Source organism: Pseudophryne corroboree, unplaced genomic scaffold, assembly GCF_028390025.1.
Source record: "Pseudophryne corroboree isolate aPseCor3 unplaced genomic scaffold, aPseCor3.hap2 scaffold_586, whole genome shotgun sequence".
Classification (NCBI taxonomy): domain Eukaryota; kingdom Metazoa; phylum Chordata; class Amphibia; order Anura; family Myobatrachidae; genus Pseudophryne; species Pseudophryne corroboree.
The window spans coordinates 33874-159372 of NW_026970185.1; the positions used below are offsets into that span (position 1 = coordinate 33874).

The 125499-nt window shown below is 41.3% G+C and overlaps 34 non-coding genes and 2 pseudogenes across 34 annotated transcripts; 4 read left to right on the forward strand and 32 right to left on the reverse strand.

The window, feature by feature from the left end:
* Positions 1 to 62859: 62859 nt before the first annotated feature.
* Positions 62860 to 63023, reverse strand: LOC135034954 (U1 spliceosomal RNA). The gene has a single exon (XR_010230055.1). It is a non-coding gene; the product is annotated as a U1 spliceosomal RNA (small nuclear RNA).
* Positions 63024 to 63699: 676 nt separating this feature from the next.
* LOC135034870 (U1 spliceosomal RNA) lies at positions 63700 to 63841 on the reverse strand (annotated as a pseudogene).
* A 152-nt stretch (positions 63842 to 63993) lies between these two features.
* LOC135034958 (U1 spliceosomal RNA) lies at positions 63994 to 64157 on the reverse strand. The gene has a single exon (XR_010230059.1). It is a non-coding gene; the product is annotated as a U1 spliceosomal RNA (small nuclear RNA).
* A 674-nt stretch (positions 64158 to 64831) lies between these two features.
* Positions 64832 to 64994, reverse strand: LOC135034859 (U1 spliceosomal RNA). Its single transcript, XR_010229975.1, has one exon. It is a non-coding gene; the product is annotated as a U1 spliceosomal RNA (small nuclear RNA).
* A 152-nt stretch (positions 64995 to 65146) lies between these two features.
* On the reverse strand, positions 65147 to 65310 carry LOC135034935 (U1 spliceosomal RNA). The gene has a single exon (XR_010230037.1). It is a non-coding gene; the product is annotated as a U1 spliceosomal RNA (small nuclear RNA).
* Positions 65311 to 65981: 671 nt separating this feature from the next.
* LOC135034858 (U1 spliceosomal RNA) lies at positions 65982 to 66144 on the reverse strand. The gene has a single exon (XR_010229974.1). It is a non-coding gene; the product is annotated as a U1 spliceosomal RNA (small nuclear RNA).
* A 152-nt stretch (positions 66145 to 66296) lies between these two features.
* LOC135034942 (U1 spliceosomal RNA) lies at positions 66297 to 66460 on the reverse strand. The gene has a single exon (XR_010230044.1). It is a non-coding gene; the product is annotated as a U1 spliceosomal RNA (small nuclear RNA).
* A 671-nt stretch (positions 66461 to 67131) lies between these two features.
* LOC135034835 (U1 spliceosomal RNA) lies at positions 67132 to 67294 on the reverse strand. The gene has a single exon (XR_010229956.1). It is a non-coding gene; the product is annotated as a U1 spliceosomal RNA (small nuclear RNA).
* Positions 67295 to 67446: 152 nt separating this feature from the next.
* On the reverse strand, positions 67447 to 67610 carry LOC135034923 (U1 spliceosomal RNA). The gene has a single exon (XR_010230025.1). It is a non-coding gene; the product is annotated as a U1 spliceosomal RNA (small nuclear RNA).
* A 6037-nt stretch (positions 67611 to 73647) lies between these two features.
* Positions 73648 to 73811, forward strand: LOC135034934 (U1 spliceosomal RNA). Its single transcript, XR_010230036.1, has one exon. It is a non-coding gene; the product is annotated as a U1 spliceosomal RNA (small nuclear RNA).
* Positions 73812 to 73963: 152 nt separating this feature from the next.
* On the forward strand, positions 73964 to 74126 carry LOC135034892 (U1 spliceosomal RNA). The gene has a single exon (XR_010229996.1). It is a non-coding gene; the product is annotated as a U1 spliceosomal RNA (small nuclear RNA).
* Positions 74127 to 74800: 674 nt separating this feature from the next.
* LOC135034946 (U1 spliceosomal RNA) lies at positions 74801 to 74964 on the forward strand. The gene has a single exon (XR_010230048.1). It is a non-coding gene; the product is annotated as a U1 spliceosomal RNA (small nuclear RNA).
* Positions 74965 to 75115: 151 nt separating this feature from the next.
* On the forward strand, positions 75116 to 75279 carry LOC135034878 (U1 spliceosomal RNA). The gene has a single exon (XR_010229990.1). It is a non-coding gene; the product is annotated as a U1 spliceosomal RNA (small nuclear RNA).
* A 14163-nt stretch (positions 75280 to 89442) lies between these two features.
* On the reverse strand, positions 89443 to 89605 carry LOC135034857 (U1 spliceosomal RNA). Its single transcript, XR_010229973.1, has one exon. It is a non-coding gene; the product is annotated as a U1 spliceosomal RNA (small nuclear RNA).
* Positions 89606 to 89758: 153 nt separating this feature from the next.
* Positions 89759 to 89921, reverse strand: LOC135034832 (U1 spliceosomal RNA). Its single transcript, XR_010229953.1, has one exon. It is a non-coding gene; the product is annotated as a U1 spliceosomal RNA (small nuclear RNA).
* Positions 89922 to 90595: 674 nt separating this feature from the next.
* LOC135034871 (U1 spliceosomal RNA) lies at positions 90596 to 90758 on the reverse strand. The gene has a single exon (XR_010229986.1). It is a non-coding gene; the product is annotated as a U1 spliceosomal RNA (small nuclear RNA).
* Positions 90759 to 90910: 152 nt separating this feature from the next.
* Positions 90911 to 91074, reverse strand: LOC135034930 (U1 spliceosomal RNA). The gene has a single exon (XR_010230032.1). It is a non-coding gene; the product is annotated as a U1 spliceosomal RNA (small nuclear RNA).
* A 671-nt stretch (positions 91075 to 91745) lies between these two features.
* LOC135034836 (U1 spliceosomal RNA) lies at positions 91746 to 91908 on the reverse strand. Its single transcript, XR_010229957.1, has one exon. It is a non-coding gene; the product is annotated as a U1 spliceosomal RNA (small nuclear RNA).
* A 152-nt stretch (positions 91909 to 92060) lies between these two features.
* LOC135034956 (U1 spliceosomal RNA) lies at positions 92061 to 92224 on the reverse strand. The gene has a single exon (XR_010230057.1). It is a non-coding gene; the product is annotated as a U1 spliceosomal RNA (small nuclear RNA).
* A 674-nt stretch (positions 92225 to 92898) lies between these two features.
* Positions 92899 to 93061, reverse strand: LOC135034838 (U1 spliceosomal RNA). The gene has a single exon (XR_010229959.1). It is a non-coding gene; the product is annotated as a U1 spliceosomal RNA (small nuclear RNA).
* A 152-nt stretch (positions 93062 to 93213) lies between these two features.
* Positions 93214 to 93378, reverse strand: LOC135034843 (U1 spliceosomal RNA). Its single transcript, XR_010229964.1, has one exon. It is a non-coding gene; the product is annotated as a U1 spliceosomal RNA (small nuclear RNA).
* A 674-nt stretch (positions 93379 to 94052) lies between these two features.
* LOC135034872 (U1 spliceosomal RNA) lies at positions 94053 to 94215 on the reverse strand. Its single transcript, XR_010229987.1, has one exon. It is a non-coding gene; the product is annotated as a U1 spliceosomal RNA (small nuclear RNA).
* A 152-nt stretch (positions 94216 to 94367) lies between these two features.
* LOC135034931 (U1 spliceosomal RNA) lies at positions 94368 to 94531 on the reverse strand. The gene has a single exon (XR_010230033.1). It is a non-coding gene; the product is annotated as a U1 spliceosomal RNA (small nuclear RNA).
* A 671-nt stretch (positions 94532 to 95202) lies between these two features.
* Positions 95203 to 95365, reverse strand: LOC135034837 (U1 spliceosomal RNA). Its single transcript, XR_010229958.1, has one exon. It is a non-coding gene; the product is annotated as a U1 spliceosomal RNA (small nuclear RNA).
* Positions 95366 to 95517: 152 nt separating this feature from the next.
* On the reverse strand, positions 95518 to 95681 carry LOC135034826 (U1 spliceosomal RNA). The gene has a single exon (XR_010229947.1). It is a non-coding gene; the product is annotated as a U1 spliceosomal RNA (small nuclear RNA).
* A 674-nt stretch (positions 95682 to 96355) lies between these two features.
* LOC135034866 (U1 spliceosomal RNA) lies at positions 96356 to 96518 on the reverse strand. The gene has a single exon (XR_010229982.1). It is a non-coding gene; the product is annotated as a U1 spliceosomal RNA (small nuclear RNA).
* Positions 96519 to 96670: 152 nt separating this feature from the next.
* LOC135034844 (U1 spliceosomal RNA) lies at positions 96671 to 96835 on the reverse strand. The gene has a single exon (XR_010229965.1). It is a non-coding gene; the product is annotated as a U1 spliceosomal RNA (small nuclear RNA).
* Positions 96836 to 97527: 692 nt separating this feature from the next.
* Positions 97528 to 97669, reverse strand: LOC135034880 (U1 spliceosomal RNA; annotated as a pseudogene).
* Positions 97670 to 97821: 152 nt separating this feature from the next.
* LOC135034827 (U1 spliceosomal RNA) lies at positions 97822 to 97985 on the reverse strand. Its single transcript, XR_010229948.1, has one exon. It is a non-coding gene; the product is annotated as a U1 spliceosomal RNA (small nuclear RNA).
* Positions 97986 to 98659: 674 nt separating this feature from the next.
* On the reverse strand, positions 98660 to 98822 carry LOC135034849 (U1 spliceosomal RNA). The gene has a single exon (XR_010229970.1). It is a non-coding gene; the product is annotated as a U1 spliceosomal RNA (small nuclear RNA).
* A 152-nt stretch (positions 98823 to 98974) lies between these two features.
* Positions 98975 to 99138, reverse strand: LOC135034943 (U1 spliceosomal RNA). Its single transcript, XR_010230045.1, has one exon. It is a non-coding gene; the product is annotated as a U1 spliceosomal RNA (small nuclear RNA).
* A 671-nt stretch (positions 99139 to 99809) lies between these two features.
* LOC135034869 (U1 spliceosomal RNA) lies at positions 99810 to 99972 on the reverse strand. Its single transcript, XR_010229985.1, has one exon. It is a non-coding gene; the product is annotated as a U1 spliceosomal RNA (small nuclear RNA).
* Positions 99973 to 100124: 152 nt separating this feature from the next.
* LOC135034825 (U1 spliceosomal RNA) lies at positions 100125 to 100288 on the reverse strand. Its single transcript, XR_010229946.1, has one exon. It is a non-coding gene; the product is annotated as a U1 spliceosomal RNA (small nuclear RNA).
* A 972-nt stretch (positions 100289 to 101260) lies between these two features.
* On the reverse strand, positions 101261 to 101424 carry LOC135034945 (U1 spliceosomal RNA). Its single transcript, XR_010230047.1, has one exon. It is a non-coding gene; the product is annotated as a U1 spliceosomal RNA (small nuclear RNA).
* A 674-nt stretch (positions 101425 to 102098) lies between these two features.
* LOC135034893 (U1 spliceosomal RNA) lies at positions 102099 to 102261 on the reverse strand. Its single transcript, XR_010229997.1, has one exon. It is a non-coding gene; the product is annotated as a U1 spliceosomal RNA (small nuclear RNA).
* A 152-nt stretch (positions 102262 to 102413) lies between these two features.
* LOC135034960 (U1 spliceosomal RNA) lies at positions 102414 to 102577 on the reverse strand. The gene has a single exon (XR_010230061.1). It is a non-coding gene; the product is annotated as a U1 spliceosomal RNA (small nuclear RNA).
* Positions 102578 to 125499: the final 22922 nt, after the last annotated feature.

A 125499-nucleotide genomic window follows, 5' to 3' on the forward strand; every position in this document is an offset into this window, starting at 1 on the left:
ACTCATCATGGGAAAGTACCAATGTGTTTCTTCATTGGTTGATGGAAGAAACATCTTACAAAAACTCTCCAGATTATTGACTATTTAAAGTTTTTATAGGAAACATTCTAGATGAATGCTTATTAGCCTTTGTCAGTATGTCCTTTTGCAAAGTGTCGCTGTGGCGCAATCAGTTAGTTTGTACGGCTATTAACCAAAAGGTTGGTGGTTCAATCCCACCCAGGGACGTAATTGACCTTGTTATCAGATTTTGTTGATCTTTAAGTAGACAAGTCAAAATTTTGAAAACCCCTGTTATGGTTTAGGGTACCTGGCCTTCTCTGATGTAATCAGAGTTAAATTTGATTCAGTGATTTTATAAAAACAGCTAGGAAGCACAATTTAGCAGTGGGTTGCAGAGAAAAAGAAATATGCTGGCAAAAAAATCCAATTGAGTGATTAAACAGCTCTTCATTTTCTGGCTTTATTTTTATGCTAACAAATTTGTTCTCTGAAAAGTGTCCACAAAGCCAAGTATCTGATTAACATCTTTGTAGGGATGGTTTTTCACCTATTACTAAATTAAACTTGCTACATTGGAAAGGCAGCAAGATGCATCCTCATTTCAATATCTACTGAAATAATACAGGTTGACACCAGGAAACATTAACGCCACTGCATCCTTGCTGCTTTCTCATGTGGAAGTCTGTTTAATGTGAAAACAAGGTGATATCTAATTAGCACACAGGTAAGGAATTAAGAAAATCTTTATTTAAGGGTGAAGATGTTTCTCACAAAATCGTTGCCCCAAAGCATCATTGAAATTCAAGCTGGAAAGATGATTTTAATATATCACTATTACATTTTGTATTGCTCTTCTGGTGACAATGTAGTTTGTTTTTGTCAATTACCATTTTAATAATCGGGTAAAGAAAATTAATTGGATTTTTGAAAGAAAACAATACTGTCAATATACTATTAAAACAAATTAAAATGGTAAAAGTTATTGTACTTTAAGTAAAAATAAAAGAACAAAAATATCAATCCCAGTTTTGGATTACTTTAATTAACAAAAAAAAAATGCATATAGCAAAGGATAGTTTCAATCTGCCTACCTCTGGGTTATGGACCCAGCATGCTTCCATTACAGTACTCTGCTGCACATGTAAGTGCAAGAGATCCTGAAGCACTCACTCATCATGGGAAAGTACCAATGTGTTTCTTCATTGGTTGATGGAAGAAACATCTTACAAAAACTCTCCACATTATTGACTTTTTAAAATGTTTCTAGGAATCGTTCTAGATGAATGCTTATTAGCCTTTGTCAGTATGTACTTTTACAAAGTGTAGCTGTGGCGCAATCAGTTAGTGTGTAAGGCTATTAACCAAAAGGTTGGTTGTTCAATCCCACCCAGGGACTTAATTGACCTTGTTATCAGATTTTGGTGATCTTTAAGTAGACAAGTCAAAATTTCAAACCCCCTGTTATGGTGTAGGGTACCTGGCCTTCTCTGATGTAATCAGAGTTAGATTTGATTCAGTGATTTTATAAAAACAGCTAGGAAGCACAATTTAGCAGTGGGTTGCAGAGAAAAAGAAATATGCTGGCAAAAAAATCCAATTGAGTGATTAAACAGCTCTTCATTTTCTGGCTTTATTTTTATGCTAACAAATTTGTTCTCTGAAAAGTGTCCACAAAGCCAAGTCTCTGATTAACACCTTTGCAGGGATGGTTTTTCAACTATTACTAAATTAAACTTGCTTCATTGGAAAGGCAGCAAGATGCATCTTCATTTCAATGTCTACTGAAATAATACATGTTGACACCAGGAAACATTAAAGCCACTGCATCCTTGCTGCTTTCGCATGTAATAGTCTGTTTAATGTGAAAACAAGGTGATATCTAATTAGCACACAGGTAAGGAATTAAGAAAATCTTTATTTAAGGGTGAAGATGTTTCTCACAAAATCGTTGCCCCAATGCATCATTGAAATTCAAGCTGGAAAGATGATTTTAATATATCACTTGTACATTTTGTATTGCTCTTCTGGTGACAATGTAGTTTGTTTTTGTCAATTACCATTTTAATAATCGGGTAAAGAAAATTAATTGGATTTTTGAAAGAAAACAATACTGTCAATATACTATTAAAACAAATTAAAATGGTAAAAGTTATTGTACTTTAAGTAAAAATAAAAGAGCAAAAATATCAATCCCAGTTTTGGATTACTTTAATTAACAAAAAAAAAATGCATATAGCAGAGGATAGTTTCAATCTGCCTACCTCTGGGTTATGGACCCAGCATGCTTCCATTACAGTACTCTACTGCACATGTAAGTGCAAGAGATCCTGAAGCACTCACTCATCATGGGAAAGTACCAATGTGTTTCTTCATTGGTTGATGGAAGAAACATCTTACAAAAACTCTCCAGATTATTGACTATTTAAAGTTTTTATAGGAAACATTCTAGATGAATGCTTATTAGCCTTTGTCAGTATGTCCTTTTGCAAAGTGTCGCTGTGGCGCAATCAGTTAGTTTGTACGGCTATTAACCAAAAGGTTGGTGGTTCAATCCCACCCAGGGACGTAATTGACCTTGTTATCAGATTTTGTTGATCTTTAAGTAGACAAGTCAAAATTTTGAAAACCCCTGTTATGGTTTAGGGTACCTGGCCTTCTCTGATGTAATCAGAGTTAAATTTGATTCAGTGATTTTATAAAAACAGCTAGGAAGCACAATTTAGCAGTGGGTTGCAGAGAAAAAGAAATATGCTGGCAAAAAAATCCAATTGAGTGATTAAACAGCTCTTCATTTTCTGGCTTTATTTTTATGCTAACAAATTTGTTCTCTGAAAAGTGTCCACAAAGCCAAGTATCTGATTAACATCTTTGTAGGGATGGTTTTTCACCTATTACTAAATTAAACTTGCTACATTGGAAAGGCAGCAAGATGCATCCTCATTTCAATATCTACTGAAATAATACAGGTTGACACCAGGAAACATTAACGCCACTGCATCCTTGCTGCTTTCTCATGTGGAAGTCTGTTTAATGTGAAAACAAGGTGATATCTAATTAGCACACAGGTAAGGAATTAAGAAAATCTTTATTTAAGGGTGAAGATGTTTCTCACAAAATCGTTGCCCCAAAGCATCATTGAAATTCAAGCTGGAAAGATGATTTTAATATATCACTATTACATTTTGTATTGCTCTTCTGGTGACAATGTAGTTTGTTTTTGTCAATTACCATTTTAATAATCGGGTAAAGAAAATTAATTGGATTTTTGAAAGAAAACAATACTGTCAATATACTATTAAAACAAATTAAAATGGTAAAAGTTATTGTACTTTAAGTAAAAATAAAAGAGCAAAAATATCAATCCGAGTTTTGTATTACTTTAATTAACAAAAAAAAATGCATATAGCAGAGGATAGTTTCAATCTGACTACCTCTGGGTTATGGACCCAGCATGCTTCCATTACAGTACTCTGCTGCACATGTAAGTGCAAGAGATCCTGAAGCACTCACTCATCATGGGAAAGTACCAATGTGTTTCTTCATTGGTTGATGGAAGAAACATCTTACAAAAACTCTCCACATTATTGACTTTTTAAAATGTTTCTAGGAATCGTTCTAGATGAATGCTTATTAGCCTTTGTCAGTATGTTCTTTTGCAGAGTGTCGCTGTGGCGCAATCAGTTAGTGTGTAAGGCTATTAACCAAAAGGTTGGTGGTTCAATCCTACCCAGGGACTTAATTGACCTTGTTATCAGATTTTGGTGATCTTTAAGTAGACAAGTCAAAATTTCAAACCCCCTGTTATGGTGTAGGGTACCTGGCCTTCTCTGATGTAATCAGAGTTAGATTTGATTCAGTGATTTTATAAAAACAGCTAGGAAGAACAATTTAGCAGTGGGTTGCAGAGAAAAAGAAATATGCTGGCAGAAAAATCCAATTGAGTGATTAAACAGCTCTTCATTTTCTGGCTTTATTTTTATGCTAACTAATTTGTTCTCTGAAAAGTGTCCACAAAGCCAAGTATCTGATTAACATATTTGTAGGGATGGTTTTTCACCTATTACTAAATTAAACTTGCTTCATTGGAAAGGCAGCAAGATGCATCCTCATTTCAATATCTACTGAAATAATACAGGTTGACACCAGGAAACATTAACACCACTGCATCCTTGCTGCTTTCTCATGTGGAAGTCTGTTTAATGTGAAAACAAGGTGATATCTAATTAGCACACAGGTAAGGAATTAAGAAAATCTTTATTTAAGGGTGAAGATGTTTCTCACAAAATCGTTGCCCCAATGCATCATTGAAATTCAAGCTGGAAAGATGATTTTAATATATCACTTGTACATTTTGTATTGCTCTTCTGGTGACAATGTAGTTTGCTTTTGTCAATTACCATTTTAATAATCGGGTAAAGAAAATTAATTGGATTTTTGAAAGAAAACAATACTGTCAATATACTATTAAAACAAATTAAAATGGTAAAAGTTAATGTACTTTAAGTAAAAATAAAAGAGCAAAAATATCAATCCCAGTTTTGGATTACTTTAATTAACAAAAAAAAATGCATATAGCAGAGGATAGTTTCAATCTGCCTACCTCTGGGTTATGGACCCAGCATGCTTCCATTACAGTACTCTGCTGCACATGTAAGTGCAAGAGATCCTGAAGCACTCACTCATCATGGGAAAGTACCAATGTGTTTCTTCATTGGTTGATGGAAGAAACATCTTACAAAAACTCTCCAGATTATTGACTTTTTAAAGTTTTTCTAGGAAACGTTCTAGATGAATGCTTATTAGTCTTTGTCAGTATGTACTTTTTGCAAAGTGTCTCTGTGGCGCAATCGGTTAGTGTGTTCAGCTATTTATCAAAAGGTTGGTGGTTCAATCCCACCCAGGGACGTAATTGACCTTGTGATCAGATTTTGGTGATATTTAAGTAGACAAGTCAAAATTGCAAACCCCCTCTTATGGTGTAGGGTACCTGGCCTTCTCTGATGTAATCAGAGTTAGATTTTATTAAGTGATTTTATAAAAAAACAGCTAGGAAGCACAATTTAGCAGTGGGTTGCAGAGAAAAAGAAAAATGCTGGCAGAAAAATCCAATTGAGTGATTAAACAGCTCTTCATTTTCTGGCTTTATATTTATGATAACAAATTTGTTCTCTGAAAAGTGTCAACAAAGCCAAGTATCTGATTAACATCTTTGTAGGGATGGTTTTTCACCTATTACTAAATTAAACTTGCTTCATTGAAAAGGCAGCAAGATGCATCCTCATTTCAATGTCTACTGAAATAATACAGGTTGACACCAGGAAACATTAACGCCACTGCATCCTTGCTGCTTTCGCATGTGGAAGTCTGTTTAATGTGAAAACAAGGTGATATCTAATTAGCACACAGGTAAGGAATTAAGAAAATCTTTATTTAAGGGTGAAGATGTTTCTCACAAAATCGTTGCCCCAATGCATCATTGAAATTCAAGCTGGAAAGATGATTTTAATATATCACTTCTACATTTTGTATTGCTCTTCTGGTGACAATGTAGTTTGTTTTTGTCAATTACCATTTTAATAATCGGGTAAAGAAAATTAATTGGATTTTTGAAAGAAAACAATACTGTCAATATACTATTAAAACAAATTAAAATGGTAAAAGTTATTGTACTTTAAGTAAAAATAAAAGCTAAAATATCAATCCCAGTTTTGGATTACTTTAATGAACAAAAAAAATGCATATAGCAGAGGATAGTTTCATTCTGACTACCTCTGGGTTATGGACCCAGCATGCTTCCATTACAGTACTCTGCTGCACATGTAAGTGCAAGAGATCCTGAAGCACTCACTCATCATGGGAAAGTACCAATGTGTTTCTTCATTGGTTGATGGAAGAAACATCTTACAAAAACTCTCCACATTATTGACTTTTTAAAATGTTTCTAGGAATCGTTCTAGATGAATGCTTATTAGCCTTTGTCAGTATGTTCTTTTGCAAAGTGTCGCTGTGGTGCAATCAGTTAGTGTGTAAGGCTATTAACCAAAAGGTTGGTGGTTCAATCCCACCAAGGGACTTAATTGACCTTGTTATCAGATTTTGGTGATCTTTAAGTAGACAAGTCAAAATTTCAAACCCCCTGTTATGGTGTAGGGTACCTGGCCTTCTCTGATGTAATCAGAGTTAGATTTGATTCAGTGATTTTATAAAAACAGCTAGGAAGAACAATTTAGCAGTGGGTTGCAGAGAAAAAGAAATATGCTGGCAGAAAAATCCAATTGAGTGATTAAACAGCTCTTCATTTTCTGGCTTTATTTTTATGCTAACTAATTTGTTCTCTGAAAAGTGTCCACAAAGCCAAGTATCTGATTAACATATTTGTAGGGATGGTTTTTCACCTATTACTAAATTAAACTTGCTTCATTGGAAAGGCAGCAAGATGCATCCTCATTTCAATATCTACTGAAATAATACAGGTTGACACCAGGAAACATTAACACCACTGCATCCTTGCTGCTTTCTCATGTGGAAGTCTGTTTAATGTGAAAACAAGGTGATATCTAATTAGCACACAGGTAAGGAATTAAGAAAATCTTTATTTAAGGGTGAAGATGTTTCTCACAAAATCGTTGCCCCAATGCATCATTGAAATTCAAGCTGGAAAGATGATTTTAATATATCACTTGTACATTTTGTATTGCTCTTCTGGTGACAATGTAGTTTGCTTTTGTCAATTACCATTTTAATAATCGGGTAAAGAAAATTAATTGGATTTTTGAAAGAAAACAATACTGTCAATATACTATTAAAACAAATTAAAATGGTAAAAGTTATTGTACTTTAAGTAAAAATAAAAGAGCAAAAATATCAATCCCAGTTTTGGATTACTTTAATTAACAAAAAAAAATGCATATAGCAGAGGATAGTTTCAATCTGCCTACCTCTGGGTTATGGACCCAGCATGCTTCCATTACAGTACTCTGCTGCACATGTAAGTGCAAGAGATCCTGAAGCACTCACTCATCATGGGAAAGTACCAATGTGTTTCTTCATTGGTTGATGGAAGAAACATCTTACAAAAACTCTCCAGATTATTGACTTTTTAAAGTTTTTCTAGGAAACGTTCTAGATGAATGCTTATTAGTCTTTGTCAGTATGTACTTTTTGCAAAGTGTCTCTGTGGCGCAATCGGTTAGTGTGTTCAGCTATTTATCAAAAGGTTGGTGGTTCAATCCCACCCAGGGACGTAATTGACCTTGTGATCAGATTTTGGTGATATTTAAGTAGACAAGTCAAAATTGCAAACCCCCTCTTATGGTGTAGGGTACCTGGCCTTCTCTGATGTAATCAGAGTTAGATTTTATTAAGTGATTTTATAAAAAAACAGCTAGGAAGCACAATTTAGCAGTGGGTTGCAGAGAAAAAGAAAAATGCTGGCAGAAAAATCCAATTGAGTGATTAAACAGCTCTTCATTTTCTGGCTTTATTTTTATGATAACAAATTTGTTCTCTGAAAAGTGTCAACAAAGCCAAGTATCTGATTAACATCTTTGTAGGGATGGTTTTTCACCTATTACTAAATTAAACTTGCTTCATTGAAAAGGCAGCAAGATGCATCCTCATTTCAATGTCTACTGAAATAATACAGGTTGACACCAGGAAACATTAACGCCACTGCATCCTTGCTGCTTTCGCATGTGGAAGTCTGTTTAATGTGAAAACAAGGTGATATCTAATTAGCACACAGGTAAGGAATTAAGAAAATCTTTATTTAAGGGTGAAGATGTTTCTCACAAAATCGTTGCCCCAATGCATCATTGAAATTCAAGCTGGAAAGATGATTTTAATATATCACTTGTACATTTTGTATTGCTCTTCTGGTGACAATGTAGTTTGTTTTTGTCAATTACCATTTTAATAATCGGGTAAAGAAAATTAATTGGATTTTTGAAAGAAAACAATACTGTCAATATACTATTAAAACAAATTAAAATGGTAAAAGTTATTGTACTTTAAGTAAAAATAAAAGCTAAAATATCAATCCCAGTTTTGGATTACTTTAATGAAAAAAAAAAATGCATATAGCAGAGGATAGTTTCATTCTGACTACCTCTGGGTTATGGACCCAGCATGCTTCCATTACAGTACTCTGCTGCACATGTAAGTGCAAGAGATCCTGAAGCACTCACTCATCATGGGAAAGTACCAATGTGTTTCTTCATTGGTTGATGGAAGAAACATCTTACAAAAACTCTCCACATTATTGACTTTTTAAAATGTTTCTAGGAATCGTTCTAGATGAATGCTTATTAGCCTTTGTCAGTATGTTCTTTTGCAAAGTGTCGCTGTGGTGCAATCAGTTAGTGTGTAAGGCTATTAACCAAAAGGTTGGTGGTTCAATCCCACCAAGGGACTTAATTGACCTTGTTATCAGATTTTGGTGATCTTTAAGTAGACAAGTCAAAATTTCAAACCCCCTGTTATGGTGTAGGGTACCTGGCCTTCTCTGATGTAATCAGAGTTAGATTTGATTCAGTGATTTTATAAAAACAGCTAGGAAGAACAATTTAGCAGTGGGTTGCAGAGAAAAAGAAATATGCTGGCAGAAAAATCCAATTGAGTGATTAAACAGCTCTTCATTTTCTGGCTTTATTTTTATGCTAACTAATTTGTTCTCTGAAAAGTGTCCACAAAGCCACGTATCTGATTAACATATTTGTAGGGATGGTTTTTCACCTATTACTAAATTAAACTTGCTTCATTGGAAAGGCAGCAAGATGCATCCTCATTTCAATATCTACTGAAATAATACAGGTTGACACCAGGAAACATTAACACCACTGCATCCTTGCTGCTTTCTCATGTGGAAGTCTGTTTAATGTGAAAACAAGGTGATATCTAATTAGCACACAGGTAAGGAATTAAGAAAATCTTTATTTAAGGGTGAAGATGTTTCTCACAAAATCGTTGCCCCAATGCATCATTGAAATTCAAGCTGGAAAGATGATTTTAATATATCACTTGTACATTTTGTATTGCTCTTCTGGTGACAATGTAGTTTGCTTTTGTCAATTACCATTTTAATAATCGGGTAAAGAAAATTAATTGGATTTTTGAAAGAAAACAATACTGTCAATATACTATTAAAACAAATTAAAATGGTAAAAGTTATTGTACTTTAAGTAAAAATAAAAGAGCAAAAATATCAATCCCAGTTTTGGATTACTTTAATTAACAAAAAAAAATGCATATAGCAGAGGATAGTTTCAATCTGCCTACCTCTGGGTTATGGACCCAGCATGCTTCCATTACAGTACTCTGCTGCACATGTAAGTGCAAGAGATCCTAAAGCACTCACTCATCATGGGAAAGTACCAATGTGTTTCTTCATTGGTTGATGGAAGAAACATCTTACTAAAACTCTCCACATTATTGACTTTTTAAAATGTTTCTAGGAATCGTTCTAGATGAATGCTTATTAGCCTTTGTCAGTAAGTACTTTTGCAAAGTGTCGCTGTGGCGCAATCAGTTAGTGTGTAAGGCTATTAACCAAAAGGTTGGTGGTTCAATCCCACCCAGGGACTTAATTGACCTTGTTATCAGATTTTGGTGATCTTTAAGTAGACAAGTCAAAATTTCAAACCTTCTGTTATGGTGTAGGGTACCTGGCCTTCTCTGATGTAATCAGAGTTAGATTTGATTCAGTAATTTTATAAAAACAGCTAGGAAGCACAAATTAGCAGTGGGTTGCAGAGAAAAAGAAATATGCTGGCAAAAAAATCCAATTGAGTGATTAAACAGCTCATCATTTTTTGGCTTTATTTTTATGCTAACAAATTTGTTCTCTGAAAAGTGCCCACAAAGCCAAGTCTCTGATTAACACCTTTGTAGAGATGGTTTTTCACCTATTACTAAATTAAACTTGCTTCATTGGAAAGGCAGCAAGATGCATCTTCATTTCAATGTCTACTGAAATAATACAGGTTGACACCAGGAAACATTAACGCCACTGCATCCTTGATGCTTTCTCATGTGGAAGTCTGTTTAATGTGAAAACAAGGTGATATCTAATTAGCACACAGGTAAGGAATTAAGAAAATCTTTATTTAAGGGTGAAGATGTTTCTCACAAAATTTTTGCCCCAATGCATCATTGAAATTCAAGCTGGAAAGATGATTTTAATATATCACTTGTACATTTTGTATTGCTCTTCTGGTGACAATGTAGTTTGTTTTTGTCAATTACCATTTTAATAATAAGGTAAAGAAAATTAAGTGGATTTTTGAAAGAAAACAATACTGTCAATATACTATTAAAACAAATTAAAATGGTAAAAGTTATTGTACTTTAAGTAAAAATAAAAGCTAAAATATCAATCCCAGTTTTGGATTACTTTAATGAACAAAAAAAAATGCATATAGCAAAGGATAGTTTCAATCTGCCTACCTCTGGGTTATGGGCCCAGCATGCTTCCATTGCAGTACTCTGCTGCACATGTAAGTGCAAGAGATCCTGAAGCACTCACTCATCATGCGAAAGTACCAATGTGTTTCTTCATTTTTTGCTGGAAGAAACATCTTACAAAAACTCTCCAGATTATTGACTTTTTAAAGTTTTTCTAGGAAACGTTCTAGATGAATGCTTATTAGTCTTTGTCAGTATGTACTTTTTGCAAAGTGTCTCTGTGGCGCAATCGGTTAGTGTGTTCAGCTATTTATCAAAAGGTTGGTGGTTCAATCCCACCCAGGGACTTAATTGACCTTGTGATCAGATTTTGGTGATATTTAAGTAGACAAGTCAAAATTGCAAACCCCCTCTTATGGTGTAGGGTACCTGGCCTTCTCTGATGTAATCAGAGTTAGATTTTATTAAGTGATTTTATAAAAAAACAGCTAGGAAGCACAATTTAGCAGTGGGTTGCAGAGAAAAAGAAAAATGCTGGCAGAAAAATCCAATTGAGTGATTAAACAGCTCTTCATTTTCTGGCTTTATTTTTATGATAACAAATTTGTTCTCTGAAAAGTGTCAACAAAGCCAAGTATCTGATTAACATCTTTGTAAGGATGGTTTTTCACCTATTACTAAATTAAACTTGCTTCATTGGAAAGGCAGCAAGATGCATCCTCATTTCAATGTCTACTGAAATAATACAGGTTGACACCAGGAAACATTAACGCCACTGCATCCTTGCTGCTTTTGCATGTGGAAGTCTGTTTAATGTGAAAACAAGGTGATATCTAATTAGCACACAGGTAAGGAATTAAGAAAATCTTTATTTAAGGGTGAAGATGTTTCTCACAAAATCGTTGCCCCAATGCATCATTGAAATTCAAGCTGGAAAGATGATTTTAATATATCACTTGTACATTTTGTATTGCTCTTCTGGTGACAATGTAGTTTGTTTTTGTCAATTACCATTTTAATAATCGGGTAAAGAAAATTAATTGGATTTTTGAAAGAAAACAATACTGTCAATATACTATTAAAACAAATTAAAATGGTAAAAGTTATTGTACTTTAAGTAAAAATAAAAGCTAAAATATCAATCCCAGTTTTGGATTACTTTAATGAACAAAAAAAAAATGCATATAGCAAAGGATAGTTTCAATCTGCCTACCTCTGGGTTATGGGCCCAGCATGCTTCCATTGCAGTACTCTGCTGCACATGTAAGTGCAAGAGATCCTGAAGCACTCACTCATCATGCGAAAGTACCAATGTGTTTCTTCATTGGTTGCTGGAAGAAACATCTTACAAAAACTCTCCAGATTATTGACTTTTTAAAGTTTTTCTAGGAAACGTTCTAGATGAATGCTTATTAGTCTTTGTCAGTATGTACTTTTTGCAAAGTGTCTCTGTGGCGCAATCGGTTAGTGTGTTCAGCTATTAATCAAAAGGTTGGTGGTTCAATCCCACCCAGGGACGTTTTTGACCTTGTGATCAGATTTCGGTGATATTTAAGTAGACAAGTCAAAATTGCAAACCCCCTATTATGGTGTAGGGTACCTGGCCTTCTCTGATGTAATCAGAGTTAGATTTGATTAAGTGATTTAATAAAAAAACAGATAGGAAGCACAATTTAGCAGTGGGTTGCAGAGAAAAAGAAAAATGCTGGCAGAAAAATCCAATTGAGTGATTAAACAGCTCTTCATTTTCTGGCTTTATTTTTATGATAACAAATTTGTTCTCTGAAAAGTGTCCACAAAGCCAAGTATCTGATTAACATCTTTGTAGGGATGGTTTTTCACCTATTACTAAATTAAACTTGCTTCATTGGAAAGGCAGCAAGATGCATCCTCATTTCAATATCTACGGAAATAATACAGGTTGACACCAGGAAACATTAACGCCACTGCATCTTTGCTGTTTTCTCATGTGGAAGTCTGTTTAATGTGAAAACAAGGTGATATCTAATTAGCACACAGGTAAGGAATTAAGAAAATCTTTATTTAAGGGTGAAGATGTTTCTCACAAAATCGTTGCCCCAATGCATCATTGAAATTCAAGCTGGAAAGATGATTTTAATATATCACTTGTACATTTTGTATTGCTCTTCTGGTGACAATGTAGTTTGTTTTTGTCAATTACCATTTTAATAATCGGGTAAAGAAAATTGATTGGATTTTTAAAAGAAAACAATACTGTCAATATACTAATAAAACAAATTAAAATGGTAAAAGTTATTGTACTTTAAGTAAAAATAAAAGAGCAAAAATATCAATCCCAGTTTTGGATTACTTTAATTAACAAAAAAAAATGCATATAGCAAAGGATAGTTTCAATCTGCCTACCTCTGGGTTATGGACCCAGCATGCTTCCATTACAGTACTCTGCTGCACATGTAAGTGCAAGAGATCCTGAAGCACTCACTCATCATGGGAAAGTACCAATGTGTTTCTTCATTGGTTGATGGAAGAAACATCTTACAAAAACTCTCCACATTATTGACTTTTTAAAATGTTTCTAGGAATCGTTCTAGATGAATGCTTATTAGCCTTTGTCAGTATGTACTTTTACAAAGTGTCGCTGTGGCGCAATCAGTTAGTGTGTAAGGCTATTAACCAAAAGGTTGGTGGTTCAATCCCACCAAGGGACTTAATTGACCTTGTTATCAGATTTTGGTGATCTTTAAGTAGACAAGTCAAAATTTCAAACCCCCTGTTATGGTGTAGGGTACCTGGCCTTCTCTGATGTAATCAGAGTTAGATTTGATTCAGTGATTTTATAAAAACAGCTAGAAAGCACAATTTAGCAGTGGGTTGCAGAGAAAAAGAAAAATGCTGGCAGAAAAATCCAATTGAGTGATTAAACAGCTCTTCATTTTCTGGCTTTATTTTTATGATAACAAATTTGTTCTCTGAAAAGTGTCCACAAAGCCAAGTCTCTGATTAACACCTTTGCAGGGATGGTTTTTCACCTATTACTAAATTAAACTTGCTTCATTGGAAAGGCAGCAAGATGCATCTTCATTTCAATGTCTACTGAAATAATACAGGTTGACACCAGGAAACATTAAAGCCACTGCATCCTTGCTGCTTTCGCATGTAATAGTCTGTTTAATGTGAAAACAAGGTGATATCTAATTAGCACACAGGTAAGGAATTAAGAAAATCTTTATTTAAGGGTGAAGATGTTTCTCACAAAATTTTTGCCCCAATGCATCATTGAAATTCAAGCTGGAAAGATGATTTTAATATATCACTTGTACATTTTGTATTGCTCTTCTGGTGACAATGTAGTTTGTTTTTGTCAATTACCATTTTAATAATAGGGTAAAGAAAATTAAGTGGATTTTTGAAAGAAAACAATACTGTCAATATACTATTAAAACAAATTAAAATGGTAAAAGTTATTGTACTTTAAGTAAAAATAAAAGCTAAAATATCAATCCCAGTTTTGGATTACTGTAATGAGCAAAAAAAAAATGCATATAGCAAAGGATAGTTTCAATCTGCCTACCTCTGGGTTATGGGCCCAGCATGCTTCCATTGCAGTACTCTGCTGCACATGTAAGTGCAAGAGATCCTGAAGCACTCACTCATCATGCGAAAGTACCAATGTGTTTCTTCATTGGTTGCTGGAAGAAACATCTTACAAAAACTCTCCAGATTATTGACCTTTTAAAGTTTTTCTAGGAAACGTTCTAGATGAATGCTTATTAGTCTTTGTCAGTATGTACTTTTTTCAAAGTGTCTCTGTGGCGCAATCGGTTAGTGTGTTCAGCTATTTATCAAAAGGTTGGTGGTTCAATCCCACCCAGGGACGTAATTGACCTTGTGATCAGATTTTGGTGATATTTAAGTAGACAAGTCAAAATTGCAAACCCCCTCTTATGGTGTAGGGTACCTGGCCTTCTCTGATGTAATCAGAGTTAGATTTTATTAAGTGATTTTATAAAAAAACAGCTAGGAAGCACAATTTAGCAGTGGGTTGCCGAGAAAAAGAAAAATGCTGGCAGAAAAATCCAATTGAGTGATTAAACAGCTCTTCATTTTCTAGCTTTATTTTTATGATAACAAATTTGTTCTCTGAAAAGTGTCAACAAAGCCAAGTATCTGATTAACATCTTTGTAGGGATGGTTTTTCACCTATTACTAAATTAAACTTGCTTCATTGGAAAGGCAGCAAGATGCATCCTCATTTCAATGTCTACTGAAATAATACAGGTTGACACCAGGAAACATTAACGCCACTGCATCCTTGCTGCTTTCGCATGTGGAAGTCTGTTTAATGTGAAAAAAAGGTGATATCTAATTAGCACACAGGTAAGGAATTAAGAAAATCTTTAATTAAGGGTGAAGATGTTTCTCACAAAATCGTTGCCCCAATGCATCATTGAAATTCAAGCTGGAAAGATGATTTTAATATATCACTTGTACATTTTGTATTGCTCTTCTGGTGACAATGTAGTTTGTTTTTGTCAATTACCATTTTAATAATCGGGTAAAGAAAATTAATTGGATTTTTGAAAGAAAACAATACTGTCAATATACTATTAAAACAAATTAAAATGGTAAAAGTTATTGTACTTTAAGTAAAAATAAAAGAGCAAAAATATCAATCCCAGTTTTGGATTACTTTAATTAACAAAAAAAAAATGCATATAGCAGAGAATAGGTCGATTAATCGTGTAGATGAAGCACTAACAGGAGGCTTTAAAATTTTCATTCTAGTGTCTTTCGTTTGGGAGAAAAATGCAAAGGTACAATACAGTTTTTCCTTGCCGATATCTCTCTTTTGCAAAGAGATAGGCATTGGAAAATTCAGGGCTATAACGTGTAGATGAAGCACTAAAAGGAGGCTTTAAAATTTTCATTCTAGTGTCTTTCGTTTGGGAGAAAAATGCAAAAGTACAATGCAGCTTTTCCTTGCCGATATCTCTCTTTTGCAAAGAGATAGGCATTGGAAAATTCAGGGCTATAACGTGTAGATGAAGCACTAACAGGAGGCTTTAAAATTTTCATTCTAGTGTCCTTCGTTTGGGAGAAAAATGCAAAGGTACAATACAGCTTTTCCTTGCCGATATCTCTCTTTTGCAAAGAGATAGGCATTGGAAAATTCAGGGCTATAACGTGTAGATGAAGCACTAATAGGAGGCTTTAAAATTTTCATTCTAATGTCCTTCGTTTGGGAGAAAAATGCAAAGGTACAATACAGCTTTTCCTTGCCGATATCTCTCTTTTGCAAAGAGATAGGCATTGGAAAATTCAGGGCTATAACGTGTAGATGAAGCACTAACAGGAGGCTTTAAAATTTTCATTCTAGTGTCTTTCGTTTGGGAGAAAAATGCAAAGGTACAATACAGCTTTTCCTTGCCGATATCTCTCTTTTGCAAAGAGATAGGCATTGGAAAATTCAGGGCTATAACGTGTAGATGAAGCACTAACAGGAGGCTTTAAAATTTTCATTCTAGTGTCCTTCGTTTGGGAGAAAAATGCAAAGGTACAATACAGCTTTTCCTTGCCAATATCTCTCTTTTGCAAAGAGCTAGGCATTGGAAAATTCAGGGCTATACCGTGTAGATGAAGCACTAACAGGAGGCTTTTAAATTTTCATTCTAGTGTCCTTCGTTTGGGAGAAAAATGCAAAGGTACAATACAGCTTTTCCTTGCCGATATCTCTCTTTTGCAAAGAGATAGGCATTGGAAAATTCAGGGCTATAACGTGTAGATGAAGCACTAACAGGAGGCTTTAAAATTTTCATTCTAGTGTCTTTCGTTTGGGAGAAAAATGCAAAGGTACAATACAGCTTTTCCTTGCCGATATCTCTCTTTTGCAAAGAGATAGGCATTTGAAAATTCAGGGCTATAACGTGTAGATGAAGCACTAACAGGAGGCTTTAAAATTTTCATTCTAGTGTCCTTCGTTTGGGAGAAAAATGCAAAGGTACAATACAGCTTTTCCTTGCCGATATCTCTCTTTTGCAAAGAGATAGGCATTGGAAAATTCAGGGCTATAACGTGTAGATGAAGCACTAATAGGAGGCTTTAAAATTTTCATTCTAGTGTCCTTCGTTTGGGAGAAAAATGCAAAGGTACAATACAGCTTTTCCTTGCCGATATCTCTCTTTTGCAAAGAGATAGGCATTGGAAAATTCAGGGCTATAACGTGTAGATGAAGCACTAACAGGAGGCTTTAAAATTTTCATTCTAGTGTCTTTCGTTTGGGAGAAAAATGCAAAGGTACAATACAGCTTTTCCTTGCCGATATCTCTCTTTTGCAAAGAGCTAGGCATTGGAAAATTCAGGGCTATAACGTGTAGATGAAGCACTAATAGGAGGCTTTAAAATTTTCATTCTAATGTCCTTCGTTTGGGAGAAAAATGCAAAGGTACAATACAGCTTTTCCTTGCCGATATCTCTCTTTTGCAAAGAGATAGGCATTGGAAAATTCAGGGCTATAACGTGTATATGAAGCACTAACAGGAGGCTTTAAAATTTTCATTCTAGTGTCTTTCGTTTGGGAGAAAAATGCAAAGGTACAATACAGCTTTTCCTTGCCGATATCTCTCTTTTGCAAAGAGCTAGGCATTGGAAAATTCAGGGCTACAACGTGTAGATGAAGCACTAACAGTAGACTTTAAAATTTTCATTCTAGTGTCTTTCGTTTGGGAGAAAAATGCAAAAGTACAATGCAGCTTTTCCTTGCCGATATCTCTCTTTTGCAAAGAGATAGGCATTGGAAAATTCAGGGCTATTACGTGTAGATGAAGCACTAACAGGAGGCTTTAAAATTTTCATTCTAGTGTCTTTCGTTTGGGAGAAAAATGCAAAAGTACAATGCAGCTTTTCTTTGCCGATATCTCTCTTTTGCAAAGAGATAGGCATTGGAAAATGCAGGGCTATAACGTGTAGATGAAGCACTAACAGGAGGCTTTAAAATTTTCATTCTAGTGTCTTTCGTTTGGGAGAAAAATGCAAAGGTACAATACAGCATTTCCTTGCCGATATCTCTCTTTTGCAAAGAGATAGGCATTGGAAAATTCAGGGCTATAACGTGTAGATGAAGCACTAACAGGAGACTTTAAAATTTTCATTCTAGTGTCTTTCGTTTGGGAGAAAAATGCAAAGGTACAATACAGTTTTTCCTTGCCGATATCTCTCTTTTGCAAAGAGATAGGCATTGGAAAATTCAGGGCTATAACGTGTAGATGAAGCACTAACAGGAGGCTTTAAAATTTTCATTCTAGTGTCTTTCGTTTGGGAGAAAAATGCAAAGGTACAATACAGCTTTTCCTTGCCGATATCTCTCTTTTGCAAAGAGCTAGGCATTGGAAAATTCAGGGCTATAACGTGTAGATGAAGCACTAACAGTAGGCTTTAAAATTTTCATTCTAGTGTCTTTCGTTTGGGAGAAAAATGCAAAGGTACAATACAGCTTTTCCTTGCCAATATCTCTCTTTTGCAAAGAGATAGGCATTGGAAAATGCAGGGCTATAACGTGTAGATGAAGCACTAACAGGAGGCTTTAACATTTTCATTCTAGTGTCTTTCGTTTGGGAGAAAAATGCAAAGGTACAATACAGCTTTTCCTTGCCGATATCTCTCTTTTGCAAAGAGCTAGGCATTGGAAAATTCAGGGCTATAACCTGTAGATGAAGCACTAACAGGAGGCTTTTAAATTTTCATTCTAGTGTCCTTCGTTTGGGAGAAAAATGCAAAGGTACAATACAGATTTTCCTTGCCGATATCTCTCTTTTGGAAAGAGATAGGCATTGGAAAATTCAGGGCTATAACGTGTAGATGAAGCACTAACAGGAGGCTTTAAAATTTTCATTCTAGTGTCTTTCGTTTGGGAGAAAAATGCAAAGGTACAATACAGCATTTCCTTGCCGATATCTCTCTTTTGCAAAGAGATAGGCATTTGAAAATTCAGGGCTATTACGTGTAGATGAAGCACTAAAAGGAGGCTTTAAAATTTTCATTCTAGTGTCTTTCGTTTGGGAGAAAAATGCAAAAGTACAATGCAGCTTTTCCTTGCCGATATCTCTCTTTTGCAAAGAGACAGGCATTGGAAAATGCAGGGCTATAACGTGTAGATGAAGCACTAACAGGAGGCTTTAAAATTTTCATTCTAGTGTCTTTCGTTTGGGAGAAAAATGCAAAGGTACAATACAGCATTTCCTTGCCGATATCTCTCTTTTGCAAAGAGATAGGCATTTGAAAATTCAGGGCTATTACGTGTAGATGAAGCACTAAAAGGAGGCTTTAAAATTTTCATTCTAGTGTCTTTCGTTTGGGAGAAAAATGCAAAAGTACAATGCAGCTTTTCCTTGCCGATATCTCTCTTTTGCAAAGAGACAGGCATTGGAAAATGCAGGGCTATAACGTGTAGATGAAGCACTAACAGGAGGCTTTAAAATTTTCATTCTAGTGTCTTTCGTTTGGGAGAAAAATGCAAAGGTACAATACAGCATTTCCTTGCCGATATCTCTCTTTTGCAAAGAGATAGGCATTGGAAAATTCAGGGCTATAACGTGTAGATGAAGCACTAACAGGAGGCTTTAAAATTTTCATTCTAGTGTCTTTCGTATGGGAGAAAAATGCAAAGGTACAATACAGCTTTTCCTTGCCGATATCTCTCTTTTGCAAAGAGATAGGCATTGGAAAATTCAGGGCTATAACGTGTAGATGAAGCACTAACAGGAGGCTTTAAAATTTTCATTCTAGTGTCCTTCGTTTGGGAGAAAAATGCAAAGGTACAATACAGCTTTTCCTTGCCGATATCTCTCTTTTGCAAAGAGATAGGCATTGGAAAATTCAGGGCTATAACGTGTAGATGAAGCACTAATAGGAGGCTTTAAAATTTTCATTCTAGTGTCCTTCGTTTGGGAGAAAAATGCAAAGGTACAATACAGCTTTTCCTTGCCGATATCTCTCTTTTGCAAAGAGATAGGCATTGGAAAATTCAGGGCTATAACGTGTAGATGAAGCACTAACAGGAGGCTTTAAAATTTTCATTCTAGTGTCTTTCGTTTGGGAGAAAAATGCAAAGGTACAATACAGCTTTTCCTTGCCGATATCTCTCTTTTGCAAAGAGATAGGCATTGGAAAATTCAGGGCTATAACGTGTAGATGAAGCACTAATAGGAGGCTTTAAAATTTTCATTCTACTGTCCTTCGTTTGGGAGAAAAATGCAAAGGTACAATACAGCTTTTCCTTGCCGATATCTCTCTTTTGCAAAGAGATAGGCATTGGAAAATTCAGGGCTATAACGTGTAGATGAAGCACTAACAGGAGGCTTTAAAATTTTCATTCTAGTGTCTTTCGTTTGGGAGAAAAATGCAAAGGTACAATACAGTTTTTCCTTGCCGATATCTCTCTTTTGCAAAGAGATAGGCATTGGAAAATTCAGGGCTATAACGTGTAGATGAAGCACTAACAGGAGGCTTTAAAATTTTCATTCTAGTGTCTTTCGTTTGGGAGAAAAATGCAAAGGTACAATACAGCTTTTCCTTGCCGATATCTCTCTTTTGCAAAGAGATAGGCATTGGAAAATTCAGGGCTATAACGTGTAGATGAAGCACTAATAGGAGGCTTTAAAATTTTCATTCTACTGTCCTTCGTTTGGGAGAAAAATGCAAAGGTACAATACAGCTTTTCCTTGCCGATATCTCTCTTTTGCAAAGAGATAGGCATTGGAAAATTCAGGGCTATAACGTGTAGATGAAGCACTAACAGGAGGCTTTAAAATTTTCATTCTAGTGTCTTTCGTTTGGGAGAAAAATGCAAAGGTACAATACAGTTTTTCCTTGCCGATATCTCTCTTTTGCAAAGAGATAGGCATTGGAAAATTCAGGGCTATAACGTGTAGATGAAGCACTAACAGGAGGCTTTAAAATTTTCATTCTAGTGTCCTTCGTTTGGGAGAAAAATGCAAAGGTACAATACAGCTTTTCCTTGCCAATATCTCTCTTTTGCAAAGAGCTAGGCATTGGAAAATTCAGGGCTATACCGTGTAGATGAAGCACTAACAGGAGGCTTTTAAATTTTCATTCTAGTGTCCTTCGTTTGGGAGAAAAATGCAAAGGTACAATACAGCTTTTCCTTGCCGATATCTCTCTTTTGCAAAGAGATAGGCATTGGAAAATTCAGGGCTATAACGTGTAGATGAAGCACTAACAGGAGGCTTTAAAATTTTCATTCTAGTGTCTTTCGTTTGGGAGAAAAATGCAAAGGTACAATACAGCTTTTCCTTGCCAATATCTCTCTTTTGCAAAGAGCTAGGCATTGGTAAACTCAGGGCTATAACGTGTAGATGAAGCACTAACAGGAGGCTTTAAAATTTTCATTCTAGTGTCTTTCGTTTGGGAGAAAAATGCAAAAGTACAATAGAGCTTTTCCTTGCCGATATCTCTCTTTTGCAAAGAGATAGGCATTGGAAAATGCAGGGCTATAACGTGTAGATGAAGCACTAACAGGAGGCTTTAAAATTTTCATTCTAGTGTCTTTCGTTTGGGAGAAAAATGCAAAGGTACAATACAGCATATCCTTGCCGATATCTCTCTTTTGCAAAGAGATAGGCATTTGAAAATTCAGGGCTATTACGTGTAGATGAAGCACTAAAAGGAGGCTTTAAAATTTTCATTCTAGTGTCTTTCGTTTGGGAGAAAAATGCAAAAGTACAATGCAGCTTTTCCTTGCCGATATCTCTCTTTTGCAAAGAGACAGGCATTGGAAAATGCAGGGCTATAACGTGTAGATGAAGCACTAACAGGAGGCTTTAAAATTTTCATTCTAGTGTCTTTCGTTTGGGAGAAAAATGCAAAGGTACAATACAGCATTTCCTTGCCGATATCTCTCTTTTGCAAAGAGATAGGCATTGGAAAATTCAGGGCTATAACGTGTAGATGAAGCACTAACAGGAGGCTTTAAAATTTTCATTCTAGTGTCTTTCGTTTGGGAGAAAAATGCAAAGGTACAATACAGTTTTTCCTTGCCGATATCTCTCTTTTGCAAAGAGATAGGCATTGGAAAATTCAGGGCTATAACGTGTAGATGAAGCACTAACAGGAGGCTTTAAAATTTTCATTCTAGTGTCCTTCGTTTGGGAGAAAAATGCAAAGGTACAATACAGCTTTTCCTTGCCAATATCTCTCTTTTGCAAAGAGCTAGGCATTGGAAAATTCAGGGCTATACCGTGTAGATGAAGCACTAACAGGAGGCTTTTAAATTTTCATTCTAGTGTCCTTCGTTTGGGAGAAAAATGCAAAGGTACAATACAGCTTTTCCTTGCCGATATCTCTCTTTTGCAAAGAGATAGGCATTGGAAAATTCAGGGCTATAACGTGTAGATGAAGCACTAACAGGAGGCTTTAAAATTTTCATTCTAGTGTCTTTCGTTTGGGAGAAAAATGCAAAGGTACAATACAGCTTTTCCTTGCCAATATCTCTCTTTTGCAAAGAGCTAGGCATTGGTAAACTCAGGGCTATAACGTGTAGATGAAGCACTAACAGGAGGCTTTAAAATTTTCATTCTAGTGTCTTTCGTTTGGGAGAAAAATGCAAAAGTACAATGCAGCTTTTCCTTGCCGATATCTCTCTTTTGCAAAGAGATAGGCATTGGAAAATGCAGGGCTATAACGTGTAGATGAAGCACTAACAGGAGGCTTTAAAATTTTCATTCTAGTGTCTTTCGTTTGGGAGAAAAATGCAAAGGTACAATACAGCATATCCTTGCCGATATCTCTCTTTTGCAAAGAGATAGGCATTTGAAAATTCAGGGCTATTACGTGTAGATGAAGCACTAAAAGGAGGCTTTAAAATTTTCATTCTAGTGTCTTTCGTTTGGGAGAAAAATGCAAAAGTACAATGCAGCTTTTCCTTGCCGATATCTCTCTTTTGCAAAGAGACAGGCATTGGAAAATGCAGGGCTATAACGTGTAGATGAAGCACTAACAGGAGGCTTTAAAATTTTCATTCTAGTGTCTTTCGTTTGGGAGAAAAATGCAAAGGTACAATACAGCATTTCCTTGCCGATATCTCTCTTTTGCAAAGAGATAGGCATTGGAAAATTCAGGGCTATAACGTGTAGATGAAGCACTAACAGGAGGCTTTAAAATTTTCATTCTAGTGTCTTTCGTTTGGGAGAAAAATGCAAAGGTACAATACAGCTTTTCCTTGCCGATATCTCTCTTTTGCAAAGAGATAGGCATTGGAAAATTCAGGGCTATAACGTGTAGATGAAGCACTAACAGGAGGCTTTAAAATTTTCATTCTAGTGTCCTTCGTTTGGGAGAAAAATGCAAAGGTACAATACAGCTTTTCCTTGCCGATATCTCTCTTTTGCAAAGAGATAGGCATTGGAAAATTCAGGGCTATAACGTGTAGATGAAGCACTAATAGGAGGCTTTAAAATTTTCATTCTAGTGTCCTTCGTTTGGGAGAAAAATGCAAAGGTACAATACAGCTTTTCCTTGCCGATATCTCTCTTTTGCAAAGAGATAGGCATTGGAAAATTCAGGGCTATAACGTGTAGATGAAGCACTAACAGGAGGCTTTAAAATTTTCATTCTAGTGTCTTTCGTTTGGGAGAAAAATGCAAAGGTACAATACAGCTTTTCCTTGCCGATATCTCTCTTTTGCAAAGAGATAGGCATTGGAAAATTCAGGGCTATAACGTGTAGATGAAGCACTAATAGGAGGCTTTAACATTTTCATTCTACTGTCCTTCGTTTGGGAGAAAAATGCAAAGGTACAATACAGCTTTTCCTTGCCGATATCTCTCTTTTGCAAAGAGATAGGCATTGGAAAATTCAGGGCTATAACGTGTAGATGAAGCACTAACAGGAGGCTTTAAAATTTTCATTCTAGTGTCTTTCGTTTGGGAGAAAAATGCAAAGGTACAATACAGCTTTTCCTTGCCGATATCTCTCTTTTGCAAAGAGCTAGGCATTGGAAAATTCAGGGCTATAACGTGTAGATGAAGCACTAACAGTAGGCTTTAAAATTTTCATTCTAGTGTCTTTCGTTTGGGAGAAAAATGCAAAGGTACAATACAGCTTTTCCTTGCCAATATCTCTCTTTTGCAAAGAGATAGGCATTGGAAAATTCAGGGCTATAACGTGTAGATGAAGCACTAACAGGAGGCTTTAAAATTTTCATTCTAGTGTCCTTCGTTTGGGAGAAAAATGCAAAGGTACAATACAGCTTTTCCTTGCCGATATCTCTCTTTTGCAAAGAGATAGGCATTGGAAAATTCAGGGCTATAACGTGTAGATGAAGCACTAATAGGAGGCTTTAAAATTTTCATTCTAGTGTCCTTCGTTTGGGAGAAAAATGCAAAGGTACAATACAGCTTTTCCTTGCCGATATCTCTCTTTTGCAAAGAGCTAGGCATTGGAAAATTCAGGGCTATAACGTGTAGATGAAGCACTAATAGGAGGCTTTAAAATTTTCATTCTAGTGTCCTTCGTTTGGGAGAAAAATGCAAAGGTACAATACAGCTTTTCCTTGCCGATATCTCTCTTTTGCAAAGAGCTAGGCATTGGAAAATTCAGGGCTATAACGTGTAGATGAAGCACTAACAGTAGGCTTTAAAATTTTCATTCTAGTGTCTTTCGTTTGGGAGAAAAATGCAAAAGTACAATGCAGCTTTTCCTTGCCGATATCTCTCTTTTGCAAAGAGATAGGCATTGGAAAATTCAGGGCTATAACGTGTAGATGAAGCACTAACAGGAGGCTTTAAAATTTTCATTCTAGTGTCTTTCGTTTGGGAGAAAAATGCAAAAGTACAATGCAGCATTTCCTTGCCGATATCTCTCTTTTGCAAAGAGATAGGCATTGGAAAATGCAGGGCTATAACGTGTAGATGAAGCACTAACAGGAGGCTTTAAAATTTTCATTCTAGTGTCTTTCGTTTGGGAGAAAAATGCAAAAGTACAATGCAGCTTTTCCTTGCCGATATCTCTCTTTTGCAAAGAGATAGGCATTGGAAAATTCAGGGCTATTGCGTGTAGATGAAGCACTAACAGGAGGCTTTAAAATTTTCATTCTAGTGTCTTTCGTTTGGGAGAAAAATGCAAAAGTACAATGCAGCTTTTCCTTGCCGATATCTCTCTTTTGCAAAGAGATAGGCATTGGAAAATGCAGGGCTATAACGTGTAGATGAAGCACTAACAGGAGGCTTTAAAATTTTCATTCTAGTGTCTTTCGTTTGGGAGAAAAATGCAAAGGTACAATACAGCATTTCCTTGCCGATATCTCTCTTTTGCAAAGAGATAGGCATTGGAAAATTCAGGGCTATAACGTGTAGATGAAGCACTAACAGGAGACTTTAAAATTTTCATTCTAGTGTCTTTTGTTTGGGAGAAAAATGCAAAGGTACAATACAGTTTTTCCTTGCCGATATCTCTCTTTTGCAAAGAGATAGGCATTGGAAAATTCAGGGCTATAACGTGTAGATGAAGCACTAACAGGAGGCTTTAAAATTTTCATTCTAGTGTCTTTCGTTTGGGAGAAAAATGCAAAGGTACAATACAGCTTTTCCTTGCCGATATCTCTCTTTTGCAAAGAGCTAGGCATTGGAAAATTCAGGGCTATAACGTGTAGATGAAGCACTAACAGTAGGCTTTAAAATTTTCATTCTAGTGTCTTTCGTTTGGGAGAAAAATGCAAAGGTACAATACAGCTTTTCCTTGCCAATATCTCTCTTTTGCAAAGAGATAGGCATTGGAAAATGCAGGGCTATAACGTGTAGATGAAGCACTAACAGGAGGCTTTAACATTTTCATTCTAGTGTCTTTCGTTTGGGAGAAAAATGCAAAGGTACAATACAGCTTTTCCTTGCCGATATCTCTCTTTTGCAAAGAGCTAGGCATTGGAAAATTCAGGGCTATAACCTGTAGATGAAGCACTAACAGGAGGCTTTTAAATTTTCATTCTAGTGTCCTTCGTTTGGGAGAAAAATGCAAAGGTACAATACAGATTTTCCTTGCCGATATCTCTCTTTTGGATAGAGATAGGCATTGGAAAATTCAGGGCTATAACGTGTAGATGAAGCACTAACAGGAGGCTTTAAAATTTTCATTCTAGTGTCTTTCGTTTGGGAGAAAAATGCAAAGGTACAATACAGTTTTTCCTTGCCGATATCTCTCTTTTGCAAAGAGATAGGCATTGGAAAATTCAGGGCTATAACGTGTAGATGAAGCACTAACAGGAGGCTTTAAAATTTTCATTCTAGTGTCCTTCGTTTGGGAGAAAAATGCAAAGGTACAATACAGCTTTTCCTTGCCAATATCTCTCTTTTGCAAAGAGCTAGGCATTGGAAAATTCAGGGCTATACCGTGTAGATGAAGCACTAACAGGAGGCTTTTAAATTTTCATTCTAGTGTCCTTCGTTTGGGAGAAAAATGCAAAGGTACAATACAGCTTTTCCTTGCCGATATCTCTCTTTTGCAAAGAGATAGGCATTGGAAAATTCAGGGCTATAACGTGTAGATGAAGCACTAACAGGAGGCTTTAAAATTTTCATTCTAGTGTCTTTCGTTTGGGAGAAAAATGCAAAGGTACAATACAGCTTTTCCTTGCCAATATCTCTCTTTTGCAAAGAGCTAGGCATTGGTAAATTCAGGGCTATAACGTGTAGATGAAGCACTAACAGGAGGCTTTAAAATTTTCATTCTAGTGTCTTTCGTTTGGGAGAAAAATGCAAAAGTACAATGCAGCTTTTCCTTGCCGATATCTCTCTTTTGCAAAGAGATAGGCATTGGAAAATGCAGGGCTATAACGTGTAGATGAAGCACTAACAGGAGGCTTTAAAATTTTCATTCTAGTGTCTTTCGTTTGGGAGAAAAATGCAAAGGTACAATACAGCATTTCCTTGCCGATATCTCTCTTTTGCAAAGAGATAGGCATTTGAAAATTCAGGGCTATTACGTGTAGATGAAGCACTAAAAGGAGGCTTTAAAATTTTCATTCTAGTGTCTTTCGTTTGGGAGAAAAATGCAAAAGTACAATGCAGCTTTTCCTTGCCGATATCTCTCTTTTGCAAAGAGACAGGCATTGGAAAATGCAGGGCTATAACGTGTAGATGAAGCACTAACAGGAGGCTTTAAAATTTTCATTCTAGTGTCTTTCGTTTGGGAGAAAAATGCAAAGGTACAATACAGCATTTCCTTGCCGATATCTCTCTTTTGCAAAGAGATAGGCATTGGAAAATTCAGGGCTATAACGTGTAGATGAAGCACTAACAGGAGGCTTTAAAATTTTCATTCTAGTGTCTTTCGTTTGGGAGAAAAATGCAAAGGTACAATACAGCTTTTCCTTGCCGATATCTCTCTTTTGCAAAGAGATAGGCATTGGAAAATTCAGGGCTATAACGTGTAGATGAAGCACTAACAGGAGGCTTTAAAATTTTCATTCTAGTGTCCTTCGTTTGGGAGAAAAATGCAAAGGTACAATACAGCTTTTCCTTGCCGATATCTCTCTTTTGCAAAGAGATAGGCATTGGAAAATTCAGGGCTATAACGTGTAGATGAAGCACTAATAGGAGGCTTTAAAATTTTCATTCTAGTGTCCTTCGTTTGGGAGAAAAATGCAAAGGTACAATACAGCTTTTCCTTGCCGATATCTCTCTTTTGCAAAGAGATAGGCATTGGAAAATTCAGGGCTATAACGTGTAGATGAAGCACTAACAGGAGGCTTTAAAATTTTCATTCTAGTGTCTTTCGTTTGGGAGAAAAATGCAAAGGTACAATACAGCTTTTCCTTGCCGATATCTCTCTTTTGCAAAGAGATAGGCATTGGAAAATTCAGGGCTATAACGTGTAGATGAAGCACTAATAGGAGGCTTTAACATTTTCATTCTACTGTCCTTCGTTTGGGAGAAAAATGCAAAGGTACAATACAGCTTTTCCTTGCCGATATCTCTCTTTTGCAAAGAGATAGGCATTGGAAAATTCAGGGCTATAACGTGTAGATGAAGCACTAATAGGAGGCTTTAAAATTTTCATTCTAGTGTCCTTCGTTTGGGAGAAAAATGCAAAGGTACAATACAGCTTTTCCTTGCCGATATCTCTCTTTTGCAAAGAGATAGGCATTGGAAAATTCAGGGCTATAACGTGTAGATGAAGCACTAACAGGAGGCTTTAAAATTTTCATTCTAGTGTCTTTCGTTTGGGAGAAAAATGCAAAGGTACAATACAGCTTTTCCTTGCCGATATCTCTCTTTTGCAAAGAGATAGGCATTGGAAAATTCAGGGCTATAACGTGTAGATGAAGCACTAATAGGAGGCTTTAACATTTTCATTCTACTGTCCTTCGTTTGGGAGAAAAATGCAAAGGTACAATACAGCTTTTCCTTGCCGATATCTCTCTTTTGCAAAGAGATAGGCATTGGAAAATTCAGGGCTATAACGTGTAGATGAAGCACTAACAGGAGGCTTTAAAATTTTCATTCTAGTGTCTTTCGTTTGGGAGAAAAATGCAAAGGTACAATACAGTTTTTCCTTGCCGATATCTCTCTTTTGCAAAGAGATAGGCATTGGAAAATTCAGGGCTATAACGTGTAGATGAAGCACTAACAGGAGGCTTTAAAATTTTCATTCTAGTGTCCTTCGTTTGGGAGAAAAATGCAAAGGTACAATACAGCTTTTCCTTGCCAATATCTCTCTTTTGCAAAGAGCTAGGCATTGGAAAATTCAGGGCTATACCGTGTAGATGAAGCACTAACAGGAGGCTTTTAAATTTTCATTCTAGTGTCCTTCGTTTGGGAGAAAAATGCAAAGGTACAATACAGCTTTTCCTTGCCGATATCTCTCTTTTGCAAAGAGATAGGCATTGGAAAATTCAGGGCTATAACGTGTAGATGAAGCACTAACAGGAGGCTTTAAAATTTTCATTCTAGTGTCTTTCGTTTGGGAGAAAAATGCAAAGGTACAATACAGCTTTTCCTTGCCAATATCTCTCTTTTGCAAAGAGCTAGGCATTGGTAAACTCAGGGCTATAACGTGTAGATGAAGCACTAACAGGAGGCTTTAAAATTTTCATTCTAGTGTCTTTCGTTTGGGAGAAAAATGCAAAAGTACAATGCAGCTTTTCCTTGCCGATATCTCTCTTTTGCAAAGAGATAGGCATTGGAAAATGCAGGGCTATAACGTGTAGATGAAGCACTAACAGGAGGCTTTAAAATTTTCATTCTAGTGTCTTTCGTTTGGGAGAAAAATGCAAAGGTACAATACAGCATATCCTTGCCGATATCTCTCTTTTGCAAAGAGATAGGCATTTGAAAATTCAGGGCTATTACGTGTAGATGAAGCACTAAAAGGAGGCTTTAAAATTTTCATTCTAGTGTCTTTCGTTTGGGAGAAAAATGCAAAAGTACAATGCAGCTTTTCCTTGCCGATATCTCTCTTTTGCAAAGAGACAGGCATTGGAAAATGCAGGGCTATAACGTGTAGATGAAGCACTAACAGGAGGCTTTAAAATTTTCATTCTAGTGTCTTTCGTTTGGGAGAAAAATGCAAAGGTACAATACAGCATTTCCTTGCCCATATCTCTCTTTTGCAAAGAGATAGGCATTGGAAAATTCAGGGCTATAACGTGTAGATGAAGCACTAACAGGAGGCTTTAAAATTTTCATTCTAGTGTCTTTCGTTTGGGAGAAAAATGCAAAGGTACAATACAGCTTTTCCTTGCCGATATCTCTCTTTTGCAAAGAGATAGGCATTGGAAAATTCAGGGCTATAACGTGTAGATGAAGCACTAACAGGAGGCTTTAAAATTTTCATTCTAGTGTCCTTCGTTTGGGAGAAAAATGCAAAGGTACAATACAGCTTTTCCTTGCCAATATCTCTCTTTTGCAAAGAGCTAGGCATTGGAAAATTCAGGGCTATACCGTGTAGATGAAGCACTAACAGGAGGCTTTTAAATTTTCATTCTAGTGTCCTTCGTTTGGGAGAAAAATGCAAAGGTACAATACAGCTTTTCCTTGCCGATATCTCTCTTTTGCAAAGAGATAGGCATTGGAAAATTCAGGGCTATAACGTGTAGATGAAGCACTAACAGGAGGCTTTAAAATTTTCATTCTAGTGTCTTTCGTTTGGGAGAAAAATGCAAAGGTACAATACAGCTTTTCCTTGCCAATATCTCTCTTTTGCAAAGAGCTAGGCATTGGTAAATTCAGGGCTATAACGTGTAGATGAAGCACTAACAGGAGGCTTTAAAATTTTCATTCTAGTGTCTTTCGTTTGGGAGAAAAATGCAAAAGTACAATGCAGCTTTTCCTTGCCGATATCTCTCTTTTGCAAAGAGATAGGCATTGGAAAATGCAGGGCTATAACGTGTAGATGAAGCACTAACAGGAGGCTTTAAAATTTTCATTCTAGTGTCTTTCGTTTGGGAGAAAAATGCAAAGGTACAATACAGCATTTCCTTGCCGATATCTCTCTTTTGCAAAGAGATAGGCATTTGAAAATTCAGGGCTATTACGTGTAGATGAAGCACTAAAAGGAGGCTTTAAAATTTTCATTCTAGTGTCTTTCGTTTGGGAGAAAAATGCAAAAGTACAATGCAGCTTTTCCTTGCCGATATCTCTCTTTTGCAAAGAGACAGGCATTGGAAAATGCAGGGCTATAACGTGTAGATGAAGCACTAACAGGAGGCTTTAAAATTTTCATTCTAGTGTCTTTCGTTTGGGAGAAAAATGCAAAGGTACAATACAGCATTTCCTTGCCGATATCTCTCTTTTGCAAAGAGATAGGCATTGGAAAATTCAGGGCTATAACGTGTAGATGAAGCACTAACAGGAGGCTTTAAAATTTTCATTCTAGTGTCTTTCGTTTGGGAGAAAAATGCAAAGGTACAATACAGCTTTTCCTTGCCGATATCTCTCTTTTGCAAAGAGATAGGCATTGGAAAATTCAGGGCTATAACGTGTAGATGAAGCACTAACAGGAGGCTTTAAAATTTTCATTCTAGTGTCCTTCGTTTGGGAGAAAAATGCAAAGGTACAATACAGCTTTTCCTTGCCGATATCTCTCTTTTGCAAAGAGATAGGCATTGGAAAATTCAGGGCTATAACGTGTAGATGAAGCACTAATAGGAGGCTTTAAAATTTTCATTCTAGTGTCCTTCGTTTGGGAGAAAAATGCAAAGGTACAATACAGCTTTTCCTTGCCGATATCTCTCTTTTGCAAAGAGATAGGCATTGGAAAATTCAGGGCTATAACGTGTAGATGAAGCACTAACAGGAGGCTTTAAAATTTTCATTCTAGTGTCTTTCGTTTGGGAGAAAAATGCAAAGGTACAATACAGCTTTTCCTTGCCGATATCTCTCTTTTGCAAAGAGATAGGCATTGGAAAATTCAGGGCTATAACGTGTAGATGAAGCACTAATAGGAGGCTTTAACATTTTCATTCTACTGTCCTTCGTTTGGGAGAAAAATGCAAAGGTACAATACAGCTTTTCCTTGCCGATATCTCTCTTTTGCAAAGAGATAGGCATTGGAAAATTCAGGGCTATAACGTGTAGATGAAGCACTAATAGGAGGCTTTAAAATTTTCATTCTAGTGTCCTTCGTTTGGGAGAAAAATGCAAAGGTACAATACAGCTTTTCCTTGCCGATATCTCTCTTTTGCAAAGAGATAGGCATTGGAAAATTCAGGGCTATAACGTGTAGATGAAGCACTAACAGGAGGCTTTAAAATTTTCATTCTAGTGTCTTTCGTTTGGGAGAAAAATGCAAAGGTACAATACAGCTTTTCCTTGCCGATATCTCTCTTTTGCAAAGAGATAGGCATTGGAAAATTCAGGGCTATAACGTGTAGATGAAGCACTAATAGGAGGCTTTAACATTTTCATTCTACTGTCCTTCGTTTGGGAGAAAAATGCAAAGGTACAATACAGCTTTTCCTTGCCGATATCTCTCTTTTGCAAAGAGATAGGCATTGGAAAATTCAGGGCTATAACGTGTAGATGAAGCACTAACAGGAGGCTTTAAAATTTTCATTCTAGTGTCTTTCGTTTGGGAGAAAAATGCAAAGGTACAATACAGTTTTTCCTTGCCGATATCTCTCTTTTGCAAAGAGATAGGCATTGGAAAATTCAGGGCTATAACGTGTAGATGAAGCACTAACAGGAGGCTTTAAAATTTTCATTCTAGTGTCCTTCGTTTGGGAGAAAAATGCAAAGGTACAATACAGCTTTTCCTTGCCAATATCTCTCTTTTGCAAAGAGCTAGGCATTGGAAAATTCAGGGCTATACCGTGTAGATGAAGCACTAACAGGAGGCTTTTAAATTTTCATTCTAGTGTCCTTCGTTTGGGAGAAAAATGCAAAGGTACAATACAGCTTTTCCTTGCCGATATCTCTCTTTTGCAAAGAGATAGGCATTGGAAAATTCAGGGCTATAACGTGTAGATGAAGCACTAACAGGAGGCTTTAAAATTTTCATTCTAGTGTCTTTCGTTTGGGAGAAAAATGCAAAGGTACAATACAGCTTTTCCTTGCCAATATCTCTCTTTTGCAAAGAGCTAGGCATTGGTAAACTCAGGGCTATAACGTGTAGATGAAGCACTAACAGGAGGCTTTAAAATTTTCATTCTAGTGTCTTTCGTTTGGGAGAAAAATGCAAAAGTACAATGCAGCTTTTCCTTGCCGATATCTCTCTTTTGCAAAGAGATAGGCATTGGAAAATGCAGGGCTATAACGTGTAGATGAAGCACTAACAGGAGGCTTTAAAATTTTCATTCTAGTGTCTTTCGTTTGGGAGAAAAATGCAAAGGTACAATACAGCATATCCTTGCCGATATCTCTCTTTTGCAAAGAGATAGGCATTTGAAAATTCAGGGCTATTACGTGTAGATGAAGCACTAAAAGGAGGCTTTAAAATTTTCATTCTAGTGTCTTTCGTTTGGGAGAAAAATGCAAAAGTACAATGCAGCTTTTCCTTGCCGATATCTCTCTTTTGCAAAGAGACAGGCATTGGAAAATGCAGGGCTATAACGTGTAGATGAAGCACTAACAGGAGGCTTTAAAATTTTCATTCTAGTGTCTTTCGTTTGGGAGAAAAATGCAAAGGTACAATACAGCATTTCCTTGCCGATATCTCTCTTTTGCAAAGAGATAGGCATTGGAAAATTCAGGGCTATAACGTGTAGATGAAGCACTAACAGGAGGCTTTAAAATTTTCATTCTAGTGTCTTTCGTTTGGGAGAAAAATGCAAAGGTACAATACAGCTTTTCCTTGCCGATATCTCTCTTTTGCAAAGAGATAGGCATTGGAAAATTCAGGGCTATAACGTGTAGATGAAGCACTAACAGGAGGCTTTAAAATTTTCATTCTAGTGTCCTTCGTTTGGGAGAAAAATGCAAAGGTACAATACAGCTTTTCCTTGCCGATATCTCTCTTTTGCAAAGAGATAGGCATTGGAAAATTCAGGGCTATAACGTGTAGATGAAGCACTAATAGGAGGCTTTAAAATTTTCATTCTAGTGTCCTTCGTTTGGGAGAAAAATGCAAAGGTACAATACAGCTTTTCCTTGCCGATATCTCTCTTTTGCAAAGAGATAGGCATTGGAAAATTCAGGGCTATAACGTGTAGATGAAGCACTAACAGGAGGCTTTAAAATTTTCATTCTAGTGTCCTTCGTTTGGGAGAAAAATGCAAAGGTACAATACAGCTTTTCCTTGCCAATATCTCTCTTTTGCAAAGAGCTAGGCATTGGAAAATTCAGGGCTATACCGTGTAGATGAAGCACTAACAGGAGGCTTTTAAATTTTCATTCTAGTGTCCTTCGTTTGGGAGAAAAATGCAAAGGTACAATACAGCTTTTCCTTGCCGATATCTCTCTTTTGCAAAGAGATAGGCATTGGAAAATTCAGGGCTATAACGTGTAGATGAAGCACTAACAGGAGGCTTTAAAATTTTCATTCTAGTGTCTTTCGTTTGGGAGAAAAATGCAAAGGTACAATACAGCTTTTCCTTGCCAATATCTCTCTTTTGCAAAGAGCTAGGCATTGGTAAACTCAGGGCTATAACGTGTAGATGAAGCACTAACAGGAGGCTTTAAAATTTTCATTCTAGTGTCTTTCGTTTGGGAGAAAAATGCAAAAGTACAATGCAGCTTTTCCTTGCCGATATCTCTCTTTTGCAAAGAGATAGGCATTGGAAAATGCAGGGCTATAACGTGTAGATGAAGCACTAACAGGAGGCTTTAAAATTTTCATTCTAGTGTCTTTCGTTTGGGAGAAAAATGCAAAGGTACAATACAGCATATCCTTGCCGATATCTCTCTTTTGCAAAGAGATAGGCATTTGAAAATTCAGGGCTATTACGTGTAGATGAAGCACTAAAAGGAGGCTTTAAAATTTTCATTCTAGTGTCTTTCGTTTGAGAGAAAAATGCAAAAGTACAATGCAGCTTTTCCTTGCCGATATCTCTCTTTTGCAAAGAGATAGGCATTGGAAAATTCAGGGCTATAACGTGTAGATGAAGCACTAACAGGAGGCTTTAAAATTTTCATTCTAGTGTCCTTCGTTTGGGAGAAAAATGCAAAGGTACAATACAGCTTTTCCTTGCCGATATCTCTCTTTTGCAAAGAGATAGGCATTGGAAAATTCAGGGCTATAACGTGTAGATGAAGCACTAATAGGAGGCTTTAAAATTTTCATTCTAGTGTCCTTCGTTTGGGAGAAAAATGCAAAGGTACAATACAGCTTTTCCTTGCCGATATCTCTCTTTTGCAAAGAGATAGGCATTGGAAAATTCAGGGCTATAACGTGTAGATGAAGCACTAACAGGAGGCTTTAAAATTTTCATTCTAGTGTCTTTCGTTTGGGAGAAAAATGCAAAGGTACAATACAGCTTTTCCTTGCCGATATCTCTCTTTTGCAAAGAGATAGGCATTGGAAAATTCAGGGCTATAACGTGTAGATGAAGCACTAATAGGAGGCTTTAACATTTTCATTCTACTGTCCTTCGTTTGGGAGAAAAATGCAAAGGTACAATACAGCTTTTCCTTGCCGATATCTCTCTTTTGCAAAGAGATAGGCATTGGAAAATTCAGGGCTATAACGTGTAGATGAAGCACTAACAGGAGGCTTTAAAATTTTCATTCTAGTGTCCTTCGTTTGGGAGAAAAATGCAAAGGTACAATACAGCTTTTCCTTGCCGATATCTCTCTTTTGCAAAGAGCTAGGCATTGGAAAATTCAGGGCTATAACGTGTAGATGAAGCACTAACAGTAGGCTTTAAAATTTTCATTCTAGTGTCTTTCGTTTGGGAGAAAAATGCAAAGGTACAATACAGCTTTTCCTTGCCAATATCTCTCTTTTGCAAAGAGATAGGCATTGGAAAATTCAGGGCTATAACGTGTAGATGAAGCACTAACAGGAGGCTTTAAAATTTTCATTCTAGTGTCCTTCGTTTGGGAGAAAAATGCAAAGGTACAATACAGCTTTTCCTTGCCGATATCTCTCTTTTGCAAAGAGATAGGCATTGGAAAATTCAGGGCTATAACGTGTAGATGAAGCACTAATAGGAGGCTTTAAAATTTTCATTCTAGTGTCCTTCGTTTGGGAGAAAAATGCAAAGGTACAATACAGCTTTTCCTTGCCGATATCTCTCTTTTGCAAAGAGATAGGCATTGGAAAATTCAGGGCTATAACGTGTAGATGAAGCACTAACAGGAGGCTTTAAAATTTTCATTCTAGTGTCTTTCGTTTGGGAGAAAAATGCAAAGGTACAATACAGCTTTTCCTTGCCGATATCTCTCTTTTGCAAAGAGCTAGGCATTGGAAAATTCAGGGCTATAACGTGTAGATGAAGCACTAATAGGAGGCTTTAAAATTTTCATTCTAATGTCCTTCGTTTGGGAGAAAAATGCAAAGGTACAATACAGCTTTTCCTTGCCGATATCTCTCTTTTGCAAAGAGATAGGCATTGGAAAATTCAGGGCTATAACGTGTATATGAAGCACTAACAGGAGGCTTTAAAATTTTCATTCTAGTGTCTTTCGTTTGGGAGAAAAATGCAAAGGTACAATACAGCTTTTCCTTGCCGATATCTCTCTTTTGCAAAGAGCTAGGCATTGGAAAATTCAGAGCTACAACGTGTAGATGAAGCACTAACAGTAGACTTTAAAATTTTCATTCTAGTGTCTTTCGTTTGGGAGAAAAATGCAAAGGTACAATACAGCTTTTCCTTGCCAATATCTCTCTTTTGCAAAGAGCTAGGCATTGGAAAATTCAGGGCTATAACGTGTAGATGAAGCACTAAACAGGAGGCTTTTAAATTTTCATTCTAGTGTCCTTCGTTTGGGAGAAAAATGCAAAGGTACAATACAGCTTTTCCTTGCCGATATCTCTCTTTTGCAAAGAGATAGGCATTGGAAAATTCAGGGCTATAACGTGTAGATGAAGCACTAATAGGAGGCTTTAAAATTTTCATTCTAGTGTCCTTCGTTTGGGAGAAAAATGCAAAGGTACAATACAGCTTTTCCTTGCCGATATCTCTCTTTTGCAAAGAGATAGGCATTGGAAAATTCAGGGCTATAACGTGTAGATGAAGCACTAACAGGAGGCTTTAAAATTTTCATTCTAGTGTCTTTCGTTTGGGAGAAAAATGCAAAGGTACAATACAGCTTTTCCTTGCCGATATCTCTCTTTTGCAAAGAGCTAGGCATTGGAAAATTCAGGGCTATAACGTGTAGATGAAGCACTAACAGTAGGCTTTAAAATTTTCATTCTAGTGTCTTTCGTTTGGGAGAAAAATGCAAAAGTACAATGCAGCTTTTCCTTGCCGATATCTCTCTTTTGCAAAGAGATAGGCATTGGAAAATGCAGGGCTATAACGTGTAGATGAAGCACTAACAGGAGGCTTTAAAATTTTCATTCTAGTGTCTTTCGTTTGGGAGAAAAATGCAAAGGTACAATACAGCTTTTCCTTGCCGATATCTCTCTTTTGCAAAGAGCTAGGCATTGGAAAATTCAGGGCTATAACGTGTAGATGAAGCACTAACAGTAGGCTTTAAAATTTTCATTCTAGTGTCTTTCGTTTGGGAGAAAAATGCAAAAGTACAATGCAGCTTTTCCTTGCCGATATCTCTCTTTTGCAAAGAGATAGGCATTGGAAAATGCAGGGCTATAACGTGTAGATGAAGCACTAACAGGAGGCTTTAAAATTTTCATTCTAGTGTCCTTCGTTTGGGAGAAAAATGCAAAGGTACAATACAGCTTTTCCTTGCCGATATCTCTCTTTTGCAAAGAGATAGGCATTGGAAAATTCAGGGCTATAACGTGTAGATGAAGCACTAACAGGAGGCTTTAAAATTTTCATTCTAGTGTCTTTCGTTTGGGAGAAAAATGCAAAGGTACAATACAGCTTTTCCTTGCCGATATCTCTCTTTTGCAAAGAGATAGGCATTGGAAAATTCAGGGCTATAACGTGTAGATGAAGCACTAATAGGAGGCTTTAAAATTTTCATTCTAGTGTCCTTCGTTTGGGAGAAAAATGCAAAGGTACAATACAGCTTTTCCTTGCCGATATCTCTCTTTTGCAAAGAGATAGGCATTGGAAAATTCAGGGCTATAACGTGTAGATGAAGCACTAACAGGAGGCTTTACAATTTTCATTCTAGTGTCTTTCGTTTGGGAGAAAAATGCAAAGGTACAATACAGCTTTTCCTTGCCGATATCTCTCTTTTGCAAAGAGCTAGGCATTGGAAAATTCAGGGCTATAACGTGTAGATGAAGCACTAACAGTAGGCTTTAAAATTTTCATTCTAGTGTCTTTCGTTTGGGAGAAAAATGCAAAAGTACAATGCAGCTTTTCCTTGCCGATATCTCTCTTTTGCAAAGAGATAGGCATTGGAAAATGCAGGGCTATAACGTGTAGATGAAGCACTAACAGGAGGCTTTAAAATTTTCATTCTAGTGTCTTTCGTTTGGGAGAAAAATGCAAAGGTACAATACAGCATTTCCTTGCCGATATCTCTCTTTTGCAAAGAGATAGGCATTGGAAAATTCAGGGCTATAACGTGTAGATGAAGCACTAACAGGAGACTTTAAAATTTTCATTCTAGTGTCTTTTGTTTGGGAGAAAAATGCAAAGGTACAATACAGTTTTTCCTTGCCGATATCTCTCTTTTGCAAAGAGATAGGCATTGGAAAATTCAGGGCTATAACGTGTAGATGAAGCACTAACAGGAGGCTTTAAAATTTTCATTCTAGTGTCTTTCGTTTGGGAGAAAAATGCAAAGGTACAATACAGCTTTTCCTTGCCGATATCTCTCTTTTGCAAAGAGCTAGGCATTGGAAAATTCAGGGCTATAACGTGTAGATGAAGCACTAACAGTAGGCTTTAAAATTTTCATTCTAGTGTCTTTCGTTTGGGAGAAAAATGCAAAGGTACAATACAGCTTTTCCTTGCCAATATATCTCTCTTTTGCAAAGAGATAGGCATTGGAAAATGCAGGGCTATAACGTGTAGATGAAGCACTAACAGGAGGCTTTAACATTTTCATTCTAGTGTCTTTCGTTTGGGAGAAAAATGCAAAGGTACAATACAGCTTTTCCTTGCCGATATCTCTCTTTTGCAAAGAGCTAGGCATTGGAAAATTCAGGGCTATAACCTGTAGATGAAGCACTAACAGGAGGCTTTTAAATTTTCATTCTAGTGTCCTTCGTTTGGGAGAAAAATGCAAAGGTACAATACAGATTTTCCTTGCCGATATCTCTCTTTTGGAAAGAGATAGGCATTGGAAAATTCAGGGCTATAACGTGTAGATGAAGCACTAACAGGAGGCTTTAAAATTTTCATTCTAGTGTCTTTCGTTTGGGAGAAAAATGCAAAGGTACAATACAGTTTTTCCTTGCCGATATCTCTCTTTTGCAAAGAGATAGGCATTGGAAAATTCAGGGCTATAACGTGTAGATGAAGCACTAACAGGAGGCTTTAAAATTTTCATTCTAGTGTCCTTCGTTTGGGAGAAAAATGCAAAGGTACAATACAGCTTTTCCTTGCCAATATCTCTCTTTTGCAAAGAGCTAGGCATTGGAAAATTCAGGGCTATACCGTGTAGATGAAGCACTAACAGGAGGCTTTTAAATTTTCATTCTAGTGTCCTTCGTTTGGGAGAAAAATGCAAAGGTACAATACAGCTTTTCCTTGCCGATATCTCTCTTTTGCAAAGAGATAGGCATTGGAAAATTCAGGGCTATAACGTGTAGATGAAGCACTAACAGGAGGCTTTAAAATTTTCATTCTAGTGTCTTTCGTTTGGGAGAAAAATGCAAAGGTACAATACAGCTTTTCCTTGCCGATATCTCTCTTTTGCAAAGAGATAGGCATTGGAAAATTCAGGGCTATAACGTGTAGATGAAGCACTAACAGGAGGCTTTAACATTTTCATTCTAGTGTCTTTCGTTTGGGAGAAAAATGCAAAGGTACAATACAGCATTTCCTTGCCGATATCTCTCTTTTGCAAAGAGATAGGCATTGGAAAATTCAGGGCTATAACGTGTAGATGAAGCACTAATAGGAGGCTTTAAAATTTTCATTCTAGTGTCCTTCGTTTGGGAGAAAAATGCAAAGGTACAATACAGCTTTTCCTTGCCGATATCTCTCTTTTGCAAAGAGATAGGCATTGGAAAATTCAGGGCTATAACGTGTAGATGAAGCACTAACAGGAGGCTTTAAAATTTTCATTCTAGTGTCTTTCGTTTGGGAGAAAAATGCAAAGGTACAATACAGCTTTTCCTTGCCGATATCTCTCTTTTGCAAAGAGCTAGGCATTGGAAAATTCAGGGCTATAACGTGTAGATGAAGCACTAACAGTAGGCTTTAAAATTTTCATTCTAGTGTCTTTCGTTTGGGAGAAAAATGCAAAAGTACAATGCAGCTTTTCCTTGCCGATATCTCTCTTTTGCAAAGAGATAGGCATTGGAAAATGCAGGGCTATAACGTGTAGATGAAGCACTAACAGGAGGCTTTAAAATTTTCATTCTAGTGTCTTTCGTTTGGGAGAAAAATGCAAAGGTACAATACAGCATTTCCTTGCCGATATCTCTCTTTTGCAAAGAGATAGGCATTGGAAAATTCAGGGCTATAACGTGTAGATGAAGCACTAACAGGAGACTTTAAAATTTTCATTCTAGTGTCTTTTGTTTGGGAGAAAAATGCAAAGGTACAATACAGTTTTTCCTTGCCGATATCTCTCTTTTGCAAAGAGATAGGCATTGGAAAATTCAGGGCTATAACGTGTAGATGAAGCACTAACAGGAGGCTTTAAAATTTTCATTCTAGTGTCTTTCGTTTGGGAGAAAAATGCAAAGGTACAATACAGCTTTTCCTTGCCGATATCTCTCTTTTGCAAAGAGCTAGGCATTGGAAAATTCAGGGCTATAACGTGTAGATGAAGCACTAACAGTAGGCTTTAAAATTTTCATTCTAGTGTCTTTCGTTTGGGAGAAAAATGCAAAAGTACAATGCAGCTTTTCCTTGCCGATATCTCTCTTTTGCAAAGAGATAGGCATTGGAAAATGCAGGGCTATAACGTGTAGATGAAGCACTAACAGGAGGCTTTAAAATTTTCATTCTAGTGTCTTTCGTTTGGGAGAAAAATGCAAAGGTACAATACAGCATTTCCTTGCCGATATCTCTCTTTTGCAAAGAGATAGGCATTGGAAAATTCAGGGCTATAACGTGTAGATGAAGCACTAACAGGAGACTTTAAAATTTTCATTCTAGTGTCTTTTGTTTGGGAGAAAAATGCAAAGGTACAATACAGTTTTTCCTTGCCGATATCTCTCTTTTGCAAAGAGATAGGCATTGGAAAATTCAGGGCTATAACGTGTAGATGAAGCACTAACAGGAGGCTTTAAAATTTTCATTCTAGTGTCTTTCGTTTGGGAGAAAAATGCAAAGGTACAATACAGCTTTTCCTTGCCGATATCTCTCTTTTGCAAAGAGCTAGGCATTGGAAAATTCAGGGCTATAACGTGTAGATGAAGCACTAACAGTAGGCTTTAAAATTTTCATTCTAGTGTCTTTCGTTTGGGAGAAAAATGCAAAGGTACAATACAGCTTTTCCTTGCCAATATCTCTCTTTTGCAAAGAGATAGGCATTGGAAAATGCAGGGCTATAACGTGTAGATGAAGCACTAACAGGAGGCTTTAACATTTTCATTCTAGTGTCTTTCGTTTGGGAGAAAAATGCAAAGGTACAATACAGCTTTTCCTTGCCGATATCTCTCTTTTGCAAAGAGCTAGGCATTGGAAAATTCAGGGCTATAACCTGTAGATGAAGCACTAACAGGAGGCTTTTAAATTTTCATTCTAGTGTCCTTCGTTTGGGAGAAAAATGCAAAGGTACAATACAGATTTTCCTTGCCGATATCTCTCTTTTGGAAAGAGATAGGCATTGGAAAATTCAGGGCTATAACGTGTAGATGAAGCACTAACAGGAGGCTTTAAAATTTTCATTCTAGTGTCTTTCGTTTGGGAGAAAAATGCAAAGGTACAATACAGTTTTTCCTTGCCGATATCTCTCTTTTGCAAAGAGATAGGCATTGGAAAATTCAGGGCTATAACGTGTAGATGAAGCACTAACAGGAGGCTTTAAAATTTTCATTCTAGTGTCCTTCGTTTGGGAGAAAAATGCAAAGGTACAATACAGCTTTTCCTTGCCAATATCTCTCTTTTGCAAAGAGCTAGGCATTGGAAAATTCAGGGCTATACCGTGTAGATGAAGCACTAACAGGAGGCTTTTAAATTTTCATTCTAGTGTCCTTCGTTTGGGAGAAAAATGCAAAGGTACAATACAGCTTTTCCTTGCCGATATCTCTCTTTTGCAAAGAGATAGGCATTGGAAAATTCAGGGCTATAACGTGTAGATGAAGCACTAACAGGAGGCTTTAAAATTTTCATTCTAGTGTCTTTCGTTTGGGAGAAAAATGCAAAGGTACAATACAGCTTTTCCTTGCCAATATCTCTCTTTTGCAAAGAGCTAGGCATTGGTAAATTCAGGGCTATAACGTGTAGATGAAGCACTAACAGGAGGCTTTAAAATTTTCATTCTAGTGTCTTTCGTTTGGGAGAAAAATGCAAAAGTACAATGCAGCTTTTCCTTGCCGATATCTCTCTTTTGCAAAGAGACAGGCATTGGAAAATGCAGGGCTATAACGTGTAGATGAAGCACTAACAGGAGGCTTTAAAATTTTCATTCTAGTGTCTTTCGTTTGGGAGAAAAATGCAAAGGTACAATACAGCATTTCCTTGCCGATATCTCTCTTTTGCAAAGAGATAGGCATTGGAAAATTCAGGGCTATAACGTGTAGATGCAGCACTAACAGGAGGCTTTAAAATTTTCATTCTAGTGTCTTTCGTTTGGGAGAAAAATGCAAAGGTACAATACAGCTTTTCCTTGCCGATATCTCTCTTTTGCAAAGAGATAGGCATTGGAAAATTCAGGGCTATAACGTGTAGATGAAGCACTAACAGGAGGCTTTAACATTTTCATTCTAGTGTCTTTCGTTTGGGAGAAAAATGCAAAGGTACAATACAGCTTTTCCTTGCCGATATCTCTCTTTTGCAAAGAGATAGGCATTGGAAAATTCAGGGCTATAACGTGTAGATGAAGCACTAATAGGAGGCTTTAAAATTTTCATTCTAGTGTCCTTCGTTTGGGAGAAAAATGCAAAGGTACAATACAGCTTTTCCTTGCCGATATCTCTCTTTTGCAAAGAGATAGGCATTGGAAAATTCAGGGCTATAACGTGTAGATGAAGCACTAACAGGAGGCTTTAAAATTTTCATTCTAGTGTCTTTCGTTTGGGAGAAAAATGCAAAGGTACAATACAGCTTTTCCTTGCCGATATCTCTCTTTTGCAAAGAGCTAGGCATTGGAAAATTCAGGGCTATAACGTGTAGATGAAGCACTAACAGTAGGCTTTAAAATTTTCATTCTAGTGTCTTTCGTTTGGGAGAAAAATGCAAAAGTACAATGCAGCTTTTCCTTGCCGATATCTCTCTTTTGCAAAGAGATAGGCATTGGAAAATGCAGGGCTATAACGTGTAGATGAAGCACTAACAGGAGGCTTTAAAATTTTCATTCTAGTGTCTTTCGTTTGGGAGAAAAATGCAAAGGTACAATACAGCATTTCCTTGCCGATATCTCTCTTTTGCAAAGAGATAGGCATTGGAAAATTCAGGGCTATAACGTGTAGATGAAGCACTAACAGGAGACTTTAAAATTTTCATTCTAGTGTCTTTTGTTTGGGAGAAAAATGCAAAGGTACAATACAGTTTTTCCTTGCCGATATCTCTCTTTTGCAAAGAGATAGGCATTGGAAAATTCAGGGCTATAACGTGTAGATGAAGCACTAACAGGAGGCTTTAAAATTTTCATTCTAGTGTCTTTCGTTTGGGAGAAAAATGCAAAGGTACAATACAGCTTTTCCTTGCCAATATCTCTCTTTTGCAAAGAGATAGGCATTGGAAAATGCAGGGCTATAACGTGTAGATGAAGCACTAACAGGAGGCTTTAACATTTTCATTCTAGTGTCTTTCGTTTGGGAGAAAAATGCAAAGGTACAATACAGCTTTTCCTTGCCGATATCTCTCTTTTGCAAAGAGCTAGGCATTGGAAAATTCAGGGCTATAACCTGTAGATGAAGCACTAACAGGAGGCTTTTAAATTTTCATTCTAGTGTCCTTCGTTTGGGAGAAAAATGCAAAGGTACAATACAGATTTTCCTTGCCGATATCTCTCTTTTGGAAAGAGATAGGCATTGGAAAATTCAGGGCTATAACGTGTAGATGAAGCACTAACAGGAGGCTTTAAAATTTTCATTCTAGTGTCTTTCGTTTGGGAGAAAAATGCAAAGGTACAATACAGTTTTTCCTTGCCGATATCTCTCTTTTGCAAAGAGATAGGCATTGGAAAATTCAGGGCTATAACGTGTAGATGAAGCACTAACAGGAGGCTTTAAAATTTTCATTCTAGTGTCCTTCGTTTGGGAGAAAAATGCAAAGGTACAATACAGCTTTTCCTTGCCAATATCTCTCTTTTGCAAAGAGCTAGGCATTGGAAAATTCAGGGCTATACCGTGTAGATGAAGCACTAACAGGAGGCTTTTAAATTTTCATTCTAGTGTCCTTCGTTTGGGAGAAAAATGCAAAGGTACAATACAGCTTTTCCTTGCCGATATCTCTCTTTTGCAAAGAGATAGGCATTGGAAAATTCAGGGCTATAACGTGTAGATGAAGCACTAACAGGAGGCTTTAAAATTTTCATTCTAGTGTCTTTCGTTTGGGAGAAAAATGCAAAGGTACAATACAGCTTTTCCTTGCCAATATCTCTCTTTTGCAAAGAGCTAGGCATTGGTAAATTCAGGGCTATAACGTGTAGATGAAGCACTAACAGGAGGCTTTAAAATTTTCATTCTAGTGTCTTTCGTTTGGGAGAAAAATGCAAAAGTACAATGCAGCTTTTCCTTGCCGATATCTCTCTTTTGCAAAGAGATAGGCATTGGAAAATGCAGGGCTATAACGTGTAGATGAAGCACTAACAGGAGGCTTTAAAATTTTCATTCTAGTGTCTTTCGTTTGGGAGAAAAATGCAAAGGTACAATACAGCATTTCCTTGCCGATATCTCTCTTTTGCAAAGAGATAAGCATTTGAAAATTCAGGGCTATTACGTGTAGATGAAGCACTAAAAGGAGGCTTTAAAATTTTCATTCTAGTGTCTTTCGTTTGGGAGAAAAATGCAAAAGTACAATGCAGCTTTTCCTTGCCGATATCTCTCTTTTGCAAAGAGACAGGCATTGGAAAATGCAGGGCTATAACGTGTAGATGAAGCACTAACAGGAGGCTTTAAAATTTTCATTCTAGTGTCTTTCGTTTGGGAGAAAAATGCAAAGGTACAATACAGCATTTCCTTGCCGATATCTCTCTTTTGCAAAGAGATAGGCATTGGAAAATTCAGGGCTATAACGTGTAGATGCAGCACTAACAGGAGGCTTTAAAATTTTCATTCTAGTGTCTTTCGTTTGGGAGAAAAATGCAAAGGTACAATACAGCTTTTCCTTGCCGATATCTCTCTTTTGCAAAGAGATAGGCATTGGAAAATTCAGGGCTATAACGTGTAGATGAAGCACTAACAGGAGGCTTTAACATTTTCATTCTAGTGTCCTTCGTTTGGGAGAAAAATGCAAAGGTACAATACAGCTTTTCCTTGCCGATATCTCTCTTTTGCAAAGAGATAGGCATTGGAAAATTCAGGGCTATAACGTGTAGATGAAGCACTAATAGGAGGCTTTAAAATTTTCATTCTAGTGTCCTTCGTTTGGGAGAAAAATGCAAAGGTACAATACAGCTTTTCCTTGCCGATATCTCTCTTTTGCAAAGAGATAGGCATTGGAAAATTCAGGGCTATAACGTGTAGATGAAGCACTAACAGGAGGCTTTAAAATTTTCATTCTAGTGTCTTTCGTTTGGGAGAAAAATGCAAAGGTACAATACAGCTTTTCCTTGCCGATATCTCTCTTTTGCAAAGAGATAGGCATTGGAAAATTCAGGGCTATAACGTGTAGATGAAGCACTAATAGGAGGCTTTAAAATTTTCATTCTACTGTCCTTCGTTTGGGAGAAAAATGCAAAGGTACAATACAGCTTTTCCTTGCCGATATCTCTCTTTTGCAAAGAGATAGGCATTGGAAAATTCAGGGCTATAACGTGTAGATGAAGCACTAACAGGAGGCTTTAAAATTTTCATTCTAGTGTCTTTCGTTTGGGAGAAAAATGCAAAGGTACAATACAGTTTTTCCTTGCCGATATCTCTCTTTTGCAAAGAGATAGGCATTGGAAAATTCAGGGCTATAACGTGTAGATGAAGCACTAACAGGAGGCTTTAAAATTTTCATTCTAGTGTCTTTCGGTTGGGAGAAAAATGCAAAGGTACAATACAGCTTTTCCTTGCCGATATCTCTCTTTTGCAAAGAGATAGGCATTGGAAAATTCAGGGCTATAACGTGTAGATGAAGCACTAATAGGAGGCTTTAAAATTTTCATTCTACTGTCCTTCGTTTGGGAGAAAAATGCAAAGGTACAATACAGCTTTTCCTTGCCGATATCTCTCTTTTGCAAAGAGATAGGCATTGGAAAATTCAGGGCTATAACGTGTAGATGAAGCACTAACAGGAGGCTTTAAAATTTTCATTCTAGTGTCTTTCGTTTGGGAGAAAAATGCAAAGGTACAATACAGCTTTTCCTTGCCGATATCTCTCTTTTGCAAAGAGATAGGCATTGGAAAATTCAGGGCTATAACGTGTAGATGAAGCACTAACAGGAGGCTTTAAAATTTTCATTCTAGTGTCCTTCGTTTGGGAGAAAAATGCAAAGGTACAATACAGCTTTTCCTTGCCGATATCTCTCTTTTGCAAAGAGCTAGGCATTGGAAAATTCAGGGCTATACCGTGTAGATGAAGCACTAACAGGAGGCTTTACAATTTTCATTCTAGTGTCTTTCGTTTGGGAGAAAAATGCAAAGGTACAATACAGCATATCCTTGCCGATATCTCTCTTTTGCAAAGAAATAGGCATTTGAAAATTCAGGGCTATTACGTGTAGATGAAGCACTAAAAGGAGGCTTTAAAATTTTCATTCTAGTGTCTTTCGTTTGGGAGAAAAATGCAAAAGTACAATGCAGCTTTTCCTTGCCGATATCTCTCTTTTGCAAAGAGACAGGCATTGGAAAATGCAGGGCTATAACGTGTAGATGAAGCACTAACAGGAGGCTTTAAAATTTTCATTCTAGTGTCTTTCGTTTGGGAGAAAAATGCAAAGGTACAATACAGCATTTCCTTGCCGATATCTCTCTTTTGCAAAGAGATAGGCATTGGAAAATTCAGGGCTATAACGTGTAGATGAAGCACTAACAGGAGGCTTTAAAATTTTCATTCTAGTGTCTTTCGTTTGGGAGAAAAATGCAAAGGTACAATACAGTTTTTCCTTGCCGATATCTCTCTTTTGCAAAGAGATAGGCATTGGAAAATTCAGGGCTATAACGTGTAGATGAAGCACTAACAGGAGGCTTTAAATTTTTCATTCTAGTGTCCTTCGTTTGGGAGAAAAATGCAAAGGTACAATACAGCTTTTCCTTGCCAATATCTCTCTTTTGCAAAGAGCTAGGCATTGGAAAATTCAGGGCTATACCGTGTAGATGAAGCACTAACAGGAGGCTTTTAAATTTTCATTCTAGTGTCCTTCGTTTGGGAGAAAAATGCAAAGGTACAATACAGCTTTTCCTTGCCGATATCTCTCTTTTGCAAAGAGATAGGCATTGGAAAATTCAGGGCTATAACGTGTAGATGAAGCACTAACAGGAGGCTTTAAAATTTTCATTCTAGTGTCTTTCGTTTGGGAGAAAAATGCAAAGGTACAATACAGCTTTTCCTTGCCAATATCTCTCTTTTGCAAAGAGCTAGGCATTGGTAAACTCAGGGCTATAACGTGTAGATGAAGCACTAACAGGAGGCTTTAAAATTTTCATTCTAGTGTCTTTCGTTTGGGAGAAAAATGCAAAAGTACAATGCAGCTTTTCCTTGCCGATATCTCTCTTTTGCAAAGAGATAGGCATTGGAAAATGCAGGGCTATAACGTGTAGATGAAGCACTAACAGGAGGCTTTAAAATTTTCATTCTAGTGTCTTTCGTTTGGGAGAAAAATGCAAAGGTACAATACAGCATATCCTTGCCGATATCTCTCTTTTGCAAAGAGATAGGCATTTGAAAATTCAGGGCTATTACGTGTAGATGAAGCACTAAAAGGAGGCTTTAAAATTTTCATTCTAGTGTCTTTCGTTTGGGAGAAAAATGCAAAAGTACAATGCAGCTTTTCCTTGCCGATATCTCTCTTTTGCAAAGAGACAGGCATTGGAAAATGCAGGGCTATAACGTGTAGATGAAGCACTAACAGGAGGCTTTAAAATTTTCATTCTAGTGTCTTTCGTTTGGGAGAAAAATGCAAAGGTACAATACAGCATTTCCTTGCCGATATCTCTCTTTTGCAAAGAGATAGGCATTGGAAAATTCAGGGCTATAACGTGTAGATGAAGCACTAACAGGAGGCTTTAAAATTTTCATTCTAGTGTCTTTCGTTTGGGAGAAAAATGCAAAGGTACAATACAGCTTTTCCTTGCCGATATCTCTCTTTTGCAAAGAGATAGGCATTGGAAAATTCAGGGCTATAACGTGTAGATGAAGCACTAACAGGAGGCTTTAAAATTTTCATTCTAGTGTCCTTCGTTTGGGAGAAAAATGCAAAGGTACAATACAGCTTTTCCTTGCCGATATCTCTCTTTTGCAAAGAGATAGGCATTGGAAAATTCAGGGCTATAACGTGTAGATGAAGCACTAATAGGAGGCTTTAAAATTTTCATTCTAGTGTCCTTCGTTTGGGAGAAAAATGCAAAGGTACAATACAGCTTTTCCTTGCCGATATCTCTCTTTTGCAAAGAGATAGGCATTGGAAAATTCAGGGCTATAACGTGTAGATGAAGCACTAACAGGAGGCTTTAAAATTTTCATTCTAGTGTCTTTCGTTTGGGAGAAAAATGCAAAGGTACAATACAGCTTTTCCTTGCCGATATCTCTCTTTTGCAAAGAGATAGGCATTGGAAAATTCAGGGCTATAACGTGTAGATGAAGCACTAATAGGAGGCTTTAACATTTTCATTCTACTGTCCTTCGTTTGGGAGAAAAATGCAAAGGTACAATACAGCTTTTCCTTGCCGATATCTCTCTTTTGCAAAGAGATAGGCATTGGAAAATTCAGGGCTATAACGTGTAGATGAAGCACTAACAGGAGGCTTTAAAATTTTCATTCTAGTGTCTTTCGTTTGGGAGAAAAATGCAAAGGTACAATACAGCTTTTCCTTGCCGATATCTCTCTTTTGCAAAGAGCTAGGCATTGGAAAATTCAGGGCTATAACGTGTAGATGAAGCACTAACAGTAGGCTTTAAAATTTTCATTCTAGTGTCTTTCGTTTGGGAGAAAAATGCAAAGGTACAATACAGCTTTTCCTTGCCAATATCTCTCTTTTGCAAAGAGATAGGCATTGGAAAATTCAGGGCTATAACGTGTAGATGAAGCACTAACAGGAGGCTTTAAAATTTTCATTCTAGTGTCCTTCGTTTGGGAGAAATATGCAAAGGTACAATACAGCTTTTCCTTGCCGATATCTCTCTTTTGCAAAGAGATAGGCATTGGAAAATTCAGGGCTATAACGTGTAGATGAAGCACTAATAGGAGGCTTTAAAATTTTCATTCTAATGTCCTTCGTTTGGGAGAAAAATGCAAAGGTACAATACAGCTTTTCCTTGCCGATATCTCTCTTTTGCAAAGAGATAGGCATTGGAAAATTCAGGGCTATAACATGTAGATGAAGCACTAACAGGAGGCTTTAAAATTTTCATTCTAGTGTCTTTCGTTTGGGAGAAAAATGCAAAGGTACAATACAGCTTTTCCTTGCCGATATCTCTCTTTTGCAAAGAGATAGGCATTGGAAAATTCAGGGCTATAACGTGTAGATGAAGCACTAACAGAAGGCTTTAAAATTTTCATTCTAGTGTCTTTCGTTTGGGAGAAAAATGCAAAGGTACAATACAGCTTTTCCTTGCCAATATCTCTCTTTTGCAAAGAGCTAGGCATTGGAAAATTCAGGGCTATAACGTGTAGATGAAGCACTAACAGGAGGCTTTAAAATTTTCATTCTAGTGTCTTTCGATTGGGAGAAAAATGCAAAGGTACAATACAGTTTTTCCTTGCCGATATCTCTCTTTTGCAAAGAGATAGGCATTGGAAAATTCAGGGCTATAACGTGTAGATGAAGCACTAACAGGAGGCTTTAAAATTTTCATTCTAGTGTCCTTCGTTTGGGAGAAAAATGCAAAGGTACAATACAGCTTTTCCTTGCCAATATCTCTCTTTTGCAAAGAGCTAGGCATTGGAAAATTCAGGGCTATACCGTGTAGATGAAGCACTAACAGGAGGCTTTTAAATTTTCATTCTAGTGTCCTTCGTTTGGGAGAAAAATGCAAAGGTACAATACAGCTTTTCCTTGCCGATATCTCTCTTTTGCAAAGAGATAGGCATTGGAAAATTCAGGGCTATAACGTGTAGATGAAGCACTAACAGGAGGCTTTAAAATTTTCATTCTAGTGTCTTTCGTTTGGGAGAAAAATGCAAAGGTACAATACAGCTTTTCCTTGCCGATATCTCTCTTTTGCAAAGAGCTAGGCATTGGAAAATTCAGGGCTATAACGTGTAGATGAAGCACTAACAGTAGACTTTAAAATTTTCATTCTAGTGTCTTTCGTTTGGGAGAAAAATGCAAAGGTACAATACAGCTTTTCCTTGCCAATATCTCTCTTTTGCAAAGAGCTAGGCATTGGAAAATTCAGGGCTATAACGTGTAGATGAAGCACTAACAGGAGGCTTTAAAATTTTCATTCTAGTGTCTTTCGTTTGGGAGAAAAATGCAAAGGTACAATACAGTTTTTCCTTGCCGATATCTCTCTTTTGCAAAGAGATAGGCATTGGAAAATTCAGGGCTATAACGTGTAGATGAAGCACTAACAGGAGGCTTTAAAATTTTCATTCTAGTGTCCTTCGTTTGGGAGAAAAATGCAAAGGTACAATACAGCTTTTCCTTGCCGATATCTCTCTTTTGCAAAGAGCTAGGCATTGGAAAATTCAGGGCTATAACGTGTAGATGAAGCACTAACAGTAGGCTTTAAAATTTTCATTCTAGTGTCTTTCGTTTGGGAGAAAAATGCAAAGGTACAATACAGCTTTTCCTTGCCAATATCTCTCTTTTGCAAAGAGCTAGGCATTGGAAAATTCAGGGCTATAACGTGTAGATGAAGCACTAACAGGAGGCTTTAAAATTTTCATTCTAGTGTCTTTCGTTTGGGAGAAAAATGCAAAGGTACAATACAGCTTTTCCTTGCCAATATCTCTCTTTTGCAAAGAGCTAGGCATTGGAAAATTCAGGGCTATAACGTGTAGATGAAGCACTAACAGGAGGCTTTAAAATTTTCATTCTAGTGTCTTTCGATTGGGAGAAAAATGCAAAGGTACAATACAGTTTTTCCTTGCCGATATCTCTCTTTTGCAAAGAGATAGGCATTGGAAAATTCAGGGCTATAACGTGTAGATGAAGCACTAACAGGAGGCTTTAAAATTTTCATTCTAGTGTCCTTCGTTTGGGAGAAAAATGCAAAGGTACAATACAGCTTTTCCTTGCCAATATCTCTCTTTTGCAAAGAGCTAGGCATTGGAAAATTCAGGGCTATACCGTGTAGATGAAGCACTAACAGGAGGCTTTTAAATTTTCATTCTAGTGTCCTTCGTTTGGGAGAAAAATGCAAAGGTACAATACAGCTTTTCCTTGCCGATATCTCTCTTTTGCAAAGAGATAGGCATTGGAAAATTCAGGGCTATAACGTGTAGATGAAGCACTAACAGGAGGCTTTAAAATTTTCATTCTAGTGTCTTTCGTTTGGGAGAAAAATGCAAAGGTACAATACAGCTTTTCCTTGCCGATATCTCTCTTTTGCAAAGAGCTAGGCATTGGAAAATTCAGGGCTATAACGTGTAGATGAAGCACTAACAGTAGACTTTAAAATTTTCATTCTAGTGTCTTTCGTTTGGGAGAAAAATGCAAAGGTACAATACAGCTTTTCCTTGCCAATATCTCTCTTTTGCAAAGAGCTAGGCATTGGAAAATTCAGGGCTATAACGTGTAGATGAAGCACTAACAGGAGGCTTTAAAATTTTCATTCTAGTGTCTTTCGTTTGGGAGAAAAATGCAAAGGTACAATACAGTTTTTCCTTGCCGATATCTCTCTTTTGCAAAGAGATAGGCATTGGAAAATTCAGGGCTATAACGTGTAGATGAAGCACTAACAGGAGGCTTTAAAATTTTCATTCTAGTGTCCTTCGTTTGGGAGAAAAATGCAAAGGTACAATACAGCTTTTCCTTGCCGATATCTCTCTTTTGCAAAGAGCTAGGCATTGGAAAATTCAGGGCTATAACGTGTAGATGAAGCACTAACAGTAGGCTTTAAAATTTTCATTCTAGTGTCTTTCGTTTGGGAGAAAAATGCAAAGGTACAATACAGCTTTTCCTTGCCAATATCTCTCTTTTGCAAAGAGCTAGGCATTGGAAAATTCAGGGCTATAACGTGTAGATGAAGCACTAACAGGAGGCTTTAAAATTTTCATTCTAGTGTCTTTCGTTTGGGAGAAAAATGCAAAGGTACAATACAGCTTTTCCTTGCCAATATCTCTCTTTTGCAAAGAGCTAGGCATTGGAAAATTCAGGGCTATAACGTGTAGATGAAGCACTAACAGGAGGCTTTAAAATTTTCATTCTAGTGTCTTTCGTTTGGGAGAAAAATGCAAAAGTACAATGCAGCTTTTCCTTGCCGATATCTCTCTTTTGCAAAGAGATAGGCATTGGAAAATGCAGGGCTATAACGTGTAGATGAAGCACTAACAGGAGGCTTTAAAATTTTCATTCTAGTGTCTTTCGTTTGGGAGAAAAATGCAAAGGTACAATACAGCATTTCCTTGCCGATATCTCTCTTTTGCAAAGAGATAGGCATTGGAAAATTCAGGGCTATAACGTGTAGATGAAGCACTAACAGGAGGCTTTAAAATTTTCATTCTAGTGTCCTTCGTTTGGGAGAAAAATGCAAAGGTACAATACAGCTTTTCCTTGCCGATATCTCTCTTTTGCAAAGAGATAGGCATTGGAAAATTCAGGGCTATAACGTGTAGATGAAGCACTAATAGGAGGCTTTAAAATTTTCATTCTAATGTCCTTCGTTTGGGAGAAAAATGCAAAGGTACAATACAGCTTTTCCTTGCCGATATCTCTCTTTTGCAAAGAGATAGGCATTGGAAAATTCAGGGCTATAACGTGTAGATGAAGCACTAACAGGAGGCTTTAAAATTTTCATTCTAGTGTCTTTCGTTTGGGAGAAAAATGCAAAGGTACAATACAGCTTTTCCTTGCCGATATCTCTCTTTTGCAAAGAGATAGGCATTGGAAAATTCAGGGCTATAACGTGTAGATGAAGTACTAACAGGAGGCTTTAAAATTTTCATTCTAGTGTCCTTCGTTTGGGAGAAAAATGCAAAGGTACAATACAGCTTTTCCTTGCCGATATCTCTCTTTTGCAAAGAGATAGGCATTGGAAAATTCAGGGCTATAACGTGTAGATGAAGCACTAACAGGAGGCTTTAAAATTTTCATTCTAGTGTCTTTCGTTTGGGAGAAAAATGCAAAGGTACAATACAGCTTTTCCTTGCCGATATCTCTCTTTTGCAAAGAGCTAGGCATTGGAAAATTCAGGGCTATAACGTGTAGATGAAGCACTAACAGGAGGCTTTAAAATTTTCATTCTAGTGTCTTTCGTTTGGGAGAAAAATGCAAAGGTACAATACAGCTTTTCCTTGCCGATATCTCTCTTTTGCAAAGAGCTAGGCATTGGAAAATTCAGGGCTATAACTTGTAGATGAAGCACTAACAGGAGGCTTTAAAATTTTCATTCTAGTGTCTTTCGTTTGGGAGAAAAATGCAAAGGTACAATACAGCTTTTCCTTGCCGATATCTCTCTTTTGCAAAGAGATAGGCATTGGAAAATTCAGGGCTATAACGTGTAGATGAAGCACTAACAGGAGGCTTTAAAATTTTCATTCTAGTGTCCTTCGTTTGGGAGAAAAATGCAAAGGTACAATACAGCTTTTCCTTGCCGATATCTCTCTTTTGCAAAGAGATAGGCATTGGAAAATTCAGGGCTATAACGTGTAGATGAAGCACTAACAGGAGGCTTTAAAATTTTCATTCTAGTGTCTTTCGTTTGGGAGAAAAATGCAAAGGTACAATACAGCTTTACCTTGCCGATATCTCTCTTTTGCAAAGAGCTAGGCATTGGAAAATTCAGGGCTATAACGTGTAGATGAAGCACTAACAGGAGGCTTTAAAATTTTCATTCTAGTGTCTTTCGTTTGGGAGAAAAATGCAAAGGTACAATACAGCTTTTCCTTGCCAATATCTCTCTTTTGCAAAGAGCTAGGCATTGGAAAATTCAGGGCTATAACGTGTAGATGAAGCACTAACAGGAGGCTTTAAAATTTTCATTCTAGTGTCTTTCGTTTGGGAGAAAAATGCAAAGGTACAATACAGCTTTTCCTTGCCAATATCTCTCTTTTGCAAAGAGCTAGGCATTGGAAAATTCAGGGCTATACCGTGTAGATGAAGCACTAACAGGAGGCTTTAAAATTTTCATTCTAGTGTCCTTCGTTTGGGAGAAAAATGCAAAGGTACAATACAGCTTTTCCTTGCCGATATCTCTCTTTTGCAAAGAGATAGGCATTGGAAAATTCAGGGCTATAACGTGTAGATGAAGCACTAACAGGAGGCTTTAAAATTTTCATTCTAGTGTCTTTCGTTTGGGAGAAAAATGCAAAGGTACAATACAGCTTTTCCTTGCCGATATCTCTCTTTTGCAAAGAGATAGGCATTTGAAAATTCAGGGCTATAACGTGTAGACGAAGCACTAACAGGAGGCTTTAAAATTTTCATTCTAGTGTCCTTCGTTTGGGAGAAAAATGCAAAGGTACAATACAGCTTTTCCTTGCCGATATCTCTCTTTTGCAAAGAGATAGGCATTGGAAAATTCAGGGCTATAACGTGTAGATGAAGCACTAACAGGAGGCTTTAAAATTTTCATTCTAGTGTCTTTCGTTTGGGAGAAAAATGCAAAGGTACAATACAGCTTTTCCTTGCCGATATCTCTCTTTTGCAAAGAGCTAGGCATTGGAAAATTCAGGGCTATAACGTGTAGATGAAGCACTAACAGGAGGCTTTAAAATTTTCATTCTAGTGTCTTTCGTTTGGGAGAAAAATGCAAAGGTACAATACAGCTTTTCCTTGCCGATATCTCTCTTTTGCAAAGAGCTAGGCATTGGAAAATTCAGGGCTATAACTTGTAGATGAAGCACTAACAGGAGGCTTTAAAATTTTCATTCTAGTGTCTTTCGTTTGGGAGAAAAATGCAAAGGTACAATACAGCTTTTCCTTGCCGATATCTCTCTTTTGCAAAGAGATAGGCATTGGAAAATTCAGGGCTATAACGTGTAGATGAAGCACTAACAGGAGGCTTTAAAATTTTCATTCTAGTGTCCTTCATTTGGGAGAAAAATGCAAAGGTACAATACAGCTTTTCCTTGCCGATATCTCTCTTTTGCAAAGAGATAGGCATTGGAAAATTCAGGGCTATAACGTGTAGATGAAGCACTAACAGGAGGCTTTAACATTTTCATTCTAGTGTCTTTCGTTTGGGAGAAAAATGCAAAGGTACAATACAGCTTTACCTTGCCGATATCTCTCTTTTGCAAAGAGCTAGGCATTGGAAAATTCAGGGCTATAACGTGTAGATGAAGCACTAACAGGAGGCTTTAAAATTTTCATTCTAGTGTCTTTCGTTTGGGAGAAAAATGCAAAGGTACAATACAGCTTTTCCTTGCCAATATCTCTCTTTTGCAAAGAGCTAGGCATTGGAAAATTCAGGGCTATAACGTGTAGATGAAGCACTAACAGGAGGCTTTAAAATTTTCATTCTAGTGTCTTTCGTTTGGGAGAAAAATGCAAAGGTACAATACAGCTTTTCCTTGCCAATATCTCTCTTTTGCAAAGAGCTAGGCATTGGAAAATTCAGGGCTATACCGTGTAGATGAAGCACTAACAGGAGGCTTTAAAATTTTCATTCTAGTGTCCTTCGTTTGGGAGAAAAATGCAAAGGTACAATACAGCTTTTCCTTGCCGATATCTCTCTTTTGCAAAGAGATAGGCATTGGAAAATTCAGGGCTATAACGTGTAGATGAAGCACTAACAGGAGGCTTTAAAATTTTCATTCTAGTGTCTTTCGTTTGGGAGAAAAATGCAAAGGTACAATACAGCTTTTCCTTGCCGATATCTCTCTTTTGCAAAGAGATAGGCATTTGAAAATTCAGGGCTATAACGTGTAGACGAAGCACTAACAGGAGGCTTTAAAATTTTCATTCTAGTGTCCTTCGTTTGGGAGAAAAATGCAAAGGTACAATACAGCTTTTCCTTGCCGATATCTCTCTTTTGCAAAGAGATAGGCATTGGAAAATTCAGGGCTATAACGTGTAGATGAAGCACTAATAGGAGGCTTTAACATTTTCTTTCTAGTGTCCTTCGTTTCGGAGAAAAATGCAAAGGTACAATACAGCTTTTCCTTGCCGATATCTCTCTTTTGCAAAGAGATAGACATTGGAAAATTCAGGGCTATAACGTGTAGATGAAGCACTAACAGGAGGCTTTAAAATTTTCATTCTAGTGTCTTTCGTTTGGGAGAAAAATGCAAAGGTACAATACAGCTTTTCCTTGCCGATATCTCTCTTTTGCAAAGAGCTAGGCATTGGAAAATTCAGGGCTATAACGTGTAGATGAAGCACTAATAGGAGGCTTTAAAATTTTCATTCTAATGTCCTTCGTTTGGGAGAAAAATGCAAAGGTACAATACAGCTTTTCCTTGCCGATATCTCTCTTTTGCAAAGAGCTAGGCATTGGAAAATTCAGGGCTATAACGTTGTTTACGTTGTATAACGTAGTTTAGGAGTCTGCTGACAGTGTCCACCAGGTCCGTCATTATATTATATACCTACAGTAGTAATATATTTAGTATATTATCTATACTAGCAGACGCAGTATGGTAGTCCACGGCTGTACCTACCTCTGTGTCGTCACTCGTCCATAATTGTATACCTAACTGTGGTGGGTTTTTTTTTCTATCTTCTTCATACTAGTAGTTTAGGAGTCTGCTGACAGTGTCCACCAGGTCCGTAATTATATTATATACCTACAGTAGTAATATATTTAGTATATTATCTATACTAGCAGACGGAGTATGGTAGTCCACGGCTGTACCTACCTCTGTGTCGTCACTCGTCCATAATTGTATACCAACCTGTGGTGGGGTTTTTTTTTCTATCTTCTTCATACTAGTAGTTTAGGAGTCTGCTGACAGTGTCCACCAGGTCCGTCATTATATTATATACCTACAGTAGTAATATATTTAGTATATTATCTATACTAGCAGACGCAGTACGGTAGTCCACGGCTGTACCTACCTCTGTGTCGTCACTCGTCCATAATTGTATACCTACCTGTGGTGGAGTTTTTTTTCTATCTTCTTCATACTAGTAGTTTAGCAGTCTGCTGACAGTGTCCACCAGGTCCGTCATTATATTATATATACCTACAGTAGTTATATATATTTTTTTTATATCATTAATTATCATCTCTATACTAGCAGACGCAGTATGGTAGGCCACGGCTGTGGCTATCTCTGTGTCGTCAGTGCTCGTCCATAATTGTATACCTACCTACCTGTGGTGGGGTTTTTTTTCTATCTTCTTCATACTAGTAGTTTAGCAGTCTGCTGACAGTGTCCACCAGGTCCGTCATTATATTATATATACCTACAGTAGTTATATATATATTTTTTTTATATCATTAATTATCATCTCTATACTAGCAGACGCAGTACGGTAGTCCACGGCTGTAGCTACCTCTGTGTCGTCAGTCACTCGTCATCCATAAGTATACTAGTATCCATCCATCTCCATTGTTTACCTGAGGTGCCTTTTAGTTGTGCCTATTAAAATATGGAGAACAAAAATGTTGAGGTTCCAAAAATAGGGAAAGATCAAGATCCACTTCCACCTCGTGCTGAAGCTGCTGCCACTAGTCATGGCCGAGAAGATGAAATTCCATCAACGTCGTCTGCCAATGCCGATGCCCAATGTCATAGTACAGAGCATGTAAAATCCAAAACACAAAAGATCAGTAAAAAAAGGACTCAAAAATCTAAATAAAAATCGTCGGAGGAGAAGCGTAAACTTGCCAATATGCCATTTACCACAAGGAGTGGCAAGGAACGGCTGAGGCCCTGGCCTATGTTCATGGCTAGTGGTTCAGCTTCACATGAGGATGGAAGCACTCAGCCTCTCGCTAGAAAAATGAAAAGACTTAAGCTGGCAAAAGCACAGCAAAGAACTGTGCGTTCTTCAAAATCACAAATCCACAAGGAGAGTCCAATTGTGTCGGTTGCGATGCCTGACCTTCCCAACACTGGACGTGAAGAGCATGCACCTTCCACCATTTGCACACCCCCTGCAAGTGCTGGAAGGAGCACCCACAGTCCAGTTCCTGATAGTCAGATTGAAGATGTCAGTGTTGAAGTACACCAGGATGAGGAGGATATGGGTGTTGCTGGCGCTGGGGAGGAAATTGACAAGGAGGATTCTGATGGTGAGGTGGTTTGTTTAAGTCAGGCACCCGGGGAGACACCTGTTGTCCGTGGGAGGAATATGGCCATTGACATGCCTGGTGAAAATACCAAAAAAATCAGCTCTTCGGTGTGGAAGTATTTCAACAGAAATGCGAACAACAGGTGTCAAGCCGTGTGTTGCCTTTGTCAAGCTGTAATAAGTAGGGGTAAGGACGTTAACCACCTCGGAACATCCTCCCTTATACGTCACCTGCAGCGCATTCATCATAAGTCAGTGACAAGTTCAAAAACTTTGGGCGACAGCGGAAGCAGTCCACTGACCAGTAAATCCCTTCCTCTTGTAACCAAGCTCACGCAAACCACCCCACCAACTCCCTCAGTGTCAATTTCCTCCTTCCCCAGGAATGCCAATAGTCCTGCAGGCCATGTCACTGGCAATTCTGACGAGTTCTCTCCTGCCTGGGATTCCTCCGATGCATCCTTGAGTGTAACGCCTACTGCTGCTGGCGCTGCTGTTGTTGCTGCTGGGAGTCGATGGTCATCCCAGATAACTGAGGCCTTGGCATCCTGGGCGGTGAGAAACGTGGTTCCGGTATCCATCATTACTTCAGAGCCAACTATAGACTTGATTGAGGTACTGTGTCCCCGGTACCAAATACCATCTAGGTTCCATTTCTCTAGGCAGGCGATACCGAAAATGTACACAGACCTCAGAAAAAGACTCACCAGTGTCCTAAAAAATGCAGTTGTACCCAATGTCCACTTAACCACGGACATGTGGACAAGTGGGGCAGGGCAGACTCAGGACTATATGACTGTGACGGCCCACTGGGTAGATGTATTGACTCCCGCCGCAAGAACAGCAGCGGCGGCACCAGTAGCAGCATCTCGCAAACGCCAACTCTTTCCTAGGCAGGCTACGCTTTGTATCACCGCTTTCCAGAATACGCACACAGCTGAAAACCTCTTACGGCAACTGAGGAAGATCATCGCAGAATGGCTTACCCCAATTGGACTCTCCTGTGGATTTGTGGCATCGGACAACGCCAGCAATATTGTGCGTGCATTATATCTGGGCAAATTCCAGCACGTCCCATGTTTTGCACATACCTTGAATTTGGTGGTGCAGAATTATTTAAAAAACGACAGGGGCGTGCAAGAGATGCTGTCGGGGGCCAGAAGAATTGCGGGACACTTTCGGCGTACAGGCACCACGTACAGAAGACTGGAGCAACACCAAAAACGCCTGAACCTGCCCTGCCATCATCTGAAGCAAGAAGTGGTAACGAGGTGGAATTCAACCCTCTATATGCTTCAGAGGATGGAGGAGCAGCAAAAGGCCATTCAAGCCTATACATCTGACCACGATATAGGAGGTGGAATGCACCTGTCTCAAGCGCAGTGGAGAATGATTTCAACGTTGTGCAAGGTTCTGCAACCTTTTGAACTTGCCACACGTGAAGTCAGTTCAGACACTGCCAGCCTGAGTCAGGTCATTCCCGTCATCAGGCTTTTGCAGAAGAAGCTGGAGACATTGAAGGAGGAGCTAAGACAGAGCGATTCCGCTAGGCATGTGGGACTTGTGGATGGAGCCCTTCATTCGCTTAACCAGGATTCACGGGTGGTCAATCTGTTGAAATCAGAGCACTACATTTTGGCCACCGTGCTCGATCCTAGATTTAAAACCTACGTTGTATCTCTCTTTCCGGCAGACACAAGTCTGCAGGGGTTCAAAGACCTGCTGGTGAGAAAATTATCAAGTCAAGTGGAACTTGATCGGTCAACAGCTCCTCCTTCACATTCTCCCGCAATTGGGGGTGCGAGGAAAAGGCTCAGAATTCCGAGCCCACCCGCTGGCGGTGATGCAGGGCAGTCTGGAGCGACTGCTGATGCTGACATCTGGTCCGGACTGAAGGACCTGCCAACGATTACGGACATGTCGTCTACTGTCACTGCATATGATTCTCTCACCATTGAAAGAATGGTGGAGGATTATATGAGTGACCGCATCCAAGTAGGCACGTCAGACAGTCCGTACGTATACTGGCAGGAAAAAGAGGCAATTTGCGGCCCTTGCACAAACTGGCTTTATTCTACCTAAGTTGCCCTCCCACAAGTGTGTACTCCGAAAGAGTGTTTAGTGCCGCCGCTCACCTTGTCAGCAATCGGCGTACGAGGTTACTTCCAGAAAATGTGGAGAAGATGATGTTCATTAAAATGAATTATAATCAATTGCTCTATGGAGACATTGACCAGCAGCAATTGCCTCCACAAAGTACACAGGGAGCTGACATGGTGGATTCCAGTGGGGACGAATTGATAATCTGTGAGGAGGGGGATATACACGGTGATGAATCGGAGGATGATGATGAGGTGGACATCTTGCCTCTGTAGAGCCAGTTTGTGCAAGGAGAGATTAATTGCTTCTTTTTTGGTGGGGGTCCAAACCAACCCGTCATTTCAGTCACAGTCGTGTGGCAGACCCTGTCACTGAAATGATGGGTTGGTTAAAGTGTGCATGTCCTGTTTATACAACATAAGGGTGGGTGGGAGGGCCCAAGGACAATTCCATCTTGCACCTCTTTTTTCTTTCATTTTTCTTTGCGTCATGTGCTGTTTGGGGAGTGTTTTTTGGAAGGGCCATCCTGCGTGACACTGCAGTGCCACTCCTAGATGGGCCAGGTGTTTGTGTCGGCCACTTGGGTCGCTGAGCTTAGTCACACAGCTACCTCATTGCGCCTCTTTTTTTCTTTGCATCATGTGCTGTTTGGGGAGTGTTTTTTGGAAGGGCCATCCTGCGTGACACTGCAGTGACACTCCTAGATGGGCCAGGTGTTTGTGTCGGCCACTTGGGTCGCTGAGCTTAGTCACACAGCTACCTCATTGCGCCTCTTTTTTTCTTTGCGTCATGTGCTGTTTGGGGAGTGTTTTTTGGAAGGGCCATCCTGCGTGACACTGCAGTGCCACTCCTAGATGGGCCAGGTGTTTGTGTCGGCCACTTGGGTCGCTGAGCTTAGTCACACAGCTACCTCATTGCGCCTCTTTTTTTCTTTGCGTCATGTGCTGTTTGGGGTGTGTTTTTGGAAGGGCCATCCTGCGTGACACTGCAGTGACACTCCTAGATGGGCCAGGTGTTTGTGTCGGCCACTTGGGTCGCTGAGCTTAGTCACACAGCTACCTCATTGCGCCTCTTTTTTTCTTTGCATCATGTGCTGTTTGGGGAGTGTTTTTTGGAAGGGCCATCCTGCGTGACACTGCAGTGCCACTCCTAGATGGGCCAGGTGTTTGTGTCGGCCACTTGGGTCGCTGAGCTTAGTCATCCAGCGACCTCGGTGCAAATTTTAGGACTAAAAATAATATTGTGAGGTGTGAGGTATTAAGAATAGACTGAAAATGAGTGGAAATTATGGTTATTGAGGTTAATAATACTTTGGGATCAAAATGACTCCCAAATTCTATGATTTAAGCTGTTTTTTAGGGTTTTTTGAAAAAAACACCCGAATCCAAAACACACCCGAATCTGACAAAAAAAATTCGGTGAGGTTTAGCCAAAACGCGTTCGAACCCAAAACACGGCCGCGGAACCGAACCCAAAACCAAAACACAAAACCCGAAAAATTTCCGGTGCACATCTCTAGTGGCCATGCCCTGTCACTGTGCAGGAGCCAGCACCGCTCACACACTAGTCCCCGGTGCAGCCCCCAACCCCCGAGACACCCGGAGCAACAAAATGTAGATTCAGGCCACCAGGCCACGCCCCTACCTATGAAACCATGCCTCCTTTTTACCATTGCGCTGCTTATCTGCGCGCACTGCATTACAATCTCCCTCGCCACCTCTCTGGGTGTCACCAGTGATAGTGACACCTCTGCCATGCTTGTAGCAGCTGGTCCTAAGATCTACGCCTCAAGCCCTGAGTGTTTGCCCTTGTGACTTGTTGATCATCATAGCAAAGCAGATGCTTACAGAAAACTGCAGGGGCTTAGATTGAAAATAAAAAAAATTGATGGGTATAAGGTAGAGAGGAGCGGGTTCGGTTCTCCGAGAACCGAATTCCCCATGAACTCCACGTGGTTTACACTGGTCCGAGGCAGGCTCGGTTGTTCCCGCCTGACTCGGAAAACCTGAGCAAGGGAAAATGTCATCATCCCGCTGTCGGATTCTCGCGAGATTCGGATTCCATATAAAGAGCTGCGCGTTGCCGCCATTTTTACTCGTGCATTGAAGAGAGAGCGGAGAGGACGTGGCTATGTTCTCTCAGTGGAAATCTCAATATCAGTGCTCAGTATCAGTGGATACTTATTGCTGCTCAGTAATACTAGTAGTGTGTCTCTCCTGCTCAGTGTCAGTTCTCAGTAGTATCCTCATCAGTGCTCAGTATCACTGCTCATTGTCTTGTGCTGCATTGTTGTGCTCAGCATACTACAGTACATTACTAATAGTCCAGTGCTGCATCTTGCTGCTCAGTGTCAGTTCTAGTATCCTCATCAGTGCTCACTATCACTGCTCATTGCATTGTGGTGTTCTGTATACTACAGTAACATAGTAATATAGTAACATATAGTAACATAGTTTTTGAGGCTGAATAGAGGCAAATTGCCCATCGTGTTCAACCTGTTTTAAGTTGTGATGATTCTACATACTTGCTGAATAATGTTTTATGACAAGTTAGCTACTACAACTCATGTTACCCCCGGATTAACCATGTTGATATTTTAAGTATTATAACCTTGGATAGCTTTTTCATTCAGAAATGTATCCATTCCTTTTTTAAATCCAATTACAGAGTCCGCCATTACCACCTTCCCTGGCAGGGAATTCCACATCCTGATTGCCCTAACAGTGAAGATCATAGTATCTCACCTGGCAGGTAAGTAGGAGTTGGGCCAGAGCTGTGGAGGATTGCTGCTCGGGCACCCCCTGTCAAGTGAAGGAGATCCAACTGAGGCAGCACAAGGGAACTCTCGAAAGAAGAACAAGGCTAGAGGAAGATCTGAGACAAAGAAATCTGACTTTTACCAGAGCTGACCAGAGGAAAGCACAAACACAGTCCCCCACTACCACAAATAATGCAGTCGAGGTTCCCACATTTGGGGAAATCACAGGGGTCAGCATACCCAGAATGCAATGAATGAACCTCACCCTGGGAGAACAATCTTCATGACCATGGTATCGCCTATGCAAAATAAGTATGATTTGGGATAGGGCTGGGGAGGGCCGCTGCTCAGGCACATCTCTGTCAAGTATAGGAGATTCAACTGAGGCAGCACAAGGGAACTCTCATCTGGGGACAACAACTGCAGGGAGAACACATATTTTCAGATGAACATGGGAGGGCAGAAGGCTGCCTAATACTGAAGCACCCCCAAACAACAAACCAAATGCAACAACTAGTACAAGCATTCCTGGGGGAAGTTCTGCAGAAGACGGATTTGCATACGGTGATGTCATCCAAGCAGTGGGCCAAAGTTGGCTGGAACCCTCATCTGCATATGAAAAGAGAAAAGGGGTATGCAGGGCATGGCGGCCTTTTGCGGCGCTTGGATGACCCTTAGTTCGCATTAAACCCCTTCACCCTCCTACGGTGTGGGGCTCATGTTGACAATGCCCCAGCCCCTGAAGCATTCAAGCTGATTTCTTACAGCAGCTTGGCACTGTAACAGCTCCAGAGCTGCTCTGTAAGGCAAGTAAAAGGGTGTGTAGTTTGCATTGTGCATTGGAAGGCACAAAGTAAGCAGACAGGAGGAGAAGTCAGGATAGTACACAAGGGTATAAAAGGGAGGGGCTCAAGAAAAAAGAAGTGGAAACAGACAGCAAACTAGGCTGGAGAGAGACCTGAGACAAAGAGATCTGAATTATATGAGAGCCGACCAGGGGAAACACAAATTAAGCAGTCAAGTTTCCCACATTTGGGGAAATCGCAGGGGCAGCACACCCAGAGTGCAATGGGTGAGCCTTGCCCTGGGAGAAGCACCTTCATGATCATAGTATCTCACCTGGCAGGTAAGTAGGAGTTGGGCTTGAGCTGGGGAGGGTCGCTGCTCGGGCACCCCCCTGTCAAGTGAAGGAGATCCAACTGAGGCAGCACAAGAGAACTCTCGAAAGAAGAACAAGGCTAGAGGAAGATCTGAAACAAAGAAATCTGACTTTTACCAGAGCTGACCAGAGGAAAACACAAACACAGTCCCCCACTACCACAAATAATGCAGTCGAGTTACCCACATTTGGGGAAATCACAGGGGTCAGCATACCCAGAATGCAATGAATGAACCTCACCCTGGGAGAATAATCTTCATGACCATGGTATCTCCTATGCAAAATAAGTATGATTTGGGATAGGGCTGGGGAGGGCCGCTGCTCAGGCACATCTCTGTCAAATAAAGGAGATTCAACTGAGGCAGCACAAGGGAACTCTCATCTGGGGACAACAACTGCAGGGACAACACATATTTTCAGATGAACATGGGAGGGCAGAAGGCTGCCTAATACTGAAGCACCCCCAAACAGCAAACCAAATGCAACAACTAGTGCAAGCATTCCTGGGGGAAGGCCTGCCGCAGATGGATTTGCATATGGTGATGTCATCCAAGCAGTGGGTCAAAGTTGGCTTCAACCCTCGTCTGCATATGAAAAGAGAAAAGGGGCGTGCAGGGCATGGCGGCCTTTTGCGGCGCTTGGATGACCCTTAGTTTGCATTAAACACCCCCACCCTCCTTCGGTGTTGGTCTCATGTTGGCCATGCCCCAGCCCCTGAAGCATTCAAGCTGATTTCTTGCAGCAGCTTGGCACTGTAACAGCTCCAGAGCTGCTCTGTAAGGCAAGTAAAAGGGTGTGGGCCCTGCAGCACTACCTGTAGTTTGCATTGTGCATTGGTAGGCACAAAGTAAGCAGAGAGGAGGAGAAGTCAGGTAAGTGCACAAGGGTATAAAAGGGAGGGGCTCAAGAAAAAAGAAGTGGAAACAGACAGCAAACTAGGCTGTAGAGAGACCCGAGACAAAGAAATCTGAATTATACGAGAGCCGACCAGGGGAAACACAAATTCTGCAGTCAAGTTTCCCACATTTGGGGAAATCGCAGGGGCAGCACACCCAGAGTGCAATGGGTGAGCCTTGCCCTGGGAGAAGCACCTTCATGATCATAGTATCTCACCTGGCAGGTAAGTAGGAGTTGGGCTAGAGCTGGGGAGGGTCGCTGCTCGGGCACATCCCTGTCAAGTGAAGTAGATCCAACTGAGGCAGCACAAGGGAACTCTCGAAAGAAGAACAAGGCTAGAGGAAGATCTGAGACAAAGAAATCTGACTTTTACCAGAGCTGACCAGAGGAAAGCACAAACACAGTCCCCCACTACAACAAATAATGCAGTCGAGTTTCCCACATTTGGGGAAATCACAGGGGTCAGCATACCCAGAATGCAATGAATGAACCTCACCCTGGGAGAACAATCTTCATGACCATGGTATCTCCTATGCAAAATAAGTATGATTTGGGATAGGGCTGGGGAGGGCCGCTGCTCAGGCACATCTCTGTCAAGTAAAGGAGATTCAACTGAGGCAGCACAAGGGAACTCTCATCTGGGGACAACAACTGCAGGGAGAACACATATTTTCAGATGAACATGGGAGGGCAGAAGGCTGCCTAATACTGAAGCACCCCCAAACAACAAACCAAATGCAACAACTAGTGCAAGCATTCCTGGGGGAAGGCCTGCAGCAGATGGATTTGCATATGGTGATGTCATCCAAGCAGTGGGTCAAAGTTGGCTTCAACCCTCGTCTGCATATGAAAAGAGAAAAGGGGCGTGCAGATCATGGCGGCCTTTTGCGGCGCTTGGATGACCCCTAGTTCGCATTAAACACCTCCACCCTCCTTCGGTGTGGGGCTCATGTTGGCTATACCCCAGGCCCTGAAGCATACAAGCTGATTTCTTGCAGCAGCTGGGCACTGTAACAGCTCTAGAGCTGCTCTGTACGGCAAGTAAAAGGGTGTGGGCCCTGCAGCACTACCTGTAGTTTGCATTGTGCATTGGAAGGCACAAAGTAAGCAGACGGGAGAAGTCAGGATAGTGCCCAATGGCATAGAAGGGAGCAGCTCAAGAAAAGAGAAGTGGAAACAGACAGCAAACTAGGCTGGAGAGAGACCTGAGACAAAGAGATCTGAATTATACGAGAGCCGACCAGGGGAAACACAAATTATGCAGTCAAGTTTCCCACATTTGGGGAAATCACAGGAGCAGCACACCCAGAGTGCAATGGGTGAGCCTTGCCCTGGGAGAAGCACCTTCATGATCATAGTATCTCACCTGGCAGGTAAGTAGGATTTGGGCTAGAGCTGGGGAGGGTCGCTGCTCGGGTACCCCCCTGTCAAGTGAAGGAGATCCAACTGAGGCAGCACAAGGGAACTCTCGAAAGAAGAACAAGGCTAGAGGAAGATCTGAGACAAAGAAATCTGACTTTTACCAGAGCTGACCAGAGGAAAGCACAAACACAGTCCCCCACTACCACAAATAATGCAGTCGAGTTTCCCACATTTGGGGAAATCACAGGGGTCAGCATACCCAGAATGCAATGAATGAACCTCACCCTGGGAAAACAATCTTCATGACCATGGTATCGCCTATGCAAAATAAGTATGATTTGGGATAGGGCTGGGGAGGGCCGCTGCTCAGGCACATCTCTGTCAAGTAAAGGAGATTCAACTGAGGCAGCACAAGGGAACTCTCATCTGGGGACAACAACTGCAGGGAGAACACATATTTTCAGATGAACATGGGAGGGCAGAAGGCTGCCTAATACTGAAGCACCCCCAAACAACAAACCAAATGCAACAACCAGTGCAAGCATTCCTGGGGGAAGGCCTGCAGCAGATGGATTTGCATATGGTGATGTCATCCAAGCAGTGGGTCAAAGTTGGCTTCAACCCTCATCTGCATGTGAAAAGAGAAAAGGGGCGTGCAGGGCATGGTGGCCTTTTGCGGCGCTTGGATGACCCCTAGTTCGCATTAAACATCTCCACCCTCCTTCGGTGTGGGGCTCATGTTGGCTATGCCTCAGCCCCTGAATCATTCAAGCTGATTTCTTGCAGTAGCTGGGCTCTGTAACAGCTCCAGAGCTGCTCTGTACGGCAAGTAAAAGGGTGTGGGACCTGCAGCACTACCTGTAGTTTGCATTGTGCATTGGAAGGCACAAAGTAAGCAGACGGGAGAAGTAAGGATAGTGCGCAAGGGTATAGAAGGGAGCGGCTCAAGAAAAGAGAAGTGGAAACAGACAGCAAACTAGGCTGGAGAGAGACCTGAGACAAAGAGATCTGAATTATATGAGAACCGACCAGGGGAAACACAAATTATGCAGTCAAGTTTCCCACATTTGGGGAAATCGCAGGAGCAGCACACCCAGAGTGCAATGGGTGAGCCTTGCCCTGGGAGAAGCACCTTCATGATCATAGTATCTCACCTGGCAGGTAAGTAGGAGTTGGGCTAGAGCTGGGGAGGGTCGCTGCTCGGGTACCCCCCTGTCAAGTGAAGGAGATCCAACTGAGGCAGCACAAGGGAACTCTCGAAAGAAGAACAAGGCTAGAGGAAGATCTGAGACAAAGAAATCTGACTTTTACCAGAGCTGACCAGAGGAAAGCACAAACACAGTCCCCCACTACCACAAATAATGCAGTCGAGTTTCCCACATTTGGGGAAATCACAGGGGTCAGCATACCCAGAATGCAATGAATGAACCTCACCCTGGGAGAACAATCTTCATGACCATGGTATCTCCTATGCAAAATAAGTATGATTTGGGATAGGGCTGGGGAGGGCCGCTGCTCAGGCACATCTCTGTCAAGTAAAGGAGAGATGGTCTGCCAGATTACATAATGCATACCAGAGCCATAACTAGACTTTTTGGTGCCCTGTGACAGAGAATTATATGCCCCCCCCTCCCCATTTTTGCAATATGGACAAAAGGTGCATGCCTTGTGGGGAAGGGGCATAACAAGATTGGTCTCAGAGAAAGCACATGAGATATGAAGATATATCTAGTATACTTGACACTCAATGGTTTGTGGTATTGCCGGGGTGCCCTCCTTAAATGCATATACAGTCACACATGGCATGTTTGTTCAAATGGCATATCAGCAGTCAGCACTAACTGGTGACATGCCATTTGTACAAGTAAGCCATGTGTGACTAATATATAAACATGCTTTATTAAATAACACCTCAAACTATCATACCCAGGATTCAAACCTATAACCTGTTGAATTCTAATCAAACACCCTACCCATTGAGCTACTTGATCCTGCATCTTTTCTAACCTCCAAAAACAGATTCAGTTGCATTTTCCAGCGTGTTTTGTTTGCGCCTTTGCAAATGTCTTACATCGACAAACTTATTTAGTACTATTTTGCAAATAGGGTTACATTGTCGCAACATTGTGTTCCCTAATTGCTTGATTTTTTAAATGCAACAATTTGCATTGCGGCACAGCCAAACACAATAGAAATGCTGACGGTATAGTACAGTTCAAGAACTACAGCACAGGCCAGCCTACACTATAAATCATGAACTGCACTATACATTTAAACTGTACAATAATACAACAGTTAATAAGGCTATGGGTGTGGAGTGTAAGAGGGTGAGGGAATCACAAGCCCGAAGCTTTATTGAAAGACTGACACATATAAGGGGAGGATTAATAAATAGAAAGACATCCTTTACTATAGAATGTAGTCCAATCCGGTCTTTCAACTCTTCCACAATTGAAAAACGGATAGTGTTCCCAAGCCTTCCATCCTGGAATATCTTTGGTCTTTCGCCAATGAAGAAAGCAATCCCTCCCTCCAGCAGACCCTTCAACCACAATACAAGATCACAGCCAAAAGGCAGAGAAGCAACTACACTTGATCTTAACAAAAATGGCTAAAACTTAGTGGAGGAAAGTGCAGTGCACCAAAACATAAGCTGACACAATCATGGAGAATGCGCCAGCATATATGCTCTTCTATCTATATTTTGCAAACCTGCTCTTGTCCCCTCCAGCTGCTCTATGTAGATTTAACGTCTGGCAAGGTGCATAACCCACTGACAAGCAGGCACACTCCTGCATGAGTTTTCACTCTCACTAGCTGGATGATACACAATCATTTGCATGTGCTCCACCTCCGACACACCACCCACCCAACCACCCAACCACCCAGTCACCAGAGCCACCCACAAACCAACTGGCTCTGTGATTTAATTTGCACAGTGTAGTCATCCAGGCAGCATGTCCTTCTCAATGGAAGGATATCTGGTTCCATGGAATCTTCCGCATTGGAATGCTGCGGAACAAAAAGGATTTAAATATTCAGCTTGCTAGCATTCAATGTACCTGCGGCTTGGCTCTAGCACATGGGTCTTCATCCTGTGGCCCTCCAGCTGCTGTGAAACTACACATCCCAGCATGCCCTGCCACAGTTTTGCTATTAAGGTATGCTAAAACTGAGGCAGGGCATGCTGGGATGTGTAGTTCCACAGCAGCTGGAGGGTCGCAGGTTGAAGACCCATGTTTTAGCATGCCTGTTCTATGATGCATGTTCCGTGATGTCACAATCAGCTTGGAATGGGGTGTCTAGCAGGCATTTGCTGACAGCCACTTGAGGGAGACACACATCAGGAGATGCAGCATATCGGAGGTCTTCGATGCCTTTCCAGCAAATGCACACCACCTGCTGCTGGTCTGGACACAAAACAATGCCCACAATCGAAGTCCCAAAATGCCCAACTACAGGATTCATGTAAGTAGTGAATTTAGGAATGAATTTAGAAGTAGGAAATTAAGTTAGTTCACAAGTACATTCAAATTCAGATCTAAAGTCTAGGTAGGCCTCACGTCCTGGCAGCCGCCAGCATTTAAAAATGCCTTGATTAGAGGTACGGAATTAAATGTAGATAAGAAGTAGACACAAAATAAGACTCCGCAGAGCAGTTATCAGGTGTTTTTATCAATTGTTGCATTTAAAAAATCAAGCAATTAGGGAACACAATGTTGCAACAATGTAACCCTATTTGCAAAATAGTACTAAATAAGTTTGTCGATGTAAGACATTTGCAAAGGCGCATCCAAAACATGCTGGAAAATGCAACTGAATCTGTTTTTGGAGGCTAGAATAGGAAATGTGCATCGGTCCTACAAGTACTGAAAACTCTTCTCCCATCTCCCTTTTCTGAAAAGCCATTTAATATATGGTTCCCAGATAGGGGACATATCAGATATTGCCTTTCAAAAGCAGCAAATATCATACCACTTCTATTGCCATCAAAGATAAACATTGATTGTTTTCAGATATTGGATTGAAAAAGCAGTCTTTATTGACATAAAGAAGCAAAAAAACATACATAAACATTACACACATAAGTACTGTGTTGCAGCACAGCCAAAACACAATACAAATGCTGTCGGTATAGTACAGTTCAAGAACTACAGCACAGGCCAGCCTACACTATAAATCATGAACTGCACTATACATTTAAACAATACAATAGTTAATAAGGCTATGGGTGTGGAGTGTAAGAGGGTGACGGAATCACAAGCCCAAAGCTTTATTGAAAGACAGACACATATAAAGGGAGGATTAATAAATACAAAGATACCCTTTACTATAGAATGTAGTCCAATCCGGTCTTTCAACTCTTCCACAACTGAAAAACGGATAGTGTTCCCAAGCCTTCCATCCTGGAATATCTTCAGTCTCTCGCCAATGAAGAAAACAATCCCTCCAGCAGACTCTTCAACCACGATACAATATCACAGCCAAAAGAGCGAGAAGCAACTACACTTGCGTTTAAACAAAATGGCTAAAACTTAGTGGAGGAAAGTGCAGTGCACCAAAACATAAGCTGACACAATCATGGAGAATGCGCCAGCATATATGCTCTTCTGTCTATATTTTCCAAACCTGCTCTTGTCCCCTCCAGTTGCTCCATGTAGATTTGACGTCTGGCAAGGTGCATAACTCACTGACAAGCAGGCACACTCCTGCATGAGTTTTCTCTCTCACTAGCTGGATGATACACATTCATTTGCATGTGCTCCACCTCCGACACACCGCCCACCCAACCACCCAGTCACCAGAGCCACCCACAAGCCAACTGGCTCCGTGATTTAATTTGCACAGTGCAGTCATCCAGGCAGCATGTCCTTCTCAATGGAATAATCTCTGGTTCCATGGAATCTTCCGCATTGGAATGCTGCGGAACGAAAAGGATTTAAACATTCAGCTTGCTAGCATTCAATGTACCTGCGGTTTGGTTCTAGCACATGGGTCTTCATCCTGTGGCCCTCCAGCTGCTGTGAAACTACACATCCCAGCATGCCCTGCCACAGTTTTGCTATTAAGGTATGCTAAAACTGAGGCAGGGCATGCTGGGATATGTAGTTCCACAGCAGCTGGAGGGTCGCAGGTTGAAGACCCATGTTCTAGCATGCCTGTTCTATGATGCATGTTCCGTGATGTCACAATCAGCTTGGAATGGGGTGTCTAGCATGCATTTGCTGACAGCCACTTGAGGCAGATACACATCAGGAGATGCAGCATATCGGAGGTCTTCGATGCCTTTCCAGCAAATGCACACCACCAGCTGCTGGTCTGGACACAAAACAATGCCCACAATTGAAGGCTCAAAATGCCCAACTACAGGATTAATGTAAGTAGTGAATTTAGGAATGAATTTAGAAGTAGGAAATTAAGTTAGTTCACAAGTACATTCAAATTCAGATCTAAAGACTAGGTAGGCCTCACGTCCTGGCAGCGCCCAGCATTTAAAAATGCCTTGATTATAGGTAGGGAATTAAATGTAGATAAGAAGTAGACACAAAAGAAGACTCCACAGAGCAATTATCAGGTGTCTTTATCAATTTTTGCATTTAAAAAATCAAGCAATTAGGGAACACAATGTTGCGACAATGTAACCCTATTTGCAAAATAGTACTAAATAAGTTTGTCGATGTAAGACATTTGCAAAGGCGCAAACAAAACACGCTGGAAAATGCAACTGAATCTGTTTTTGGAGGTTAGAATAGATGCAGGATCAATTATCTCAATGGGTAGGGTGTTTGATTAGAATTTAACAGGTTATAGGTTTGAATCCTGGGTATGATAGTTTGAGGTGTTATTTAATAAAGTATGTTTATATATTAGTCACATATGGCTTACTTGTACAAATGGCATGTCACCAGTTAGTGCTGACTGCTGATATGCCATTTACACAAACATGCCATGTGTGACTGTATAAACATTTAAGGAGGGCACCCCGGCAATACCACAAACCATTGAGTGTCAAGTATACTAGATATATCTTCATATCTCATGTGCTTTCTCTGAGACCAATCTTGTTATGCCCCTTCCCCACAAGGCATGCGCCTTTTGTCCATATTGCAAAAATGGGGGGGAGGGCATATAATTCTCTGTCACAGGGCACCAAAAAGTCTAGTTATGGCTCTGGTATGCATTATGTAATCTGGCAGACCATCTCTCCAACACTGGCTGGTTGGAATAGAAATCCGGTTATCTATGTGAGCAAATGACCATCAACGATTTACTCTCAAACACTAAAAAATGGACAAAAATGGTCCCCTAAACAAATTGGTTAAATTTTGGGTTTAACCAATTTGTGTAATGACCATTTTTGACCACTTTTCTAGTGTTTGGGAGCAAATGGTTAATTGACATTTGCTCCTATACATTACCAGATTTTCATTCCATCCATCCAGACTGGATAGATAGCCTGACAGATAATTGTGTAGTGTACGCCCAGGATAACTGTTAGTCATGCTTTATTTTATGACGGCACATAAATGGGTGGGCAGATCCAGGGCAAGCACTGCCCACTCATGCATAGTTGTCAACTGATGTGAAGTTCCAGGGGGCAATCTCAGTTATAAAGAGAAGTATCTGGAAATTGTCCCTAGTTAAAAAAAAAAAAATTTGATCAACTCCATTTATTTAGTATGATATCCCAGGTGATAGGATGCCGGCAGTCAGAACAACATACTTTATTAAATAACACATCTCAAACTACCATACCCAGGATTCAAACCTATAACCTGTTGAATTCTAATCAAACACCCTACCTATTGAGCTATTTGATCCTGCATAAAAATTGTGAACATTATATGAAGCTATTGGTACTTTGCAAAAAAAAAGAATCAGCATTACAACGCAGCAGATCCATGCAGTTTGCAGCCACACACTACATGTATCTGCTCAGCCACAATGCTTATTATTTCTTCACAAAGTACAAGGTGAGCTCCAAACAGAATTCTCTAGCTTAGAATTATACCTTTCTTTGCCAAACCTAGAAGTCGGGCCCCCCACCCTGGGATCCCCCAGAGGGAGGCCTGCACCGTCATGCGGCAGGCTTGTCCGTTTTGGAAGCAGGCTGATGGGCAGCCCAGGATTGCTTCAGTCTGGGCTTGGCAGGTCTGGAAACATGAGCTTGCTTTGGGTATGCCTGACCTTGGGTACGCTTTACCTGGAGGATGAAAGGGCCAAGAAAAGTACTTTTAGCCTTCTGCGTGGTAGGAGTAATACTAGGTAGGCAAGCTGTTTTAGCAGTAGCCAGATCAGCTACAATCTTATTGAGGTCTTCTCCAAAAGGAGATTCAACTGAGGCAGCACAAGGTAACTCTCATCTGGGGACAACAACTGCAGGGAGAACACATATTTTCAGATGAACATGGTAGGGCAGAAGGCTGCCTAATACTGAAGCACTCCCAAACAACAAATCAAATGCAACTTACTTGACAGAGATGTGCCTGAGCAACGGCCCTCCCCAGCCCTATCCCAAATCATACTTATTTTGCATAGGAGATACCATGGTCATGAAGATTGTTCTCCCAGGGTGAGGTTCATTCATTGCATTCTGGGTATGCTGACCCCTGTGATTTCCCCAAATGTGGGAAACTCGACTGCATTATTTGTGGTAGTGGGGGACTGTGTTTGTGCTTTCCTCTGGTCTGCTCTGGTAAAAGTCAGATTTCTTTGTCTCAGATCTTCCTCTAGCCTTGTTCTTCTTTCGAGAGTTCCCTTGTGCTGCCTCAGTTGGATCTCCTTCACTTGACAGGGGGGTGCCCGAGCAGCGACCCTCCCCAGCTCTAGCCCAACTCCTACTTACCTGCCAGGTGAGATACTATGATCATGAAGTTGCTTCTCCCAGGCCAAGGCTCACCCATTGCACTCTGGGTGTGCTGCCCCTGCGATTTCCCCAAATGTGGGAAACTTGACTGCATAATTTGAGTTTTCCCTGGTCGGCTCTCATGTAATTCAGATCTCTTTGTCTCAGGTCTCTCTCCAGCCTAGTTTGCTGTCTGGTTCCACTTCTTTTTTCTTGAGCCCCTCCCTTCTATACCCTTGTGCACTATCCTGACTTCTCCTCACGTCTGCTTACTTTGTGCCTCCCAATGCACAATGCAAACTACGGGTAGTGCTGCAGGGCCCACACCCTTTTACTTGCTTTACAGAGCAGCTCTGGAGCTGTTACAGTGCCCAGCTGCTGCAAGAAATCAGCTTGAATGCTTCAGGGGCTGGGGAATGGCCAACATGAGCCCCACACCGAAGGAGGGTGGGGGTGCTTAATGCGAACTAGGGGTCATCCAAGCACCACAAAAGGCCTCCATGCCCTGCACGCCCCTTTTCTCTTTTCATATGCAGACGAGGGTTGAAGCCAACTTTGACCCACTGCTTGGATGACATCACCATATTCAAATCCATCTGCTGCAGGCCATCCCCCAGGAATGCTTGCACTAGTTGTTGCATTTGGTTTGTTGTTTGGGGGTGCTTCAGTATTAGGCAGCCTTCTGCCACCCCATGTTCATCTGAAAATATGTGTTCTCCCTGCAGTTGTTGTCCCCAGATGAGAGTTCCCTTGTGCTGCCTCAGTTGAATCTCCTTTACTTGACAGAGATGTGCCTGAGCAGCGGCCCTCCCCAGCCCTATCCCAAATCATACTTATTTTGCATAGGAGATACTATTGTCATGAAGATTGTTCTCCCAGGGTGAGGTTCATTCATTGCATTCTGGGTATGCTGACCCCTGTGATTTCCCCAAATGTGGGAAACTCGACTGCATTATTTGTGGTAGTGGTGGACTGTGTTTGTGCTTTCCTCTGGTCAGCTCTGGTAAAAGTCAGATTTCTTTGTCTCAGATCTTCCTCTAGCCTTGTTCTTCTTTTGAGAGTTCCCTTGTGCTGCCTCAGTTGGATCTCCTTCACTTGACAGGTAGTGCCCGAGCAGCGACCCTCCCCAGCTCTAGCCCAACTCCTACTAACCTGCAAGGTGAGATACTATGATCATGAAGGTGCTTCTCCCAGGGCAAGGCTCACCCATTGCACTCTGGGTGTGCTGCCCCTTGCGATTTCCCCAAATGTGGGAAACTTGACTGCATAATTTGTGTTTCCCCTGGACGGCTCTCGTATAATTCAGATCTCTTTGTCTCAGGTCTCTCTCCAGCCTAGTATGCTGTCTGTTTCCACTTCTCTTTTCTTGAGCCCCTCCCTTCTATAACCTAGTGCACTATCCTGACTTCTCCTCCCGTCTGCTTACTTTGTGCCTTCCAATGCACAATGCAAACTACAGGTAGTGCTGCAGGGCCCACACCCTTTTACTTGCCTTACAGAGCAGCTCTGGAGCTGTTACAGTACCCAGCAGCTGCAAGAAATCAGCTTGAATGCTTCAGGGGCTGGGGCATGGCCAACATGAGCCCCACACCGAAGGAGGGTGGGGGTGTTTAATGCGAACTAGGGGTCATCCAAGCGTCGCAAAAGGCCGCCATGCCCTGCATATCCCTTTTCTCTTTTCATAAGCAGACGAGGGTTGAAGCCAACTTTGACCCACTGCTTGGATGACATCACTTGCTGCCTTTCCAATGAAGCAAGTTTAATTTAGTAATAGGTGAAAAACCATCCCTACAAAGGTGTTAATCAGATACTTGGCTTTGTGGACACTTTTCAGAGAACAAATTTGTTAGCATAAAAATAAAGCCAGAAAATGAAGAGCTGTTTAATCACTCAATTGGATTTTTCTGCAAGCATATTTCTTTTTCTCTGCAACCCACTGCTAAGTTGTGCTTCCTAGCTGTTCTTTTATAAAATCACTTAATCAAATCTAACTCTGATTACATCAGAGAAGGCCAGGTACCCTACACCATAAGAGGGGGTTTGAAATTTTGACTTGTCTACTTAAAGATCACCAAAATCTGATAACAAGGTAAATTACGTCCCTGGGTAGGATTGAACCACCAACCTTTTGGTTAATAACCGAACATGCTAACTGATTGTGCCACAGAGACACAGTGCAAAAGTATATACTGACAAAGGCTAATAAGCATTCATCTAGAACGTTTCCTAGAAAAACTTTAAAAAGTCAATAATCTGGAGAGTTTTTGTAAGATGTTTCTTCCATCAACCAATGAAGAAACACATTGGTACTTTCCCATGATGAGTGAGTGCTTCAGGATCTCTTGCACTTACACGTGCAGCAGAGTACTGCAATGGAAGCATGCTGGGCCCATAACCCAGAGGTAGGCAGATTGAAACTATCCTCTGCTATATGCATTTTTTTTTGTTAATTAAAGTAATCCAAAACTGGGATTGATATTTTGCTCTTTTATTTTTACTTAAAGTACAATAACTTTTATTATTTTAATTTGTTTTAATAGTATATTGACAGTATTGTTTTCTTTCAAAAATCCACTTAATTTTCTTTACCCTATTATTCAAATGGTAATTGACAAAAACAAACTACATTGTCACCAGAAGAGCAATACAAAATGTACAAGTGATATATTAAAATCATCTTTCCAGCTTGAATTTCAATGATGCATTGGGGCAACGATTTTGTGAGAAACCTCTTCACCCTTAAATAAAGTTTTTCTTAATTCCTTACCTGTGTGCTAATTAGATATCACCTTGTTTTCACATTAAACAGACTTCCACATGAGAAAGCAGCAAGGATGCAGTGGCGTTAATGTTTCCTGGTGTCAACCTGTATTATTTCAGTAGATATTGAAATGAGGATGCATCTTGCTGCCTTTCCAATGAAGCATGTTTAATTTAGTAATAGGTGAAAAACCATCCCTACAAAGGTGTTAATCAGATACTTGGCTTTGTGGACACTTTTCAGAGAACAAATTTGTTAGCATAAAAATAAAGCCAGAAAATGAAGAGCTGTTTAATCACTCAATTGGATTTTTCTGCCAGCATATTTCCTTTTCTCTGCAACCCACTGCTAAATTGTGCTTCCTAGCTGTTTTTTTTTATAAAATCACTTAATCAAATCTAACTCTGATTACATCAGAGTAGGCCAGGTACCCTACACCATAAGAGAGGGTTTGAAATTTTGACTTGTCTACTTAAATATCACCAAAATCTGATCACAAGGTCAATTACGTCCCTGGGTGGGATTGAACCACCAACTTTTTGGTTAATAGCCGTACACACTAACTGATTGCGCTACAGCGACACTTTGCAAAAGTACATACTGACAAAGGCTAATAAGCATTCATCTAGAACGTTTCCTAGAAAAACTTTAAATAGTCAATAATCTGGAGAGTTTTTGTAAGATGTTTCTTCCATCAACCAATGAAGAAACACATTGGTACTTTCCCATGATGAGTGAGTGCTTCAGGATCTCTTGCACTTACATGTGCAGCAGAGTACTGTAATGGAAGCATGCTGGGTCCATAACCCAGAGGTAGGCAGATTGAAATTATCCTCTGCTATATGCATTTTTTTTGTTAATTAAAGTAATCCAAAACTGGGATTGATATTTTTGCTCTTTTTATTTTACTTAAAGTACAATAACTTTTACCTTTTTAATTTGTTTTAATAGTATATAGACAGTATTGTTTTCTTTCAAAAATCCACTTAATTTTCTTTACCCGATTATTAAAATGGTAATTGACAAAAACAAACTACATTGTCACCAGAAGAGCAATACAAAATGTACAAGTGATATATTAAAATCATCTTTCCAGCTTGAATTTCAATGATGCATTGGGGCAACGATTTTGTGAGAAACCTCTTCACCCTTAAATAAAGATTTTCTTAATTCCTTACCTGTGTGCTAATTAGATATCACCTTGTTTTCACATTAAACAGACTTCCACATGAGAAAGCAGCAAGGATGCAGTGGCTTTAATGTTTCCTGGTGTCAACCTGTATTATTTCAGTAGATATTGAAATGAGGATGCATCTTGCTGCCTTTCCAATGAAGCACGTTTAATTTAGTAATAGGTGAAAAACCATCCCTACAAAGGTGTTAATCAGATACTTGGCTTTGTGGACACTTTTCAGAGAACAAATTTGTTAGCATAAAAATAAAGCCAGAAAATGAAGAGCTGTTTAATCACTCAGTTGGATTTTTCTGCCAGCATATTTCTTTTTCTCTGCAACCCACTTCTAAATTGTGCTTCCTAGCTATTTTTTATAAAATCACTTAATCAAATCTAACTCTGATTACATCAGAGTAGGCCAGGTACCCTACACCATAAGAGGGGGTTTGAAATTTTGACTTGTCTACTTAAAGATCACCAAAATCTGATAACAAGGTCAATTACATCCCTGGGTGGAATTGAACCACTAACCTTTTGGTTAATAGCCGTACACACTAACTGATTGCGCCACAGCGACACTTTGCAAAAGTACATACTGACAAAGGCTAATAAGCATTCATCTGGAACGTTTCCTAGAAAAACTTTAAATAGTCAATAATCTGGAGAGTTTTTGTAAGATGTTTCTTCCATCAACCAATGAAGAAACACATTGGTACTTTCCCATGATGAGTGAGTGCTTCAGGATCTCTTGCAATTACATGTGCAGCAGAGTACAGTAATGGAAGCATGCTGGGTCCATAGCCCAGAGGTAGGCAGATTGAAACTATCCTCTGCTATATGCATTTTTTTTTGTTAATTAAAGTAATCCAAAACTGGGATTGATATTTTTGCTCTTTTATTTTTACTTAAAGTACAATAACTTTTACCATTTTAATTTGTTTTAATAGTATATTGACAGTATTGTTTTCTTTCAAAAATCCACTTAATTTTATTTACCCGATTATTAAAATGGTAATTGACAAAAACAAACTACATTGTCACCAGAAGAGCAATACAAAATGTACAAGTGATATATTAAAATCATCTTTCCAGCTTGAATTTCAATGATGCATTGGGGCAACGATTTTGTGAGAAACATCTTCACCCTTAAATAAAGATTTTCTTAATTCCTTACCTGTGTGCTAATTAGATATCACCTTGTTTTCACATTAAACAGACTTCCACATGAGAAAGCAGCAAGGATGCAGTGGCGTTAATGTTTCCTGGTGTCAACCTGTATTATTTCAGTAGATATTGAAATGAGGATGCATCTTGCTTTTTTTCTAATGAAGCAAGTTTAATTTAGTAATAGGTTAAAAACCATCCCTACAAAGGTGTTAATCAGAAACTTGGCTTTGTGGACACTTTTCAGAGAACAAATTTGTTAGCATAAAAATAAAGCCAGAAAATGAAGAGCTGTTTAATCACTCAATTGGATTTTTTGGCCAGCATATTTCTTTTTCTCTGCAACCCACTGCTAAATTGTGCTTCCTAGCTGTTTTTATAAAATCACTGAATCAAATCTAACTCTGATTACATCAGAGAAGGCCAGGTACCCTACACCATAAGAGGGGGTTTGAAATTTTGACTTGTCTACATAAAGATCACCAAAATCTGATAACAAGGTCAATTACGTCCCTGGGTGGGATTGAACCACCAACCTTTTGGTTAATAGCTTTACACAGTAACTGATTGCGCCACAGCAACACTTTGCAAAAGTACATACTGACAAAGGCTAATAAGCATTCATCTAGAACGATTCCTAGAAACATTTTAAAAAGTCAATAATGTGGAGAGTTTTTGTAAGATGTTTCTTCCATCAACCAATGAAGAAACACATTGGTACTTTCCCATGATGAGTGAGTGCTTCAGGATCTCTTGCACTTACATGTGCAGCAGAGTACTGTAATGGAAGCATGCTGGGCCCATAACCCAGAGGTAGGCAGATTGAAACTATCCTCTGCTATATGCATTTTTTTTTGTTAATTAAAGTAATCCAAAACTGGGATTGATATTTTTGCTCTTTTATTTTTACTTAAAGTACAATAACTTTTACCATTTTAATTTGTTTTAATAGTATATTGACAGTATTGTTTTCTTTCAAAAATCCAATTAATTTTCTTTACCCGATTATTAAAATGTTAATTGACAAAAACAAACTATATTGTCACCAGAAGAGCAATACAAAATGTACAAATGATATATTAAAATCATCTTTCCAGCTTGGATTTCAATGATGCATTGGGGCAACGATTTTGTGAGAAACATCTTCACCCTTAAATAAAGATTTTCTTAATTCCTTACCTGTGTGCTAATTAGATATCACCTTGTTTTCACATTAAACAGACTTCCACATGAGAAAAAAGCAAAGATGCAGTGGCGTTAATGTTTCCTGGTGTCAACCTGTATTATTTCCGTAGATATTGAAATGAGGATGCATCTTGCTGCCTTTCCAATGAAGCAAGTTTAATTTAGTAATAGGTGAAAAACCATCCCTACAAAGATGTTAATCAGATACTTGGCTTTGTGGACACTTTTCAGAGAACAAATTTGTTATCATAAAAATAAAGCCAGAAAATGAAGAGCTGTTTAATCACTCAATTGGATTTTTCTGCCAGCATTTTTCTTTTTCTCTCCAACCCACTGCTAAATTGTGCTTCCTAGCTGTTTTTTTATAAAATCACGTAATCAAATCTAACTCTGATTACATCAGAGAAGGCCAGGTACCCTACACCATAAGAGGGGGTTTGCAATTTTGACTTGTCTACTTAAATATCACCAAAATCTGATCACAAGGTCAATTACGTCCCTGGGTGGGATTGAACCACCAACCTTTTGATTAATAGCTGAACACACTAACCGATTGCGCCACAGAGACACTTTGCAAAAAGTACATACTGACAAAGACTAATAAGCATTCATCTAGAACGTTTCCTAGAAAAACTTTAAAAAGTTAATAATCTGGAGAGTTTTTGTAAGATGTTTCTTCCAGCAACCAATGAAGAAACACATTGGTACTTTCGCATGATGAGTGAGTGCTTCAGGATCTCTTGCACTTACATGTGCAGCAGAGTACTGCAATGGAAGCATGCTGGGCCCATAACCCAGAGGTAGGCAGATTGAAACTATCCTTTGCTATATGCATTTTGTTTGTTCATTAAAGTAATCCAAAACTGGGATTGATATTTTAGCTTTTATTTTTACTTAAAGTACAATAACTTTTACCATTTTAATTTGTTTTAATAGTATATTGACAGTATTGTTTTCTTTCAAAAATCCACTTAATTTTCTTTACCCTATTATTAAAATGGTAATTGACAAAAACAAACTACATTGTCACCAGAAGAGCAATACAAAATGTACAAGTGATATATTAAAATCATCTTTCCAGCTTGAATTTCAATGATGCATTGGGGCAACAATTTTGTGAGAAACATCTTCACCCTTAAATAAAGATTTTCTTAATTCCTTACCTGTGTGCTAATTAGATATCACCTTGTTTTCACATTAAACAGACTTCCACATGAGAAAGCAGCAAGGATGCAGTGGCGTTAATGTTTCCTGGTGTCAACCTGTATTATTTCAGTAGATATTGAAATGAGGATGCATCTTGCTGCCTTTCCAATGAAGCAAGTTTAATTTAGTAATAGGTGAAAAACCATCCCTACAAAGATGTTAATCAGATACTTGGCTTTGTGGACACTTTTCAGAGAACAACTTTGTTAGCATAAAAATAAAGCCAGAAAATGAAGAGCTATTTAATCACTCAATTGGATTTTTTTGCCAGCATATTTCTTTTTCTCTGCAACCCACTGCTAAATTCTGCTTCCTAGCTGTTTTTATAAAATCACTGAATCAAATCTAACTCTGATTACATCAGAGAAGGCCAGGTACCCTACACCATAACAGGGGTTTTCGAAATTTTGACTTGTCTACTTAAAGATCACCAAAATCTGATAACAAGGTCAATTACATCCCTGGGTGGGATTGAACCACCAACCTTTTGGTTAATAGCCGTACACACTAACTGATTGCACCTCAGCGACACTTTGCAAAAGTACATACTGACAAAGGCTAATAAGCATTCATCTAGAACGTTTCCTATAAAAACTTTAAATAGTCAATAATCTGGAGAGTTTTTGTAAGATGTTTCTTCCATCAACCAATGAAGAAACACATTGGTACTTTCCCATAATGAGTGAGTGCTTCAGGATCTCTTGCACTTACATGTGCAGCAGAGTACTGTAATGGAAGCATGCTGGGTCCATAACCAAGAGGTAGGCAGATTGAAACTATCCTCTGCTATATGCATTTTTTTTGTTCATTAAAGTAATCCAAAACTGGGATTGATATTTTTGCTCTTTTATTTCTACTTAAAGTACAATAACTTTTACCTTTTTAATTTGTTTTAATAGTATATTGACAGTATTGTTTTCTTTAAAAAATCCACTTAATTTTCTTTACCCGATTATTAAAATGGTAATTGACAAAAACAAACTACATTGTCACCAGAAGAGCAATACAAAATGTTCAAGTGATATATTAAAATCATCTTTCCAGCTTGAATTTCAATGATGCATTGGGGCAACGATTTTGTGAGAAACATCTTCACCCTTAAATAAAGATTTTCTTAATTCCTTACCTGTGTGCTAATTAGATATCACCTTGTTTTCACATTAAACAGACTTCCCCATGAGGAAGCAGCAAGGATGCAGTGACGTTTCCTGGTGTCAACCTGTATTATTTCAGTAGACATTGAAATGAGGATGCATCTTTGATGCCTTTCCAATTAAGCATTTTTAATTCAGTAATAGGTGAAAAACCATTCCTACAAAGGTGTTAATCAGAGACTTGGCTTTGTGGACACTTTTCAGAGAGCAAATTTGTTAGCATAAACATAAAATCAGAAAATGAAGAGCTGTTTAATCACTCAATTGGATTTTTCTGCCAGCATTTTTCTTTTTCTCTGCAACCCACTGCTAAATTGTGCTTCCTAGCTGTTTTTTTATAAAATCACTTAATCAAATCTAACTCTGATTACATCAGAGAAGGCCAGGTACCCTACACCATAAGAGGGGGTTTGCAATTTTGACTTGTCTACTTAAATATCACCAAAATCTGATCACAAGGTCAATTACGTCCCTGGGTGGGATTGAACCACCAACCTTTTGATTAATAGCTGAACACACTAACCGATTGCGCCACAGAAACACTTTGCAAAAAGTACATACTGACAAAGACTAATAAGCATTCATCTAGAACGTTTCCTAGAAAAACTTTAAAAAGTCAATAATCTGGAGAGTTTTTGTAAGATGTTTCTTCCAGCAACCAATGAAGAAACACATTGGTACTTTCGCATGATGAGTGAGTGCTTCAGGATCTCTTGCACTTACATGTGCAGCAGAGTACTGCAATGGAAGCATGCTGGGCCCATAACCCAGAGGTAGGCAGATTGAAACTATCCTTTGCTATATGCATTTTTTTTTGTTCATTAAAGTAATCCAAAACTGGGATTGATATTTTAGCTTTTATTTTTACTTAAAGTACAATTACTTTTACCATTTTAATTTGTTTTAATAGTATATTGACAGTATTGTTTTCTTTCAAAAATCCACTTAATTTTCTTTACCCTATTATTAAAATGGTAATTGACAAAAACAAACTACATTGTCACCAGAAGAGCAATACAAAATGTACAAGTGATATATTAAAATCATCTTTCCAGCTTGAATTTCAATGATGCATTGGGGCAACAATTTTGTGAGAAACATCTTCACCCTTAAATAAAGATTTTCTTAATTCCTTACCTGTGTGCTAATTAGATATCACCTTGTTTTCACATTAAACAGACTTCCACATGAGAAAGCAGCAAGGATGCAGTGGCGTTAATGTTTCCTGGTGTCAACCTGTATTATTTCAGTAGATATTGAAATGAGGATGCATCTTGCTGCCTTTCCAATGAAGCAAGTTTAATTTAGTAATAGGTGAAAAACCATCCCTACAAAGATGTTAATCAGATATTTGGCTTTGTGGACACTTTTCAGAGAACAAATTTGTTAGCATAAAAGTAAAGCCAGAAAATGAAGAGCTGTTTAATCACTCAATTGGATTTTTTTGCCAGCATATTTCTTTTTCTCTGCAAACACTGCTAAATTGTGCTTCCTAGCTGTTTTTATAAAACCACTGAATCAAATCTAACTCTGATTACATCAGAGAAGGCCAGGTACCCTACACCATAACAGGGGTTTTTGAAATTTTGACTTGTCTACTTAAAGATCACCAAAATCTGATAACAAGGTCAATTACGTCCCTGGGTGGGATTGAACCACCAACCTTTTGGTTAATAGCCGTACACACTAACTGATTGCGCCACAGCGACACTTTGCAAAAGTACGTACTGACAAAGGCTGATAAGCATTCATCTAGAACTTTTCCTAGAAAAACTTTAAATAGTCAATAATCTGGAGAGTTTTTGTAAGATGTTTCTTCCATCAACCAATGAAGAAACACATTGGTACTTTCCCATGATGAGTGAGTGCTTCAGGATCTCTTGCAATTACATGTGCAGCAGAGTACTGTAATGGAAGCATGCTGGGTCTATAGCCCAGAGGTAGGCAGATTGAAACTATCCTCTGCTATATGCATTTTTTTTTGTTAATTAAAGTAATCCAAAACTGGGATTGATATTTTTGCTCTTTTATTTTTACTTAAAGTACAATAACTTTTACCATTTTAATTTGTTTTAATAGTATATTGACAGTATTGTTTTCTTTCAAAAATCCACTTAATTTTCTTTACCCGATTATTAAAATGGTAATTGACAAAAATAAACTGATGAGGATACTACTGCAGTCTTTGTTTCGTCTGTACCCGCTGAAAGAGCAGCAAAAGGTGGAGATCTTGATGGGACAGTTGAAAGGGCTTGCACTTAGAGAGGTTACTTCTTGGCCTACTGAAGAGAAGAAGACTGTGGACCAGATCCTCAACAGGCTTGCTACCACATTTGACACAAGGACAGTGTCAGAACTTAAAATGCACTTCTTTGCTCGAAAGCAACAACCAGGAGAGTCACTACGGGGCTATGCCCTCAGCTTGCAGGAAGCACTCAGAGATGTTCAGCAAGCAGACCCTGAGGAAGTGCATGACAAAGAGAAAATGTTATTGGACCAGTTCACTGAAGGTGCAAGGGGCGAATTTGTAAAAACTCAGCTGCGACTATTGAGATTGCAGAAGCCTGGAAGCACATTCCTGGATTTTAAAGAGGCTGCGATTAAAGTTCTAGGCTCTAGTCTTACTTCAGGGGCTGTTCCACAAGAGTCTATTCCAGAGATGCCACGGTATCAAGAGAATTCTGATGCCCAGGAGTCAAGTTTTAAAGGAGCTACTTACCCACCTACAGTAAAAGGAGTGACAGTGCCATGTTCAAAGACATGCATATTTGACTCTTCTAGTGAGTTACGAGGTCAGCTGGCTGAACTGACACGTAGTGTGACAGAGATGCGCAGAGACCTGCAGATTCTGAAGAGACAGCAGGCACTGCTCCATGAAGAAATGGAATGGTGCCAGGAGAGGAGACCACTGAACAGTTCCCAATGGGACCTACATAGAAACATGGAGACACTTTTTTCCAACCACTTTGCCTCCCAAAGGCGACCCATTTTTCAAAGCTGTGAAGGAAGCGGACAAATTAAGAGAGAATTTGAGCAGCCAGATCATTTAAACTCCAAATTCATGTGGTTAACCCGTTATGTTAGCCAATGCCCGGTGGTTCAAGTTTGCATCAATGGAGTCTCAATGCCCGCTCTCTTAGACACTGGATCACAAGTGACCACAATACAAGCAACACAGTTTGAGCAGCATTGGACTGAGGAACAGATGTTTCCGTCAACTTCCACATTGATAAACCCGATTGCAAGCAATGGGCACTGCATCCCTTGCAAAGGATACTGGGAAGCTGAAATTCAAATCGGACGAACAGTGCTACCACAGCAAGGCTTCATCATCACCACTGCCCAAGATGATGGATTGCCTCCAGTGATAGTGGGCATGAATGTGTTGCGGAACTGCTGTGAGGAGCTCGTAGCAGCACTCCAAGGAGAGTTTCAAACTGACAAGCTCCAGGAGAAACAAGGCCTTCAACCTGGGATAGCCAAACAAAAGGGAAGAATGATAACAGAATTATCTGTAAGAGAGGAACATGAAAAAAATAAGGCTAGCCAAATAATGATAGAAATGCCCATCTCCAGTGTCCAGATTATCCGAAAGAATGCTTCAATGTTAGGCATGAATAATATAGCATCCAGTTCTAGAAACTGTGAGCAACCTATTCAAGGAACCAGTTTTGACCACCTGCAAGATAAAAGTCAGATGATAAGACACCTCAAAGCCTTACTGAAGACTGGGAAATACCTGACCAAGCGACAAAGGCAAGAATCCTCGCCAGAACTCCTGAAGTTGTTGAGACAGCGAGAAAGGCTGTTTGAAGAGAAAGGACAGTTGGTTCGATGTAGTGAAGATCCTAATACTCATTATAGGATCAGTCAACTTGTAATTCCAAGACAAAGTGCTTGTTATGTGCTTGAAGAATATCACGACAAGTCAGGTCACCCTGGGTGCAAAAGGATGGAAACAAGCATCTGGAAAAAGTTCTTTTGGGTTGAAATGAGGGAAGACATCAAGAGATGGTGCCGAAACTGTCCAACCTGTTCTGTAAGAAGAACCTTGCTGCCTCTTTCTCTCCAGAATCCATTGTCCCAAACCAGCTGTGATACTGAATCCCAAGATGGAATGGAAGAGGCTCATAAAATGTATTTACAGCAGACTAAGGTGGTTTGTCACCGACAAGGAGGCAAGAAGACTAGGGCTTGCAAAACAGAAAACCACCATAGTCAGCTGCAGTTTTGTACAGCATGTCCCAAAGACAGTTTAGAAAGAGTTCAATACTCATCCATGGCAGGGGGGTTGAGGTTTCCTAGACAAACTTTTCAAGACCATATACTGTCCAGATTTCAACCGATTGCTCCAGGAGCATGTGTTAATGTACTATAGCACAAAAGGAATTATACCTATCAGATACTGATGTTAAAAATGTTGATACATGTTAATGTTTCAGACATAAACTGTGTTCACTAATGAATGTGACTGGATATAGTGAGAAGTTTATATAGGGATAAAACCAAAATGCGTGAGGACACGCATGTTTTGGGGGGGGGGGCACGTGTGATATCCCATAACAACAAGGACATTTTTGACAACAGTGTAGTTGCCTGTGCCATTTTAAATAAAGTTTATTTAAAAGAAAATTGAACAGCAGTTTGAGAAGTCAGTTGGAGCCATGGTGAGGAAAGAGCTGGCGACGCCATTACGCAGAGATGAGCAGCTGAGAGAGGGGAGACAAATAAGCTGAAAATTGCATGAGAGAGTAAGCAGTAGTGCAAAATACAGCAGTGGAAGTGCAGCAATTAACAAGTAAGAACGCCATGACACTCTCAGCCAAGAGAGTGCACAGCAAGTGTCAGAGACAGGAGAGTATAAAGCCTTTATACCAATGCTGACTGGCCTACATCTGAGGGGAAACTGCCTCAGAAACATCTATTGACTGGGTGAGATAAATCCATATTTATATTGAAACCTACTCCACTGCAAAGGACATTATCCTATATTTACTATACCTATGCAGCGATTTACATGGGAAGCAGCTCCAGTTTGTTTTAAACAATCATCTTTACTACACAGAGCTACAATATTTTGTTCACAGCTAAAGGAGACAATAGCTGCATATAACTATGTAACAACATAACCGGGCCCCAACGTGCACATAGAGACTCCCTGCTGTGACACCAATGTTATCTGGGACTTAAATATTGTCTGCATAAGTTGATTTCTATTACTAAGCAACATAGTATTAATCTCAGATTTAGTTATATTACCATTTGTGTAATGACTTAAAGTGTATATGGTGTCTGTGTTTAAGTTGCTTGAATCAAATCTTTCCCTTCCCTACTGTAATCAGTTCCTTTTCTGAGTTATGTGGTAAACCATTTATTCTTTCATACAAAGCCCTGCCTGCCTTTCTTTGTGTCTGGGGAAACCTTGCCTCTCTGCCAGGAATAGAGAAGAGCTGCTGCTGAAGGAGGAATAGTCCATCAAGGTATCCCTGACCTGTTCCACATAGTTTACACACTTGTTATACCGGGGTGTTACATTGTGTGTGACTGACCTTAGGAAGAAACCGGAGCCTCCGCTGCAGTGACCCAGCAACCAGGGCACGGGAGTATACAGCGCCGCTGGGAGTGATGAAGCTGCAGTAAAGATGTCTATTAGACCTAGCCTGCTGCAGCCCTTGTAGATTCTCATAAAAAAAGTTCTTCTTTTCTTGTCAAAATTAATAGCTAAGAATAGGCTGCTTGAGGCAGGCCCCTGTTAAGTGGCCTGCTACTGAAGGCAACAACTACAAACTGAGCTCCCTGTTCATGGAAGCGGGGTTATAGAGGAGAATGCGCTGAGCATCTTGGGAACAGTCAAAAGCTTTGAGCCGGTTGGTGCCTCAGATCAAGATCCTACTCTACACCCCAATGTGAATCCTTGTGGAGTCCAGTGTACCCCACAGAAGAAATTAATGTGTCACACCCATTGGCAGCAACCTTAGAATAGCTGCTGACGGGCACAATTGAGAAAGGAAGGGGGGGGGACATTTGAATCCAGCACATAGATGCAATTCAAATATGTAATTTGAACCTTCCTATTTTAAAATATAATGGATGAACCTCACCCTGTGAGAACAATCTTCATGATATAGAGATCTCATATGCAAAATAAGTATGAGTTGGGATAGGGCTGGGGAGGGTGGCTGCTCGGGCAGCCCCTCCCCCGTCAAGTTAAGGAGATTCAACTGAGGAAGCACAAGGGAACTCTCGTCTGGTGACAACAACTGCAGGGAGACCACATCTTTTCAGATGAACATGGGAGGGCGGAAGGCTGCCTAATACTGAAGCACCATCAAATATCAAACCATATGCAATAACTAGTACAAGCATTCCTGGGGGAAGGTCTGCAGGAGACGAATTTGCATACGGTGATGTCATCCAAGCAGTGGGCCAAAGTTGGCTGGAACCCTCATCTGCATATGAAAAGAGAAAAGGGTTATGCAGGGCATGGCGGCCTTTTGCGGCGCTTGGATGACCCCTAGTTCGCATTAAACACCTCCACCCTCCTTCGGTGTGGGGCTCATGTTGGCTATGCCCCAGCCCCTGAAGCATTGAAGCTGATTTCTTGCAGCAGCTGGGCACTGTAACAGCTCCATAGCTGCTCTGTAAGGCAAATAAAAGGGTGTGGGCCCTGCAGCACTACCTGTAGTTCGCATTGTGCGTTGGAAGGCACAAAGTAAGCAGACGGGAGAAGTCAGGATAGTGCGCAAGGGCATAGAAGGGAGCGGCTCAAGAAAAGAGAAGTGGAAACAGACAGCAAACTAGGCTGGAGAGAGACCTGAGACAAAGAGATCTGAATTATACGAGAGCCGACCAGGGGAAACACAAATTATGCAGTCAAGTTTCCCACATTTGGGGAAATCGCAGGGGCAGCACACCCAGAGTGCAATGGGTGAGCCTTGCCCTGGGAGAAGCACCTTCAAGATCATAGTTTCTCACCTGGCAGGTAAGTAGGAGTTGGGCTAGAGCTGGGGAGGGTCGCTGCTCGGGCACCCCCCTGTCAAGTGAAGGAGATCCAACTGAGGCAGCACAATGGAACTCTCGAAAGAAGAACAATGCTAGAGGAAGATCTGAGACAAAGAAATCTGACTTTTACCAGAGCTGACCAGCGGAAGACACAAACACAGTTCCCCACTACCACAAATAATGCAGGCGAGTTTCCCACATTTGGGGAAATCACAGGGGTCAGCATACCCAGAATGCAATGAATGAACCTTACCCTGGGTGAACAATCTTCATGACCATGGTGTCTCCTATGCAAAATAAGTATGATTTGGGATAGGGCTGGGGAGGGCCGCTGCTCAGGCACATCTCTGTCAAGTAAAGGAAATTCAACTGAGGCAGCACAAGGGAACTCTCATCTGGGGACAACAACTGCAGGGAGAACACATATTTTCAGATGAACATGGGAGGGCAGAAGGCTGCCTAATACTGAAGCACCCCCAAACAACAAACCAAATGCAACAACTAGTGCAAGCATTCCTGGGGGAAGGCCTGCAGCAGATGGATTTGCATATGGTGATGTTATCCAAGCAGTGGGTCAAAGTTGGCTTCAACCCTCATCTGCATATGAAAAGAGAAAAGGGGCGTGCAGGGCATGGCGGCCTTTTGCGCTGCTTGGATGACCCCTAGATCGCATTAAACACCCCCACCCTCCTTTGGTGTGGGGCTCATGTTGGCCATGCCCCATCCCATGAAGCATTCAAGCTGATTTATTGCAGCAGCTGGGCACTGTAACAGCTCCAGAGCTGCTCTGTAAGGCAAGTAAAAGGGTGTGGGCCCTGCAGCACTACCTGTAGTTTGCATTGTGCATTGGAAGGCACAAAGTAAGCAGACGGGAGGAGAAGTCAGGATAGTGCACAAGGGTATAGAAGGGAGGGGCTCAAGAAAAAAGAAGTGGAAACAGACAGCAAACTAGGCTGGAGAGAGACCTGAGACAAAGATATCTGAATTATACGAGAGCCGACCAGAGGAAACACAAATTATGCAGTCAAGTGTCCCACATTTGGGGAAATCGTAGGAGCAGCACACCCAGAGTGCAATGGGTGAGCCTTGCCCTGGGAGAAGCACCTTCCTGATTATAGTATCTCACCTGGCAGGTAAGTAGGAGTTGGGCTAGAGCTTGGGAGGGTCGCTGCTCGGGCACCCCCCTGTCAAGTGAAGGAGATCCAACTGAGGCAGCACAAGGAAACTCTCGAAAGAAGAACAAGGCTAGAGGAAGATCTGAGACAAAGAAATCTGACTTTTACCAGAGCTGACCAGAGGAAAGCACAAACACAGTCCCCCACTACCACAAATAATGCAGTCGAGTTTCCCAAATTTGGGGAAATCACAGGGGTCAGCATACCCAGAATGCAATGAATGAACCTCACCCTGGGAGAACAATCTTCATGACCATGGTATCTCCTATGCAAAATAAGTATGATTTGGGATAGGGCTGGGGAGGGCCGCTGCTCAGGCACATCTCTGTCAAGTAAAGGAGATTCAACTGAGGCAGCACAAGGGAACTCTCATCTGGGGACAACAACTGCAGGGAGAACACATATTTTCAGATGAACATGGGAGGACAGAAGGCTGCCTAATACTGAAGCACCCCCAAACAACAAACCAAATGCAACAACTAGTAAAAGCATTCCTGGGTGAAGGTCTGCAGAAGACGGATTTGCATACGGTGATGTCATCCAAGCAGTGGGCCAAAGTTGGCTGGAACCCTCATCTGCATATGAAAAGAGAAAAGGGTTATGCAGGGCATGGCGGCCTTTTGCGGCGCTTGGATGACCCCTAGTTCGCATTAAACACCTCCACCCTCCTTCGGTGTGGGGCTCATGTTGGCTATGCCCCAGCCCCTGAAGCATTCAAGCTGATTTCTTGCAGCAGCTGGGCACTGTAACAGCTCCAGAGCTGCTCTGTAAGGCAAGTAAAAGGGTGTGGGCCCTGCAGCACTACCTGTAGTTCGCATTGTGCGTTGGAAGGCACAAAGTAAGCAGACGGGAGAAGTCAGGATAGTGCGCAAGGGCATAGAAGGGAGCGGCTCAAGAAAAGAGAAGTGGAAACAGACAGCAAACTAGGCTGGAGAGAGACCTGAGACAAAGAGATCTGAATTATACGAGAGCCGACCAGGGGAAACACAAATTATGCAGTCAAGTTTCCCACATTTGGGGAAATCGCAGGGGCAGCACACCCAGAGTGCAATGGGTGAGCCTTGCCCTGGGAGAAGCACCTTCATGATCATAGTATCTCACCTGGCAGGTAAGTAGGAGTTGGGCTAGAGCTGGGGAGGGTCGCTGCTCGGGCACCCCCCTGTCAAGTGAAGGAGATCCAACTGAGGCAGCACAAAGGAACTCTCGAAAGAAGAACAAGGCTAGAGGAAGATCTGAGACAAAGAAATCTGACTTTTACCAGAGCTGACCAGAGGAAAGCACAAACACAGTCCACCACTACCACAAATAATGCAGTCGAGTTTCCCACATTTGGGGAAATCACAGGGGTCAGCATACCCAGAGTGCAATGAATGAACCGCACCCTGGGAGAACAATCTTCATAACAATGGTATCTCCTATGCAAAATAAGTATGATTTGGGATATGGCTGGGGAGGGCCGCTGCTCAGGCACATCTCTGTCAAGTAAAGGAGATTCAACTGAGGCAGCACAAGGGAACTCTCATCTGGGGACAACAACTGCAGGGAGAACACATATTTTCAGATGAACATGGGAGGGCAGAAGGCTGCCTAATACTGAAGCACCCCCAAACAACAAACCAAATGCAACAACTAGTGCAAGCATTCCTAGGGGAAGGCCTGCAGCAGATAGATTTGCATATGGTGATGTCATCCAAGCAGTGGGTCAAAGTTGGCTTCAACCCTCGTCTGCATATGAAATGAGAAAAGGGGCGTGCAGGGCATGGTGGCCTTTTGCGGCACTTGGCTGACCCCTAGTTTGCATTAAACACCTCCACCCTCCTTCGGTGTGGGGCTCATGTTGGCTATGCCCCAGCCCCTGAAGCATTCAAGCTGATTTCTTGCAGCAGCTGGGCACTGTAACAGCTCCAGAGCTGCTCTGTAAGGCAAGTAAAAGGGTGTGGGCCCTGCAGCACTACCTGTAGTTCGCATTGTGCGTTGGAAGGCACAAAGTAAGCAGAAAGGAGGAGAAGTCAGGATAGTGCGCAAGGGCATAGAAGGGAGCGGCTCAAGAAAAGAGAAGTGGAAACAGACAGCAAACTAGGCTGGAGAGAGACCTGAGACAAAGAGATCTGAATTATACGAGACCTGACCAGGGGAAACACAAATTATGCAGTCAAGTTTCCCACATTTGGGGAAATCGCAGGGGCAGCACACCCAGAGTGCAATGGGTGAGCCTTGCCCTGGGAGAAGCACCTTCATGATCATAGTATCTCACCTGGCAGGTAAGTAGGAGTTGGGCTAGAGCTGGGGAGGGTCGCTGCTCGGGCACCCCCCTGTCAAGTGAAGGAGATCCAACTGAGGCAGCACAAGGAAACTCTCGAAAGAAGAACAAGGCTAGAGGAAGATCTGAAACAAAGAAATCTGACTTTTACCAGAGCTGACCAGAGGAAAACACAAACACAGTCCCCCACTACCAACAAATAAAGCAGTCGCGTTTCCCACATTTGGGGAAATCACAGGGGTCAGCATACCCAGAATGCAATGAATGAACCTCACCCTGGGAGAGTAATCTTCATGACCATGGTATCTCCTATGCAAAATAAGTATGATTTGGGATAGGGCTGGGGAGGGCCGCTGCTCATGCACATCTCTGCCAAGTAAAGGAGATTCAACTGAGGCAGCACAAGGGAACTCTCATCTGGGGACAACAACTGCAGGGAGAACACATATTTTCAGATGAACATGGGAGGGCAGAAGGCTGCCTAATACTGAAGCACCCCCAAACAACAAACCAAATGCAACAACTAGTGCAAGCATTCCTGGGGGAAGGCCTGCAGCAGATGGATTTGCATATGGTGATGTTATCCAAGCAGTGGGTCAAAGTTGGCTTCAACCCTCATCTGCATATGAAAAGAGAAAAGGGGCGTGCAGGGCATGGCGGCCTTTTGCGCTGCTTGGATGACCCCTAGATCGCATTAAACACCCCCACCCTCCTTTGGTGTGGGGCTCATGTTGGCCATGCCCCATCCCATGAAGCATTCAAGCTGATTTCTTGCAGCAGCTGGGCACTGTAACAGCTCCAGAGCTGCTCTGTAAGGCAAGTAAAAGGGTGTGGGCCCTGCAGCACTACCTGTAGTTTGCATTGTGCATTGGAAGGCACAAAGTAAGCAGACGGGAGGAGAAGTCAGGATAGTGCACAAGGGTATAGAAGGGAGGGGCTCAAGAAAAAAGAAGTGGAAACAGACAGCAAACTAGGCTGGAGAGAGACCTGAGACAAAGATATCTGAATTATACGAGAGCCGACCAGAGGAAACACAAATTATGCAGTCAAGTGTCCCACATTTGGGGAAATCGTAGGAGCAGCACACCCAGAGTGCAATGGGTGAGCCTTGCCCTGGGAGAAGCACCTTCCTGATTATAGTATCTCACCTGGCAGGTAAGTAGGAGTTGGGCTAGAGCTTGGGAGGGTCGCTGCTCGGGCACCCCCCTGTCAAGTGAAGGAGATCCAACTGAGGCAGCACAAGGAAACTCTCGAAAGAAGAACAAGGCTAGAGGAAGATCTGAGACAAAGAAATCTGACTTTTACCAGAGCTGACCAGAGGAAAGCACAAACACAGTCCCCCACTACCACAAATAATGCAGTCGAGTTTCCCAAATTTGGGGAAATCACAGGGGTCAGCATACCCAGAATGCAATGAATGAACCTCACCCTGGGAGAACAATCTTCATGACCATGGTATCTCCTATGCAAAATAAGTATGATTTGGGATAGGGCTGGGGAGGGCCGCTGCTCAGGCACATCTCTGTCAAGTAAAGGAGATTCAACTGAGGCAGCACAAGGGAACTCTCATCTGGGGACAACAACTGCAGGGAGAACACATATTTTCAGATGAACATGGGAGGACAGAAGGCTGCCTAATACTGAAGCACCCCCAAACAACAAACCAAATGCAACAACTAGTAAAAGCATTCCTGGGTGAAGGTCTGCAGAAGACGGATTTGCATACGGTGATGTCATCCAAGCAGTGGGCCAAAGTTGGCTGGAACCCTCATCTGCATATGAAAAGAGAAAAGGGTTATGCAGGGCATGGCGGCCTTTTGCGGCGCTTGGATGACCCCTAGTTCGCATTAAACACCTCCACCCTCCTTCGGTGTGGGGCTCATGTTGGCTATGCCCCAGCCCCTGAAGCATTCAAGCTGATTTCTTGCAGCAGCTGGGCACTGTAACAGCTCCAGAGCTGCTCTGTAAGGCAAGTAAAAGGGTGTGGGCCCTGCAGCACTACCTGTAGTTCGCATTGTGCGTTGGAAGGCACAAAGTAAGCAGACGGGAGAAGTCAGGATAGTGCGCAAGGGCATAGAAGGGAGCGGCTCAAGAAAAGAGAAGTGGAAACAGACAGCAAACTAGGCTGGAGAGAGACCTGAGACAAAGAGATCTGAATTATACGAGAGCCGACCAGGGGAAACACAAATTATGCAGTCAAGTTTCCCACATTTGGGGAAATCGCAGGGGCAGCACACCCAGAGTGCAATGGGTGAGCCTTGCCCTGGGAGAAGCACCTTCATGATCATAGTATCTCACCTGGCAGGTAAGTAGGAGTTGGGCTAGAGCTGGGGAGGGTCGCTGCTCGGGCACCCCCCTGTCAAGTGAAGGAGATCCAACTGAGGCAGCACAAAGGAACTCTCGAAAGAAGAACAAGGCTAGAGGAAGATCTGAGACAAAGAAATCTGACTTTTACCAGAGCTGACCAGAGGAAAGCACAAACACAGTCCACCACTACCACAAATAATGCAGTCAAGTTTCCCACATTTGGGGAAATCACAGGGGTCAGCATACCCAGAGTGCAATGAATGAACCGCACCCTGGGAGAACAATCTTCATAACAATGGTATCTCCTATGCAAAATAAGTATGATTTGGGATATGGCTGGGGAGGGCCGCTGCTCAGGCACATCTCTGTCAAGTAAAGGAGATTCAACTGAGGCAGCACAAGGGAACTCTCATCTGGGGACAACAACTGCAGGGAGAACACATATTTTCAGATGAACATGGGAGGGCAGAAGGCTGCCTAATACTGAAGCACCCCCAAACAACAAACCAAATGCTACAACTAGTGCAAGCATTCCTGGGGGAAGGCCTGCAGCAGATAGATTTGCATATGGTGATGTCATCCAAGCAGTGGGTCAAAGTTGGCTTCAACCCTCGTCTGCATATGAAATGAGAAAAGGGGCGTGCAGGGCATGGTGGCCTTTTGCGGCACTTGGCTGACCCCTAGTTTGCATTAAACACCTCCACCCTCCTTCGGTGTGGGGCTCATGTTGGCTATGCCCCAGCCCCTGAAGCATTCAAGCTGATTTCTTGCAGCAGCTGGGCACTGTAACAGCTCCAGAGCTGCTCTGTAAGGCAAGTAAAAGGGTGTGGGCCCTGCAGCACTACCTGTAGTTCGCATTGTGCGTTGGAAGGCACAAAGTAAGCAGAAAGGAGGAGAAGTCAGGATAGTGCGCAAGGGCATAGAAGGGAGCGGCTCAAGAAAAGAGAAGTGGAAACAGACAGCAAACTAGGCTGGAGAGAGACCTGAGACAAAGAGATCTGAATTATACGAGACCTGACCAGGGGAAACACAAATTATGCAGTCAAGTTTCCCACATTTGGGGAAATCGCAGGGGCAGCACACCCAGAGTGCAATGGGTGAGCCTTGCCCTGGGAGAAGCACCTTCATAATCATAGTATCTCACCTGGCAGGTAAGTAGGAGTTGGGCTAGAGCTGGGGAGGGTCGCTGCTCGGGCACCCCCCTGTCAAGTGAAGGAGATCCAACTGAGGCAGCACAAGGAAACTCTCGAAAGAAGAACAAGGCTAGAGGAAGATCTGAAACAAAGAAATCTGACTTTTACCAGACCTGACCAGAGGAAAACACAAACACAGTCCCCCACTACCAACAAATAAAGCAGTCGCGTTTCCCACATTTGGGGAAATCACAGGGGTCAGCATACCCAGAATGCAATGAATGAACCTCACCCTGGGAGAGTAATCTTCATGACCATGGTATCTCCTATGCAAAATAAGTATGATTTGGGATAGGGCTGGGGAGGGCCGCTGCTCATGCACATCTCTGCCAAGTAAAGGAGATTCAACTGAGGCAGCACAAGGGAACTCTCATCTGGGGACAACAACTGCAGGGAGAACACATATTTTCAGATGAACATGGGAGGGCAGAAGGCTGCCTAATACTGAAGCACCCCCAAACAACAAACCAAATGCAACAACTAGTGCAAGCATTCCTGGGGGAAGTTCTGCAGAAGACGGATTTGCATACAGTGAAGTCATCCAAGCAGTGGGTCAAAGTTGGCTTCAACCCTCATCTGCATATGAAAAGAGAAAAGGGGCGTGCAGGGCATGGCGGCCTTTTGCGGTGCTTGGATGACCCCTTGTTCGCATTAAACACCCCCACCCTCCTTTGGTGTGGGGCTCATGTTGGCCATGCCCCATCCCCTGAAGCATTCAAGCTGATTTATTGCAGCAGCTGGGCACTGTAACAGCTCCAGAGCTGCTCTGAACGGCAAGTAAAAGGGTGTGGGCCCTGCAGCACTACCTGTAGTTTGCATTGTGCATTGGAAGGCACAAAGTAAGCAGACGGGAGAAGTCAGGATAGTGCGCAAGGGCATAGAAGGGAGCGGCTCAAGAAAAGAGAAGTTGAAACAGACAGCAAACTAGGCTGGAGAGAGACCTGAGACAAAGAGATTTGAATTATACGAGAGCCGACCAGGGGAAACACAAATTATGCAGTCAAGTTTCCCACATTTGGGGAAATCGCAGGAGCAGCACACCCAGAGTGCAATGGGTGAGCCTTGCCCTGGGAGAAGCACCTTCAAGATCATAGTATCTCACCTGGCAGGTAAGTAGGAGTTGGGCTAGAGCTGGGGAGGGTCGCTGCTCGGGCACCCCCCTGTCAAGTGGAGGAGATCCAACTGAGGCAGCACAATGGAACTCTCGAAAGAAGAACAGGGCTAGAGGAAGAACTGAGACAAAGAAATCTGACTTTTACCAGAGCTGACCAGTGGAAAACACAAACACAGTCCCCCACTACCACAAATAATGCAGGCGAGTTTCCCACATTTGGGGAAATCACAGGGGTCAGCATACCCAGAATGCAATGAATGAACCTCACCCTGGGTGAACAATCTTCATGACCATGGTGTCTCCTATGCAAAATAAGTATGATTTGGGATAGGGCTGGGGAGGGCCGCTGCTCAGGCACATCTCTGTCAAGTAAAGGAAATTCAACTGAGGCAGCACAAGGGAACTCTCATCTGGGGACAACAACTGCAGGGAGAACACATATTTTCAGATGAACATGGGAGGGCAGAAGGCTGCCTAATACTGAAGCACCCCCAAACAACAAACCAAATGCAACAACTAGTGCAAGCATTCCTGGGGGAAGGCCTGCAGCAGATGGATTTGCATATGGTGATGTTATCCAAGCAGTGGGTCAAAGTTGGCTTCAACCCTCATCTGCATATGAAAAGAGAAAAGGGGCGTGCAGGGCATGGCGGCCTTTTGCGCTGCTTGGATGACCCCTAGATCGCATTAAACACCCCCACCCTCCTTTGGTGTGGGGCTCATGTTGGCCATGCCCCATCCCATGAAGCATTCAAGCTGATTTCTTGCAGCAGCTGGGCACTGTAACAGCTCCAGAGCTGCTCTGTAAGGCAAGTAAAAGGGTGTGGGCCCTGCAGCACTACCTGTAGTTTGCATTGTGCATTGGAAGGCACAAAGTAAGCAGACGGGAGGAGAAGTCAGGATAGTGCACAAGGGTATAGAAGGGAGGGGCTCAAGAAAAAAGAAGTGGAAACAGACAGCAAACTAGGCTGGAGAGAGACCTGAGACAAAGAGATCTGAATTATACAAGAGCCGACCAGACGAAACACAAATTATGCAGTCAAGTTTCCCACATTTGGGGAAATCGTAGGAGCAGCACACCCAGAGTGCAATGGGTGAGCCTTGCCCTGGGAGAATCACCTTCCTGATTATAGTATCTCACCTGGCAGGTAAGTAGGAGTTGGGCTAGAGCTTGGGAGGGTCGCTGCTCGGGCACCCCCCTGTCAAGTGAAGGAGATCCAACTGAGGCAGCACAAGGAAACTCTCGAAAGAAGAACAAGGCTAGAGGAAGATCTGAGACAAAGAAATCTGACTTTTACCAGAGCTGACCAGAGGAAAGCACAAACACAGTCCCCCACTACCACAAATAATGCAGTCGAGTTTCCCAAATTTGGGGAAATCACAGGGGTCAGCATACCCAGAATTCAATGAATGAACCTCACCCTGGGAGAACAATCTTCATGACCATGGTATCTCCTATGCAAAATAAGTATGATTTGGGATAGGGCTGGGGAGGGCCGCTGCTCAGGCACATCTCTGTCAAGTAAAGGAGATTCAACTGAGGCAGCACAAGGGAACTCTCATCTGGGGACAACAACTGCAGGGAGAACACATATTTTCAGATGAACATGGGAGGACAGAAGGCTGCCTAATACTGAAGCACCCCCAAACAACAAACCAAATGCAACAACTAGTAAAAGCATTCCTGGGTGAAGGTCTGCAGAAGACGGATTTGCATACGGTGATGTCATCCAAGCAGTGGGCCAAAGTTGGCTGGAACCCTCATCTGCATATGAAAAGAGAAAAGGGTTATGCAGGGCATGGCGGCCTTTTGCGGCGCTTGGATGACCCCTAGTTCGCATTAAACACCTCCACCCTCCTTCGGTGTGGGGCTCATGTTGGCTATGCCCCAGCCCCTGAAGCATTCAAGCTGATTTCTTGCAGCAGCTGGGCACTGTAACAGCTCCAGAGCTGCTCTGTAAGGCAAGTAAAAGGGTGTGGGCCCTGCAGCACTACCTGTAGTTCGCATTGTGCGTTGGAAGGCACAAAGTAAGCAGACGGGAGAAGTCAGGATAGTGCGCAAGGGCATAGAAGGGAGCGGCTCAAGAAAAGAGAAGTGGAAACAGACAGCAAACTAGGCTGGAGAGAGACCTGAGACAAAGAGATCTGAATTATACAAGAGCCGACCAGGGGAAACACAAATTATGCAGTCAAGTTTCCCACATTTGGGAAAATCGCAGGGGCAGCACACCCAGAGTGCAATGGGTGAGCCTTGCCCTGGGAGAAGCACCTTCAAGATCATAGTATCTCACCTGGCAGGTAAGTAGGAGTTGGGCTAGAGCTGGGGAGGGTCGCTGCTCGGGCACCCCCCTGTCAAGTGAAGGAGATCCAACTGAGGCAGCACAATGGAACTCTCGAAAGAAGAACAAGGCTAGAGGAAGATCTGAGACAAAGAAATCTGACTTTTACCAGAGCTGACCAGCGGAAAACACAAACACAGTCCCCCACTACCACAAATAATGCAGTCGAGTTTCCCACATTTGGGGAAATCACAGGGGTCAGCATACCCAGAATGCAATGAATGAACCTCACCCTGGGTGAACAATCTTCATGACCATGGTGTCTCCTATGCAAAATAAGTATGATTTGGGATAGGGCTGGGGAGGGCCGCTGCTCAGGCACATCTCTGTCAAGTAAAGGAAATTCAACTGAGGCAGCACAAGGGAACTCTTATCAGGGGACAACAACTGCAGGGAGAACACATATTTTCAGATGAACATGGGAGGGCAGAAGGCTGCCTAATACTGAAGCACCCCCACACAACAAACCAAATGCAACAACTAGTGCAAGTATTCCTGGGGGAAGGCCTGCAGCAGATGGATTTGCATACGGTGATGTCATCCAAGCAGTGGGTCAAAGTTGGCTTCAACCCTCGTCTGCATATGAAAAGAGAAAAGGGGCGTGCAGAGCATGGCGGCCTTTTGCGGCGCTTGGATGACCCCTAGTTCGCATTAAACACCTCCACCCTCCTTCGGTGTGGGGCTCATGTTGGCTATGCCCCAGCCCCTGAAGCATTCAAGCTGATTTCTTGCAGCAGCTGGGCACTGTAACAGCTCCAGAGCTGCTCTGTACGGCAAGTAAAAGGGTGTGGGCCCTGCAGCACTACCTGTAGTTTGCATTGTGCATTGGAAGGCACAAAGTAAGCAGACAGGAGGAGAAGTCAGGATAGTGCACAAGGGTATAAAAGGGAGGGGCTCATGAAAAAAGAAGTGGAAACAGACAGCAAACTAGGCTGGAGAGAGACCTGAGACAAAGAGATCTGAATTATACGAGAGCCGACCAGGGGAAACACAAATTATGCAGTCAAGCTTCCCACATTTGGGGAAATCAGAGTGCAATGGGTGAGCCTTGCCCTGGGAGAAGCACCTTCATGATCATAGTATCTCACCTGGCAGGTAAGTAGGAGTTGGGCTAGAGCTGGGGAGGGTCGCTGCTCGGGCACCCCCCTGTCAAGTGAAAGAGATCCAACTGAGGCAGCACAAGGGAACTCTCGAAAGAAGAACAAGGCTAGAGGAAGATCTGAGACAAATAAATCTGACTTTTACCAGAGCTGACCAGAGGAAAGCACAAACACAGTCCCCCACTACCACAAATAATGCAGTCGAGTTTCCCACATTTGGGGAAATCACAGGGGTCAGCATACCCAGAATGCAATGAATGAACCTCACCCTGGGAGAACAATCTTCATGACCATGGTATCTCCTATGCAAAATAAGTATGATTTGGGATAGGGCTGGGGAGGGCCGCTGCTCAGGCACATCTCTGTCAAGTAAAGGAGATTCAACTGAGGCAGCACAAGGGAACTCTCATCTGGGGACAACAACTGCAGGGAGAACACATATTTTCAGATGAACATGGGAGGGCAGAAGGCTGCCTAATACTGAAGCACCCCCAAACAACAAACCAAATGCAACAACTAGTGCAAGCATTCCTGGGGGAAGGCCTGCAGCAGATGGATTTGCATACGGTGATGTCATCCAAGCAGTGGGTCAAAGTTGGCTTCAACCCTCGTCTGCATATGAAAAGAGAAAAGGGGCGTGCAGGGCATGGCGGCCTTTTGCGGCGCTTGGATGACCCCTAGTTCACATTAAACACCTCCACCCTCCTTCGGTGTGGGGCTCATGTTGGCTATGCCCCAGCCCCTGAAGCATTCAAGCTGATTTCTTGCAGCAGCTGGGCACTGTAACAGCTCCAGAGCTGCTCTGTACGGCAAGTAAAAGGGTGTGGGCCCTGCAGCACTACCTGTAGTTTGCATTGTGCATTGGAAGGCACAAAGTAAGCAGACAGGAGGAGAAGTCAGGATAGTGCACAAGGGTATAAAAGGGAGGGGCTCATGAAAAAAGAAGTGGAAACAGACAGCAAACTAGGCTGGAGAGAGACCTGAGACAAAGAGATCTGAATTATACGAGAGCCGACCAGGGGAAACACAAATTATGCAGTCAAGCTTCCCACATTTGGGAAAATCGCAGGGGCACCACACCCAGAGTGCAATGGGTGAGCCTTGCCCTGGGAGAAGCACCTTCATGATCAAAGTATCTCACCTGGCAGGTAAGTAGGAGTTGGGCTAGAGCTGGGGAGGGTCGCTGCTCTGGCACCCCCCTGTCAAGTGAAGGAGATCCAACTGAGGCAGCACAAGGGAACTCTCGAAAGAAGAACAAGGCTAGAGGAAGATCTGAGACAAATAAATCTGACTTTTACCAGAGCTGTCCAGAGGAAAGCACAAACACAGTCCCCCACTACCACAAATAATGCAGTCGAGTTTCCCACATTTGGGGAAAGCACAGGGGTCAGCATACCCAGAATGCAATGAATGAACCTCACCCTGGGAGAACAATCTTCATGACCATGGTATCGCCTATGCAAAATAAGTATGATTTGGGATAGGGCTGGGGAGGGCCGCTGCTCAGGCACATCTCTGTCAAGTAAAGGAGATTCAACTGAGGCAGCACAAGGGAACTCTCATCTGGGGACAACAACTGCAGGGAGAACACATATTTCCAGATAAACATGGGAGGGCAGAAGGCTGCCTAATACTGAAGCACCCCCAAACAACAAACCAAATGCAACAACTAGTGCAAGCATTCCTGGGGGAAGGCCTGCAGCAGATGGATTTGCATACGGTGATGTCATCCAAGCAGTGGGTCAAAGTTGGCTTCAACCCTCGTCTGCATATGAAAAGAGAAAAGGGGCGTGCAGGGCATGGCGGCCTTTTGCGGCGCTTGGATGACCCCTAGTTCGCATTAAACACCTCCACCCTCCTTCGGTGTGGGGCTCATGTTGGCTATGCCCCAGCCCCTGAAGCATTCAAGCTGATTTCTTGCAGCAGCTGGGCACTGTAACAGCTCCAGAGCTGCTCTGTACGGCAAGTAAAAGGGTGTGGGCCCTGCAGCACTACCTGTAGTTTGCATTGTGCATTGGAAGGCACAAAGTAAGCAGGCAAGGTCCAGAGAACAGTTAGAGGTCGGAGTAGCACTATCTCAAGTAGTACTACGACAGCACGGATGGATTCTAAATATTCCAAAATCGCAGCTGATTCCGACGACACGTCTGCTGTTCCTAGGGATGATTCTGGACACAGTACAGAAAAAGGTGTTTCTCCCGGAGGAGAAAGCCAAGGAGTTATCCGACCTAGTCAGGAACCTCCTAAGACCAGGCCAAGTGTCAGTACATCAATGCACAAGGGTCCTGGGAAAGATGGTGGCTTCTTACGAAGCGATTCCATTCGGCAGATTCCACGCAAGAACTTTTCAGTGGGATCTGCTGGACAAATGGTCCGGATCGCATCTTCAAATGCATCAGCGGATAACCCTGTCTCCAAGGACAAGGGTGTCTCTCCTGTGGTGGTTACAGAGTGCTCATCTCCTAGAGGGCCGCAGATTCGGCATTCAGGATTGGGTCCTGGTGACCACGGATGCCAGCCTGAGAGGCTGGGGAGCAGTCACACAGGGAAGAAATTTCCAGGGCTTGTGGTCAAGCATGAAAACGTCACTTCACATAAATATCCTGGAACTAAGGGCCATTTACAATGCCCTAAGTCAGGCAAGACCTCTGCTTCAGGGTCAGCCGGTGTTGATCCAGTCGGACAACATCACGGCAGTCGCCCACGTAAACAGACAGGGCGGCACAAGAAGCAGGAGGGCAATGATGGAAGTGGCAAGGATTCTTCGCTGGGCGGAGAATCATGTGATAGCACTGTCAGCAGTGTTCATTCCGGGAGTGGACAACTGGGAAGCAGACTTCCTCAGCAGACACGATCTTCACCCGGGGGAGTGGGGACTTCACCCAGAAGTCTTCCACATGATTGTGAACCGTTGGGAAAAACCAAAGGGTGGACATGATGGCGTCCCGCCTCAACAAAAAACTGGACAGATATTGCGCCAGGTCAAGGGACCCTCAGGCAATAGCTGTGGACTCTCTGGTAACACCGTGGGTGTACCAGTCAGTGTATGTGTTCCCTCCTCTTCCTCTCATACCAAAAGTACTGAGAATCATAAGAAGGAGAGGAGTAAAGACTATACTCGTGGCTCCGGATTGGCCAAGAAGGACTTGGTACCCGGAAATTCAAGAGATGCTCACGGAAGACCCGTGGCCTCTACCTCTAAGAAAGGACCTGCTCCAGCAGGGACCATGTCTGTTCCAAGACTTACCGCGGCTGCGTTTGACGGCATGGCGGTTCAACGCCGGATCCTGAAGGAAAAAGGCATTCCGGATGAAGTCATCCCTACCCTGATCAAAGCCAGGAAGGATGTAACCATACAACATTATCACCGTATTTGGCGTAAATATGTTGCGTGGTGCGAGGCCAGGAAGGCCCCTACAGAGGAATTTCAACTGGGTCGTTTCCTGCATTTCCTGCAAACAGGACTGTCTATGGGCCTCAAATTAGGGTCCATTAAGGTTCAAATTTTGGCCCTGTCAATATTCTTCCAAAAAGAACTGGCTTCTGTTCCTGAAGTTCAGACGTTTGTCAAGGGAGTACTGCATATACAGCCTCCTTTTGTGCCTCCAGTGGCACCTTGGGATCTCAATGTAGTTTTGGGATTCCTAAAATCACATTGGTTTGAACCACTCACCACTGTGGACTTAAAATATCTCACATGGAAAGTGGTAATGCTGTTAGCCCTGGCTTCAGCCAGGCGTGTCTCAGAATTGACCAAAACAAAAAACTGCAACAAACGAGCGCCTAATCATCAAAATAAAAAGTGAAAACCAATACGTGTTTCATAGAATTAAATAATCACAATTTTATGTTCCTGATAGTCTGCGCTTGCCGGAATACTATGTGTAGTATTGTGGTGATAGCATAGAAAAAGAACAAACGGCTGCGCTGAATATCAGGAACGAAACATGATGTACAGAGAGCCAACGTAAAAAATAACAATGTTTATTAATAAAACATATAAAAAGATTAATTGTCAAATAACCGGTGAAAAATATATACAAATATATATAAGAACAGTCACTAGACGTGAACTAGTGGTATATTGTAATGACTCAGCTTATTGGGGTGAAAAGTTCCGTGATTCACTTGTTAGATAGTTGATAAATACCAGGTGTGTTGGTAGGATCCTAATGAATAAAAAAGTCCCTCAGTTGAAATTGATATTCAATACCTTTCCAAAATGGGCTGGTAAGAGCCGAGCGTCCTCGGCTTCAATGTCCTGCAATGCCCATATACGCTGTGCAGCGGAAAGGAATGGACCGTCTCTCTCACAACCCGGTCGTGGCGGCGTGTGCGCTGAAGCCGCTGATGTCGGATGCTGTAGACGGAGGGTGCAGCGGGGACCAAGGAACACCTGGAAGATTTCACCTGAGCTGAGTGTGGATAGGGGCGGGTCCTGACGCGTTTCGTCACGTTCACGTGACTTTCTCAAAGGTAGAATGTTCTTATATATATTTATATATATATTTTTCACCGGTTATTTGACAATTAATCTTTTTATATGTTTTATTAATAAACATTGTTATTTTTTACGTTGGCTCTCTGTAGATCGTGTCTCAGAATTGGCGGCTTTATCCTATAAAAGCCCTTACCTAATTTTTCATATGTGGTGCCTGCGGCTACTAGGGACTTGGAGGATTCCAAGTTGCTGGACGTAGTCAGGGCCCTGAAAATATATGTTTCCAGGACGGCTGGAGTCAGAAAATCTGATTCGCTGTTTATCCTGTATGCACCCAGCAAGCTGGGTGCTCCTGCTTCTAAGCAGACGATTGCTCGTTGGATTTGTAGTACAATTCAGCTTGCACATTCTGTGGCAGGCCTGCCACAGCCAAAATCTGTAAAAGCCCATTCCACACGGAAAGTGGGCTCATCTTGGGCGGCTGCCCGAGGGGTCTCCGCTTTACAACTTTGCCGAGCAGCTACTTGGTCAGGGGAAAACATGTTTGCTAAATTCTACAAATTTGATACCCTGGCTGAGGAGGACCTGGAGTTCTCTCATTCGGTGCTGCAGAGTCATCCGCACTCTCCCGCCCGGTTGGGAGCTTTGGTATAATCCCCATGGTCCTTTCGGAGTCCCCAGCATCCACTAGGACGTTAGAGAAAATAAGAATTTACTTACCGATAATTCTATTTCTCATAGTCCGTAGTGGATGCTGGGCGCCCATCCCAAGTGCGGATTGTCTGCATTACTTGTACATAGTTATTGTTACAAAAATCGGGTTATTGTTGTTGTGAGCCATCTTTTCAGAGGCTCCTTCTGTTATCATGCTGTTAACTGGGTTCAGATCACAAGTTGTACGGTGTGATTGGTGTGGCTGGTATGAGTCTTACCCGGGATTCAAAATCCTTCCTTATTGTGTACGCTCGTCCGGGCACAGTATCCTAACTGAGGCTTGGAGGAGGGTCATAGGGGGAGGAGCCAGTGCACACCAGCTAGTCCTAAAGCTTTTACTTTGTGCCCAGTCTCCTGCGGAGCCGCTATTCCCCATGGTCCTTTCGGAGTCCCCAGCATCCACTACGGACTATGAGAAATAGAATTATCGGTAAGTAAATTCTTATTTTCTGGACTGTGTCCAGGATCATCCTTAGGAATAGAAGACGTGTCGTCGGAATCAGCTGCGATTTTGGAATATTAAGAATCCAACCGTGCTGCCGCAACACTACCTGAGATAGTGCTACCCCGACTACCAACTGTTCCCTGGATCTTGCCCTTATCCGGAGATCGTCCAAGTAAGGGATAATTAAAACTCCCTTCCTTCGAAGGAGTATCATCATTTCGGCCATTACTTTGGTAAAGACCCGGGGTGCCGTGGACAAACCAAACGGCAGCGTCTGAAACTGATAGTGACAGTTCTGTACCACAAACCTGAGGTACCCTTGGTGAGAAGGGTAATTTGGGACATGGAGATAAGCATCCTTGATGTCCAGAGACACCATATAATCCCCTTCTTCCCGGTTTGCCATCACCGCTCTGAGTGACTCCATCTTGAATTTGAACCTTTGTATGTTAGTGTTCAAGGATTTCAGATTTAAATTAGGTCTCACCGAGCCGTCCGGCTTAGGTACCACAAACAGCGTGGAATAATACCCCTTTCCCTGTTGTAGGAGGGGTACCTTGATTATCACCTGCTGGGAATACAGCTTGTGAATGGCTTCCCATACCGCCTCCCTGTCGGAGGGAGACGTCGGTAAAGCAGACTTTAGGAAAACGGCGAAGGGGAGACGTCTCGAATTCCAATTTGTACCCCTGAGATACCACCTGAAGGATCCAGGGGTCCACCTGTGAGTGAGCCCACTGCACGCTGAAATTTATGAGACGGGCCCCCACCGTTTCTGTTCCTGGGAATTGGCTGTTTGCTGCAGCCTTTTTCCTCTCCCTCTGCCACGGGGCAGAAATGAGGAGCCTTTTGCCCGCTTGCCCTTATGGGGCCCAAAGGACTGCGCCTGATAATACGGCGTCTTCTTATGTTGAGAGGCTACCTGGGGTAAAAATGTGGATTTCCCAGCCGTTGCCGTGGCCACCAGGTCTGTTAGACCTACCCCAAATAACTCCTCCCTTTTATAAGGCGATACTTCCATATGCCTTTTGGAATCAGCATCACCTGACCACTGTCTTGTCCATAACCCTCTTCTGGCAGAAATGGACAGCGCACTTACTCTTGATGCCAGTCGGCAAATATCCCTCTGTGCATCACGCATATATAGAAAGCATCTTTTAAATGCTCTATAGTCAGTAATATACTGTCCCTATCTAGGGTATCAATATTGTCAGTCAGGGAATCCGACCAAGCCACCCCAGCACTGCACATCCAGGCTGAGGCGATTGCTGGTCGCAGTATCACACCCGTGTGAGTGTATATACATTTTAGGATATTTTACTGCTTTCTGTCAGCAGGTTCCTTAAGGGCGTCCGTATCCGGGGACGGTAGTGCCACCTGTTTAGACAAGCGTGTGAGCGCTTTATTCACCCTAGGGGGTGTTTCCCAATGTGCCCTATCCTCTGGCGGGAAGGGGTATGATGCTAATAACTTTTTAGGAATTAACAGTTTTTATCGGGGGAAACCCACGCATCATCACACACTTCATTTAATTCCTCAGATGCAGGAAAAACTACAGGCAGTTTTTTCTCACCCAACATAATACCCTTTTTAGTGGTACTGGTATTATCAGAAATGTGTAAAAACATTTTCCATAGCCTCAATCATGTAACGTGTGGCCCTACTGGAAGTCACATTCGTCTCTTAATCGTCGACACTGGAATCAGTATCCGTGTCGGCGTCTGTATCTGCCATCTGCGGTAACGGGCGTTTTAGAGCCCCTGATGGCTTTTGAGACACCTGGACAGGCACAGGCTGAGTAGCAGGCTGTCTCATGTCATCAATCTTTTGTAAAGAGCTGACACTGTCACGTAATTCCTTCCATAAGCTCAGCCACTCAGGTGTCGACTCCCTAGGGGGTGACAACTCCATTACAGGCAATTGCTCCGCCTCCACACCATTTTCCTCCTCATACATGTCGACACAATCGTACCGACACACAGCACACACACAGGGAATGCTCTGATAGAGGACAGGACCCCACTAGCCCTTTGGGGAGACAGAGGGAGAGTATGCCAGCACACACCAGAGCGCTATATATATATATATATACAGGGATAACCTTATATAAGTGTTTTTCCCCTTATAGCTGCTGTATTGTTATACTACGCCTAATTAGTGCCCCCCTCTCTTTTTTAACCCCTTTCTGTAGTGTAGTAACTGCAGGAGAGAGCCAGGGAGCTTCCCTCCAACGGAGCTGTGAGAGAAAATGGCGCCAGTGTGCTGAGGAGATAGGCTCCGCCCCCTTCTCGGCGGCCTTTTCTCCCGTTTTTCTGTGGAATCTGGCAGGGGTTAAAATTCATCCATATAGCCCTGGGGGCTATATGTGATGTATTTTTGCCAGCCAAGGTGTTTCTATTGCTGCTCAGGGCGCCCCCCCCTAGCGCCCTGCACCCTCAGTGACCGAAGTGTGAAGTGTGCTGAGGAGCAATGGCGCACAGCTGCAGTGCTGTGCGCTACCTTGGTGAAGACAGGATGTCTTCTGCCGCCGATTTTCCAGACCTCTTCTTGCTTCTGGCTCTGTAAGGGGACCGGCGGCGCGGCTCTGGGACCGAGCTCCGAGGCTGGGCCTGTGTTCGGTCCCTCTGGAGCTAATGGTGTCCAGTAGCCTAAGAAGCCCAATCCACTCTGCACGCAGGTGAGTTCGCTTCTTCTCCCCTTAGTCCCTCGATGCAGTGAGCCTGTTGCCAGCAGGTCTCACTGAAAATAAAAAACCTAAAACTAAACTTTCACTAAGAAGCTCAGGAGAGCCCCTAGTGTGCACCCTTCTCGGCCGGGCACAAAAATCTAACTGAGGCTTGGAGGATTGTCATAGGGGGAGGAGCCAGTGCACACCAGGTAGTCCTAAAGCTTTACTTTTGTGCCCAGTCTCCTGCGGAGCCGCTAATCCCCATGGTCCTTACGGAGTTCCCAGCATCCACTAGGACGTCAGAGAAACACTGATAGAGTACATTATATTTATGAATTAATTGCTTCCAGATTCTGCAGAAGCATCATCAGCACCACCAGTGTTACTCACAGTCACTTCACACTGACTGCTGCACAACACATCACTTAATTTCCGGGCCGCCCGCCACCTGGTGAAGAGACATGGGAGATGAAGGACCAGCAGTGCCACGTTGAGCGGAAGTATTGTGAATTAGTTACCCACACACTCCTTGTGACACCTGCTCCCCGTCTGCCCTCCCACCCGCCGCCTGCCGTCCGGAACCCGAACTGACAAGTAAGTCTCAGCAGAATGTGTCTGCCAGCAGCTCCCAGTCCCTCCTAGAGGAACACTGCCAGTGGTGTGGCGGCCGCGGCACACTAGGACTGATAGACCGCTGCAGGAGGAAAGCACAGGTGGGCGGGAGGAGAGCATGGGCGGACATCACCACGTCACATTGCAAGGTGACGCCAGTCCCCCCAGTGAGGCCGCCGACGAATGCACTCAGCATAGTATTAGCAGCAGGCAGAGGGGGGTCGGGTGCAGCGGTGGTGGGAGGTACGGAAATGAGCTGCAGGCTAGGCTCCACCGATCACACACTCAGCGATCACTGTGCTACAGCAAGCGTGGCGTGCAGCGGTGCTGGACATTAGGGAGTGCCTGTGCGCACCAGGCACCCCCTGTACGCACGCCTATGCGCTACCACCCCCCATATGCCACACTACATCACTATGCTACAGCCCTCCCATATGCTGCACTTCATAATTACACTATACCCCCCATACAACATACTACATCACCACACTACACTACTCACAATAAAATTAAAACATCCCAGTTCCTCATTCTTAATGAGCTCACATGAGTTCTCTCCCCAACGGAGCTCCAGACCAAGTAACAATGAAGACACCAGCAGCGTGTAGGGGGCAGGCCTGGTCCACTTGTCAGGAGAGAGCAGTCACAGGAGGGTAAGAAGGGGGTGGGGCCTAGTCCTACAGACGGGAGAGAGCACAGACAGGAGAGAGCAAGGTACAGGGGTAGAAGGGGACGGAGCCTATTCTTACAGGCTTTCAAAATTCGACTTTAAAATTCGACATTTGACAAATTCGACTTTTCTGCAATGGTACAAATGCGGCAATTCGACAAAAGTATATTCAATTGAAGTTTGTAAATTCGACAACAGTGCTTTTAAACAGTAAATTCGTCATTTTCAATCCGCCACACTTTGCTGGCGGAATCTAATAAAAAAAATTTAAAAACATGTTTTTTTTTTTGCAGTTTTTTTTTTTTGGTAATAGCATATCTATTTATATTAGAAGGGATTAGGTACTTGGTTTGTCTTTTTTGGAGGCACAAGTATTATTTATATATTTTTTAAAATATTATTTATTTTTTAAATGGAATGTGAAAAACCCGGAAAAAAAATTGCGTGGGTCCCCCCTCCAAAGCATAACCAGCCTCGGGCTCTTCGAGCCGGTCCTGGTTCTAAAAATCCGGGGGAAAAACGGACAGGGGATCCCCCGTATTTTTAAAACCAGCACCGGGCTCTGCGCCTGGTGCTGGTGCAAAAAATACGGGGGACAAAAAGAGTAGGGGTCCCCCGTATTTTTTACACCAGCATCGGGCTCCACTAGCTGGACAGATAATGCCACAGCCGGGGTCACTTTTATACAGTGCCCTGCGGCCGTGGCATTAAATATCCAACTAGTCACCCCTGGCCGGGGTACCCTGGGGGAGTGGGGACCCCTTCAATCAAGGGGTCCCCCCCCCCAGCCACCTAAGGGCCAGGGGTGAAGCCCGAGGCTGTCCCCCCCATCCAAGGGCTGCGGATGGGATGCTGATAGCCTTGAGAAAATTTAAAGAATATTGTTTTTTCTAGTAGTACTACAAGTCCCAGCAAGCCTCCCCCACAAGCTGGTACTTGGAGAACCACAAGTACCAGCATGCAGGAGAAAAACGGGCCCGCTGGTACCTGTAGTTCTACTGGGGAAAAAATACCCAAATAAAAACAGGACACAGACACCGTGAAAGTATAACTTTATTTTCCACCTGCCGACACACACATACTTACCTATGTTGACATGAAGCAGTCGGTCCTCTTCTCCAAGTAGAATCCACGGGTACCTGAAAATAAAAGATAATTATACTCACCTGATCCAGGTTCCAGATTAAATCCACGTACTTGGCAAAACAACAAACCGAACACCCGGACCAGACGGACTGAAAGGGGTCCCATGTTTACACATGGGATCCCTTTCCACGAATGCAGACATCCGAATCTCACGAGAATCCGACAGCGGGATGATGACGTTCGTGCGCGCTCGGGCTAGCCGAGCAAGGCGGGAAGGTTCGAACCTGCCTCGGACCCGTGTAAAATGGGTGAAGTTCGGGGGGTTCAGATTCCGACGAACCGAACCCACTCATCACTAGTATGTACGTGAGTGTCAGGTGCCGTGCGCGTACATAAGTGTCAGTGCCGTGCGTGTACGTACGTGTGTGTCAAGTGTCGTGCGTGTACGTGTGTGTGTGTCAGGTGGTGCGTACCTACATGTGTGTATGTCAGGTGCTGTGCATGTGTGTACGTACAGGCGTGTGTCAGGTGCCGCGCGTGTACGTACGTGTGTGTGTGTGTGTGCCAGGAGCCGCGCGTGTACATGCGTGTGGGTGTCAGGAGCCGTGCGTATACGTACATACGTGTAGGTGTCAGGTGCCGTGCGTATACGTATATACGTGTGTGTGTCAGGAGCCGCGCGTGTTCGTACATGTGTGTGTGTGTGTCAGGAGCCACGCGTGTGTGTGTGTGTCAGGAGCCACGCGTGTTCGTACATGTGTGTCAGGTGCCGTGTCAGGTGTGTGTGTTAAATTCCGCGTGTGTACGTACGTATGTGTGTGCCTGGAGCCGCGCGTGTACATACATGTGTGTGTGTGTGTCAGGTGCTGTACGTGTATGTGTGTGTCTCAGGTGCTGCACGTGTATATGTGTGTATCTCAGGTGCTGCATTTGTATGCGTCAGCTGCCACGTGGGTGTCAGGTGTTGAGCGTGTATGTGTTTGTGTCGCATCTGTATGTGTGTGACTATCAGGTGCTGCACGTGTATGTGTGTGTCAGGTGCTGCATGTATATATGTGTGTGTTAGGTGCTGTTCATGTATGTGGGAGTGGCAGGTGCTACATGTGTATATATGTGTGAGTGGCAGGTGCTGCGTGTGTATACGAGTGTGTGTGAGGTGCTGCGAGTGTATGTATGTGTTAGGTGCTCTGAGTGTATATGATTGTGTGTCAGGTGCTGTGCGTGTGTGCGTTAAATGCCACATGTATGTATGTGTGTCAGGTGCTGCGTGTGTGTGTGGGTGTGTCAGGTGCTGCATGTCTGTGTGTGTGGGTGTGTCAGGTGCTGCATGTGTGTGTGTGTGTGTGTGTGTGTGTCTGTCAGGTGCTGCATGTGTGTGTCAGGTGCTGCATGTCTGCGTGTGTGTGTCAGGCGCTGCATGTCTGTGTCAGGTGCTGCGTGTGTGTGTGTCAGGTGCTGTGTGTGTGTGTGTGTCAGGTGCTGCGTATGTGTGTGTGTGTCAGGTGCTGCGTGTCTGTGTCAGGTGCTGCGTGTCTGCGTGTGTGTGTCAGGTGCTGTGTGTCTGCGTGTGTGTGTCAGGTGCTGCGTGTCTGCGTGTGTGTGTCAGGTGCTGTGTGTGTGTGTGTGTGTCAGGTGCTGCGTGTCTGCGTGTGTGTGTCAGGTGCTGCGTGTCTGCATGTGTGTGTCAGGCGCTGCATGTCTGTGTGTCAGGTGCTGCGTGTGTGTGTGTGTGTGTGTGTCAGGTGCTGTGTGTGTGTGTCAGGTGCTGCGTGCCGTGTGCGTGTGTCAGGTGCGTGAGTGTGCGTGTGTCAGGTGCGTGAGTGTGTGTGTGTCAGGTGCGTGAGTGTGTGTGTGTGTGTGTCAGGTGCGTGAGTGTGTGTGTCAGGTGCGTGAGTGTGTGTGTGTCAGGCGCTGCGTGTCTGTGTGTGTCAGGCGCTGCGTGTCTGTGTGTGTCAGGCGCTGCGTGTGAGTGTGTGCGTGTGTGTCAGGTCCGTGTGAGTGTCAGGTGCTGCGTCTGTATGTGTGTGTCAGGTGCTGCGTGTGTGCGTGTGTGTCAAGCGCTGCGTGTGCGTGTGTCAGGCGCTGCAGGGAGGGCGGGGGGGACGGACAGCAGGGAGGGCGGGGGGGACGGACACACAGCAGGGAGGGCGGGGGGAGAACGGACACACAGCAGAGAGGAGGAGGGGGGGTGGACGGACACAGCGGGAGGAGGGGGGTGGCCGGACACAGCGGGAGGAGGGGGGGTGGCCGGACACAGCGGGAAGAGGGGGGGGTGGCCGGACACAGCGGGAGGGGGGGGGTGGCCGGACACAGCGGGAGGGGGGGGTGGACGGACACAGCGGGAGGGGGGGTGGCCGGACACAGCGGGAGGGGGGGGTGGCCGGACACAGCGGGAGGAGGGGAGGGTGGCCGGACACAGCGGGAGGAGGGGAGGGTGGCTGGACACAGCGGGAGGGGGGGGGGGGTGGCCAGACACAGCGGGAGTGGGGGGGGGTGGCCGGTCACAGCGGGAGGGGGGGGTGGACGGACACAGCGGGAGGGGGGGTGGACGGACACAGCGAGAGGGGGGGGTGGCCGGACACAGCGGGAGGAGGGGAGGGTGGCCGGACACACAGCAGGGAGGGCGCGGGGGGGGATACACTGCAGGGAGGAGGGGGGGACACACAGCAGGGAGGGCAAGGGGGGGGGGGCGACGGACACACAGCAGGGGGGGAGACGGACACACAGCAGGGAGGGTGAGAGGGGGAAGGGGGGGTGACTGGTGACCATAGAGACCTTGATAAATACTGCATACTGCAGGGAGGGAGGGCCGGACACAGCGGGAGGAGGAGGAGGGAGGAGTGGCCGGACACAGCTGCCCGAGACGCCTCCTACTGCCAGCCGCACCACAGACGCGGGGAGGAGACGCAGGCAGCCACCAGGGAAGGTCCGGCGGGCGGCCGGGCACACAGCGGGCGAGCGGGCGGGCGAGCGGGCGGGCGGGCAGGCGGGAGGGGAGGGTGGCCGGGCGGGCGGGAGGGGAGGGTGGCCGGACACGCGGGGGAGAAGTGGAAGCTGGGTACACAGCGGTGGGCTGCCTGACAGAACTCACCCAGTGCTACGCAGCTCCGGCGATCTCCTCCCGCTTCATGGACCTCAATGAACTCACACGCCGGGAACCGCTGGCTGTCCTCCTGCAGCTCCACGTGACTCCTTCCCGCTCTGTCTCCTCGTGCCCAACTGCCAGAGCTACTCTCTGTACACCCCCTGCTGGCGGTCACTGCGCAGGCGCAACAAATTGAAATGCACTATCTCTATAATGGGGCATATTTCTCTTAATTAAAAAAACCCTATAACTTTCTGAAAAACCACAACCCCAAAAGGCACTACACTGGGGCATACTCTATCTAGTAAAACAAACCCCAAGTCTTAATTCGTCCTCTATCCTGAGTTATGCCTTCCCAAAAAAATCTTCATTCACTCTATGGGAAAACGTTGTCAAAAAGCCACAGAGGGAGTGGCAGAAAAAAACTGACAGTTGGAACTTTATCTTACTCCCAATTCCTCATTTTTTATTATTTTGCCCTGAAATTTGGCCTGCAGCAGCGGGTGACGATTCTACGCGTCCATGCCAAACTTTAGCTTAGTACGTCCTATCAGTTTTGAGGTGTAGCCCCTCAAACACCATGCCCCCATCTCAGAAGTTCCCTATGGGAGAATTCCGTTTGTTCAATTCAGCCTTAAAATAAGGGCACGACCGTGCCCTTATAATTGACAGTATTGTTTTCTTTCAAAAATCCACTTAATTTTCTTTACCCGATTATTAAAATGGTAATTGACAAAAACAAACTACATTGTCACCAGAAGAGCAATACAAAATGTACAAGTGATATATTAAAATCATCTTTCCAGCTTGAATTTCAATGATGCATTGGGGCAACGATTTTGTGAGAAACATCTTCACCCTTAAATAAAGATTTTCTTAATTCCTTACCTGTGTGCTAATTAGATATCACCTTGTTTTCACATTAAACAGACTTCCACATGAGAAAACAGCAAAGATGCAGTGGCGTTAATGTTTCCTGGTGTCAACCTGTATTATTTCCGTAGACATTGAAATGAGGATGCATCTTGCTGCCTTTCCAATGAAGCAAGTTTAATTTAGTAATAGGTGAAAAACCATCCCTACAAAGATGTTAATCAGATACTTGGCTTTGTGGACACTTTTCAGAGAACAAATTAGTTAGCATAAAAATAAAGCCAGAAAATGAAGAGCTGTTTAATCACTCAATTTGATTTTTCTGCCAGCATATTTCTTTTTCTCTGCAACCCACTGCTAAATTGTGCTTCCTAGCTGTTTTTATAAAATCACTGAATCAAATCTGATTACATCAGAGAAGGCCAGGTACCCTACACCATAACAGGGGTTTTCGAAATTTTGACTTGTCTACTTAAAGATCAACAAAATCTGATAACAAGGTCAATTACGTCCCTGGGTGGGATTGAACCACCAACCTTTTGATTAATAACTGAACACACTAACCGATTGCACCACAGAGAAACTTTGCAAAAAGTACATACTGACAAAGACTAATAAGCATTCATCTAGAACGTTTCCTAGAAAAACTTTAAAAAGTCAATAATCTGGAGAGTTTTTGTAAAATGTTTCTTCCAGCAACCAATGAAGAAACACATTGGTACTTTCGCATGATGAGTGAGTGCTTCAGGATCTCTTGCACTTACATGTGCCGCAGAGTACTGCACTGGAAGCATGCTGGGCCCATAACCCAGAGGTAGGCAGATTGAAACTATCCTTTGCTATATGCATTTTTTTTTTGTTCATTAAAGTAATCCAAAACTGGGATTGATATTTTAGCTTTTATTTTTACTTAAAGTACAATAACTTTTACCATTTTAATTTGTTTTAATAGTATAATGACAGTATTGTTTTCTTTCAAAAATCCAATTAATTTTCTTTACCCGATTATTAAAATGGTAATTGACAAAAACAAACTACATTGTCACCAGAAGAGCAATACAAAATGTACAAGTGATATATTAAAATCATCTTTCCAGCTTGAATTTCAATGATGCATTGGGGCAACGATTTTGTGAGAAACATCTTCACCCTTAAATAAAGATTTTCTTAATTCCTTACCTGTGTGCTAATTAGATATCACCTTGTTTTCACATTAAACAGACTTCCACATGAGAAAGCAGCAAGGATGCAGTGGCGTTAATGTTTCCTGGTGTCAACCTGTATTATTTCAGTAGATATTGAAATGAGGATGCATCTTGCTGCCTTTCCAATGAAGCAAGTTTAATTTAGTAATAGGTGAAAAACCATCCCTACAAATATGTTAATCAGATACTTGGCTTTGTGGACACTTTTCAGAGAACAAATTAGTTAGCATAAAAATAAAGCCAGAAAATGAAGAGCTGTTTAATCACTCAATTGGATTTTTCTGCCAGCATATTTCTTTTTCTCTGCAACCCACTGCTAAATTGTGCTTCTTAGCTGTTTTTATAAAATCACTGAATCAAATCTAACTCTGATTACATCAGAGAAGGCCAGGTACCCTACACCATAACAGGGGGTTTGAAATTTTGACTTGTCTACTTAAAGATCACCAAAATCTGATAACAAGGTCAATTAAGTCCCTGGGTGGGATTGAACCACCAACCTTTTGGTTAATAGCTTTACACACTAACTGATTGCGCCACAGAGACACTTTGCAAAAGTACATACTGACAAAGGCTAATAAGCATTCATCTAGAACGATTCCTAGAAACATTTTAAAAAGTCAATAATGTGGAGAGTTTTGTAAGATGTTTCTTCCATCAACCAATGAAGAAACACATTGGTACTTTCCCATGATGAGTGAGTGCTTCAGGATCTCTTGCACTTACATGTGCAGCAGAGTACTGTAATGGAAGCATGCTGGGTCCATAACCCAGAGGTAGGCAGATTGAAACTATCCTCTGCTATATGCATTTTTTTTTGTTAATTAAAGTAATCCAAAACTGGGATTGATATTTTTGCTCTTTTATTTTTACTTAAAGTACAATAACTTTTACCATTTTAATTTGTTTTAATAGTATATTGACAGTATTGTTTTCTTTCAAAAATCCAATTAATTTTCTTTACCCGATTATTAAAATGGTAATTGACAAAAACAAACTACATTGTCACCAGAAGAGCAATACAAAATGTACAAGTGATATATTAAAATCATCTTTCCAGCTTGAATTTCAATGATGCATTGGGGCAACGATTTTGTGAGAAACATCTTCACCCTTAAATAAAGATTTTCTTAATTCCTTACCTGTGTGCTAATTAGATATCACCTTGTTTTCACATTAAACAGACTTCCACATGAGAAAACAGCAAAGATGCAGTGGCGTTAATGTTTCCTGGTGTCAACCTGTATTATTTCCGTAGATATTGAAATGATGATGCATCTTGCTGCCTTTCCAATGAAGCAAGTTTAATTTAGTAATAGGTGAAAAACCATCCCTACAAAGATGTTAATCAGATACTTGGCTTTGTGGACAGTTTTCAGAGAACAAATTTGTTATCATAAAAATAAAGCCAGAAAATGAAGAGCTGTTTAATCACTCAATTGGATTTTTCTGCCAGCATTTTTCTTTTTCTCTGCAACCCACTGCTAAATTGTGCTTCCTAGCTGTTTTTTTATAAAATCACTTAATCAAATCTAACTCTGATTACATCAGAGAAGGCCAGGTACCCTACACCATAAGAGGGGGTTTGCAATTTTGACTTGTCTACTTAAATATCACCAAAATCTGATCACAAGGTCAATTACGTCCCTGGGTGGGATTGAACCACCAACCTTTTGATTAATAACTGAACACACTAACCGATTGCACCACAGAGAAACTTTGCGAAAAGTCCATACTGACAAAGACTAATAAGCATTCATCTAGAACGTTTCCTAGAAAAACTTTAAAAAGTCAATAATCTGGAGAGTTTTTGTAAGATGTTTCTTCCAGCAACCAATGAAGAAACACATTGGTACTTTCGCATGATGAGTGAGTGCTTCAGGATCTCTTGCACTTACATGTGCCGCAGAGTACTGCACTGGAAGCATGCTTGGCCCATAACCCAGAGGTAGGCAGATTGAAACTATCCTTTGCTATATGCATTTTTTTGTTGTTCATTAAAGTAATCCAAAACTGGGATTGATATTTTAGCTTTTATTTTTACTTAAAGTACAATAACTTTTACCATTTTAATTTGTTTTAATAGTATATTGACAGTATTGTTTTCTTTCAAAAATCCAATTAATTTTCTTTACCCGATTATTAAAATGGTAATTGACAAAAACAAACTACATTGTCACCAGAAGAGCAATACAAAATGTACAAGTGATATATTAAAATCATCTTTCCAGCTTGAATTTCAATGATGCATTGGGGCAACGATTTTGTGAGAAACATCTTCACCCTTAAATAAAGATTTTCTTAATTCCTTACCTGTGTGCTAATTAGATATCACCTTGTTTTCACATTAAACAGACTTCCACATGAGAAAGCAGCAAGGATGCAGTGGCGTTAATGTTTCCTGGTGTCAACCTGTATTATTTCAGTAGATATTGAAATGAGGATGCATCTTGCTGCCTTTCCAATGAAGCAAGTTTAATTTAGTAATAGGTGAAAAACCATCCCTACAAATATGTTAATCAGATACTTGGCTTTGTGGACACTTTTCAGAGAACAAATTAGTTAGCATAAAAATAAAGCCAGAAAATGAAGAGCTGTTTAATCACTCAATTGGATTTTTCTGCCAGCATATTTCTTTTTCTCTGCAACCCACTGCTAAATTGTGCTTCTTAGCTGTTTTTATAAAATCCCTGAATCAAATCTAACTCTGATTACATCAGAGAAGGCCAGGTACCCTACACCATAACAGGGGGTTTGAAATTTTGACTTGTCTACTTAAAGATCACCAAAAGCTGATAACAAGGTCAATTAAGTCCCTGGGTGGGATTGAACCACCAACCCTTTGGTTAATAGCTTTACACACTAACTGATTGCGCCACAGCGACACTTTGCAAAAGTACATACTGACAAAGGCTAATAAGCATTCATCTAGAACGATTCCTAGAAACATTTTAAAAAGTCAATAATGTGGAGAGTTTTTGTAATATGTTTCTTCCATCAACCAATGAAGAAACACATTGGTACTTTCCCATGATGAGTGAGTGCTTAAGGATCTCTTGCACTTACATGTGCAGCAGAGTACTGTAATGGAAGCATGCTGGGTCCATAACCCAGAGGTAGGCAGATTGAAACTATCCTCTGCTATATGCATTTTTTTTTGTTAATTAAAGTAATCCAAAACTGGGATTGATATTTTTGCTCTTTTATTTTTACTTAAAGTACAATAACTTTTACCATTTTAATTTGTTTTAATAGTATATTGACAGTATTGTTTTCTTTCAAAAATCCAATTAATTTTCTTTACCCGATTATTAAAATGGTAATTGACAAAAACAAACTACATTGTCACCAGAAGAGCAATACAAAATGTACAAGTGATATATTAAAATCATCTTTCCAGCTTGAATTTCAATGATGCATTGGGGCAACGATTTTGTGAGAAACATCTTCACCCTTAAATAAAGATTTTCTTAATTCCTTACCTGTGTGCTAATTAGATATCACCTTGTTTTCACATTAAACAGACTTCCACATGAGAAAACAGCAAAGATGCAGTGGCGTTAATGTTTCCTGGTGTCAACCTGTATTATTTCCGTAGATATTGAAATGAGGATGCATCTTGCTGCCTTTCCAATGAAGCAAGTTTAATTTAGTAATAGGTGAAAAACCATCCCTACAAAGATGTTAATCAGATACTTGGCTTTGTGGACACTTTTCAGAGAACAAATTTGTTATCATAAAAATAAAGCCAGAAAATGAAGAGCTGTTTAATCACTCAATTGGATTTTTCTGCCAGCATTTTTCTTTTTCTCTGCAACCCACTGCTAAATTGTGCTTCCTAGCTGATTTTTTATAAAATCACTTAATCAAATCTAACTCTGATTACATCAGAGAAGGCCAGGTACCCTACACCATAAGAGGGGGTTTGCAATTTTAACTTGTCTACTTAAATATCACCAAAACCTGATCACAAGGTCAATTACGTCCCTGGGTGGGATTGAACCACCAACCTTTTGATTAATAGCTGAACACACTAACCGATTGCGCCACAGAGACACTTTGCAAAAAGTACATACTGACAAAGACTAATAAGCATTCATCTAGAACGTTTCGTAGAAAAACTTTAAAAAGTCAATAATCTGGAGAGTTTTTGTAAGATGTTTCTTCCAGCAACCAATGAAGAAACACATTGGTACTTTCGCATGATGAGTGAGTGCTTCAGGATCTCTTGCACTTACATGTGCAGCAGAGTACTGCAATGGAAGCATGCTGGGCCCATAACCCAGAGGTAGGCAGATTGAAACTATCCTTTGCTATATGCATTTTTTTTTGTTCATTAAAGTAATCCAAAACTGGGATTGATATTTTAGCTTTTATTTTTACTTAAAGTACAATAACTTTTACCATTTTAATTTGTTTTAATAGTATATTGACAGTATTGTTTTCTTTCAAAAATCCACTTAATTTTCTTTACCCTATTATTAAAATGGTAATTGACAAAAACAAACTACATTGTCACCAGAAGAGCAATACAAAATGTACAAGTGATATATTAAAATCATCTTTCCAGCTTGAATTTCAATGATGCATTGGGGCAACGATTTTGTGAGAAACATCTTCACCCTTAAATAAAGATTTTCTTAATTCCTTACCTGTGTGCTAATTAGATATCACCTTGTTTTCACATTAAACAGACTTCCACATGAGAAAGCAGCAAGGATGCAGTGGCGTTAATGTTTCCTGGTGTCAACCTGTATTATTTCAGTAGATATTGAAATGAGGATGCATCTTGCTGCCTTTCCAATGAAGCAAGTTTAATTTAGTAATAGGTGAAAAACCATCCCTACAAATATGTTAATCAGATACTTGGCTTTGTGGACACTTTTCAGAGAACAAATTAGTTAGCATAAAAATAAAGCCAGAAAATGAAGAGCTGTTTAATCACTCAATTGGATTTTTCTGCCAGCATATTTCTTTTTCTCTGCAAACCACTGCTAAATTGTGCTTCCTAGCTGTTTTTATAAAATCACTGAATCAAATCTAACTCTGATTACATCAGAGAAGGCCAGGTACCCTACACCATAACAGGGGGTTTGAAATTTTGACTTGTCTACTTAAAGATCACCAAAAGCTGATAACAAGGTCAATTAAGTCCCTGGGTGGGATTGAACCACCAACCTTTTGGTTAATAGCCTTACACACTAACTGATTGCGCCACAGCGACACTTTGCAAAAGTACATACTGACAAAGGCTAATAAGCATTCATCTAGAACGATTCCTAGAAACATTTTAAAAAGTCAATAATGTGGAGAGTTTTTGTAAGATGTTTCTTCCATCAACCAATGAAGAAACACATTGGTACTTTCCCATGATGAGTGAGTACTTCAGGATCTCTTGCACTTACATGTGCAGCAGAGTACTGTAATGGAAGCATGCTGGGTCCATAACCCAGAGGTAGGCAGATTGAAACTATCCTCTGCTATATGCATTTTTTTTTGTTAATTAAAGTAATCCAAAACTGGGATTGATATTTTTGCTCTTTTATTTTTACTTAAAGTACAATAACTTTTACCATTTTAATTTGTTTTAATAGTATATTGACAGTATTGTTTTCTTTCAAAAATCCAATTAATTTTCTTTACCCGATTATTAAAATGGTAATTGACAAAAACAAACTACATTGTCACCAGAAGAGCAATACAAAATGTACAAGTGATATATTAAAATCATCTTTCCAGCTTGAATTTCAATGATGCATTGGGGCAACGATTTTGTGAGAAACATCTTCACCCTTAAATAAAGATTTTCTTAATTCCTTACCTGTGTGCTAATTAGATATCACCTTGTTTTCACATTAAACAGACTTCCACATGAGAAAACAGCAAAGATGCAGTGGCGTTAATGTTTCCTGGTGTCAACCTGTATTATTTCCGTAGATATTGAAATGAGGATGCATCTTGCTGCCTTTCCAATGAAGCAAGTTTAATTTAGTAATAGGTGAGAAAACATCCCTACAAAGATGTTAATCAGATACTTGGCTTTGTGGACACTTTTCAGAGAACAAATTTGTTATCATAAAAATAAAGCCAGAAAATGAAGAGCTGTTTAATCACTCAATTGGATTTTTCTGCCAGCATTTTTCTTTTTCTCTGCAACCCACTGCTAAATTGTGCTTCCTAGCTGTTTTTTTATAAAATCACTTAATCAAATCTAACTCTGATTACATCAGAGAAGGCCAGGTACCCTACACCATAAGAGGGGGTTTGCAATTTTGACTTGTCTACTTAAATATCACCAAAATCTGATTACAAGGTCAATTACATCCCTGGGTGGGATTGAACCACCAACCTTTTGATTAATAGCTGAACACACTAACCGATTGCGCCACAGAGACACTTTGCAAAAAGTACATACTGACAAAGACTAATAAGCATTCATCTAGAACGTTTCCTAGAAAAACTTTAAAAAGTCAATAATCTGGAGAGTTTTTGTAAGATGTTTCTTCCAGCAACCAATGAAGAAACACATTGGTACTTTCGCATGATAAGTGAGTGCTTCAGGATCTCTTGCACTTACATGTGCAGCAGAGTACTGCAATGGAAGCATGCTGGGCCCATAACTCAGAGGTAGGCAGATTGAAACTATCCTTTGCTATATGCATATTTTTTTTGTTCATTAAAGTAATCCAAAACTGGGATTGATATTTTAGCTTTTATTTTTACTTAAAGTACAATAACTTTTACCATTTTAATTTGTTTTAATAGTATATTGACAGTAATGTTTTCTTTCAAAAATCCACTTAATTTTCTTTACCCTATTATTAAAATGGTAATTGACAAAAACAAACTACATTGTCACCAGAAGAGCAATACAAAATGTACAAGTGATATATTAAAATCATCTTTCCAGCTTGAATTTCAATGATGCATTGGGGCAACGATTTTGTGAGAAACATCTTCACCCTTAAATAAAGATTTTCTTAATTCCTTACCTGTGTGCTAATTAGATATCACCTTGTTTTCACATTAAACAGACTTCCACATGAGAAAGCAGCAAGGATGCAGTGGCGTTAATGTTTCCTGGTGTCAACCTGTATTATTTCAGTAGATATTGAAATGAGGATGCATCTTGCTGCCTTTCCAATGAAGCAAGTTTAATTTAGTAATAGGTGAAAAACCATCCCTACAAATATGTTAATCAGATACTTGGCTTTGTGGACACTTTTCAGAGAACAAATAATTTAGCATAAAAATAAAGCCAGAAAATGAAGAGCTGTTTAATCACTCAATTGGATTTTTCTGCCAGCATATTTCTTTTTCTCTGCAACCCACTGCTAAATTGTGCTTCCTAGCTGTTTTTATAAAATCACTGAATCAAATCTAACTCTGATTACATCAGAGAAGGCCAGGTACCCTACACCATAACAGGGGGTTTGAAATTTTGACTTGTCTACTTAAAGATCACCAAAATCTGATAACAAGGTCAATTAAGTCCCTGGGTGGGATTGAACAACCAACCTTTTGGTTAATAGCCTTACACACTAACTGATTGCGCCACAGCTACATTTGTAAAAGTACATACTGACAAAGGCTAATAAGCATTCATCTAGAACGATTCCTAGAAACATTTTAAAAAGTCAATAATGTGGAGAGTTTTTGTAAGATGTTTCTTCCATCAACCAATGAAGAAACACATTGGTACTTTCCCATGATGAGTGAGTGCTTCAGGATCTCTTGCACTTACATGTGCAGCAGAGTACTGTAATGGAAGCATGCTGGGTCCATAACCCAGAGGTAGGCAGATTGAAACTATCCTCTGCTATATGCATTTTTTTTTGTTAAAGTAATCCAAAACTGGGATTGATATTTTTGCTCTTTTATTTTTACTTAAAGTACAATAACTTTTACCATTTTAATTTGTTTTAATAGTATATTGACAGTATTGTTTTCTTTCAAAAATCCAATTAATTTTCTTTACCCGATTATTAAAATGGTAATTGACAAAAACAAACTACATTGTCACCAGAAGAGCAATACAAAATGTACAAGTGATATATTAAAATCATCTTTCCAGCTTGAATTTCAATGATGCATTGGGGCAACGATTTTGTGAGAAACATCTTCACCCTTAAATAAAGATTTTCTTAATTCTTTACCTGTGTGCTAATTAGATATCACCTTGTTTTCACATTAAACAGACTATTACATGCGAAAGCAGCAAGGATGCAGTGGCGTTAATGTTTCCTGGTGTCAACCTGTATTATTTCAGTAGACATTGAAATGAAGATGCATCTTGCTGCCTTTCCAATGAAGCAAGTTTAATTTAGTAATAGGTGAAAAACCATCCCTACAAAGGTGTTAATCAGAGACTTGGCTTTGTGGACACTTTTCAGAGAACAAATTTGTTAGCATAAAAATAAAGCCAGAAAATGAAGAGCTGTTTAATCACTCAATTGGATTTTTTTGCCAGCATATTTCTTTTTCTCTGCAACCCACTGCTAAATTGTGCTTCCTAGCTGTTTTTATAAAATCACTGAATCAAATCTAACTCTGATTACATCAGAGAAGGCCAGGTACCCTACACCATAACAGGGG